Below are 144179 nucleotides of genomic sequence, written 5' to 3'. Positions count from 1 at the left end.
GAATTATGAAACTTGAAGAGTAAGGTAGCTATCATGTAAGCTGCAATACTAGAGTAGAACATGTTAGTTGCAATGGCCCTAAAAAGTGAAATGCTACTATAACTAGGATTTACCCATAAAACTATTGATAAACAATGGTCTCTAATAAAGCTAATGTTTAGGTTGACATATGTTCAACAAATAACAAGGAACATTTTGTAAAACTAGAGAAAAATTTCATCTTTTCAATGATTTCATATGCAAACCTTGTTGGTGCTTGCTTACAAATTTCAGTCATTTAGTAACACAAAGAAAAGGCACATGTTCTTTGTGTTTGAATGTATAGATACCTTCAATTCCAAAACTTGATGTTCACAATATATGTCCTTGTTATGGTTGGGCACATAGTTAGAAGCAACTCGATCAGTTTTCAAGAATTCAATCATAAATATACTTGAAGAACATAAAAAGTTCTAATTGAATAGAAGTCTAGACTTTGGGACATTTCAACAAACATTTGGCATGCGACACTAAGCATACAAGAAAAAAAAAAGAAAAGAATAAAAGTGATCATGAGAAATTTTACTTAGAAAAGGAGAAATATCATGACACATATAAGAACAAACACATACTAGAAATCATCTCCAAGCAAAAAATCGTTGCTCCTCCTCCTCAAAGGGACATATGATGCGTTTGGGAAAATGGAAGAAGGCAGCAACTAAAAACCCCATGCACTATTTCCCCTTCCACAATGCAATTAATTTTGTGATTTGTTGTCTAGGTTCATGATTAGCACTCTTCTTCCCTCTTCATTGATGATATGAAATTATTATTGCATTCCAAATATTCAATGATCCACCTCATTGTACTGCCTTTCTCCGTCCATCATCGACTATGGCTAGAGCCATTGTTGTTCACAATTGACAGCTCCCAACCTCTCCCCTAATGGCATGACTTCTGTTGGCAACATGAGTTTTTAGCATAGTGAATGGCGAATGATGGAGAGGAAGGGGTGAAGCATCAACCATATGAATCCTACTATCACAACATGAAAGGGCTGATGGGAATCCTATCCTATTTCACCCACGGAGCCATCCATATTTCTAGAACTTATGATAGTAGCAAATAAAGTGATAGAAAAGCACAAGAATGATAGAATACAAGAGAGAAAATATAGGGAATGATTCACATTGATGACAATCTTGCTTTCACTGAAGAATCCACGATAATGTGAATCCAACTATTGTAATGCTTGGATAAGGAAGAAAAAGGAACTCAGAGGTTGCTGCTGAGGGCAGCCTCAATTGGAGCTTCTTCTTAATCTGTTATTTCATTAAAGTCTAGAGAAAATATCTGGCCATCCTCTCAAGGGTGTTTTCAGAAGTTTTCTTCTCTTTTAGAACCACGTTTTGAGCATTTGATCTTTATTTTGGGTCTAATATTTGACCTATTTAGGCTAGATGGATGCAAATTTTATGTACTTCACCCCACAATATCACTCAAAGCACCAAAATTGTTGTAATCCTCCTATTTGAACTCGTTTTGGCCAGATACTTTAGTCAGTCCATATCATCGTATGTATTTATGAGTCTTAATACATGCAAAATAAGTTAACAAGAAGATGCAATTTATGCATCATCAAACTTCCCCATGCTTAAACATCACTTAAGCAAGAAAAAAAAGTAAAAACTAATACAATGCAAAAAAGCAGACTAAATGCAAAAGTTCCTACATAGCAAACCTAACTAGCTTAACTCATTTTGTAAGAAGTTTGGCTGCATTTATTGTATGCATGAACCCAATTGAAATCTTTGGTTTTATCCTGGTGGATGAGTAAAGCTTCATGAGGTTTTCCATCAATGCCCTCTACAGGCATCTTGACTATGCATTAAAATACATCTTTTCAAATAGTATTAAGCACATGAAAGAATCATTTCAAGTATCATACTTCATGAAGGATGGCATTAGATTGGAGGAGAGATGGTTCTTTTGAGAGAGGGCTTACGGTTTGGGCCTCAGTTTTTTGGGAAGGGTTTTGGGAAGGCATACAGGGCATTAATTGATCACAGTGATCTCGCTAGAGGCTCCAAGGCCCTTGGATTGGTACCTATCAAGAAGTAGAGGGTCATCTTCCTCCGAGAAGTGGGGAGGGGTGTTGCTGCAAGTGCGGTCGTGGTCACTAGTGGTTGAAAGCATTCAGATTTTGGTTATTGAGCAGATGACGTGGCAATACAGGAACTAGATGGCAAGTAGGATTGATAAACCCTGAGGAGGCACATGAGGGAATGGTGTGGTTGTGTTACATGTAAAATTAATAAATGGGATATCATTACTTGTATTCACCTTGGTTCCTTGTGCGAGATTTTAAGAGACTAGACTTGTACTGTTTGCATGAGGTTTGACCATTCATGGCACTTTTACCAAGGATAATCATATCAATGGCCAGACTAAATGTTTCTATTCCTAAGTCTAAATGTTTTCCAAAACATATGTAAAGCAAATATGCCCTAGTTTTAAAATCATGCATGCTTTGAAATCTAAATATAACCCACAAATAGACTTATGAACAGGAAGAATTAAATCTTGATGTTTGTTCATGTCTGAATCATCGTACATCAATGAAAATTGATGTCTTAAATCGAATATGATGCATGCAAAAACCAAGCCACGTAGACCTGGAGTCTGGTCTTTACTAGGACTAAAATCATGGATGTTTTGAAATCTAAATAGACCTCAAAAATGGACTTATGAACATGAATTAAATCTTGATGTCTATTCACGTACGGGTCATCATAGATCAATGCAAATCAAAGTTCTAAATGGAATATGATGCATGCAAAAACTAAGTCATGTAAAACCTGGCGCCTAGCCTCTACTAAGACATGATGTAGGACATGGGCAAATTAGGAGAAAGCCAGATCTGAATCCAAGACTTATAATCATGATTTGAGAAGTTTTATATAATTCTTGTCCTAAATTTGAAATAGGAGATGTTGTAGAAGTCAAAATATCATTTCATTTGATTGAGACTCAAGATCCAAAATCTAAGGATAAAGATCCATTTAATTTGATTTTGTATTCATGATCTGATCTTTTAAGATCCAAATTTTAAGAGGATAGATTCAAATACTTATTTGCTTTGAAATCCAATCTAAGATTGAGGATCTAAAATCTAAGTTCCAAAATCTAGGGTCCAAAATACAAAATCCATAATTCAAGATTTATCATTTGAGACTTGTATGTGAAATCTAATTCAAAATCCAAAGTAAAAAATCCAAGATCCAAAGTCTAAAACTTGAGATCCAAGATTCAAAATTTAATGCTTGTGATCCAAAAACTATATGTTAAAACAAGTTTTCAATGAGAGCTTTACTCCATGCGATCTTGTCCAAACTCTGAAATCAATTCCATGAAAAGCCACACGAGCAGAGAGAAATGTTGATCAATTCCTGATAAAGTATTCAGATTAACATTGAGTGTGGAGGATGAAAGACATGATAATATGAAGAGGAGAAACACACTTTTAAACCTTATTTTAAAACTTGATATAAATTATAAAAATGTTCATTTCAGCCACATATGGATACCAATTTTGATTGCATCTATGTCAGAGCGCTCAACAAAGAATTCCGTAGGTTTTAAATGCTTATATTGTGAATTGTCATTAAGCATGAAGAAAGAAAATCACAATACATTTTTGAGATATAATAGGCATTAGCTCACATGTGGATCCTGAATCTAGTTTGATGTTGAGTCCCAGATCTGGGTCCATATCCAAGGAAAATTCTAGAAGATGGGTCTGGTATATGGTTTTGGAGTTTGAGTTATGATTTGATATCCAATATCTAAAACAGGGATAATGGATCTTGATTTATATAAAGATAGATCTCATATTAGAAACTTGGATATGAGTCTAGATATGGAATGGTTATATGATCTAGATCAAAAATCTACGATTGAAATGTGAACCTGGACCTTGCTGAACTAGGCTACATGGGTTCAAGCTACATGACATGGACTAGACCTGAGTTAGGTTCAGTTTTTGAAAAAAATGGGTCAGACCTAGGCTGGGTCATGCTCAGCCTAGGTGCTGTCTTTGGAAAATTCAGTTTGAATGTGAACTTAGGGTAGACAAAGTGTGGTCTCAGACCTACTAGATCCATGAAATTTATATAAAAAGCTAACTTATGATCATGTAGCTCCTAAGTTACATTTTATGAAAAATACATGCATGGTGGCAAGTGACCAAAATACCATTGCATGTGATTTTGAGCTGAAATAGATTCAAATAAAGGGATGGGTTTGCATTGAGGTTCTAGGAATAAATGAAAATCATAAACCAAGGTATATGTGACATATATCCTATGTTGATGTAGAAGAATATGGCTCAAAAAGAAATGATCACTTTGCTCCTATGTGTATTTCTAGAGTTCTGGATGAATTTCCTCGATTTGACTAAACCAGCCTGTGGCCAAGCTCCTAAATAGGCTCTAGTGAAAATTCCTCTAAAAAATCAGATTGATTCAAAAATCAAAAACAAACTTCTACCAAGCCGTATGCGATACATTCATAAAGGGAAAATCAAAGAAGGTAACAAAAATCAGACTTTTCTTAGAATTTTTACTGGTAGAGCTGTGGGTGCTTGGAAAAGCCACTTACTTGCAAGGACATGCTGAAAGATTGAAAAATTCAGCTATGTAGTAGTTTTTTTAGTGCAGAAAGTACTATGAATAAGCTCCATGGCCTTCAAAACCTAATGGAACTCAAACTGCTCAAATTGAACTATGAGAGTATTGAATTAATCATGATAAACATTGTCCCAATTTGATTTCAACACACTCTATCAGTTTGAACACAAATTCAGATCAAAACTTTGAAAGCATGAGAGAGAACGCACTCGAAACTAATTGAACTCAAACTGAATTAAGTGAAACTTGATTTATACATGATAAATATGGTTGTACCTCAGGTTTAACTCATTCTATTGGGTGGAGCTCAAATTCAGCAAAAACCCTTGAAAGGAAGAAAGCGAAAGCAGTCAGAATTAATTTGAACTCAAACTAGGATGAATGAACTCAACTAAACCAAAGAAAGTTTGATTTATCCATGATAAGCATGGTTATAGCTTGGTTTTAGCTCCTTTTTCTGAGTTGAGCTCAAATTTAGTTCAAATCCCCATAAACAAGAGAGAAAAAAGTCACATGTGGCAACCTGTAAGTTAGTATATGACTAAAACTTGGGCTTGTTGACTCAGAATAAGTAAAATAAAGATTTTTCTCCATTAAGGTAAACTCGTTTTGACTTGGTTGATTTAAAGATCACAGTTTTGAATTCGAAGAGCTGAGTTGAGATATAGGGAAGTTGGTTTGAGACTGAGTAATGCTAGTGACATTATTCTGGTGACTGTAGGGGTCATGCAAAGTTGAGAAACAGTCTAACTGCTCAATGTTAGAAATTCTTAGAAATTTAATAAAAAATTCTTACTTTCTAGGTCGAGATTCTACGCTGCATGGTAAAATGGTAATTTTCAACTTGGACGACTTAAGTGGTCAAGGACTAGGTGTTCAATGCTGGTGTAAAAAGTGGTTGTGTAGCTCAGCAATGACTCTTTGTTCTTGAAATTTGGTCTTTGAAAATCAATTTGGAAATCTCATGGTGAAAGGTAAAATGGTCATTTAGACTTGTGAAAATTTTGGGTGCCTCTCTCTGTTATTGAGTTGAGAACCATGCTTAGTGGCAAAGACCAAACACCTATCCTGAAAATGATGATAATTTTGAGATTGACTTTCAAAAATGAAATCCATTTTGATATATATATATATATATATATATATATATATATATATATATATATATATATATATATATATATATATATATATATATATATGTGTGTGTGTGTGTGTGTGTGTGTGTGTGTGTGTGTACTGATGCTTGTAAAAATGCTTGAAAATTCATATGAAATCTATGCATTGGAATACTTGTATGTTGATGTACGAAATTGTTACATAAAATGTGAGTGCTTGTGAAAATGCTTGTAATATTCATGCAATGAAATGCATTGCATGTATGCTTGTTTGCACTAAAGTGCAAAATGCTCACATAAATGTGAGTGTTTGTGAAATACTTATGGACTTGTAAAATGCATGTAAAATTTGATAAAATTCCTTTGATTGTATCTCATGTATCTTGTTAATACTTGTGTGATTTTATTTACTATGAGAATAGATTCTTTATGAGATTCGTTTGAGGCGATTATTCTTTTATTTTGACATAATAAGTCAGGAAGAGTTGCTCTCTATGTCATGGTGTTTTTTAGTACAGGTTTTGTCACTGTCTTGACCCTTTTGTAATCACAAGAAGCTTGCATTTTTATTTATTAAAGAATTATTGACTCAATTCACCTTGCTTTCCAAGCAGACATTTTGCTTCTTTTGCTCTTGAATTTGGCCATTTTTAGTCTTTCTGTTATTGTTATTGTTCTTGTTTTCCTGTTAAGCTAACCTTCACCCATAGGAGAAATATCTCATAACCCCATAGGCTACTATGAAGCTGCATTACTTCGACAGTCGTGTAGCTTTGTCATGTGCAATGTCATGTCTATTAGGTTTTCTACTGAACCCTTGTGATGAGTTTTGGGCCTGCAGCTCTCAAACAAGTTAACCTTAAGATACCAGGTGTAGAACAACCTTTGGATTTACTTGCTCGAGTTCAGAAAACATTAGAAAACATAACAAGACAAATGTTCATAGATCATACAATTTCATAGAATAGACTTAAATCAACTTTATGCCTACCTAACATTTTCGAGTACTGATCTAATAGAATGACTACATTTGCCCCGAGCCCATCTCTCAATGCTCATTTTCTATGTTTTGCCTATTCCACTCAAGTCAATTTAATCTCCTGTTCCCTAATTGATTCTTGGTAAGCTCTTGTTTAACTAGGTGATTAAAGCCAATGACATTTCCTGGACTTTTGATTCCCTCAATTTACTTGAGCTTGCTCCTTGGCTTATAATGTGGTCCTGTCAATACTTTTTTTTTCACAATTATCAAATCATTAGCTGAAATTTCTTGCCTTCTTCAAAGAAATGAAAATCGTTTGGTACTTGTAAGATACAATACGATAACTTGTTTAGCATATTTATCATACTTGAAATACTTTATGCATCGAAGTGCAAAAATGTGCACTAAAGTGTGAAAATGCACACCAAAGCACGAAAGTGTGTGTTGAGGTGCATGTACTTGTGTATGCCATTGCACAAAAATCTTACATAATGGTACATTCACTTGTGTGTGCCAAAGTGCAAAAATCTTATATTAGAATGTAGAAGCTTGAAAACTTATGCAGACTAGTACGTTCACTTGTTTGCATCGACGCTTCAAAATCTTATGTAAAGACACGTTCACTTTAGGGTGCCAAAACACAAAATCATATTCGAAAGCATGTTTACTTGTGCGCTCGAAGCATGAAAATCTTATACAAAAACATGGGACTTGTGTGCACCCAAGCACAAAATTTTATGTACTAGTATGTTTACCTGTGTGCACCCAAGCACAAAATCTTATGCACATCTTCTTGGAGGTGTTGAAGTGCAAAATCTTATACTAGAATACGAGAGTTTTCGAAAACTTGTGTAAGCTGATAGGTTTATTTGTATGTGCTGAAGCACAAAAATCATATGCCAGGGCAGGTTTACTTGGGGGAGCCAAAGCACAAAATTTTATATTAATACATGTTCATGTTAAATTTATGTACACTAAAGTGCGAAAATGGTGTATTGACACACAAAAACTTGTGAAATTTTACAAGTTTTCGTCTATGCGAAGTTTTAGAAACTTGTGAAAATTTGAGTGCACCAAAGTGCTCATGTTGAAAACTTGTATGCATGGAAATGCAAAACTTGTATATGATCAAAAAAAAGTTTTGCACAATTTGAAAAATTGTACACACGTAGGTGTGAAATGTGCAAAATTTGAAAAACTTGTGTGGATAGAAAGGTTGTGGGTGCTGAAATGTGAATTTGAAAAACTTGTGTACACTAAAGTGCAAAAGATTACCAGCTTACATGCACTAAATTTGAACAATTTGTGTCACCAAAGGGTGAAATTTTAAAACATGCATCGAAGTGCGAAATTGAAAAAAACTTGGAGCTCTTTAAAGATTGCCAAACTTGGAAAATTGCCATATAGTTAGATGTGAGGACTTGTGGACTAATTGTTCTTAGATTTTAGAAAACTTTGAAATTTTCCTTGTTGAAAATTTTCTTTTGGTCATTTCCTTGCACCATGTGATGTTTTATTAGAAAGATACCCTAGTATGAAGGGCCATAGAAGAGAATGCATGCATCAGATAGAGATTAGAGACTAGTTTGGCCATCAACCAAAATTATATTGATAGAGAGATTTTGATACAAGTAGATTAAGCATTGAATTTCTTTAAATGAAGAGCATTTACAGGATCAGATAATTCAACCTTATCAGTGTCAATCACTCGGTACAAATTGATCAACAAAACTTCCTTGATGACATAAATCGCACTTTCCATGAGGATGATTCTTCTAAGGGATGGTTGATCTTAACACTAGATCATTGATTTCGTAACTTCATTTGATCACTGATATGACATTGTGTTGGGCTACCCTTTGCAAGTATGCTTCTACATGTTCTACTGTTTGCAACGTTTTCTCATCGAGCAGGTCTAACTATAGCTTTCGCTGCTTTTGATACTGGTGTATGGGTAATTCAATAACAGATGCAAAATTGTAAGCTGGCTTTTGCACATATAAAAGGAGGACCACGTCTTTGCCACATACCATTTCTGATGGAGTGGCATTGGTGGAAGTCTGATTGCCAATTTCCACTACCCTTTCCATGATCCAGATCATGTTTTTATTTGTTGCTTTCGCTTGGCATTTTTTTTTTGTGGATTGTAGGGTGTCGAAAAATGATGATTCATCCTGAACTTTGAAAAGATATCACACATCCTCTTATTCTCGAAATGTGTCCCATTATCAGATATGATGTCATGTGGCACCCCAGCCTACACAAGATATTCTTGTGAATGAAATAGACATTATATTTGCCATCCATAGTTCTTATGGTGATAGCTTCCACTCCCTTGGTAAAATATTCTATTTTAGCAATGATATATTTGTGTCCATTTGATACAAGAGGATTAATGGGGTTTATTACATCAAGCACCTACACTGAAAAAAACCATGACAATACAACAAAATATGATATGCTATAGGAGCATGAATCACATCCACATGGATCTGGCATTTCAGGCATATTCTAACGAATTTGTGGCAACCTTGTTGCATGGTTAGCAATACTAGCCTGCCCAAATTACTTGTTTGACTAGGTTTTTATACCTGGGGTGTCCTTTATAAATTCTTTCATGAGATTTTCAGATCATTTCTTGAGCTTCCTGCTTGTCAAGACATTGTGAATATTTTGAGCTAAATCCACACTTATATAATATCCCTGCTAAAATGAAATACTGGCTAGACATACATTGTATTGCTCTCTGTTTTTTCTTAAGCATACTTAGAGGGAATTCACCTATTTTTAAGTAATCCTTTGATACCAAGGAGCTTTCTTTGAAAAGACTTGGTTTATTGTTCCGGAGGGAGGCATGCTGGTTGAGTCAGTCATCCTACCTTGAAAGGTTCGCATGGTTCGTTCTTCTCAAAAGTGATGATGGGTCCAAGGCTGACCAAACCACCTGCAAATTGCTTAAACTCCCTCTAGACATAGAATAGTTGGAATTCCTTAAACTGTTGTACCAAAGCTTGAGTGAATTCTTGGTAGGGTGCCAATTTGTGACTGCATGTGACTTCCAACATAAGAGAATAAGGGATAATCTCCTTTTCAAGAGTGATTAGAAGAATCCCAATATCTGTTTTGGCCACGTTCTTGAAGCCTTCAATAACATTGCCCATGGCTGAGTAGTTTCAATATGTATGACTTGTTTATCTGAGAAATCATCACTGGCCTTCATCACTCCAGCCAATGGAAAGTCTGTTAGCTGATCAACTAATGCTTGCCCCATGATAGACTTCCAAGAAATATACTCTACATCATACTTCATGAGGAGCACTTGCCACTTGGCAATTCTTCCTGTAAGAAATGACCGTTCTAAGATGTATTTAAGAGGATTGGATTGGAAAACCATCTTGACTTTACATGAAAGCAAACATATAATCAAACAAGATGTACACAGAATACTTCAAGCAACTATGACGCAAGTGTTTGAAATTAGCTTGGTCACCTAGAACTGGATATCTAAGGATTTCAAATCTTCAGTTGTTCCATGTACTCGATATGCCAATATACTTAGACAGGAAGTCCAAAGTATGTAGCATAAACTCATACAAATGAGGTTCTAAAAGTTAAAGGTCTTCATTCTACTTGATCACTCACTAATATACCAGGCTAATACCTGAATATGGGTGAGGGGAGGGCCAGTACCCACCTCCAATAGATTGTTCCAGTCATTGAACCACCTTGAGCTAATGCATACATGGAGTATTTTGTGATGTGTAATTGAGATATATAGGTTTAAGAAAATTTTGAAATATGCAATCACATGCATAAATAGTTGGCTCTATGCAATGTAGCATAACAGGAGGTTTAAAATCAAAGAGGGAAACAAAATTTGTATCAAACAACTCCTAAATTGAGAGAGATAATATGTAATCCTACATCTATGAGAGCATAGAAAATCTCTCTCACTTCTAAGTCTTAATACACATCCAAAATATGCACATACATCAAACGAGCATACTTAGATGGCCCTAAGGGTGAGACGGCATTTAAAACTTTAAAAAGAACATTTTTGTCTAATCAAACAATGATAGGTCTCATCATGATTGCCACTTCTGCTTACATATAAATTTTTTCAATCTTACATGCAGACCATAATAAATGAGATATCATTACTTGTACTTGCCTCCATTCCTAAGTCTACATGTCGTTCAAAACGTAAGAAAAGCAAATATAACTTAGTTCTAAATCATTCATATTTTGAAATCTAAGTCATTCTTAGCAATAGACTTATGAATAGAAAGAATTAAATCTTGATGTTTGTTCATGTCCAGATAATTATAAATCAATGAAAGTCGATGTCCTAAACTTAACATAATGCATGCAAACACAAAATCTCATAGACCTAAAGTTCGGTCTCTACTAGGACTAGGATGTATGACGTGGACTTATTAGAAGAAAACTAGATCTGAATCCAATACTTATGATCATGATATGAAAAAATTTATATACTTCTTGTATATTTCATGTGATTAAGACTCATGATCCAAAATCTAAGGTCAAAGATCCAATAAATTTGATCTTGTATTTGTGATTGGATTCTTTAAAATCCAAATTCTAAGAGGATAGATCCACTAATAATTATAGGGTTTAAAAACTTGAATTTGGGTTTGGTCTTGTAGGGATTGATCCTAGGTTTATGATCAAATACTCATTTGCTTTAAATTCAATGCAAGATCCAAGATATGAAATCTACGGTCTAAAATCTAAAATCTAAGATCCAAAAACTAGGATTTAAAATCCGAACTACACAATGTGAGATTTATGATTCAAGACTCGTATGTGAAATTAGATCCAAAATCCAAAGTCTAAAATCTAAGATTCAAAACCCAATACATGAGATCCAAATCCAAGTAGGTTACACTTGGGTTGATGTCATGGTTTAGGTTGACAGAATGTTTATGATTTGAATCCAATACTTGAAATTGAGATACAAGATCCAAATGAGTTAGGGATAAGTTGGACAAAATGATTGGGTTCAGTCTTGCCTACACTGGGTTTGAACCTACTTGATAGGTTTGACTGTAATAAGTGTGTTTCGTCTTCATCAAACCATATGATATATAATATATACTTCATTCATTTCATATGATTGAGTGCTGAAAGTAGTTTGACTAGATTTAGGCTATGGGACTAATGCACACATGGTATGCTACTTGGTGACCCAGTCTGGTTTTAGGCAACGGGTGTGTGTGGGTGCAAGGTAGTTTAGTGCATGTTAAAATAGAGCTGTAATGCATGATTAAAGAAAATAAGAAAGAAAACTATATTATATATGCATGCTTTTAAGTAAAATTAAGTAAAAAAATGCAAAGAATTAAAAAAAAAAAGAGACAAGGTAGAGATGGACATACTTGACCTCTATGCATACCCTAAAGACATTAAAATAAATATAGTCAAGAAAAATATGCATGTTAAATTACAACATCATTAAAGAAACTAAGAAAATAGACTAAACTAAACATGCTAAAAACAAAAAGAAAACTAAACTAAACTAAACATGCATAAAGAAAAATGACTAAATTGGAATAGAAAGAAGGGGGAGAAAAATTACTTGAAGCTAGCACCATGACTGAGCCCACTCCCATGGCCTCTACCGTGAGTCTGGCTGGGTCAAGGTTTCGTGCTAATGCAACCCGAACCAAGGCTTAGACTTAGACTCTTAAAAAATTAACTTGTTTCGAGCTATACCATCTTTTTGAGTAGGACATCGAAATTTTACCAACTTTTTAGGCTTCTCTAAGAATAGCTAAAGTGTGTAACTAAAAAAGATGGAGGAGCCCTACTTATAGAAGAGAAAAGGGGCAAACCCCTTTGAAATTTTAGATACATGACTAAACGTTTTGCTTTCTCTCCTTTTGAAACTCAAAAACCAAAGGTTTAAACATGTTTTCAATTAGAGTTTTGTTCGTTGCAACCTTGTCTGGATTTCAAATTCAATTCTGTGAAAAGCCACATATGCATGGAGAAGTGTTGATTTATTCTTGGTAAAGTATTTGGATTAACATTTTGGAGGGCGAACACCATGATAACATGAAGGGGAGAAAACACACTTTTAAACATTATTCTAAAACTTGATATAAATCAGAAAAATGTTTATTCTGGTTACATCTGTGCCGAAGTGCTCAACAAAGAATTCCACACATGTTAAGTGCTTATGTGTGAATTGACATCAATCATGGAGTGAGAAACTCAAGATATATTTTTTGAGATATAATCTGCATTAAGCTCACATGTGAATCCTAGATCTAGTTTGATGTTGAGAGACATATCCGGGCCCATATCCAAGGAAAATTCTAGAAGATGGATCTGGATATAGTTTTAGAACTTGAATTGTGATTTGATATGTGGTATCTAAAAAAGGAACAATTGATCTGGATCTATATAAGAATAGATCTCATGTCAAAGACTTGGATATGAGATCTAGATAAGGAAATAAGACTTGGGTATATGATCTAGATCAGAAATCTGAAATTGAAATGTGAACCTAGACCTAGTTGGACCAAGGCTAAGTGGATTCAAGCTGCATGACATGGACTGGACTTGGGTTAGGTTTAGTTTTCCAAAAAAACTAGGTTCAGACCTAACCTACACACAGGCTCAGCCTAGGAGCTGTCTTTGGATAATTTAGTTTGAATGTGAAACCTGGGTAGGCTAAGCCTAGGCTCAGGACTAACAGATCCATAATATTTATATGAAAAGCTATCTTAGGTTCACGTGGCTCCTAAGTTAGACTTCATGAAAAATACATGCATGGTGGGAAATAACCAAATACCATCGTATGTGATTTTGGGTTGAAATGGGTTCAAAAAAAGGGATGGGCTTCCACTGGGGTTTCAGTAATCAATGAAAATTATAAACCAAGGTGCATATAACACATACCCCATGTTTATGCAGAAGAAAGTGGCTAAAAAAGAAATGGTCATTTTTTCCCCTATGTGTATTTTCAGAGTTCCAGATGGATTTTCTTGATCTGATTGAACCAAACTATGGCATGGCTACTAAATAGGCTTTGGTTAAAGTTGCCTAAAAATTCCTATTGGATTGCTCTAAAAATCAAAAACCAAATTTTACCAAGCTGTATGTGGCACATTTATAAAGGGAAATCATGGAAAACCATGAAAATCAAATTTTGTTTGAAATTTTTGTTGGTGGAGCTAGGGGTGCTAGGAAAGCCACTTACATATAAGGACACTTTGAAAGATTGAAAATTTTCACTTTAGTTTTGTAAAATTGAGCTCTATAGTTGTTGTTAGAGTGTTACAAGTACTAGGAATGAGCTCCACGGCTTTTGGAACTGAATTGTACTTAAACCGGCAGGAATGAACTCAAACCAAACTAAAGGAGTATTGATTTATTCACGATAAACATTGAACTCAAAATGGGATACATGAATTGAACTCAAAACGGGATACATGAATTCAAACTGAACTAAATGAAGCTTGATTTATACATAATAAACATAGTCTTAGCTAGAGTTTAGCTCACCCTATTGGGTTGAGCTCAAATTCTACTCGAACCCCTGAAAACCTGAGAGAGAAAACATTCAGAAATGAATTGAATTCAAACTGGGAAGGATGAACTCAAAATAAACTAGAGTAAGCTTGATATATACATGATAAACATGGTCCTAACTTGGTTTCTCTTTCTCTTAGGTTGAGCTTAAATTCAACTTAAACCCCCAAAAACAAAGAGAAAAAGACATAGTGACAACTGACAACATGCAAGTTAGTATAGAATGTAAACTTGGACTGGGTGACTAAAATAAGTGAGATAAAACTTTCTCTCCATTAAGGTAAACTTGTTTTGACTTGGTTGAACTAAAGATCACAGTTTTGAGTTCCAGGAGCTGATTTGAGCTATAGGGAAGTTGGCTTCAGATTGGGGTAACCCTAGTGAGCTAACTTTGGTGACTCTAGGAGTCATGTAAAGTTGAGAAATGGCCTAATTGCTTAAATGTTAGGAAATTCTAAAAAAATTGATGAAAATTTTCTACTTTCTAGGCCGAGATGTCAAGATGTAGGGCTAAAATGATAATTTTTATCTTAGACAACATAAGTGGTCTGTGTCTCAGTGTGCAATGCTGGTGTAAAAAATGCTTGTTTAGCTTAGCAATGGCTCTTTGTTTTTGAAATTTGGTCTTTAAAAATCAATTTAGAAAACTCATGGTGAAGGCTAAAATGAACATTTGGACTTGTAAAAATTTTAGCTCGTCACAAGTTGTTTTGGTGGACAACCATTGTGATGCCATCTTAGGGCAACCCTAGGTTGTGGCTGGATTTCATTGAAATCTTTGGTGAATTGAGGAAGCAATGGATTGGAATGGTGCCGATTCACTTCACAATTTTACCGAAAGGTCTTTTCTAGTGAGAACCTCAGTAGTGGACCTTGGGGAAATTTTGCAACCAAGGAAGTAGAGAGTGAGGGGAAAACTCTTGGTCACTTGCCAATGGGAACCTATAATGCCTCTCAAGTTGTTGGCTACAACGAGGACTTTGGTATTTGGTATATGTTCATCTCGTAGATTTGCCAATGCACATGCAGAACCTTAAGGTCTTTGTTGATGTAAAACTTGCCATTTTTCTTTATGCCATTTTCCATAAAAAATTGTCATATTAATATGTTATTTTCCCCAAGAGTTGACAATGTTTCCCACTAGTTGCCACTCCAAGTGTTTCCACCACCCTTCACTCACCTTCATTAAAAGGTTGTATCATGAGGAGGTGGGCACGTTTTATTATTCACCCATCTTTCAATTTCATTCTCTTGAGTGCCTATAGAGGGTTTAAGTTCGGTCATCCTGCAGGCACATTGTCTTCACTTTGTTTATTTCGTGTGCATGGTTACATCAAACATAGCAGTGTGCCCACAAACTTTTAATGCATGAGGAGCACAGTCACATGTCTCTTTATTATGTGGAATGCTTCTACATATTATATGATGATCAACCAATCTCTTATTTAGCTACCATGGCTGAGTTTTTGTATTTCGTACAGGTCAAGCTGGTCACTGTCTTCCATAACAGCCTGACACAATGAGCTGGCCAAGAATTACAATCTTCCATAAGTTTTTAAGTCCAGAGGTGATGATGTATTGTCATATTTTGTCTTATGGTTGACATGCTATTACTATAGAGGAGCACATCTTATTTGAAACTTTTGATCTGCAATTTTGAAGTGGTGCCTTTCTTTGCTTAAGAATAGGAAAAGGGAGCATGGGAAATTTAGTTTTCTTTCGTTATCTATTGCCCTTCTTGTTTTCTGTGAACTTAGCACTTGATTTCCTTTCTTTCTGGTTAATCATTTTCAACATTTGGATCTCAAACATGGAAGAAAATGAAGCTGTAGTTCTCTGTCTCTCTCTCTCTCTCTCTCTCTCACGCACACATACACACAAAGAAGAGGTCAATTAATGGTTTATACTAAGGTCTGTCCTAATAGTAGATTCCCAGTAAGTTGTTTAGTTATAAATTAGCTAGAACCTATCTTGTTCATGACAAATCATTTATTTCAGAGATTTGAACAACAAAAAATTTATCATTATTATTATAAGCAGCCACTTACTGTTGTCAGTATTCAAACTTACCTGTTGCAATGTCGCTTTCAACTCCTTTCTGTGATTTCTTTAGCTTCTTTGTTGCTTAGTTAGTCATAGGTGACCAAAGGTGAGGCAGCAATTTTATATTTTCTCCTCTTTATGAGCATTTTAGATCTCCCCATCTTCAATTCACCTAAATTTCTTCTTTTTCTTCACATATGGACTTCTATTTTTCTACAAAATTTTTCTGAATTTGAAAATTTATTTTAAAATGCTTATATTTGTAAGATTTTGATATATCACCATCAGATGGAATTCAAGAAGAGACGAGAGGAAGAGAGGAGAATGAGGCTGCTTGAGAAAAGAGAGAGAAGAAAAATTAGGGCCTTAGGGTGAGCACCTGCCCCTTGTCATTACTTAAATTAATTACACTTAAGTGTTACAAATAAAATACACAAAAGAACAATAAATATTACTACTTTGCCACCACTGGTTATGCGTTGCATGTGGTGAAAATGGGTTGGGTCTGACTAGACCCAAACCATATATTTACAGCCCCCCTCAAGTTGTGCACGTGGTGTGATAATGTACAACTTGTTTTTCAATTCCCAGAAATGATGCCCTGCATGACCCTTGGTAAATAGATCAGCCACTTGTTGAGACATGGGTATATAAGTAGGAACAATTTCACTCTCCTCAACCTTCTGACAAATAAAGTGTTGATCAATCTCTATATGCTTAGTGCGATTATGTAGGATATGATTGAAAGCAATTTTGATGGTACTTTGGTTATTGCAAAATACAGATGATTGAGCAATGGGGAGGGAGAGTTCCCCAAGAAGATGACGCAACCATGAAGTTTCAGCTACATTGCCAGCCATAGCCCTATATTCTGCTTCAGTGCTTGATCTGGCAACTGCATGTTGTTTTCTACTACTCTAGAAAACAAGATTGGAGTTAAGAAAGATATAATAACTTGAAACCGACCTTCTATCATTTGGGCTACCTGCCCAATCTACATCAATATAAGTGAAAATTGAATGTCCATTCAAAATAGTTGACTTCCTTGTGTAGATGAGTTCGTCCCCAAGTGTAGCCTTAAGATAGCGCAACATAAGTTTAATAGCATCCATATATCTTTTTGTGGGTACGTGCATAAACTAAGAGACTTGATTCACTGCATATACTATGTCTAGGTGTGTAAAGATGAGATATTGCTACATGCCAACTATGCTTTGATAAAAACTATGGTTTGAGTATGAATCACTTCCATCAGATGCATTCAATCTTGTGTTGAGAACACTATGAGTATTTAAGGGCTTGCAATTTGTCATACCTGCTATGTCCAATATATCAAGAGTATATTTGTGTTGCGTAAGAGTCAACATATCACCCTTTCTATCAAACTCGACATCCAAAACATACCATAGTTCTTAGAGATCTTTCATCTTGAATTGTTGCTTCAACACTTCCTTAACATGAGATATATGACATGAAGAATTTCCAGTAAGAACTATGTCATCTACATATATGAGTAGTCAAGTTGTAATTTCACTTGTATGATATATGAATAAGAAATGGTCAAGTGAACTTCTAAAAAAACCAGCCTGTTGTACATGAAGAGAAAATCTATCAAACCATGAGCTAGATGCTTACTTAAGCCCATATAACGATTTATGTAACCTAGAAACCCATTGAGTTGGATCATTCGTAGCATAACCACGTTGTTGTTTCATGTATACTTCTTTTAGAAAACCATAGAGAAAAACATTTTTAACATCCAATTGATATAAAGTCCATCCATATGAGATTGCAAGAGAAATGACAACCTGGATTGTTCCCATCTTGATAACTGGACCGAATGTCTCATCATAATCTTTTCTGTATTATTGAGTGAAGCCTCTAGCCACAAAAGGAGCCTTATATCTATCAATACTTCCATTAGGTTTATATTTGAGTTTGTAAACTCATTTTGGATGAAAAACAATCTCCCAAGTTGGACATTCATTCAGGCAGTCATTTATTCATTCATGACCTCGATCCAATATTTGCTCTTGCATGCGTGCTTATAACATTTTGGTTCCACCTTTTTGCTCAATTTTGTTAAAAAAGCTGAAAATCTAAAGAGAAGTTATCATAACTTATCCATCTATCAATAGAGTGTCGCACACGTTCTGATCTACATGGACAAGTAATGACAGTTTCTGGAGCAGTTGTCGTAACTGATCGATGAGTATATGCCATTCTTGAAAATCGATTAGGTGAAGACGTGATGTTCGCCTGAGTAGATGGAGGTGTGCTGTCCATCTTAGTATTTGAGGCTGCCCTAAATTCATCAATAATTCTATCACTGTGTATGTGGTATGCATAAGCCCCTTGGCCTAATATTTCTGCATTCAACCATGAATCATATGTATTATCTCTTTTATTGAATGTTGCATGTGGCTCCTTTAAGTCCTTTAACCTGAGCTCATAAAAAACATGTGAAATATGCACGAGCCCAGTCTTTGGATTGTAACATCTATAGCCCTTATAATTTTCTGCATAACCCACAAATTTGCACTTAACAACTCGATATTTAAACTTATTTCTTAGGAAAACATCAACTTGGACATAACATACACATCCAAAAACATGTAATTAATCACAATTTGATTGTTCTTGATCTAAAATAAAGAAAGGAGATTTTCTTTTAAGTAGAGATAATGGCAGTCGATTAATGACATGAACAGCAGTATGGAAGGCTTCAGTCTCTAAATTCATGGGCACATCTGTGTGCATCATACTTAATGCACTTTCAACTATGTGTCTATACTTTCTTTTAGCAATACCATTCTATTGTGGTGTGTGAGGTAGGAAAACTGTCTAGCGATCCCATGATTTAGTAAATACTCAGTAAATTTATTGGAAATGAACTCGCCTCCACCACATTGGAAATGCACAATATTATAAGAGTATTTGTCTTGGACCAAGGCATGAAATTGGGTGAACAAGTGGAAAACCTATGATTTGATTTTCATAAAGTAGATCCATGTGTAACGTGAATAAGAATCAATGAAAACAATATAATATTTGCTTTCGGAATAAGAAGAAATTGGAGTAGGCCCCCAAACATCAGAGTATATGGTATCAAATAACTTCAAAGCTCGCTTATTCATTGAATGAAAAGGTAATGCATGACTCTTACAAATATGACACATTGAGCACATGCTAATCATTGACGAGACTCAGACTAGACTTATGTAATAGTTCGTCTGCAACAAGACTTTGAATGACTACAATGTGCTAAACGACTATGCCAAATGGATGGCTTATTATACTCTATTAAATCGACTTCACTCTGACTGAAAAAAGATGAATCTGAAACACATGACTTGGACACCTTTGGAGCTTCTTCAAAAGACATACATGTCTCTTTTGCGAACACCCTCAGCGAATATCTTCTTGGTTTGAGCATCCTTGACATAACCAGAAGATGGAGTAAACTCAACACGAAAATGAGCATCATCAATAAGCTTTGACGCAAAAATAATATTTTTCTTGACATCCGGAAAAGCAAGAACATTTTTTAAAGGTAGGGAAGAATGAAGCATGGAGATATGTGCATTTCCAATATGAGATATTTTGTGATAGGAACCATCTCCTATAACAACTAAGCCTTTAGCTAAATAAGGAAGAACACTAGAAACCATACCTGCATCGTCAGTCACATGAGCTGCGGCACCAGAATCCACATACCAGAATCCTTCCTCATTTTGCTTAATATAGACTTTGGACAAGGTTGTCATTAAGATCTGCTGCACATCAAGAGGAATGTTTTGTGCTGCTATGGTGTTCAACATAGGTGGCCCTACTACCTTATTTTCATGCCTAACCTATTTTCCTTTATTTTGAGGGTTATGCCAACATTTTGACTTCACATGACCTCTCTTATTGCAATAAATGCAAGTGAGTATTCTTTGTGGTACAGTCACCTATGCATTTGTGCTTGGTGAAGGAAGAATACCTCTCCCTATCCATGCCTGTGAGTTCCAAACTCTAGGACGACTTCCTTATAAGGCGTGAGTGCTAGTGACCAATACATTATGACTGCTAAAAGGAGGCAAGTCTTGTCATTGTATATGACTTGCTTCATGCTATTCAATTTTGCTTTCAAGTCTTCATAAGAAGGAAGAACAGGTAACACCTCTAAAGCAGTGTAGAAAACATCAAAATCTGACCCCAATCCACTCAGAGCCTATTGTACCTTATCCTTGTCATTGACTGGATGACCTATGATGGCAAGTTGATCGCTGAAATTTTTTATTTCATGTATGTACTCCAAAACTGAGCATGTTCATCACTTGATATCTTGGAACTGCTTCTTAAGTTGTAGGAATCTCACTTCTAATACTTGAAAATATATAGTAGTGAGTACATTCCATAACTCAAGTGCTGAAAGGTCATCATCAACGCCCACCAGAATTTCCTCTGACAGCATGGAGGCAATGTATGCAACAAGAGACTGATCATGAGCCATCCATGCTCATATTTAGGATTGGTTTTCGCAATGGTTTTTGAACTTGCCTTGCAGCATTCTTCACTTCCACAATGATCCATTCTAGTGGTGCAGGTGTGGTGCCATTGAGATGTCCATAAAGACGATGACTCTTGATAAAAAGAACTATTTGACATTTCCATGTCAAATAGTTGGTATGGTTCAGTTTTGTGCGATGAGTTGACAGAGAAAGCTAGACGACAAGAAAGTAGAGTTGCAAATCCATATCTAGACTTTGAGGCTATACGTGTAAGCATAGGAATTTAGGGCAGACGACTTTGGAAATTAGGGCACGATAGGTCTAAGAATTAAAGTAGACGGGAAATTTTAGGAACTATAATAGATTGCCTTGGAAATTAGGGTAGAAAGACAACAATTTTGGGATTAGGGTACAAATAAGAGAGATTAGGGCAGAAAAATAGTAGTCTTGAGATTAGAGTAGAGACTAGAGATTAGGGCAAAAATCAGAAACTCTTACCGGACATTCTCTTTCGCAAGACCAGATCTGATACCATGTAAGATTTTGAACCAGATGGAGTCTCAAGAAGATACAAGAGGAAGAGAAAAGAATAAGGCCTTAGGGTGAGCACCCGCCCCTTGTCCTTACTTAAACTAATTACACTTAAGTGTTACAAATAAAATACACAAAAGAACAATCAATATTACAAGTTTGCCACTGCCCATTATGTACTGTGTGGTGAAAATGGGTTGGGTCTGACTTGACCCGAACCATATCTTAACAATTTTGGTTGAGAAATTATAATTCTTGGCGTCACTTTTACATATTTAGAACAAAGGCCAAAAGAGATTTCATAAAAAATTGTTCAAACAATATCCATTTTGATCTATAATTTTTAAACTTTTCCAAACAGACAGTTCTAGCACTATAGCATAGTAGAAAATTTTCGCATCTATTTGAGAGGGTAAATGGTGGAATTTTCTGCTAATTCTTGGTCTGCATTCTCATATCTCTGAAACGTTCCCCTAAAATTTCAAAATTTTTGTGTAGAGTTAGTTGTCCATTTACATGTGGCAGTTGGCTGTTATGCCCCTTAGGCACCACCTTTCTGTGGTCTCCTCTCAACCTACTTGCCTCTCAGTCCCTTTCACCACTCCTTAGGTGATGACCCTTTTCTCATAAAGCTTTTCTTTGAGAAAGAGAGAAAAAAACACTATTCAAACCACATTAATCTGCCCTAGTCTCATGTTAAATGAGAATTAGGGTGAAACCAACAAATTACAAAATAAGTCCAAGACTAGAACAATTATTAATAAAGAGCTATTCCTAAAACTATTAAATATTCAAAACAGCACCTAACAAAAATATTATTCAACAGTACCCCTCAAGCTGAAGCATAGATGTTAATCATGCTAAGCTTGTCACAATATCTAGAAAACTCTACAATAGGCAAGGCTTTAGTAAAGAAATCAGTTATTTGATCTTTTGAGGCTACATGTACGGTGGAGATGATTTCCCCTTGAACCATACTACGAAAGTAATGGCAATCTACTTCAATGTGCTTTGTCATCTCATAAAATATGGGATTATTGGCAATGTAGGTAGCAGCCTTGCTATCACAAAACATCTTCATAGGTATAAAAGTTGAAATACCAAGACTCTTAAGTACGGATCTAGACCAAGTCATTTTTATAATAGTTTGAGCCATAACATGATATTCTCACTCCCCACTGGACCTGGAAACAACATTTTGTTTCTTACTCCTCCAAGATATGAGATTTCCTTCCACAAACACACAAAACCCTGTGATAGACTTCTTTCATCAATTGAGCCTGTACCCAGTGGTAGACTTCCTGTCATCAAGTGAGCCCGTATAATCTGCATCGCGATACGCTTCAACATAAAGAGATGTACCTTTTCTAAAAAAAAAACCTTTGCCAAGGGAGGACTTTAAATACTTGACAATTAACATAGCTACATCCTAATCTGACTTTTTTTTGTCTTTCCATGAATTGGCTTAATTTTCTCATAGCAAAGCTAATATATGGCCGAGTCACTATCACATAAAGAAGCTTACCAATAAATGATCTGATAGGCTTGTGAAGCTATCTCTTCCAAGTCATCATCATATAGATGTAGCCATGGATTCAAGGAAGAGTTGCAAGTTTAGCTCCTAGCATCCTTGTGTCCTGTAAAAGATCGAGAACATACTTCCTTTATGATAACACTACTCTCTCATTACTACAAACAACTTCAATGCCAAGGAAATACCGTAGCTGACCAAGATCTATGGTAACAAAGTGTTTTTATAGAAATTTCTCTGTTAGTGTTACCTCCTCTCATATTCACCTATCAAAACAATATCAACATACACCAGTAGCACAACCGTACCTTCAGATCCTTTCTTGATGAACAATGAATGGTTTAGTTGAAACCTCTTCAAGCCATATTCTACCACAACTTCAGAGAATTTGTGAAACCAAGCACGAGGACTTTGTTTGAAGCCATATATAGCTTTCTTCAACCTACACACCATACCACACTCCCCCCTGACGTTCAAAGCCAGGAGGCTACTACATAAAAATAGTCTCATCAAGATCCTTATACAAGAAAGCATTTTTGACATCCAACTGATCAAGATCTTTATACAAGAAAGCATTTTTGACATCCAACTGATATAAGGGTCAATCATAATATACAGCGACTGACACAATAAGACGTATGGTCCCCATCCTGGCCACAGAAGAGAAGGTTTCAAAGAAATCGACACCATATGTTTGTGCATACCCTTTTGCTATAAGGTGAGTTTTGTAGCGCTCCACTGAGCCATTGGATAGATACTTTATGGTAAAAACCCATTTGGAGCAAACGACATCAAAACCAAAAGGGGGATCAACCAAGTCCCATGTCCCCCATTGTAGTAGAGTCTTCATCTCATCCTGCATAGCTTGTTGCCACTTCGGGTCAAGTAATGCATGTTGGTGACTAGAGAGAATAAATGCACTGACAAGGCTGACACAAACTGTTGCAGGCTACCACCAATACTATTGGTAGAAACAAAATAAGAGATAGGATGAAGAGTACACTATTGTTTGCCTTTGCATAAGGCAATAGCTAAGTCCAAAGACATTTCAGAAGCATCCTGAGGAGGAAGATCAGTGAGATCAGGTATACTTACATCTTGAGAAGCAACTGGTAGGCAGTCATGAGCAAAAGCATGTTGGCGGTTATATACCAATGGGGAATCATGGAATTTGCTGACACTGGAAAGTGAATCACAAGGAATAGACTGCAGGAGAACCAGTGGTATAGGTAAAGGAATAGACAACAACATGTTTTATAGTGATGGAGTAGACTGGAAATAAGAACGTGACTCAAAAAATGTAACATCTACACTGATGTACTGCTTATTAGTATGAGAGTTAAAATAGGTATAAACCTTTTGGTGTTTTGTGTAACCAATAAAAATATATTTAATTGATTGAGCACCAAGTTTGTCTCTATGGGGGCCAAGGATGTGAACAGAGCAAGTTATACCCAAAGACTTTGGATGAAAGAGAAAACAAGGGTCCATCTAGATAGGAAAATTGAATAGGAATTTCATTGCCAATAGACAATGATAAAAGACAGTTAATAGGGTAACATGCAGTGAGAATGGCATCACCCCAAAATTGGGCCGGAACACAGCTATGTATTATGAGAGTATGAGCCATGTCAAGTAACTGACGATGTTTACGTTCGACAATACCATTTTGTTGACAAGTATGAGGATGAGTAAATTGAGGGCGAATTCCATATTAAAAGTGCAGCAATGTATTGGATTTGAACTCACAAGCATTATCAGTGCAAATGTTTTTGACAATGGAACCAAATTGAGTCCTTATTTCAATAATGAAATTTTGAATAATATAAATAATTTTAGACCTATATTTTAATAAGAACACCCAACTTAGACGAGAAAAATCATCAACAATAATAAGTTAATACCTAAACTTGGCCCGGCTTACAACCCGGCTAGGCCCCCAAACATCAACATGAATAAGATCAAAAACTGCATGACTAGACGGGCTAATACCAAAAAGAAAACTACTTCTAGTGTGTTTGCCCAATTGACAGGTCTCACACTGAAATGACTCAAACACAGAAATATTAAGGAGGGCACCACAAAGCTTGCACAATGCTAGATGACCTAGTCAAAGATGCCACTGATACGGGGTAGGCTTAGATAAAGCAGTAGATGCCACAATGTCCACTGGTGCCGATAGTATGTAAACTCCCTTGTGCTCATGGCCGCCACCAATCGTCTTCCCAGTTTGCAAGTCCTGGAAAAGGCATGAACCAAGATCAAATATGGCTCTCTACTGCAAATCATTTGTCAACTGATTAATAGACAGAAGGTTAGTAGGAAACTCTAGAGTATATAAAACATGGGAAAGAAAGATAGAACTAGTGAGTTTCACATCCCCAACTCCCATAATAGGAGAAAGCCTCCCGTTGGCAAGTCTAACATGTTGAGGTTGTGAAAAATAATGTAATGAGGTGAATAAGTGAGGCTAACTGCAAAAATGTTTCCAGCCCCAGAATGAACAATCCACATGTTACCTAGTTCACGGGAAGTACTACCAACAGATAAAGAAGAATCCACCATAACAGAGGAGGCGGCGGCAGACGTCGTGTCAGGGTTGAGCCATGAACTGATCATACTCTACCTTGCTCATGGTCACAATAGAGCTGCCAGGAGTCATCATGGAAGGAGACTCTCCAAGTGGTGTAGCAGCTCAGGCTGAATCTACAAGAGTCTGAGAAATGACAGTCCCTCTGCCACCTGAAGTACTAAATCCCCTACCATGGGAAATGGAAGCTTGATGACCATGTTTGTCCCAACACCTATTTTCTAAATGTTTCAATTTTCCACAGTATGTACACTGAAATTTCCCTCTGCCCCCTACACCATGACCTGAGCCTCTTCCCCTTGTGGCTTGACCACACCCTTCAGACATGGCTAATGCAGCAGCAGAAGCCTCACTCTAGGGCTGAGAGAGAGATACAGTCAATCTACTTAGTCTATTATATGCCCCAGAAAGATCTAGATTTCTACTCTAGTAAGCATCTGTACTTAAGCTACCTCATAGTTAGGAGAAAGACCAGACAAGAACTTTGCCACCACCGTTTGCTCAAAATGAGTCTTGTAACATACTTGACAAGGAGGTCGAAGAGCCTTCAATCATACGTATGATGCTTTAACTGAAGCAAAGTATTGAGACAATTCCAAAACACCTTACTACAATTTGAGTAACTCCTCCTCAACTTGTAAAATTTTTGAAACATTTTTGTCATTAGAATAAGTCTGTCTCAAGAATGTCCACATGTGTTTGGCAGTCCTGTAGTAAGTAAGAGTGGGAGCAAGATCAGACTGCTCACTATTCATAACCCATGACATAACAATACTGTTATATTCTTTCCTTGTGGTATACTTCCCTATTTTAACACTCGGTTCATCTTCTTCAATGATGTGGTCTCTTCTATGTCCTACCACAGACATCATGAACATACACGACTAAATTTCATAATTGTGACCATCTAATTTCACAGTAAAACCATAGAAGAATGGATTCCCAACAACTTTGTATTTATTATGAGACTCAATCTTAAGGTTGTCTGCCATATTAGACTGTTGTCTAAGGTCCATTGTGAAAACACAAAAACAGAACTACACAAACTGACTAGAATATGCAGCAGTAAATAGAAATGCAGCTGCAGATGATAAAGAGCTTTCTGCTGATAAAAAGAATTGCCACTTTGTAACGTAGAAAGCTGGTCCATAGTAGACAAAAAACTAGTCATGGTAGGTTTCTTTTTCATGCTTCGTTTAACTCCAAATGTAATTCACGATAGTTTGATATCATATATCAGACCTAACATTCACGCCATGCCACTACTTGAAGGCTGATCACATATTCCACTGACATGATTAGATGTTTCTAACACTTACTGGTGCTCCCATGCTTAGCAGGAGGCCACTATATATTAGACCAAATGTTGAAGGGAAGAGAGACACTAGAACTTAGCAAGGAGTGACCAGCGACGAGGAAGAAGATGCCTACGATGTTTGACTTGAACTCTAAACCACGCTGTTCGACTAATATATTTTGATGTCTATCCAACTTGAAGAACAATTAACTACTTTGCATCTACGTCCACTTCAACAAGGCATCGATCTAGGGTTTTAATCTTTTGTTGAGAAAACCCTAGATTGAGCCCAATATGCATGATCCAACTGTTTTACCCACAACGAGAACAAAAGAACAGGAAGAAGATGGGTACGATGAGGATGGCAATGGAGAGAAATTGGTGTCAGTCCCAAGAAGGGTTGAACTCTGATACCATGTTGCGTGAAGCTAGAAGGGAGAAGAGAAGAGGTTGAGAAAGAGAGAGAATCACTATTTGGATCACATTAATATACCCTAATCTCATGTTAAATGAGAATTAGGGTGAGACCAACAAATTACAAAATAAGTCCAAGACAAGAACAATTAATAATAAAGAGTTGTTCCTAAAACTATTAAATATTCAAAACACCACCTAACATAAATATTATTCAATAGACAGTATTGAGGCTCTTTCTGGAAGTTCCTCAAGTTTACTAAGCATGTTTTTTTAGGCAATTTCAAAAAATGTTTAGAAGGATGAGTCAACTGGTGCATTACCTATAGATCTGTGGCATGATGGGACTGTTATAGCCTATGAAAATGAGGCTCTTCTTAGGCCTATATCAAGGAGGAGGGGACTGTTACAGCCCATGAAAATGAGGCTCTTCTTAAACCCATATCGGAGGAGGAGATCCACTTGGCTGTCATAAGTGCAAAAAAGATTGTGTGTTGGAGCCCAATGGCTTTCAAGATTATTTAGATAGATTTCAAAATTTTTGCCAAGCTGAAGACACTAGTTCAAAAAATAGAAGATATACCTCATAGGAGACAATGTCTCTCTTGTCTTTCCATGCTTCCCCCGAGCCACGTCACCCCTTCTTGATTTTTCTCCGTCTCTGTTTTGAGTCTCCTCGCATGCTCGGATAGCTCTCTGCTCACACTCTCTCTCCCACACTCTCTCCCTCCTTTGCTACTCTCTTGTCCCTCTATTTGCAGTCTTTCTCTACAGAAGCCACTCTCAGTCACAACATTCTCTCATCCTCACCATCTCTCACTCACAACTCTCATGTCCTCTCTCTCTCTCTCATCTTCAGCCTCCCTCAACCGAACCACCTCCCTCATAGCTATATTGTAGGCTTTCTTGTAAAATCAGATCCTTCTCTTTAACTCTCTTTCACTCATTCTCACTCTTTTTGTGGCTGTTGAATTGGAATTACAGCTTGGGGACACGTCTTTCCCCTCATACCAGTGAATTGAAAGCGTTGGAGGTGATGGAAGCAAACAATCTTTGGCATTGGTGCTTAGTCGAGTGGTTGGTGTGGCTGTCAGGAACACTATAGCAGTTAGGACTCGAAGAGTGGGGTGAGCGAGGCCTAATCGTGTCTAAATTGTCTAATGTTTTCTGTTAGGTAGTGTTTGATGGCCAAGAATTTTCCTATAGCTCAAGAAATAAAATTCAAATTTTCCAAGGATTTCCGGTTTATCGAACACGGAATTTTTTTTTTTTTACCGTTAACCTGAAAATTGGAAACATATTTCCAGAATTTTTTTTGGAGCCGTTGGGCACAATCGTGGAAGGAGAGAGGAGGAAGAAGGGAAGGAGGAAGGAGGGAGGAGGAAGAAAGGAGAGGAGGAAGGAGGGAGGAGGAAAGGGGAAGGAGGGAGGAGGGAAGGAGGCGGAGATGGAAGAAGGGAAGGAGGGAGGAGGGAGGAGGAAAGGGGAAGGAGGGAGGAAGAAGAAAGGGAAGAAGGGAAGGAGGCGGAGGCAGAAGAAGGGGAGGAGGAAAGGGGAAGGAGGGATCGTGGAAGCAGGAAGGAGAGATGGAGGCGGAGGTGGAAGAAGGGAAGGGGAAGAAGGAAGGAGGGAGGAGGAAAGGGGAAGGAGGAAGGAGGAAGAAAGGGAAGAAGGGAAGGAGGCGGAGGCAGAAGAAGGGGAGGAGGAAAGGGGAAGGAGGGATCGTAGAAGGACGGAGGAGGGAAGGAGGCAGAGGTGGAAGGAGGGAAGGAGGGAGGAGGAAGAAAGGGAAGAAGGGAAGGAGGGAGGAGGAAGAAAGGGAAGGAGGGAGGAGGAAGAAAGGGAAGGAGGGAAGGAGGCGGAGGCGGAAGAAGGGAAGAAGGGAGGAGGAAGAAAGGGAAGGAGGGAGGAGGGAAGACAGAAGAAGGGAAGGAGGCGGAGGCGGAAGAAGGGAACAAGGCTTTCCCATTTCCACCGATTCTTCCTCCCTCGCCATCAAACACAAAAATTTGTTTCTAGAAAAATAATTCCAAGTTAACAAACACAACATACTTTTGAAAATATAGAATTTTATTTCTCAAAAACCAATTCCAGAAATAAATTTCTGGAAACTTCTTTCTAGAAACATATTTCTGGCCATCAAACTCTACCTTAGCGCATGTGTAAATTATTATTTGAGTATGCTAGATTGAAGATTGGATGATTTGGAATGCACGTTCGAGACTTTACTATTTTGGAGAAGGTTTAGGACTATTTTGAAGGGATGATGATCAATGTATATATTTATCTTTCTAGCATGATGGTTTAATTTTTGAAGCGGTTAGGAAACACGGTAGAGATTTTGATGTTATGGAGAAGGTGTAGAACTATTTTTGTGAATTTGTGGTATATGCTATTGTCGATGTGCATATTGTGTTGTTGGTTGAGAAAAAGTTTGTAGTTGAGAAGCGTAATTACTAGGAAGATGCCTCAACCAAGAAAACAAGTGCGAAATGTACTGGTGATAGGTTGAATCAAAGTATTAAGGTTAATTGTTTGGTCACAACCTGCAAGAGTTGGGAAGAAACCTATTGGAGGCGTTATGGGCCGATACTACCTGTCGGCACCCTCTTGAGGCGATGACCTATGCCTCCATGATCCTATTTCATCTTTGTATAGATTGTAAAGCGAAACAAGTAAAAAACTTGTCACTTGAATATTTTTTCCTTGTACACCGGGTATGTCAAGTTGACCTTGAGCGACAAGATTGAAGCGAGCCGATTTTCGGAATTTTTGGCAACGCGTGGCAGGTATGGTGACATTCCAGGCAAATTTCTGCCTAATGGCCATAGTTAGAATGCATACTTTTTTAGAATTGTGGGATCCTACGATTGTGTTGTGTTGAATGAATGTATGTGTGTGATTGAATGATTATGAGATTGATTTTGTTTTAAAAATTACTACGCAATTGCATGTGCATACAAGCAATTATAACTGCTTAGGGCGGATTAGATGGGGTATCGAGTCGAGTACCTCCTCAACCTCGATTGTGTATTAGAAAGCATCCTAGAATGACAATTGTGTAGGACAACTACAAGCCAATCACCGATCAAGGCTACTCTCAATGGTTCAGCTCAGTTTTGTAAGATGTGATTGATATGTTTGATTGATGTAGATATTGCAATATTTTTCATGTGCATTGTTGTGGGCACGATGCAATTAAATGAATTTGAAAGGTATGTGTACCGGTAAAGTTATGACGACTAGCTAAGAGTATTGACTGTGTGTGTAGCCCTCGTAGGGAGGTGACTTGAGGTGTGGGTGCACTTGTGAAGTGAACCAACATCATGTGCTATCCGGTCATTTTGTGAATGTGTTTTCATAATGATAAGTTAATAAAGAATAATAGATGAGAGGCCAGTGGATTGTGGCAATATGCTTGGGAGATGTCCCACCCTCGTCACTGGTCTCGCCTGCTCGGAGTGCAGGTGGTGCAAGACCGAGTGGTGCAAGACCGCAGGATATCGTTGTGTGATGTGCTTGGAGCGTTGGGCTCCCACCTTCCTAACTTGGGTGTCCTAGGGAAGGCTGAGCAACTCTCTTTGAAATTCATTCGTCCATGAACGAGTTCTCTATCGTTGCAGCATAAATAGATCTGCATTGTTTTGGGCCACTACGGTTGTAGGTTGCCCGTGGTGTGCACGTGCTTGTGTTTGTACCCACAGGAATTGTCAATTCACTAAAGCTAATGTAAATGAAGAGAATATAAATGAAGTGAATGTGAACAATGAGAATATGCATGAAGTGAATGTGACAATCGAGTGTGTTAATTGTAGTTATTAAGTAGTCCCTATATTTTATGGAATATGTGAGGGGCTGCCATGACAAGTTATGTGACTTCATGCCACTATCATGATAGTGTTTATTTTTTTCGTATATGTTACATCTCATATTTGAGTCCTTACCTTAGAGGGTTAGGGATTTATCTGATTTGTTGCCATGCTGCAAAGACTAAGCCTTCTGTTGTTTTCCTTTTTCAGGTTTTTACTGACCTGAAGTAGCAGGCACATCCTACTATGGAGATTTTGGGTCTATTGTAGTGTCGGCACATCTTGTTTTGGGTCTCATTGATGTCATGTTTTGTTTGACATCAATGTTATTGTTTTAGGGCATTATTGTCATGTGTATCATTGAAAAAATATGAAGTGATTTTGTATGAACTGAAATTTACTACATAATGAAAAGTTTGCCCCATTGTCTTTTGATATGCATAGCTCCTTACGAATCATTGTTCATCGCACCTTGATGTTTTACGGTTTAACGAAAAAAAGGGTTATTTAAGGTGTGACGCTCGGAGCTGGAACTAATTAATTTGTAAAACAATTGCATATTTCATGCCAAGGAATCCAAAATTGATCAGATATTCAAGGCATCTGCCATTTCTTTAACCAATCGACTTGTCAAATCTCCGGTTGTAAGACTACAGGCTGTTCTCATGTGACCACTCTGCATTGAAGATCTTTCTCTGATTATGTATCTAGAGTTCTAGATGCTCTTAAAAGTCTTCTATGTTTGGAGAAATGAGCAAAGCACCAAATATTCAGCACATTGTTGAAGTTTGATGACAGATACTATTTAAAACCAAAATGATCACATAAAACTTTTAGAGGAATTCTTTGCATGAGAATTTAAGCAAGAAGCCATTCACTTCCACCCTTTTGCAGTTTATTTTTTACCATATATGTTGTTCAACGTTCATCTCCTTTCCTATTAATGCATAGTCTATTGTTATCGAAGATCGTTGATATTTTCTTTCTTGTGCTACTTTAGAATTGCATGTCGCAACTAGTCCACTGCTTATTTGAGGACCTGACAACCCCACGTTAAAACACCTTCTAATGCAATACAGAACTTAAAATACATTTTGTTTTGCAAAAAGGGCTTCTTCACATGAATTGCTGCACATATTCATTGTTTGCTTCAGTTCAAGCTTCAATACCCTCATTTCAGCTTGAACATCATCCTATAACAAGAAAACAATGCAAAGCAAGGAGCATATGAGAAAGAACTAGGGTCCATGCTTCTTCTAAGTTTGTTTCTATTGTGGTTCACTTACCCCTACCTATGATGACCATGATCCACCACTAAGGGAAGTAGAGGACTGCTCCAACTTGTTGGAATGGAGGTCCAAAGACTTGTGGGGATATTGAAGTGGTGACTGAAAGCTTCTGTTGTTACCAAAGGGTAAAATATCCTCATCCATATTTTGCCCAAATGAGGAGCTTGGAGGCCATCCTGATTCAATATAATCATGCGAGGGAATGGTCGTTCTATGTTCTGTCGACTACTGGTGTTAACAAAGGATATGTCAACTTCATGCATATTCAACTTGATGCTATGTCAAACACCTGATCCTTTTCTTGTATGTTAAACGGAGACTAGATTACACTAAAACATAAATCATGTATTGACCAAGGACTTTTTTATTCATTTATCTTCTAAGTTTAGAAAAACTACTATTCTCATTTTCCACACTCCATAGCCATAAACAAACCAACAACATGAAGGATCAAGCCATTGTCCTCCTTCGTTGTGTGGTATTTGCTTGGAAATATGCATGTTTCCTCATGGGTCCTTGAATATTTCCTTCATTCATAGATCTTAATATAGACAAATGAATAAGTGAATTCGACACAAAAATTTATATTGTTTGTATGTTAAGAGACAGAACCAATGTTTTTTATTATGTTCTTTGATGTATGCTAGACAAACTCTAATGACAATTACTCTGAAGAAGGCTGCAAAAATGGCGATGTTGAAAAAGACTAAACTAATGGCTCCAACTAAAGAATTGTTGTAGAGGGTATTTTCTTGAAAACATACATGCTTCCTCATCGGTCCTTGAATGTCTCCTGCATTCATAGATCATAATATAGATAGGGGAATGAATGAATTTGACAAAAAAAAAAGTTACATTGTTTTCAAGTCAAGCGATAAAAACAATGTTCTTTATAATATTAGAGACAATGTTATTTATAAAGCTGACAATGAAACATATTGTATGTCTCCTGGTGGTGGCCTTATTCCCTATGAATTAGCTGATCTATTCTTGGGCTTATTCACTGTTCTTTTATCTTTTGGGTTAAACCAACAATCAACTTTCATTTCCACCTTATTGCACTAAAAATAGGTAGGTATTTTCCTTTGATTTCCTGTGATAGAGCCCCTTGGAATATTGGGTGGCAAGCAATATGTCGCATCCTCTTTACCCAAAGTGACCTCAGCCCTTTCCTCCTTGATTTCCTCCATTCTATTTTTCATAACCTATGGAAGTATCTATAGCTTGCACTGAATGAGAATTAGTCGATTCAATCTCCTCCACTCTATGCTTCATAGTATTTTTCGTATTGGAAAGATTTGCATGTAGTTTCTCAAATGCATTGGTTGTGGTAGACACTGTAGTAAACATATTAAAATCAGGCCCTAGGCCTTAATCCATTAATAGGCTGTTCACTCATGCTTCATTATGTGCATGTAGTTCTCTTTGAATGTCGCCCTAAATCATGCATAATGAAGCAACAAACGACTAGAAGAGAAGATGTTCTCTTTGATGTCAAAGAGATAAGGATTTATACCTACAAAATAAATGAGATATCTTGATAGGGGCCAAGAGGATAGAAGACAGAGAACAAGATAGATTCAGATAGCGATAGATGGCAGGAAACAAAATATATTCAGACCAATTTGATTCACCAACTTAGAAATAGACGAGAGAGGACAGAATTAATTGCTTGATTGGAAAAACAGATTTAAATCTCTTTAAGCATATTGATGGTAAAGTCTCACAACCTATCTTTGATACAATATAAAATTTTGTTGATGTCAGCCCTATTGAATTGCTATTGTTCCCTATGAACAGAAATCAAAGAATAAGGAAGGAGAGAGAGAGATAGAGATGTACACCATACTGTGTATGAATTTTTCATGCATCATTTTAATAGTGACAAAAAATACACATGATTAATACAAAAGAAACTTTTTGTAGAGACAAAAGTTGAAACCACAAAAGGAAGATTTTGAGATTCGATAGAGGTAAAACTTGTTAGTTTGTATAAAATTTTGTTGATGTCAGCCCTATTGAATTGCTATTGTTCACTATGAACAAAAATCAAAGAATAAGGAAGGAGAGAGAGAGAGAGAGAGATGTACACCATACTGTGTATGAATTTTTCATGCATCATTTTAATAGTGACAAAAAATACACCTGATTAATACAAAAGAAACTTTTTGTAGAGACAAAAGTTGAAACCACAAAAGGAAGATTTTGAGATTCGATAGAGGTAAAACTTGTTAGTTTGTATATACAAATCGTTATGACCAATATACCCTTCTGAACAACAAAAAGCGTCATCATTTTTTTTTATGTCTCACTCATAGCGTTATCTCATACTTCTATCATCATCTCATACCTCTTTTGTTATCTTATATATCTCATACCTTTGTTTAGCCTTATTTCATACATCTATCATTATCTCGTACCTATTTTGTTATCTCATACACATTATCTCATACCTCTGTTTAACATTGTCTTATACATCTACATTATCACATACCTCTATCATTATCTTATGCCTTTTTTGTTATCTTATATACATTATCTCATACCTCCGTTGAGTGTTATATCATATATCTCATTATCTCATACTTCTTTTGCTATTTCAAACATATTATCGCATACTTCAATTATTATCTTATGCACTCCTTGTCATTATCTCAGAAGCTATGGGTATGAGATAATGACAAATGCTACGGGTAAACATTAAGTAAATATACATATTGGTAGTAGTGTCCATATCCAGCGTACACTCGTTATACATATGAGCGGCATATAGAACTCTTTTTCATCTATCCCTACCTTTTATTAATCTAAACAACTTTACACCTATGACATAATTACAAGGAAAAAATTGAGATATTACTAGATGCCATTAATTGTGCACTTATGAGAAAGGGAACATAAAATAAAGTGCATGCAAGTATCTAGATCTAGATCTACATCCAGATGATTGTGTTAACAATCAGGTTCTGTTGTGTGCTTTTGTGTACATCCTCCTGCAAATAGGTGATTTGAAACTGACTTCTGAATATGGTTTATCAGTAGTTCTAGTTTGGTAAGAACATTTTCAAAGAGGGCTCTGTCAATAATTGTAACAAATCTTCATTATGCATGATCATGCAAGCCATTAAATGTTAAATACAAGAAGAGAAGACATCTGCAATTTCCATCATGAACAAAATGGAAGAGGCATTGAAAGGGCAAGTTGCTCAGGTACTGTGTTTTCGAGAAACTCTTTCAGAAAGCATGTTGCTGTAATCATAGTCAGGATATTAGAAATCGTTTTTGAATTTGCTTTTCTCATCCAGATCTTCCTTGCATAGTCCTCTAGTTATAATCTTGCAGACCAGAAATTTTTGAAGGAAAAGAACCCATTGAGTTCTCTTGATTCTTCAATGCTTTATTGTTTTCAAAGTGAGTTGCTTAATTGGCACCTGAATGTCTAGTTTTGTTTATCATTGCTCATCACTAGATTTTGTAAATTGACTATGGTGTCACTAAACATCGATGGGGTGGAAATTAGCAAAGGGTACAAGAATTATAGCTATGGAATTGCTGATGAGACATACTCAGAAGATGGTAGTGCATTCTCTATAATTCAAGGTTCTGACCAAACAATATGCAAGCAATTCAAGTTCAACCGATGTCGTTCATCAACTTTGATTGTTAGATATTAGATGGTACTGCATTTTGTTTAACATGGTTTGAACATGCCTTGACTGCAGCAATTTTAAAAGTGTGTCAATCAAACCTGCTTTTCTAAGAACTTGGTATCGCAAGTGAAGCATAAAGATCCTCGTTAAATTTTTTTTGCAAGATTACAAGTTGCTGCACCAAATGGAGTCTCATATCTACCGACCGCCTAGGATTCAATTTAAGAAAAGAGGATAACTGCCGCTGTCAACAAAAACGTTCAATTTTTTGTGTAATTTAATTTTTTCTGTAATTAATAACGAAATTCGAATTTAAGAAAAACTTTTTGTTTATATCTTCATTTGAAATTGATGTATATATGTTGGGACAAAGATATATATGCTTACAGGAGTGTGAGCAGTAGAAACTGACTGTAGCCAGCATTTACGAAAATTAAGACGACAAAGTTTTTGTTTCTCCCGGCATTCAATTCCCAAGCGTCAGGCACTGTCCCAACATTGGCATGCCTTGATGAGGCTGGAATGATGGAATTCTAGAATTAAAATTCTCATTTTTTTTATAAGATTTTTGGTAATGCAAAAGGCATTGTTTTTATAAGAGGGTTTGTGCTTTAAAAAGGGGTCATGCCAAGCAATTCCTAACGCCTTTATTGGGGATAACCACCTCCAAAGACTAAGAATCTCCTAAAATATCCAAGTCACATCTAGTGAGGTCCTATACGCTTGTGCGTAGTTTTGGACTTTTGAAAGGTAGAGTTGACTTGAAAACTTGGTATGGATCTTGGATCTTAGAAATATTTTCCTTTAACTTGATTTGGAACCAAATTTGGATTTTGGAAAACTGAACTGGATTTGATTGGAAAACTTAATTTGGATCTCGGAATTGGACTTGGAAAACTTGACTTGATTTAAAAATTTGATTGGGATCAATTTGGAATACTTGATCCGGATGTTAGAACCTGATTTGGATCTTGGGAAATTGGATCTGGATCTTAGAAAATGGGACTTGGAAAACTTGACTTTATTTGAATTTCGATTTGGATCGAAAGGAATACTTGATTTGGATCTTGGAAAGTGGGACTTGGAAAATTTGACTTTATATATATATATATATTCTTTGATATTACTTGAAACTAGTGTATCCTTTTGAGATTGTTTGACATTAATAACAAATTGTTATTGTCCAATGAGACCACTACAAAACGTGGGATAAATTTATGAGACCTGGTAGCATAATGTTCCATGAATCTACCCTAAATTTTGAAGTAGAATCACTAAACAGTAGTAATAAGTTATGGGTGCCAAACGGCCACTTAGAGACCAAGGGGAGCTCAAGACTATGCTATATCGCTACTGTGGTCATGGACATAGCTCAGAGCTGTAGCTGTTCAACTTAGAGGTCGTTTGATGGTTACAGGACACGCGGAACAGGACACGCGTGTCCTGTCTAATTGATTTTTTTATCAAACGCTGGACACAGGACAAGCCGGACAGAACGGACAATTGGACAGGGGTATAAATTCTATTTGTGTTCCAATCTGTTCCGAGCTAACTCTCAGAACAGACGGAACTCCCTCTGCCCCCGACGCCCCCGACCCCGAGCCCTCGACCCCCATCACCCGATCCTTTCCGTTTCTCTCCTTCTCCTCTGTCTCCGCGGGAGGGCGACTGCAGAACATAGTCTTCTTGCAGCAGGGCGTCTTCCAGCGGCTCCTCAGCAGCATCGCATTGGTTGCAGCTCCTCAATGGGCATCCTCGAGCAGCTGAGGAAGCTCCTCAGCAGGGCGTGTGTCTTCCAGCGGCTCTTGGGCGGCGGCTTATAGGTAAACTCTCTCTCTCTCTCTCTCTCTCTCTCTCTGCTCGTTTTTTCCACCCCCTGTCGATATCTGATCCATTGTCTATTTATTCATCTCAATGATTCTTGCTTCATAAATAAGGGGCGCTTTGTTAGATTCCATCGGTGATCTTCGTAAATAAGGGGCGTTCTTTGTTTATTTATCTCATTGATTCTTGCTTTGAGACGTCATATAAATACTTGCTTCTAAGAATTGAAAGGAATGAAGTGACCTAATTACTCAGTTCTAAGGCTGATGTAACTTTGTTCTCCCCTGTTTCTCCCTTTGCTGAATCGAATTGAACACAGAACGCATCGCGCAACACAATTTTTCCATAAAAATCGTCATTCCAAATTTCCAAGCCTTCGGCCCTACACAAAAAATGCATTTTTCCTTTCTATTTCACCCGTCCATCACTTTTGCTTTCTAACTCAGATATATGCATTGATAAAATTAAATAGATGAATTTGATATTTTTCATATTTGTACATGCCAAATAGGTGGCACTTGGATCAGCTAATTTTTCATATTCAACTTACAAAAAGAGCTTTTGAATGAGCGACAAGTTTAGGCTGAAACACAGATCTGTTCGGTTGGTCCAACCTGCCTTCATGCCTATCCTGATTTCTCATCCATTCTTTACTGTTCGGCAATCAGAATGCTGCCATATCTCCAATAAATCAGCAACTTTGCCACTCAAAAATAAAATAGCTGCTGCTATGAGTAAAAATTTTAAGTTCCCACTTTCTATATTAAAATTAACCATTGTGAAAGCATGTGCTAATAAATGTACTTTTCATCCCTCAAGATGTAAAGCCGATATAAACATCGGTATCACAACAAAAATGTCGTCTTTCCATGATAAGATTGTGTGCTATTCTGAAATTTGGCGCCAGACAATCAATGAAATGCTTTATTCTGAAAGTCATGATCCTCTTTAAGTGGTACCTCCTGATACCAGTAGAAATTAGGTTGGAACAATAATGATTTCGATTTAGATGAAGTTGGTTCTCATCAATATATTGGACTTCTTGTCATAAGCACAAACAAAACCAACATTTTCCTTTTATGAAAACAATCGTGGAAATGAAACAAATAGTGAACAGCATGATTCAATCAATTTAGAATTCACGTGCCCAATACCCATATGATGTGCCCAAAGATCTATTTGCTGTGCAAAAATAATTGTATATATAGCTAGTCAATTATTGAGCACCATGAAAAATGAGATAGAAAGACAAGCTTCTTATTCTGTTTCTGCAGGATTAATCAGAAACGGGCATAGACAATTGGCAAGCTCTCCGTGAATTTTATCAGTAGGTACTCTTGAGCTTGTTCAATTCCTCGAAATATGAAGCCGAACAGGCGATCAGCTGGACAGAACTCTGGCTGATAGGAGTGAGCAACTAACAATTTGAAAGCCCATGAGACTCGAAGTTAGCTTGGTGGCCCTTGAAAGTCCATTACTGAAGGCAGATTTTTCTTTTTAGTTTGTAACAGAAGGCAGCTAGCCATCTGAGTTATCGAACTTCATACCTTCTCACATTTTTTTTTATTAACAGAAGGTCACTACTGCATGTGGTGGTGGGCTGTTAGTATGGTTAACAAACAACCATTTTGAAAGGGCGCCATCCGCTGCATCTCCCATTCCTTCAATCCTCATCTTTAGCATCTGCAAACTGCATATACCATTCCTAACTACTCTCAAAATATAAACTTTGTTAAACTCGTTTGGTCTCCAAATTCCTGTTTTGGGAATGTTTGGATGAAACCAGGTTTTGTAAAAGCTGCCCCTCCCAGGTTTTTCATCTGAAAACCTGGTTTTGAGTAGGGACAATGTGAATTGGTTCTATCCGTAACATGCATTAGTGCAGGTCCATGAACCACTGCATGTTGTTTATAGGTTTCAGCCTTTGCATCGTGAAACTGCTTTGAGGTAGATGAGAACAAGCAAGCGTAGGCATCCTTTGCAGCTGCTGCAGGTATAATCTCCCTTTTAACAAGCAAGCATAGGCATCCTATTGGAGCTACAAAACATTAGAAATATTATAGTGATATATATCAGTGTGTAAAGTATGAACATGGTTCTGGCCATGTGAGAAGGACATCTCATGTTCATAAATTTGTGCAAGTGATTGATCACCATCTAACTTTTGAATCTTAATGTATATGAAAGTTTTAAACCTGCTAAACTGTCATAGTTGCACAATTGGGGAATGTTAGTTGTTAAAATCCTCTATGTTGCTGCAATGCTTCATGTCTTTCGTGTGTGCTTGTGCCTTTCCTAGCTATTTAAGAGTTAGTGCAACCGTTGTTGTCCAGATTGCTGCACTACATGGTTCTAGACCATCTTCGTAACCTTGCAGCTAAGATGGTTGTTGGTTTCAACAGCCCTGTCGCAGAGCAAACACATTTGGACTAGCTGAATTCCCATTCTTTGGATATGCAAGAAAGAAAAACCACGTTCTCTTGCTTTCTAGATTGCTTCTTTCCATGGTTGCTCCTCACTTCGCTTCCTTGTGATGTTCCAGATATGCTTCGAGCTGAACTCACTATGTACCTCAGAGCTCCAAACCAGGACATCATGATTGGTTGATATCTTGAATGGATGGAACGATGTAGCTTTTTCTTTTAATCGTTAGTCTTAAGGTTAGTTTAATTCTTGTATGTCTAACATTCTCATTATATTATATGTCATTGTTTTAATTATATTTGATTATTTTAATATTTTATGGTGATAATCTAATTTTTTGTTTGTCTTTTTAATTTTTGAAATGCAGGAACCAGACGGTGATGCCTCTTCTAAAGTATTACATGGTTTTGATGAGAAGAGTAGCATGCACGACAAAAGACTACTTATCTAGCGAGTTGTTATAGTTGTTTTTGTTTTATGACTTGCAACAGTTGAATATTTTAGACAATTTGTATTTTGTAGTTTTACTTGATACCGGTGGCTTATAGATGTTTAAACATTCTACAGTACTGATGTTTTTGTTATATATATGAATGTATTGAAAGAGTTGATTTTGTTATAATATTATGGAGCGTGTTATCAAATGTATTGATTTGCATATGACATGTTATGAATTGTACACTTGTTTTGATATAACATGTTCAAAAAATAAGATGTCATATAGCGGACAGAACAAATATAATATAATAAACAAACACCAAACATGACAGACAGAATTAACCATGAAAGACGCAAACATCGAACAGGACCGATAGATCAGACATGACAAAAACAAACGTTAGACAGAATGGACAGAACAGACACATACGAAACAAACGCCAGACAAGAAGAACGTAGTGTTCTGTTCCTAAAATCATCAAACGATGGACAAGGAACATCATTGTCCATGAGGACAGGACAGTAGTGCAATGAACAGGACGTTCTGTCTGTCCTGTCCCAATGGACAGCAATCAAACGTGCCATTTGGAAGTAATGTATGCATGCCACCATTCATGCTTCATCCAAATATATACCATCATCATGATAAAGATAGAGAAGAATTTGTGGGTCGTCCCCTAAGTGACCACTTAATATTGGCATTCAAGGGTCAAAAATTTTCTTAGCAACCGATCCCTTGGCTCGATAAATGATTTGAAAACTTGAGATTCAAAGAGTGTTTTGAAGTCTCTTTGTGATAGCTTTGAATTTCTGTCAAAAAATTGCTTGGCTCTCAATTTCATGGAAGCTGGAAATTTTCAGTTTTAGAGACTCTTGATCTTTATTATCAAAAACATGGGCTGGAGTTCAAATCTTATGTTCTGGATGACACATTTTTTCTGGATGACATTATTAAGAAAATTTTATAAAGTCCTGGTTTCGTCGGACTTTTGTTGGAGGTCGTGAGCGGGATCTGCCTTCACTGAGTTTGTTGAGTCTCTTATTGTCTTTGTTTTGACTTGAATTCTCAAGTGATTCGACCTCATTTGGATTTTCTTTTTCTTTTTTGAAAAATCAGTGCAGAAACTCTTGATTCGTATCTTGAAAAGACTAGACTAGATTTTCATGGTCCTTATTTTCCACAAGCTTTTGGTTTCTTTTGTGAGTCAAAATTTGATTCAAGGGAATCTCTTTAGGCATTCTCCAAAATCTTGAGAAAGAAAAGCCGCTGGCTTGAAAAACTCCAGTTTGAGTAAAATTTCAGGATTTTCCATAAAACCTGCTTGATTAAGATATATTTTAATGAAAATCACATATGTAATGCTCGCTTTTCTAGGATGAGTTTATAAAAATCCCTGGTTACTCATATTTATTTATTTATTTTGATAAATTCTCATTTTAGCATTCTCCAAAATCTTGAGAAAGAAGAGCCTCTGGCTTGAAAAATTCAAGTTTGGGTAAAATTTCATGATCTTCCATTAAACCTGCTTGATTAAGATAGATTTTAGTTAAAATCATATATGTAAAGCTCGGACTTTCTAGGATGCGTTTATAAAAATCTCTGGTTGCTCATGTCCTTGTTTCAGCAGGTTTTCTTTTACAGAAAAACTTCAAGCCTTAAGTTTATTACATATATATGTTATTTTGGTAAATTCTCATTTTAACGGAGTTTACATTTATATTTATTTATTTATTTTGGTAAATTCTAATTTTAATGGACCGAACATAAATTCTTATGCTTTGCATCTAGTAAGTATTTTAACTACGTTAATTTTTCATAAGGCTCCAAATTTTTGGCTTTTGGGGGTTCTTGCTTGGGGGCGGACTTCATGAAACCTTCAAACTCTTGTTCTAGAAAATATTTTATGAATTTTGGGAAGAGTTTACTGATTCCATGGAAAGCAAAATCCTTGGACTTAGATAGCTTTTCAAAGCCATGAAACCATAGCCTTTTGAGTGTTTCGTGAAGCTGAAATTATGGAACTCTAGAACTAAAACTCTCATTTTTTCAATGAAATGACAATTGCATTATCAAACGAAAAAGTTTGATTCCAGAATTGTAGGCTCATTTTTTAATCAAAATTCTGGAATAATGATTCCACCTTAAGGGATGAAATCATGATTCCAAAATTTTAAAAATTTCATTTCTTTTTGAGACACATGTCATGATAACTTTAATTAATCAATTTTAGAATTTTGATTCTTCTTTCATTAAACACTTCATTTTTTATTTTGGAATCAAAATTCCATACTATCAAACACAAAGGAAAATTAGAACTGGAAATTTCATTCCAATTCTAGTTTAGGGTAGAATTTTGTTTCTAGAATGTTAATTATATAGTCAAAATTCAAGAGCATCAAACACCCCTTAAGGGATTGATGATTTGAACCAAATCGTTAGAGAGGCCTACCGTGAAGAGTCACAGCAAGCCCCAACTTCCAAGGTTTTGTCTAGCCACTTTTCTTGGGATTAGTTAAAACGGATGCTAAGCAACTTAAAAAAAAATGATGAAATTACTTTTAAAAGATACTTGCATTGGTTCTAAGCCATGTTCAGATTGCTTCTGATCACCTACTAGTGAGGTGGAGCTATTATATTTGAGATTTCTTGTTTCAAATATATATACATAGAAATTTAGCATTCAAAGCACCATTATATAACCCATTTCACAGTAAGGAATATCACCATTATATGACATATAATATAAAACACAAATCAATTAAGGAATATCACAGGCCACGCTCAGCAAACAACACCACCATTACTGAAATCAAAGCTTCCTAAGGGCGACACCCTAATTGAGGGAGAATTCACTACGAAAAACGGAGGAGTCGTTGACAGCTGAATAACGTTCATCGACGTTTGAAGCGATCGACAGTAAAGAAAACGTCTGTCAAAACTATCATCGACACTCTAGTGCACACGACGGGGTAGAGTTTGCACCGACACATCATGTGCGTAGGTAATAATACTTTTACGGACACGTGTTGGCATCAGTAATACTTTTTATCGACATATACGTGGACGTCGATAATATATTTATCGACGTATCGGTGAATATTTGTTTATTTTTTTTCCTATCGACGCATACCGATGTCCATTTCATTTAGAGGTACAACTCTAAGGATTCTACAAGTATTAAAACAATGCCGAGAGAACGAACAAAAGAAAAAAAGAGCTTCCACGACTTGGAAAGATAGCATTTGAGTAAAGAGCTTTTACAAGTTGAATTCAAAAGATATAAAACAAATACATCAAACATAAAAAACAGAGGCCAGCTGCAGCGAAAATGAAAAAAGTATGAAACAAAAAACCCAAAATCATGTGGTTCAGGTTAGGTGTATTTGATGATTTGAAGCAGCGAGTGAAGGAGGCCTACAAGATCCATGTGATAAATTACATAAGCTTAAAATAAAACAAGCATTGTTTACAAAAACAAACCAACCTACAAACTGGAACACAAAAATACAAAAAACTTGAAGTAGAAAAAGCAAAAATATTATCCTATAATAATATCATAACTTAAAATCATTTGCAAATAGAAAAATCAAACTTAACATTAAGTTCTAGCAACCTATCTTTTTATCATTTAAACGTCTAAAATTGATGAAAAACACTTGGAATCGCCCAAAAACTTTGGTAAACGTCGGTGGAAGAAGAGGGAGGCCAAAGGAAAAGAGGAAACAAAAAAGAAAGGAGAAGAAGGCTCAAGCAGAGTTATTGAGTCGGGAAAAACTCTACCAACACGTGGGATGTGTCGGTAAATGCCTTTTAAAAACATTGGTAAAAGTTTTGTGGTAATTTTTACCGAAGCATGGGATGCGTCGATAAAGGATTTACTTAAAAGCAAAAGTAAAATTTTTACAGTAACTTTTACAGACGTTTGAAGGATGTCGGTAAAAGCGACTTTAACGATGCAAGCATGACCACATATCGATAAAGCTAACTTCTTTTTATATCGACGTTTGCAAAATGAATATCGGTACAAGGTTTTTTACGGACATTCTATTCCGAACGTCATTAAAAATATTATGTTTGGCGATGTTTTCAAGCTGGACGTTGGTAAAAGTAACTTCAACCGCATTTTAGCGGCACACGTAGGGAAAGACTACGTTTTACTAATGTCTTGTTCCAGACGTTGGTAAAAGTGACATGTTTATCGACTTTTTCAAGCTGAATGTCGGTAAAAGCTCAACTTCAAACACATCCTAACGGCATGCATCAGTGAAAGCTACTTTCACCAACATCTTGTTCTGAACATGATAAAAAAATAATTATCACCAACATTTTAGAGCCAAACGTTGGTAAAAGTAGCCTTCCACCGACGTGCCTTTTTACCACGCGTCGTGAATCCATTTTTTTTGTTTAGTGATGCAACATCTCACCGTATGATTCTCACAAACGGGAATCTTTTGAAAACTTAGGTCGATTTGAGGTGCTTGGGTAGATTGAAAAATGAATTGTCTTTTTCAAAGAATTTTCTTCTAGATTGAAAATCTAGAAGATGCATGCATCAATGGATTTTAACATGTACATCCTTGGTGGTCTCCCTTAGGGTTAGATAAATCTCAACCTCATCAAATAAAAAGAAATAAAATCTCGTCCCACCTATTAAGATACATATTTGGCACAAGGGTCCCAAGTGGTGTACCCTCTACCTTATGTAAGTAGAAAAAATTATCTTTTTTGTTTCTTTTATAAAAATAATGATGGGTGTTCCAGTTTACGGGATTGGCCACATGGATTATAATCTGGATGCTCAATAATGTTTCGAAAAATGTTTCTCTTGCAAGTGAGCAATTGACAAATTTATTTTGCTAATTGGCTAGACTTCTTGTGTTTGATTTTATCTTTGTTTAGCCAATTGATTAAAGATTTTTCTTGTGATTGTAAATTTTAAGTGATTACGGATGATGCCATCTTGCATGCGTCCATTGATCTTATAACAACTTTTTTATGAATCTTGCAAATTATTTATTTATTTACCTTATTTTCTTTAATTTTTAAAATTATATATATATATATATATATATATATACATATATATATATATTATAAATTTCCCAAAATGCATCTGTGTACTGTCTTCCAGCAGCCCCTTATAGCTGGTGTGCATCAGCCTCCTTGGCCAATGCATTCCCAATGTTTTTTTGTTTTTTTGAAATAGATTTGAGAATGTGTTCGGTGAAAGCTAAATTTCAATGTCTCTGACCATACTGGAAGTAGTTAATATCTTTCTTTTTGCTTTTTTCTGTTATTATCTGCTCTTGTAAGTTAAATGATGATTTGTCATTTTTAATACGAGAATTCAGGTGATTCTTATGCTTGATAGTTTTTTGATACTTGGCTATGGAAAATTTTCCATATTAAATCAACAGTGTATGCTGTTAGCCGTGTGATATCTTAATCACTCTTGATTACGATCAAATGAAGCATTTGTACTAATAGGCATTCAGAAGCATAGTCAAACTTGATAGGATGTGAAAAATGTAAGACCGATAAGGAGAATTTTGGTTGATAATTTTATTTAACCTACTTTGGTGTAAATTTGGTTCAACTTGGTTTTGTGAAACCAAGTTCTAGTTCTACTTGCGTGCTTTAAGAAGATTGTTTTTTTCGATGTCCTTTTGGTTCAAGAGGAACGTTTGGTTCTCTACCATCATGTGGATGCAAATGTAAACATGCCTTTGTTAGATTTCAAGGCTTGTACATCCATCAGTAAGTTCTTCTTTCACAGTGGAGTCAGATTTTGTTGCCGATTTAAAGAGTAAGAATTACCTTATCATGTGTCATTTTTCCTAGACTTCTGACATCAAATTGATTCCATCAATGCTTTAGTAAAATCAATGATCATGCATTTTTCATAAAATCAAAGACTTTGAAACTTTATACCAAAACAAAGAAAAAATTTATTGGTTCACTGAAACCAGAAGAAACAAGTGAAGAAGAATGCTTTTGTAACAAACACGATGACCATAAAAGGAATCAGGTCAAGTCTACTTCCTCTATAAAGTGAATAGGCTTGTTGATTTTTCAAATTAGCAAAGATAAAAGCAAGCAATAACAATGTAGTTAGTAACTTAGCACCAAGACTCAAGTTAAAATACTGCACCCCTTTAGAACCACCAAAAACCATTTCAAAGACAATTCAGTAGCTTCATGAGCTAAATACAACAAATATCAAGCCTCCTTTGTTCTGTTCTTTAGCACTAAGAAAGGAGGAAATTGACCATTTTTGCAGAATCAATCCCGGAATCTACCTATTCGAGTCATATTCCAACGTCTTCTTCATTTACCTGCTAATTGCTACGCCCTAAGATCTTTATAGGCTAACACTCAATTTGATGGCCTCTAACTACTTGTTGCACCCATTTTTTTAGGTAAGGCAGCTTATGATCAATTTACTGCACAACCTATCTTAACTGCAGTACGAATCACTGTTATACATATCATCGACTTTAAATCCTCAAGGTAGTTCTACAACCCCAATTAGATACAAATTATTCTTGGCACAAGTACAACTCACAAATAAAAAAACCAAAAACAGGAAAAAAAAACATTGGGAATACATAATGCATATTCAGCATGCAGACACATTTTGGGAATGCATCGTCTGGCTGCACAGACCGATTTTGGAGAGCAGTTCCTGTGAGTCGAGAGAGCTCCTCATCGATGCCATAGGGAAGCCTTAAAGAACGAGGGGGAAAGATGGGATGGACTAAAGACAATAGTGATGGGAGATTTCTCTCATGCATACACAAAACGAATATGCCCTAAACAGGATCATGTTCATGCTAAATCATTGAATCAAAACTTTAACTGTAGCGGAAGTATACCTGAATCCATCTGAACAGCACGGATGGTAGATCGCAGTAGGATTTTTCAGGGTCTGTGCGGCGCACGTGCGGTTTCTCTCAGATAGAGAAGAGACAACGCTAGAAACAATGTTTCAAGCAACCGTTGTACGACCCATGGACCACTATCCTTTTATATCAAGAGCAATTATGGATTCAACCCATCAAAGAGTCCGTAATTGTGTACAGGTATCTATACATTATAAAATAGCTCATACCATATAAAATAACGTAATATCTCAAAATGCAATCACGTAACTGGATATTTACATTAAGACAGCCATAATGTGTGAAATTCCTCATTGACATACGTCAACCCACCAAATGATCCTTACAAATAGAGGCGCTATCAAAGGACTCCAGAAGGAAACTCCAGCCAACCATGACGATGGAAACAGAAACGATTGTAATCGTTACAATATCAAGAAAATCAGAGGACTCACAAAGGAAACTCCAGCCAGCCATAAGGATGGAAACAGTAACAATTGTAATCGTTACAATACCAAGAAGGAAACATCATCTGGCCGACCGTACAAAGACAGTAATACAAAGACAACGGCTGGCCAGGCAGACACTACAGGAGACTAAGATGCAGTTGTCAAACGGAGAGGCGCAGCAACTAAACAAGGAAATAACAACTGTAAATTAGATATTGTTTCCTTTTATAAAGATCGATATAAATCTTGTAAATCAGGAAACGATGATGCCTGTAATTCTATTATAAATAGAAGAAAGATCCACGCCTATCGACACTAAGAACAATAGCACACTAAGAATGATAGCTGCCTTTGTGGACGTAGGTGTGAGTTTACACCTAACCACGTTAACATTAGGCATTCTTTCCTTGAATCAATGCTTGTCTTTAGGAACTTGGGGAGTGTTCATCACAGGTCGTTTTTGGGCAGAGGTGATCGCTCCTGGCTTAAGATCGCTGTTGGAGAAAGCGCAGTCTGGGGAGGGTTGGGTATTGGGTAATGGGGGAAAAAATCGGGAACGGAAAGGGGGAAATGAAGAAGAATCAATGACCCCCTTCGTCTCTTTACATTTACAACCATGGGATAGGAGATCCATTAGAAATCTCCATACGTTATGGCCCTCACTCTCTCTCTCTCTCTCTCTCTTTATATATATATATATATATATATACATATATATATATATATATATATATACATATATATATATATATATATCGTGGCCAATTTGAGTATGGCTTGAAGAATTTTCAGCTTAGTGGAATTCTGAATTGTCTTTCAATAATACTGGTCAATATATATATATATATATATATATAATGTCGTGGCCAATTTGAGGATGGATTAAATAATTTTCAGCTTATTGGAATTCTGATTTGTCTTTCACTAATACTTGTCAACACACACACACACACACACACTATAAACCTCGTGGCCAATTTGAGGATGGATTAAAGAATTTTCAGCCTAGTGGAATTCTGAATTGTCTTTCAATAATACTTGGCCAATTTGAGGATGGATTAAAGAATTTTGAGCTCAGTGGAATTCTGAATTGTCTTTCAATAATATTTTTAAAATAGGCTGACTGGGAAAATCGAGATGTTAGACTGATCTTTGTTCTGCCCAGAGACACTGACCAGGCCTGGTTAGCTGGGTTAATTGAGGAGGAAACCAGGCATGGCCAACCTTCTTATATTTGTCCCTCTTGAATGCTTACGTATTTTTCTTTTGTTCTTATACGTTTATTGGATTTTTGGATTCTAAATTGTTGTTTATTTTAGTTTTGAACTTCAATTTCGGATTTCTGATGCAAAGGAACTTTGAGAATTCTATTTTTAGATCTTAAATTCATATTAAGAAAGGTATTTCAAAATTGATTTGATATTTTGGATCATACATCCATTTTGATTTTGGATCTTGGAAAAAAATCCTAATATTGCTATTCTGGATCTCGGCTCAAATCATGCATCCTGTCTAGAGGTACACTCTAGTTCTTGGATTTTGAATTTTTCGACTTAAATTCAGGTTTGGGTCCAAGTTCCGGTTTTGGATCCTAGGTTTCTGATCTAGGAGTTAAACCTAGATTCGGATCTTTAAATGTGCCTTGAGTCCAATTTCCTTAATTTGCTGTTTTTCTGGAAAACTGGTGCAATTACCTTTTGTTTTCTACGACGGAGATCACCTCAGAGCTGGCGAATCTCAAGATTTTCACATTAGAGAAGCAAATTATGCGTTTTCGAAATGAACGGCGCAATAGCCGTGGCATTGATAGTTCGTGTGACAGGCAAATTCAAGAAAACTTCTTGGTTCAAAGAGGAAGAAGACATTCTCCATTCACGTTGGGCGTCTAACATTCTGAAACAAAGATAACTGAAAATCATCATGATGGAGAAGTGTCATCTGCATTTGTAAATCATATTGGTAAGGTTAAATTTATAAAAAAATAATTGTTTAAATATCATACTTTAAAAAGTCTGGTTTTTGTCCTTGATTTATTTCTCTGGTTTCTACAAATCACTATATACATTTAAGGGGCATAGTACAATCAGTCCGATGGCATGAATAATTGTAAGGATATATTTAAGCTGCCCTCATTAGAATGACCTTTTCAGTATCCGTAGTATCCATTATCATGTGGATACTTGTTTACATTAACAGTAGATTTTCTTTGGAAAGAGGATTTACAAGTATTATATTTTTCTCCATCTTTATCTCCTCCCCTTATGGCAGCTCTATCTTCTCCTTGGTTGGATTCTGTGTCTTCATATCATTTGTTCCCATATCTTGATGAGCTTTAATTTGGACAGCCACAGTTTTCAACTACTACTCTTCTTTTTTTTTTTTTTTTCCCTTTTTGGTGTGTATTACTTATCGTTGTAAATTTGAAAAATCATTACTTGTTCAAGCATGCTTGGTAGAAGCAGAAAGGATGGAGTTTCTACTCATAATATAAATCCAAGCAACCTACCCAACTGATTTTAGGGACGAGTCGCTTGTCCGAGTTTCTGGATTAGCAACCATGGAATTTCTTGGTAAATAAAAATCCAAAGAGCTGATTAGCCATTGTAGCTAGTGAGAGCAATTTAAGATTAAAAAAAAAAAAAAGTCTTTATAGGTTTAGAACTAGAAAAATGGCATAAGTTCATAACTTTCAGATAACCTCAAAACTTTAGCGTCAAAGAAAATCTTCTTTGGGATTTGATTAGGTGGGATGCATTAATATCACAAAGATTTTCTTGTCAAATTGAAAAATGTTGTGTAGCACGGCAAACTGCTCCCCACATTAAGAGGTTAGAAGCATTCCCACTATCATGCTTTCGCTTTATAACAAGCCAGGAGTTACGACATAATCTTTGTTGAATATTTGCTTTTCGAAACTCTTCCGATATAGAATTTTCGTGCCCAACATCAGCACTTGTTTGTAGGATGTTCTCTTTCCCATCTCCTTTCTGGTTGGGCGAAACTTGGGGACAGCTCTAGATGAATCTCAATCTTCCACAAAGACAAGAAATATCTACTAATTATCTGTTGGGTAGAGGCAACGTCTACTGCCAGGTTGAGTGCTGTTGTTTGCCTTCCGCCTTAATCTTACTTGAAGAAAGGACCATCTTTTATGGAGGAAACTCTAACAGATGAAATAAAGGTACTACGGTCGTCTTCTTTTCCTGCAGAAGAAGATACATTAAAATGTCATTCCCACAATCCCACTACCAAAGAAGAATTCCTCACTCGGTGCTCGCCAAATACAGGAAATTAATGAAGCCAAGTTGCCTTGACGACCTTCCATTTTCGTCTACAAATCTAAATTGCAAAAGAGATTAAGATGAACTCTGGAATCTGAATCTGTTTCATGGCGTCTTACCAATTCGAAGTTGCAGAGTTTAGAATGCTTGTTATAAGGTTCCAATGATGGTAGAGGTTCCAATGATGATGCTTCCACCTTCTTTTCTTTGAGGTTTATGAGTTTCATGGCAGTTGCAGGAAGAAGGGAGTTGTTGAAGATGAGGAGGAGGAGGAGAGAGCAGAAGAGATGTTGAATAGAGAAGCAGAAGCCATGGTAGTAGCCAGTAGGTGGTGCGTGGTGGAGAAGGTGCTGGTTACCAACAGTGTGGCTAAAAAATTGGTAAAAGATTAAGGCGGAGGAATGCTGCTGTTTGCCTTCCGCCTTAATCTTACTTGAAGAAAGGACCATCTTTTATATGGAGGAAACTGTAACATGGTCCTTTCTTATATATGTGTGTATTGAAAAAACATACAATTAAGCAAAAAAAAAGGAGGAAAATGAGATAATGTATTTTAATATATAACATTAATTTTCTTTTTTGGTTTTTTCTCCACCATTTACTTTGAAAACATAAATTATCATTATAATTTTTTCTTTCTCTTTCTTCACTTTTAGAAATTATATATATATATATATATATATATATATATATATAACTGGTTTTTTAGAAAAGCAACAGTTTAATAGAACCGAATGATTTAATATGATGGATAATTAAAAATAAAAAATAAAAAGAAAAATATGATAGACATTTTCTTTATATTGTTTACATATTTTCTCCCAACTATCATCTACTTATGACTAGATGATTGAGTGGCTTTCAATTGTCAAATCATTATTTACTTAGTATATATATATATAAATAAAATGAGAAATAAGGTTTGGTCATATAGAAAAACCGGACACTTTAATTTTGATGTTTAAAGTGTGTTCTTTTTTTTTGGAAATCTAACCTTACCTATTCACTGCAAAATATATGTTAAATTGATCATTTTTGGACTTTCATATTATTTTATAATAAGTAAAAATGAATAAAAATTCCCAATTTTTCATAAAAAACAACTTATGTTTTGTATCAAACTAGTTTTTATAACTATATCAATTTATTTATATTTTATTTAAAATACTTTTTTGGCAAAAAATTAAAGCATCGTGTTTTTATCGTTTCTATCAATTTCTCTCTCTCTCTCTCTTTCTCTCTCTCTCTCTCTCTCTCTCTCTCTCTCTCTATATATATATATATATATATATATATATATATATATATATATATATATATATATATATATATATATATATATATATAAAGGAATACATAGCACGGGACTGTGAAGGCTTTGTTGACTTTCAACTGCCCCACTTTTGTCCGTTTTTGACTGAGATTCCTTATTACTCGTTTGAAGGCGACTTTGAATTCTACTTCGAGAAGCCGCTTCGCTTTCTGCGTTGCTTCGCTCTGTTTTTCTTGTCCACCAAGCTCATTACCTTTTTCCCCTCGCACTTCTCCCCATTCTCTTTTCTTCTAAGTTCACACTGACCCTTCTCTCGCATGCAAGTTTGGGAGGCGGTAGTAGTGTTATATAAAGTGCGGTAACCAGCACCTCCTCCACCACGCACCACCTACTACCATGGCTTCTGCTTCTTTATTCAACATCTCTTCTGCTCTCTCCTCCTCCTCCTCATCTTCAACAACTCCCTTGTTCCGGCTAGATGATCGCAGGGGGCTGCTGAGTTTCTCAACTTGTCGGCGAAAGGCCGGGCCTGCAGCTGCCATGAAACTCATAAGCCTCAAAGAAAAGAAGGTGGAAGCAGCATCATTGGAACCTCTACCATCACTGGAACCATATAACAAGCATTCTAAACTCTGCAACTTCGGATTGGTAAGACGCCATGAAACAGATTCTGATTCCAGAGTTCATCTTAGTCTCTTTTGGAATTTAGATTTGTAGACGAGAATGGAAGGTCGTCAAGGCAACTTGCCTTCATTAATTTCCTGTATTTGGCGAGCTATGAGTGGGGAATTCTTCTTTGGTAGTGGGACTGTGGGAATGACATTTTAATGTATCTTCTTCTGCAGGAAAAGAAGACGACCTTAGTACCTTTCTTCTTTGAAGGACATGTCATTGGATACATAAACCCAAAGTAAGTAAAGTTCAATCCACACGCATGTATGTGTGTTTTAATTGGCAACAATTGCATTATGATGAATACGCACCCAATAAATCTCTTGGATAAACATCCAGATCTCCATGATTCATGAATTCAGCAGTGGGGGATGATACCATTTCTCTGACACAGTAATACGTTTTCCAATCATCTGTTTGGTTGAGAAGCAAGATATTCAGGACCTTGACCTTCAATCAAACTCATGAAAACTAAACGTAACATGTATTTCTTTAGTCCTATCGGATCTTTCATGGTCTTTCCATACAGCTCCAGCATCTGGGCTTATCAGAAAATGAAACAGAAGAGCAGATTTGGGCTAAAACACACACATTTAAGTTCCAGTAAAATGCCAGTTTGTTGAGACAGCTTACTATTGGAAATTTCATGCATTCTCACAGAAAACCTGTTTTCTCTTTTTAGAAACTTCATATTATATATCAAAATAAAAGAAAAACTTCATATTATATATCAAAAAAGCGTCTGTTTTGAAAAAACACCAAATGAAAAAATATGCCACAAAACAGAAAAAAAATGCATTTTTTCATACTTCTTTGGCATTTTCTCCACATTTTTTATTTCTACCTTCTTTCTTCTGTTTTTGCGTTTTATTTTTAGAATTCCTTTTTTTTTTAACTTTGATCACATTTTCCAAAGATTTTTTTAATTTTATCGTATTATCGTAATTTAACCGGTCAAGTATTTTATCGTATTTTTCAAAGATATTTTTTACAATGATGTCAAGTATCCTCGGCACTTACCGAGATTGTGAAAACAGGGCACCTTCAGTTCTAATGCAACAAACTGGTATAACATCTTGCTGCAACATATTATGCAGGTTTCTGCAGAATCTCGGAAAATTTTCAGATGTTTTCAGCTTGGTGTGGGACATCGAGGGCGACGTGCGAAAGAAAATCCACAGAAAAGATTTTGGTATTGCCTTCCAACCTACCCTGAGGACCAAGGAAGAGAGAACAGCAGCCATTAGCCACGTGGTCAAGACTCTTCACTTCAATGGCCATCTCCCAAAGCCCCATGGCGAGGTCAGCTTCCATGTCACAGTCTTAATTAACACAGTTTTCCTCCGTCTCTGTCACCTAATTAAGTTTGACTTTCCTTTATTCCATCGGGCAGTTGTATGCAGTGTCAACTCACTTTCATGGGGAGACAATCTTCTCTCTCGACAGAAGCTATGCACCATACTTTGGTATTCAGGTAAAACACTTTAACTTCTGAATCTGTAATTCTTCTTTCAGAATTAAGTAAATAGTTTGCATTGCTCTAGTGTTTATGCTTCACTGGTTTAAAACTGTGGTTTTGCTTTTTCACAAGGGATACGCAGTGCATGTGAACGGTTACGTGGAGAGGAAGGGAGAGAAGAAGGTGTGGGTTGGAAAGAGGAGCATGAGTAAAAGCACATATCCTGGTTTCTTTGATCAACTTGTTGCTGGAGGCTTGGTGAGTACTGATACATGTTCTTAGTTCGAAGTTTTTGGGTAATTTATCCGACCCTTTTGAATATTGATGAACATGAACCATGCAGCCTGAGGGACTCACTTGCAAAGAGAATGTCATCAAGGAGTGCCGGGAAGAAGCTGGAATAGGTCGTGCCATTGCAGAGAGGTTAGTCTTATATTGCAATGAAAATTTTCATCTTTTTAAGTCGAGTGGTTCGTTCCACACCTCCTTCCCTTCCTCTTCCTCTTGTCAGTTTAAGAAAGAAGAGTGCTGTGACAGTGACCAGCACCACCACAAGAATTAAATACATGTCCCTTTATGAGGTGGACCGCATTGCTGCTGATGAACTAAAACCCCTTAGAATAGTCTTCAACATATATTCGGTGTCATGTTTCAAATGGTTTTTTTTTGCTTACATTGAGTGAATTGGCGTGGTGCTGCTGCAGGGCAATGCCGGTGAGCATTCTGAGCTATGAGCAGATCGAAGGCTGCAAGTTTGAGAGATACGTGCTCTTCTGCTATGACTTGCACCTCCCTCGGAATTTCACGCCTCAATGCACAGGTAGATTGTAGTTTCATTTCCTTTCTTTTGCATTTGTATTTGGAAGTCTAATTCTAAGTTGTTCTAATAAACTTGATTTGTTGAATAGATGGGGAGGTGGAAAGCTTCCATCTTCTATCGATCCCCTGCATCAAGAACATCCTTGAAACTTCAACCAAGTTCAAGCCAAGTTGTGCTATAGTAACCATCGATTTCCTCATACGCCATGGGTAAGATCACCTTCTTTGTTTATGGCAAGTTCTGCATAAATATAAATATACTGGTTTTATCAACTACCTTCCTTGTGATATTTTACAGGATGATAAAGCCAGATCAGAAAGGCTACCTAACCCTGTTGAAAAGCCTAAGAGGGGGCAACTGCCTCTGAAGTAGCCAAGCAGGAATGAAGATCAAATATTCTTTTTTATTGTTTGATATCTTTATGTAAATATCATTGAAAGCGATTGTTTATCATTGTTTTTTCTCTTCCCTGGTTTCCCTTCTACATGCCTTGTTGTAAATAAAGCGGCAGCTAAAGAGCTCCCTTTCTGTATATCATGGTCCTTACCGACCACCTTGAATTCAAAGATTCCTTTATTCTTAGTGCTTGAGTTGCGTGGACTTTTACCAAGTAGTAACGTGTATGACCAACTAAAAAAGTGGACGCGGGCATTTAAAGCTATTCCATTTTGAGTTTTGTTCTTCAATGCGAGCAATTGAATATTGTGGGAATATATGCCACTATTCAATGTAGGAGGGGAAAGCACTGGTAAGGCGAGATCGATTCCTTTGACGCGAAAAACTGGCTAATCCCCAATACGAGATTTTTTCCATAATCGTCCTCGTCTTAGTACCTACATGCAGCATTCATCGTTTCATTTTCACACTCATGGGGGACCCCAGGGTGGGCCAGCAGGGGCCATGGCGCCACTAAATTTTGAAGAAAATATATACATAAAAATATTTTGGATGAACTATCCCCTAACAATGGAGCATGTGCTATGAATTAGAAATGACCATAATCTAGTGGCTAGTGGCTAAATGGAAGACTCCTTATCAAGATGCCTGGGCACCTGGCCAAGCTGCCGGCGGGTACATGGTACTTAGCCCGACTTTAATTTGGGCTCGGCCTCAAAAAAAAAAAAGGGTACCAGCCAGCCAGTTCGGTAGGCTCGATAACAGATTTTAATATATATTTTATTTTTTTTATATATAATTATAATATTTTATTACGATTAATATCTATATATTATTTTATATTAAAAAGATATATTTTATAATTTAATCAGGCTGGGCTCAGACTTAAGTTTTGAATGTCGGGCTGGCCTCGCACCCAAGTTTTCGGTGTCGGTCCGGCCTGATGCCTAGGCTTATATGAAGACAGAAAATCGTATGAGGTAGGAATTTCTCTTATAAAAAATCGTATGAGGTAGAAATTTCTCCTATAAAACGATAAAAATGCCCCTCTACGACTACGGTCTTCCATGTGACATGGAAATCCTTCTCCAATAATATTTTACCTCCACATAAATTTGGAGAAAATAAATGGGACACAAGAAAATTTTTTCAAACGTTTTGTGCCTTTCTACTTCTTAACAACGCTAAAAACGTGGTTTTCTTGCTTTACACATTGGGCAATGATTACCATAGTAAACGAATTACAGTTTTAGCCCTAGAGATTTCTTGGACCTTTCTACGTTTTTTGTGTGAATATTGCAGAGACATGATATCTACATTGAGAATTAATAATACCTGTAAATAGTATTCGATATAGTCTTTCTTGAGTTTCAACACAGGCGGAAAATGCTTGTTCCATGGTTACGAAACTCACAGTGAAGCAGAGAGTCTAAAAACTGTCTAAAACAGGGTTAGACTTAGGTATTCTGGTCATTGGTCAGTGGCAAACTTATAATTACTACCCATGACCAGGGTTAGATTGATAATTGAATACTTAAAATTACATTATGCTAAACATAATTAAATTTAGTTAATGTTATTTTAAGAGCTTACACACCTTAATTAATGATTAATTAAAGCTCGTAAGGTTGGATTAAGCATTAAACTAATCCAGAATTGAAATTGATTATTCCAATCTAATTAAATATGTTAACCTCCTCATATCAGGAAATTAATTTTTCACTTCCACATATTATTAATTAGTTTTCACAACCTCTTTAAAAATAGAATATGTGAAAATACAATATAATAGTAATTAATAAAAATAGAACATTATTTTCTTTATAAATAGGGGTTGCCGCCCCATTTTGGAGAGCAAGTTGAGAAGAGGAGAGAGAAGAAAAGATAGTAGAGAGAGAGAAACAATGAGCGGGAAAGTGACTTTTGGTGATGAAACTCTGCTGAACCTCCCACGTGCGCATTGCTATCTTCTAGAGCAGCAATATAGCAAAAATCTAAGGTACAATAAAATTTATTGCAGTTTCTTCGATTAAATGTAAAATTTTAGATTTTTGATTATAAGAACTTTCATTTCTTCTTCTAGGCTCCGCTCTGCAGCTATTCTTCTAGTATTCTTACGGATCGGAATTGAGAAAATTGGATCGGTCGATGAGATTCTACCAAATTTGCATTTAGAACTTCGGACCCCATCGTTGTACGTTCGAGCAATGAACGGACTGCGTCAATGATATTTACTTAGCTTAAGTGTCTTGGTTGCATCCAAACCCCCGCCGAACCATGCACCGAATCACTATATCCCGAACTTTGGCGGTAGGCCAGACCAAGCCGTGGAGCCCAATTTGCCTTGGTTAACCATGACCGTTTTCAAATCCTGATTAGCCATGATCCAACCTTGCTTGGGTAATCTTGGCCACGCTCGTGATTGACCTCTAGCCATGCGAGCGATTGACCACACAGAATTTCAGTTATGATTTGTTGTTCATAATATATAATTATATTATTCATATGGTTGCTTAGACTAGCAAAATTGGGATTAAGTGGCTTGAAGTAAGTCGCAAATTTAAGTGAATGACTTAAGCTAATTAACTTTAGTTTGATTTTTTAAGTACACGTTTATGCTACATGCATGTTATTCAATTGTATTTGATTATGGAAACGTACGCAACACTTGGACAGGGAGTTTATAATTGAGTTCGAAGAAGAGTGTTGTTTCATGATAAACCCGCACTTAAGCTCTGAGATTAGCGCAATTGATAATGAAAGTTGGGTAGTGATGTGAAAGTAGGCCCATGCATTGGATTAATTGAGCATGATGATTGTTTACTTATTTCACGCGATGATTGTTCATGACCCAAGTTATCATTTTGATGTGGGCAACGGCCTAGGGTCGCTTTTTTGTTTCTGGGTTAATGATATATGGGCAAAGTTAGAGAACGGCTCAGTATATCGAAAATGAAAAGTCTGAGATTGACACATGTAGCAACTATAAATAGTCAAATGCAACTGTAAAACATAAAAGGGGTCAGGTTGGGTGGCGCATGGGGGGGCACCCGCGTGATCAAAACCTTTCCTAAATGAAGGGATTGATGTATAAAGTGTTTCTTTTCCAGGCTACTTAAAGGAAAATCCGCCGGCATGAGGCAGCGAGTGTGGAATGCAGTTACTACAGTAACATAGTTGAGCTCAACGAAATATGGAGCCACGACAATGGTTACATCAAATTATGTCAATATTTTCGATGTTTCTATCGTAAGTTGTAACAGTCTACCTAAATACATCAACAAAATGAGTGACGTCATATGATTTTACTCAAGTGAGTGTGTGTGCATCGTTGTAATTCATGCGCATAAGAATTGATTGTCCATTCATTTATTTATGTATTTAATTGCTTCCATTATGACTATTGATGTGAATGATTATTTTATGACTCTGAATGAGTCTGATTTGTTGGAATGCTGAAGAAATTGGCATAACAAACTTAGTAAATCTTTCGATTCCAGAATTATCACTGGTGTTGAAGTGAACCTACCTCCAGTGATGATACTTGCTCATTTTCATTTTTCACAATCAATACAATGTAGAAACTTTACATATGTAATAGAACAACAGAGATCTTGTTATGATTTTGATTGTACTCAGCGGTTGTGCTTATGCTATGTCTATTATGTCTCCTTAGGTACTAAATATGCTTAAGATGATGTTTGTTGATTGGATGGTTGAAAGCATGGGGGATTACTGGGAAGAAACACGTCCAATGTCATATAAATACCTTTGTCCACTTTTGTCTGTACATATATGGATGTCCTTTTGATGCTTGAAACTAAGACTTTGAGAGTTGTAGCTCTTTGACACATATACGAAGTAACTGTTTATAAAAAGGTGGGTGTTCTTCATTAGAACCATCGTGTTGCACGCCAATTACGCAGCAAGTTATTTGCACGTAGTAGACAGATCAAACCTACGCTCACTACATAGGTGTGTGATTGTTATCCTTTCGCATGGTCATTATGACCCTTAAACAAAAAATCTCTACTCCTATTTCATGTTTGCAACTAACTGTCTATGACATTAGAGCATTACACTTAATGGTATCAGAGTGACCCCATTCTTTCATCATATTAGCCCTTGATCACAATGTCATCTGGCATGTGGGTACCAGATAAAAGTTATTGCTAAGATATTAAAAAAATCATTGTGGCTTACCTTAAGCCAAATAAATTGAAAAATTATCTAACAAGCAATAAAATTTGTGTGTTGTAGAAAGTAAAGTCTTAATTCACTAACAAATATCTCAGTATAATAGGCAGTTATCTTGGCAAGATGCCTCAGGAACTAGTGGTGGTCAGGAAAGAGATGGGGGCTATAAACAAAGAGATCAGGTTGATATCGTGAAGATTTTATGAACTATTTCTAGGTCTATGCAGACCTTGGCCCAAGCAAGTACTCAACCCACTGTCATGGCAATCAACATAAGCAGTTCATGAGCATAACCAAAATTTATAGGAGCCGCAGACACACTGGATGCTGGAGGATGTCACAATTCCTTGAATTGGCTCATCATTGTAGAACTCATGAAGAGTATATCTGTGAGTTACAACATATGGTAAAGTACTACCTGAATACGTACGCTACTGACAAGGCCAAAGAAAATAAATTTATCAAAGGACTAAATAATAACTTGAGGTTGAGAATGATGGAAAAGAGTCCTATAGACTTGAAATAGGGAACCAGATAAATGAGACTCTGGGTCAATTCAAAATCACGGGAAAAGAAAATTTTATGAGTCTAGAACATCATCACAAATTCCAATTAAGACACCTTTTATGCCTAAACAGAGGCCTTTTCCACCAACTCCATCTCGTAGAACTTTTTTCCTAAACAAGCCTAATATGAAATACTGTCATTTTTGCCACCAACTACACCCTAAAAGACCATGTCCTATGCTTTCATGGGTATGTTAAATTGTGGTGATAAGGACATTTTGCTAGAGAATGTTCTAAGAGACAAAGATTTACGAGACCGAGTGTGTCACTCTACCTATGCTATTAGTTAAGAAGAAGGATGGATCATTTTGGTTACGCATTGATTATTGAATGCTTAATCGATTGGCAATTAGGGAACGCCTGTGTGTTCTTTAAGATCTGCATACTCAATTTGTTGGCAGCATTTTTCCCCAAGTCCCAAGCCTAAGTGAACGTCCATCCAATAAAAGAAGAGAGAGAGAGGACAAGCCGACCTCCGCCTGCGACTGCACTGACCAGTGGCAGAGCCACTTTGTAGCTTGTGTGGGCAATTGCCCACACCAGCTCACTATATTAATATTATTCACATATACCAACTTTGTTAATTTTTAGTTTTTATATATATATATATATATATGAGTGTGCCTTAAGATTTGACATTTAAACCTGCCATTGGTGCCGAGCCGACCATGGTCAGAAAATTTGGGCCAACTTCAGTGACTAAGCCAGAAATTTCTTGTTAATATAAATTTCAAAGCACACATATGTAAAAAAAATAATAAAATTTATATATATAAATAATATAAATTTAGTGGTCCCGTGTGGACAATTGCCCACTTCAGTCACAACACACAACACAGCAGCAGGTGGCAAACATCTCCATGCAGCACCAAGGCCTGCATGGCAACCGGGCCTTGGTGAAAATAAAAAAAAAAAATTGTAAAAATGTTAAAAAGTATAAAATACCTAATTTTTTATTAAAAATTTTCAAAAATACCTTCCACCCCTTTGGCACATTCCACATATAAGTGTGCACGCAACTCAGATGCGAAAAAAACCATCCCTGCATGTTGCATCTTCGCTCGGTTAAGCTGAAGAAAACCGGGTTGTTATTTGTTTACTTGTATCTTGCCCGGGTCGGACCGGTTCGGCTGGCTAGGATGGTCCTCCATTGTTGACTCGGTTCTCTCTTCTTTTAATGCAGGATCCCTCTTTTCCAAACGTCTGAAACAAAGAGGCTGTAGTTTTGCACTTGCTCTCCTTAATCAGCGTCCAAAATTAGGTTGGGGCTGATTCATTTAATGCTGCCTCCTGCTCATTATGGGTTCCAGACGGGTGGTTCCCTTCTCAGTGGGAGTCTGTTCAATGCTCTTTAATGCGGGGACCGAGCTCAGTTCTTGACTTACCATGTAGACCTAGACCCCTGACCAGTCTCAGTCAAACTCGATGAGTCCCGGGTCAATCGCTTGCAAACGGACCGATCTTGCTTTATAATTAATTTTTCTAAGTTGACCTTGGTTTTGACTGTCCCCAGAATATTGACTGAGCTCGGTTGCCCTATGGTAGCCTTCTCCTTCTCCTTTAACGTTTGACGTGCCTCATGGCGACCTACTTTTGTCCGACTCCTTAGTTTGGGTCTTGATATGCTCGATTGACTCACTTAGACTTGTGTTAGGTTCACCATCCTTGAAAGATGTCTGTCTCAAAGACCTACCGCAATTAATGTGGGGATCTCATAGCCATTTCATTTCATCCACAATGTCCCTTTCTCTCCACCCCCAGACCACCGACACCTGCTTCACTAAGGCTCTACCATTTTACATCTTAAGATTTAATGAGGTAAGAGCTGCCCTTCGGCCTCATCCAAGGGCGGAGCCAAGGGGGGCCAGCAGGGGGGCCTGGCCTCCCCTTAAATAATAAAAATAAAAATAAAATAAATTTACATGTAAATTTTAAAAAATTCACTTATCTTATATAAAAATTTTGAAAAATGATATTTCGGCCCCTGTCAAAATTTTAAAACTTTAATTCGGCCCCATTCTTGAAAAATCTCTCGCTCTACCCCTGGTGTCATCACATCACCCGGTGCATTTGGGGGATCTTTATTTGGTATGTCATGATCAAATCTGGTATAAGGCTGGAGTCTTTGGGTACGAATATTTTGTCTCTGTAAAGAATATGATTTTTTTAGGGTTTAGTTTGGCAGAGAGGCATTTTGGGATTCAAGGCTCTCCTTGATTGATTTGATCTTGGGTTGTTGGGTTGAGGTAGAGATTTTCCCCCAGATGTCACAAGGCATCAACCACCAGCTTGTTCCCAAGTCCTTTCTTGTAGTGAACTTCAAAATCATACCCTAATACTCTTACTAACCACTTTTGTTGATTGGGAGTTGAAACGCTTTGAGCACTTTTTACCCAATAGATAGGGTCTCCATTTCTCAATAGTTATTTCTTTGCCATATCCTGATAATGGTTTGGCCCTGGACGACAATGCCTTGCTCATAAAGGCTATATGATGCCCTCCTGAGACAGTACTTTTCCTGTTCTAGCATCACAAGCATCAGTTTCTATCTCAAAAGTTTTTGTAAACCCCTAAAATCACTGCACTAGTCATTGCCTATTTGAGTTTTTCAAAAGCTTGTTTAGCTTTGTCAGTCCATAGTCAAGGGATACCCTTGAACAAAACTCCTAGAATATATAGGTCTGGGTAAGGCTGGGCGTGGGGTACCCGACGAGTACCGGGCCCGTAAAAAAGGGCACAGCGGTGGCCTGGGCTTAATCAGGCAGGCCCAGATGGGCTTGATTAAGCCCGGTTCCACCCGATATGATTTTTTTAGTATATATTTTATTGATTTTTATATATAATTATAACATTTTATTAGGATTAATTATATTTATATGTTATGTTATATTAAAATATATATTTTTTCATTTAATCAGGCCGCGCTCAAACTTGGGTTTTAAGTGTCGGGCCGAGCCCAAGCCCGAGTTTCGAGTGTTAGGCTGGCCTGAGCCCAATTCCTTATCGGGCCCACCTGATGCTTACGCTTAGGCCTGGGAAGCCTCTTAACCCTATTTGGTCTTTAGGGAGTGGTCAATAATTTATAGTTGTGAACAAACTAAAATTTTGTCATTGTTTTTGAATGATTTTCTAACTTGCATTTGCCCATGACCCTAGAATAGTGTCAGACTTCCCTATCTTTTCCCCAGTAGTACCACCAATACCATAAACATAGGAAAACCCCAGCCTTTTTAGTTAACCCTAGGTCATTTTTACTTGCCATTTTACCCCTAAACCCCAGGAAAACCATAGAAATTGGTTCTCTAAGGCAAATCTAATTTCAATCAGTTTGCCCTAGATTCCACTTAGGTCATAAGGTTGTCATTTATGATTTACAAGTGGCTAGACCTGCTCAAAATGACACATTTAAACCAAACTCAAGACCCTAAAGACATGAGAGATCAAAAAATGTTCACGCTCTTTTTTCCTACATCGTAAGCCTCCGATCGATCGATTGGCAAGAACTATAATAATCTTATGGCATTGCTTCCTTCACATGATTGGGAAGCCTTTGTGTCAGCAGCACCGGTACCCTATCTCTCAAGATATTGCTATTTAATTTTTAGATCTTTTGAACCATTGCTCTTGCCTCGAAATTAACCTACTTGAGCCTCAACCGAACTTATGGCATGTTCGTCTCACTAAGACTAGCCTAACCCAAGCTCAACTTAGGTTAACTCATCCAAGATCCAGTCCAATTTAGTTTTCAAGTTGCTAGGAGGTCACTCTATTTTTATGGATTGTTATTTGTTTGCATATCTTAATGTTTTCACTATAATTTAGTGGCGTAAAAATTGAGCTGCTAAAACTTTTTAATGACAAAAACACTGTGCCACTAAGGTTGTCACTGTAGGTACCATCACTGAAACAAAAAGTGACAAAAAAGTCTGTGCGCCATTTACTATATTTGCGAAAAAGCTGCGCTATTGATAATTTATTGCCGCAAAAAATGTTGCTTCATTGTAAACGTTCAATTGCGTCTTCTTGCGCTATTGAAGATTACATTTGCGCCACTGAATCTGTGCCGACCACAAGGGTTACCAGTAAAAATGGTGACAAATTTCTGTGTTACTAATTTCCCTTCCTATTAGTAGGGAAGAAGTTGCACCACTGATTCTTTTTTTTTTTAAGCTGAATATTACGAAATCAAGATGCTTAGGCTAGCTTCTTTTGCTTATTTATCTGCTAATTGAAGGGAATTATTTTACTAGTCATGGAATTGACAACTAGCATAAGAATATACATTATTTCAGTTACATGTTCTTCGTTTCTTATTCATAAGCTTATAATACTTCCTCTGATTTCACGTTTGCATTTGAATTTATAAAAGAACTTAAGTTTTCTCATCACATGCCTCGAGATTATTGACATTACATGTGAACTTTGATCCTAGTCCAATCCCTACATTGATTCTGTTTCCAAAATCATGCATACTATAACTAGATGTGCTATGAAATGTTTTGTTTGTTATGTTTGATATGCATTCATATATTTTGCTTTCACTTTGCATCATGCATTCCATTTTAAACTATGCACTTAAAATTAGGTCTATGTGAGAATCATGATGAATTAATCGACTATGTGCATGTTATAAAGTCATTGTATGCACTTGATTTGAACTAAGTTTCATAAGGATACATGTTTTTAAAAGCATAGTTTTGAATTAAAAAATAAACCTATTTTCAAACATGTTTTCCAAAATTCTAGGTTCAAACATGATTGGAATCTAAACCTTAGACTTGACCTACCTAAAACTTGTTGAGGTTATTCAATGCTTTAACTCAGACCTGACATCGAGCCTACTACAACAAACATGATCCTAACCCATGTCTGAAGCCCTTATCTTAGCTAGGTTTATTTAAGTCAACTCCTTTCGCCTCAAATGGGTAGACCATACAAACATAGAATAGATCCAAACTTCTTCAATTGTACAACAGGCCTCTAAATTTGGATTTATATCTAATCATACCTCATTTTGGACATCCAATTTGGAGCTGTAGATCTGTTTGGACCACTTTCAACCCTTGCATCGGATCTTATGGAAAATCAGATCTTTACTCAGACTTCTGATATTATATCTAGAACTTTGACATCGGATCTTGGAATTTGGATCATGATTTCAAACCCCAAGCTCTACAAAGCCCTCACTTACTTTTATGCATTTTCAGCTACCCTCTAATGTTGGTAGACAACAACAAGCCAATTGTTGCCATAGCCTCCATTCGCAAGTTTACTTTCATCCAATTACTCCTAATGCTATCATTAGAGGTCTCCTGCATGCACCCATCAAGTTTGGGCATAGCAAAATCTGGTGTGACATATGAAGAACATGGTTATGTTGCTTCTAGTGGACAATATAGGAATACATGTAACATCTATTTCTCCTAGTAGACTTCCAAGGACTTGGTGTTTTCATACAAATTTGGTAGCTTCATGTGTTCGATCATCTAGCATTTATTGAATGGGACCCGACTTCTCAATACAAAGTTTGATTGTTCTTGGCATTTTTATCAGGGGTAATCAAGTCAAGAACTAAATTTTACTCTTCTATTATTCAAGTGTCTAAATATCATCTTAATGCTCATGCAAGAATAAAACAATGTGCCCTAGTTTTTGAAAGTACTAAAGAATACAATTTGACCTTCAAAACTTAGGATTTTAGAATATGATGTTATTCATGCATTAACCCCTGTTGTCATCATATCCCTAGCGATGATTTACCCTAAACCACATTATGCATGCTTTATCAAAAAATTTGATGATTAGGATGGGTTTGGATGCTGAGGCTTGGACTTTATTACATAAATTTTCAAGAAAGTTAAGATCTAAATTTGGATGTTGGGACATTTTGATATTTTAAGGAAAACCTTTAATTTTGGAACCAAGGTTTAGGTTGAAGTGAATTGATTTGTGATTTATGAAGCTATAAATTTGGTAGACTTTGGACTTAGGTTTTCACAACTATTTTTATAATTATTGTTTTTCTTATTAGGTGAAGATTTATATCTTTGTTGTTTCAGTGACAATGGTTTACGTTTGATTAAAATGGGTTTAACTTAATTTATTTGCTTCTTATTATCTTTAGGTTGAGTTTTAGTCCTAACTTTTAAATGTTTGACTTTAGTTCAATGTGTTTAATAATTGGTTAAGAGGTCAGTTGGTTAATGCCTTAAGCTTATTGTTTTAGGGTTTAAAGATTTTAGCTCTTATAGTTTCCATAAATTGGATATTTTGATGATAATTTTGCTAAGTTTTGTGGCCTATATTTAAAATATGCTTAATATATGAATTGGTTTCTAAGGTCTTGATTTTTCTAAGTGTTGGGTTTTTCTTAATCATTTAATTCTTTGAGGTGAACCAGAAAACTGGGTTTGGATAGAAATTCCTTTGAAATCATAGACGTAAGTTAGAAAATATTATGCCTGATTAGAATTTAATCAACTTTGGATTACTTCCTATAACCCAATAAATACTTAACTTATAACATTAAACCCATCTTGTTTAAATTATAAACAGAGGTAAATGGTGTGTTTTAATGGCCCAAACATGCTTAGTTTGAAGCTCAATGCTTGCCTAATCTAGGTGAACTCATTTGAATGTTTCAAGGATAATTATTTGTTCCCAATCCATGATTATTGCTGCATTTAAGGGATAACCATCTTTAAGTCTCTACTACACGTAGTGCATGTAGATATGTTTAATTAAACAAACTAAAGAGGGATAAACTAAATCAAATGCATAGAAAATTACCAACTTAAGTAGAGAGAAAAAAAAATAGAGAAAGGGGGATACTTAACCCCTCCAAATTGCCAAATTGATGAGGAAATTAAATCTAAATGAGCATATTTGAGGTTTTAACATGTGATTATTTTCTAAAGCAAGATTAGTATCATGGTTAAGGGATTAATCGTCCTTACACTTTAACTTGTTGTGTGCAAATATACTTTACTTAACAAAATTAAATACTAAATAAAATTAAAAACTAGTTTCAAGATAGACAGGCGTACCCCATCCTTTTAGTGCCTAATCAACAAGGAAATTAGATCTTAGTGTGCTTATTTGAGATTCTAAGAGATGATTTTGGTTCCCCTAAGCCAAGATTTATATTGCAGCTAAGGGACTTGAAAGCCAACTAGGCAAATGAAAATATGTTTAACTTGAGCAAATTAAATATAAAATTAAGGAGTAGTTTGAAAGGAGTGAGGGGCATACCTAACCCCATTGGTGCCTAATTAATAAATAAATTAAATCCTAAACTAATCTTCCATAGAAGCCAATATGGGAAAGAGGGAAACTCAAAGAGAGTTGAGGAAGAGCGAGAAGGAGGGAGAGAATGAATGAAAGCGAAGGAGAGAAGAGTGTGGGCTTGATGCTCAAATCAAATGGGAGAAGTGGGGGCTATTTATAGTGGTGGATTCCTTTTGCCCCTTTGCCTAAAGCTGAAAAAAATAATAAGTAGGTCACAACAACCTACAAAAGTGCATGATTGCCAACTCAGGGGCATTTTCATGGTATAAAAAACATTTGTTCGATCGGGTAAAGTGTGATTTCACCCATTTGGTATAGTTTGTCACCCGGAAGAAATAGTTTGGATCTGAAAGTAATAATTTGTAGCTTGAAATGGATCCAAAAGTGACAGTTTGGATCATGCAGATCTCACAAAGTGAGGTTTGGATTCAGATTAGATGGAAAAATGATATTCTAGATCCCAATGGATCCAAAAGTGATGTTTGGATTGGGATAGATCTAAAAGTTGTTGTTTGAAAATGAATGGATCACAAAGGAATAATTTGGTTACGAATGTATCCAAAAGTGGCTTTAGATCCATATTGGATCTAAAACTGGTATTTTTGGATCTGGGGAGATCCGAAACTGATAGTTTGGATCTGAAATGAATCCAGAAGTAAAATCTAGATATGACATTGATAGTTTCAGTCTGACATGAATCCAAAAAATGAGACTTGAATTTGGTTTTGGATCTAAATTCTATTTGAGGCTTGGATTTGGTTCCAAATTTGGTACTGCGACCAAGCTTAGGTCTGAAACTGGGTCTAAGGTATGGATTTGGGTCTACGGCTTCGGTCCGGTCCATACCTTGGGTGAATGGTAGAATGATGATATACGGTTTATGATGTGGGTAAAGTGGGAATCTTTGTGAAGTGCCATTTGGGGTGTTCAGACATGGGGGCACACTCTTTTCTTCCCTTCTATATCTCTTCAACATTGGTTTGCATATTTGAACTCTTTCTCTCTATCTCTGGTAGAAGCTAGACACTTATACGTATAAGGAACGATCCCAAGAAGCTTTGGGTCGCGTTTGGATGAACCCCCTCCAAAAATGGTTTTTGCTAAAACCTGATTTTGTAAAACTAATTTTTTTAATGAGTTTTGAAAACCTGGTTTTAGTGTTTGGGTACCATGACAAAACCAGGTTTTCAAGAGTGAAAACTTGGTTTTTGTTTAGATGACAAAAAATAGGTTCTGGAGGTGCTTTTTAAAAAATAATTTAATTGAATGGTAGTTAATTCCCAGTTAGTGAATCTAAACTGCAAGGTTAATGAAAACTGACACTTATCGGAGGTGGAAAGAAAGAGAGATAAACCACTAATTCGAAAATTAAAAAGTAATTTATTATTGGCGTTATAAGTATTTCTTATAATTGTTTGTGCTTGAACCTGTTGAATGATTTGTGCAGACGCCTCAAAACTGTTGCTCAGATGGCGTTGGCAGCTGTAAGACAAATGGTTTCATTGGCATTTTCTATATTGAATATTCATTTCCTGCGTGAAATAACTAAATAAGTGATGGTTCAAAACTTTTGGTTCGAGATTTATTGAGCCTATACACAAAAAATGCCCTCAATAGTAAAATGAAAAACATACTGTCATGCAATATTCTCAAGACCATGCTATTAAATATTATTGGACTTGCAACTGAATCAACATTCAACAACACGAAAAAATAGGCAGCTTGAGCACACATTGTATGGGCATGAGGCAAGACACAATAACAAAGATGACCGCAAAGATCTATATAAACTGGGAAAAGCTGGTTACATGTAATCATGGAAAAGCCTAATTGAGTCACCATACAAAATGTTGCAGAAATGAAGATATAGAAACAAATTGGAAACCTAATACAGTTTGAAAGTATCAGTTGACCAACTATACTTATCAGCTAACCTTTAAAAGCAGGCACTTTATATGACCAACATAAATTGCACAAGAATTGTAGAAAAATGGACAAGTGATTTAAGATTGACACTCATATACATAAGTTGAAGGCTCATTTTCGAAAGATAGATGAAAACTACAGGAAAATAAGTGAGAAACATAATATTTCCCATACCACCACAATGATAATGAAGTAGTAACTAACATAGCAAACTGAATAATGGTTATAGTTGGCCTAAATTCAGACGAAACAAATCAACTTGTAATGTATAAGATGGAGACAGATCCTCCCAAAAATAATTTGATTCCTGTTAAGTGCAGCACAAAGATCAACTACGTGCTTCATGCATGCACAAAAATATGTAGTTATCTGAGAAAAAAAAAATACAACTTAAAAGCAAGTCCTAAAAATAGATCACAAAATGGATAATGTGTCCCTCAAAGGAATATGGTGGCCAACATAAGTAACATAGAAGCATGTACCTAAAGGAACATTTGTTAATGAAGAACACAATATTGAACAGATTGGATCGAAAGTAAAAATGCTTATATTCCCACAAGGAAATAAGTGACACTAAAGAGACAAAGTGCCACCTTCTAAATTAGCTAAATGGCTCACACGAATGTTTCACAGATGATAAACTTCCATGTGTTGAACACAAAAATCATGGCGACCAGTAGTTGTTCATTTCACAAATTTAAACACTGTTTACCTCATTAGAGCACTGGATTTAGTAATGACAACAACTACTTAGTGTTTATTTTTTTACTGAGCATCGGTCAGCATATAAATGCTTTGATGATGGAGATTATTAGCATTTACAAGTTTTAATAAGCACAAAACGCATATGTGGGTTGTTCGCCTTCAGCCCATGAGATTGCTTTGTACTGGTTGATGCTTAATTCTTTGAGAAAGTACCGTCCAATCAATATCTAAGTGTTTTATTGATGATGATGATGATGAAGAAATTATAGACTGATATGATAACATAAACCAAGGTATAATGAGAAAGTAAGCCCAAATGAGTAAGCAAACACACAATAGCATCTCCTTTTTAATGCTGATATGCAAACTATAGGTGATAGAATGTCCAGTCTACGAACAAAAGCTTTCGACACTATGAAGTGGTTTCCTTATTTTATGTCATCTACGGAATTATTAACGGAATTATGGGAGGAGACGACAAATTCCCAAATATCGGAGAGGACCAACGAAAGCAGAGATCAAAGTGAAGCAAGAAGGAAAGGGGGCAAAGCGAGAAGAAGAAGATGACAATGCGATTGTGGGGACAAAGAGAAATTGCTTTCACAATGAGGGATGAGTGGGTTAATGCTTTTAAAGAAAATTGAGATTTTTTATTGAATGAATAGAACATAGTGCCTCTTTCTTGGGGAGACTTGTTCTTCCAATCATGGGAAGATAGACCTTTCTCTTATGCAATAATGTTTACTTCACAAGAAAAAAAGTGAAATATACAGCCCCTGCCTCCTGGGTGCATTTCAAGAAAGACGAGGGAAGAGCGATATTAGTACTAGAGGAACCTTTATTTGTTGATTAGTATGAAATTATTACACCCATAAGCATATCGTTCTTTTTCCTTATAAGTTTAAGTACATCCTAAATCTTATGCTTCCCCTCTTTCTTCGTTGACATTATATCCACAAAGATTTTTAAATCTGCTCCTTCACGCCAACATGCTTTTCTGGCAAACTAGCTCGATAAGTTCTTGTTGAAATTACAGAAATGAACCAGGTTTCTTTGGGGCCCATTTTTTGCCACAAACTGAGTTCTCAGGCTCCTTCTAGGCATGGTAATGACTATGGTTCACGTTCAGAAACCAATATATGGACCAACCTGTACTCATTTCGTCAGATTTGGCATTAGACTTAGTATGAATATATATATATATAATCAAAATAAAAGCACCATTTAAATAAATAAAAAATTGATATAAATAAAAAACGTTGCATGTTAATCAACAATAACTCTAAAATCAGGTTGAAAGCTGTATTGCAAAAAATTAAATCAAGCAAAATTAAGTATTTTGAAACTATTTAGATGTAAAAAGTACTCAAGCATGTCCAAGTACCCACTTTAGGTACAGGTATGGTGACACAATTATGTAGACCTTATTAAAGTACCCATGTAACTTAGTTCAAATGAGTATGTCTAAAAATAGTTCAGACAAATTTAAATACGTCTGAACTTTCAGCTGCATACTGATGCATCCACTACACAGGTAACTACCTCACGTAAATAAATTAGATTTCTACGACATGAGCATGCATGGTTTTACTGCATTTATTCTCCATTTGAAAACAAGATGTGTTGGAGCTGTTCTTCATTGCCGCATGCTTGAATGCCTGCACCAACTCCCTTCTCAACGTCAAGAGACGCTAACCTCATCACGTACAATTGACAACCACCCCACAACGAGGTTAAATGAACCAAAACGATTCATTCGTCAAACGTATTCTACAATAAAATAAACCTTTTCAACCAGCAATTGACGCACCTGTATTTTACCTCACTAGTTGTGTCATTGGCCCTTACCGCAGAATTCCAAAAACCTTTTCACATTTACCTTTTTACTATAGAAATCTACTCTTGGTTGGGACCCAAACCAAAACTTGCCCGATTTTTAAAACCACCAAACTTATCAAACGTTCAATCAATTATACAACAAATATAAAATGTTATAGACTCTCTTCTTCGTACCAAATGCTGTTTAATATGAGATAGATGACTGCTAGGCCTATCTTCTACTTAAGGGGAGTTTGATGAGGTCAGAATTATGAAATTGTAGAATTAAAATTCTCATTTTATGTGAAATGAGAATTGTGTTATCAAACAAAGAATTTTGATTACAGAATTATATATTCATTCTGTAATCAAAATTTCATACTTGTGAACATAACTTAAGGGGTAGAATTGTGATTTAAGAATCTTAGAATTTTTTCTCTCTAGTTATAATTCATCGATTTTAGATTTTTAATTTTTGTTTTATCAAACACACCATTTTCAATTTTGAAATCAAAATTTCATACTATCAAACACAAAGGAAAACTAGAACTAAAATTTTCATTCCAATTCCATTTTAAGGTGGAATTTTAATTCGAAAATCAAATTCAAAGCCATCCAACGCCCCCCTTGATCTTTTTGTTAATTTAACAATAAATTGTACTTCCACTCCCTGCTAACGTAGGGACTGAGGCCCATAAAAATCAAACCAGTGACTAACATTATACACAGCCACTTGCTCAGCCAGCTATTCCAAACTCTTAATGCTTTTCAAGTACTCAAACCCTACTCATAAAAGTTAGCGTCATAATCAGGGACTTAAGGCACCATCCATAACAGTTTTGAGCCCCTTTTAGTTCCTCAGTGAACTGAACAATCAAGCTAAACAAACTTTAAGAGGATTAAAAGGCATAAGCGTCCCAAGCCTAAAAATTACCACTAAAACTGCCTCCTAAACCTCATAAACGACCATTGATGTTCTTATCAAACATCTATCATTACATTGTACTGTCTGGCCTGCAATCACTGTCGTACATTCCACAAAATTCAAATAGTAAGCTCAAACCATGTTTCCACAACTTTCAAAGCTACGGAGGAAAGCGGTCGAACACACTCCACAAGGAATTACATAAAGCCTAAGGGCCAATTGTAGTCAGTCAGACTTAGCTTAACTATAGAAGTTGAATTTGTTGCAAATCTAGGTGCATCTGAATCTAAACCCAATTTCGAATCCAATTAAAGGCCGTAAAAGTCCAAATTCATATTCCCAGACCAAAGCAGCAACTGACCCGTTTTAGTCTGCATTTATTGTTCATCATCAGTAACAGACCATTATGCCAACGTATCCAGGATTCTTGATTTTCATTTTCCACGTTTTCCTCTCTAACTACAACTTCAGTCACTCTGCAGCACCTCATATGAGCTTCGCTTATCCTTCCAAGTCATCAATGGCATTCCACATTTTTTGTAATTCGCTGTGATAACCTCTCTTACTGTTGCATGTTTCACACAGAGTTGTAGTTCTTGATGTTAGACTCATGAAAAGCTTACCGTAACATATGGTGCAATAAAAGCACAAACAACAGAAAGACATGAGATCAAGACCATTATTACAAATACATTTTTATAATGGCGTGAAGCAAAACTTGTCAACAACTTTCCTGGTTCATAATGGTCCAGCAATTAATCCATTTTTCGCAGTGAACATGCAACTATTCGAAATTTTGGCTAGACTCAATGAGAACCGCAGATGCTGGGAAGAAGACCTCATAAACAGCACCAATATCAGAAAAAGGATTAGAATGGACTTAATATTGAACATTAAGGTTTTAAAGTTTTTCGTAACTTATAAATCAACAGAAGCATTATATCTTAGCAATCTTCCTTCAAACTCCTTTCAGTGCTTTCTTAGTGCATATCTGCAATGAAGGCATGCAAGTCAAGCTAATTGGCCTCAGTTTAAGAAGTTTGAAACATAAAATAGTTAGAGTTTTGAAACATAAATTAGTTAGATTCCTATAACTTATCCAACAAAAAATATTTACTGCAATTTAAGCCGTTACATCTTTCACCTCTTTAAAAACATACATTGGCATCGATAATAGCATATGCAATGCATGTTCAAATCCATGGAAGCATATCAAGCAAAAAACTTCTTCAATTATGTTCTGCAGACCTTATTAAGAGATGTTATGAAAACCGAATTTGAGCAACATACTTTCCAGTAGTAAATAAATGACGAAAAATTAATGTTTTACATTAGAAACTTACACTCTTTACATCATATTACTCACATGAATGCATGTACCATATCAGCGCAATCTAAGCCGTTACATTTTTCACCTCTTTAAAAACATACAGGCATCGATAATAGCATATGCAATGCATGTTCAAATCCATGGAAGCATATCAAGCAAAAAACTTCTTCAATTATGTTCTGCAGACCTTATTAAGAGATGTTATGAAAAACCGAATTTGAGCAACATACTTTCCAGTAGTAAATAAATGACTACAAATTAATGCTTTACATTAGAAACTTACACTCTTTACATCATATTACTCACATGAATGCATGTACCATATCAGCGGAATGAACAGAAAAGCTATTGGTCTAGGATTTTTCTTATCACTTAAAGCACAGATATGAGCTCATGAAGACCATTATGACACCAAATGATGGCTCTTTCCAGAATATCAGACAGAAAGAAAAAGGATCATTGAAATTGCCTAGTCAATATTGCAGTTGAACATTAAAAAGAACAAAAAAGCTTCTAGGAGACAAAACGGAAAAAACAAATGCAAATTTAAGTACCCTGGAAAAAAGAGCAAATTATTGCCACAGTATAACGTGGCATGTTTGGCAAACAATGATGCTGGCTGGCATGTGTTGCAAATATGGATTAACTTATGCAACATACCATATTGAATGTTACAAGTACAAGATGAACTCAAAGAACTGGCATAAGTTCAAAACAACAACATTCTGCAGCTTGTACTCAATACCAGCAGAGACATCATAGGTCAGAACTGTTGACATCAAAATGGGAAAAATTTTGCCGATGGAAGAGAGAGGGGACACACCATGATCAGGTTCTTCAATGTTCCCATTTACACTTCTGTGAACTACATATGCAATCCCCTGAAGAAATCTGAAAGCCTGGTAACAAAAGAAGCATGAATGGTTTAACCACAAGAAATAAATGATTATATCGTATATGCTAGACATAACTCATAGCTCAGAAGACCAAATAATATGATGAGTGAAAACCTGATATCTTTTGCAATTACTGTAATTCCGTCATCAGCGCCAAGATGCCGAAGGCTTATTTCTTCAATCCTTCCATCACGGTAAGCATGCTGCACAACATGACAGAACGCTAACCAGATAACTATATCTTATTCAAAGAACATTATCAATTTTATAATAGTCAATAAGTGTTTCTCCACATGACATGCACAGCAGCACAAGCATATGCGCACACAACCCACAAAGTACTAGAAATAACTAAATAATTCCTTGTCTGTTGCTCAGCTAGAAGTGGAAGCAATTGATACTGCCAGTCAAAAAGGGTTTTTGGCTTTTTACCAACTGTTGGATTTGAACCAATAACTCTCACTATATGAAAGTGATACTCTAACCACTAAGTCCAGTAAGCACAGTCAGGTATTCACAAAACATGTATACATGCAACACATTGATTGAATTGCACTCATATCCAGATCCAAATAATAAACCGATTATAATACAGCATTCTTAACATTCTCCCTCAAGTTGTGTGTGGTTTTGAACCATGGAAACTTACCTTTGAAAAAGTAATCCAGCGTTCTTCATGAGTCCCCTAGCAAACAAATCTGCAACTTGATCACTTGATCAAATGAAGCAGGACTCTATCTCCCTGTCTTCAATTTTCTGTTTGACGACATGCTGGTCAATCTCAATATATGTGACCTTATTATACTCAATGGGGCTAAGTGAAATTTCAATGGCACTTTGGTTATTGCATAGAAGGAACCATCTGGCAATTGGTTACTATGACTCAAATAACGAATGTCTAACTTAAGTCATTTCCATAGTAGCAGTGGCCATTGCTTTAATTCTGCTTCTATGCTAGACCTGGAAACTGCCTTCTGCTTCTTACTACTTCAAAAGACAATATTAGGAGCAACAAAAACACAATAACCTAATACTGACTTCCCATCATCTAGATTTCCAGCCCAATCAGCATATGTGTAACTAGTAAGGTCAGGAAGAGAGTGCACATTATTTCCCTGACTATACAAAAGACCATTTCCAAGAATGCTCTTCAGATATCATAGTATCCTCTTCAAAAGTCCATGTATCCTTATTTTGGAGCATGCATCAACACAAAAACCTGATTAACTGCAGGTGTAATGTCAAGATGAGTGAAAGTGAGATATTGTAGCATCCCAACAATGGTACGATATTTCATGGAGCCGTAAAATATGTCTGCATCTTGTTGGCTAAACTGCTAAGAGTAGCAAGAGTTTTACAATCCTGCATTCCAACATTCTCCAATAAATCTCATGTTGAATAAGATATAAAATACCCTGTGGATCATCAACATTTACTCCAAGAAAATATTAGAGATTCCTATGATATTTCATCTCGAATCTTTGATTCAGAAGATCTTTGGCTTTTTCAATATGACCCTGATCACTTCCCATAATAATGATATTATCAATATATATCAGCAAGAATGTGATAGCTTCTTTACCTGGTCAAACGAACAAAGAATGGTCTAGTTATTATTGATAAAAACCATGGTTCTATTTCCAGTGAAAAGCTCTTGAAGCAAAGATCGAGAAGCCTACTTTAGTACATATATAGCATGTTGCAATCGACATACATATTCTCTATGTAATCTATAAACATATTCTCTTGGACCTTGTTACTGAATATCCTGGGGGCTGGGGCAGCTCCATATATATTTCTTCTATGAGATCCCCATAGAGAAAAGCATTTTTAACATCTAATTGACTCATCTTTCATCCATGATGAACTCGAATAGTTCCTATTTTCACACTAGGGTAAAAGTTTCAACATAATCTTGTCCACTCCTGCATGAAATCATTGGTAACAAGGTGAGCTTTATAATGATAAAAACTCCCATTTGGTTTATATATTTGATCTTATAAAGTTATAAACTCATCTTGACCCAAGTAAATTCTTATCATAGGGGCGAGGGACAACAGTCCATGTCTCACATTGCTGCATCGCCTCCATCTATTCATTCACCACTCAAACCCACTTATTAGAATAACAGCTTGGGAAAATTATTTGGGTTCAGTGCCTCCTTCATTTGGGGCCAAAATAACTGAAATTCCATAGTTCTCGTAAGTCGTAACTGTCAAATCCTATTCCTGCTGATCCTCTTACAAGAAATGCAACATTATAAAGTTATAAACTCATCTTGACCCAAGTAAATTCTTATCATAGGGGCGAGGGACAACAGTCCATGTCTCACATTGCTGCATCGCCTCCATCTATTCATTCACCACTCAAACCCACTTATTAGAATAACAGCTTGGGAAAATTATTTGGGTTCAGTGCCTCCTTCATTTGGGGCCAAAATAACTGAAATTCCATAGTTCTCGTAAGTCGTAACTGTCAAATCCTATTCCTGCTGATCCTCTTACAAGAAATGCAACAACAAAATACGATTGGAGGAGGGATCTGTTGTGGAAGAAAAAGCCTTTAGCATTCTATCAATAGCAGAAAATATGTCCCTCATGCCTCTTGTGTAAACCTGTCCAGTGACCTGGTAACTATAGAAGTATGTCCCTCTCTTTCAACTACCAGCCCCTTATCATAAATATTTGACTCTAAAAGTGCATGAACAAATATTATCACCAGCTGCTCCAGAAAGGAGTTCTTCGTTAAACCAAGGGTCATAATGTTTTAAGTGCAGGTCTAGCAGATTAGCAGCATCATTTTCATTTTCATATGTCAAAAAGTTCCAAGGTCTTTCATCTTGAAACTCTGGCTTTGAATGTCTTCTTTCCATTCAGTATGCTTTTTATCATTTCTTGTAATTAGGGCTGGGCACCGGGCCGGGCCGCCAGCGGGGGCCCGGTGTAAATCAGGCCAAACCAATGATAATGCTTCAATAATTTCACACTTGAAGCTTCCTCCAACCCAACAAAATAATACTCAAGAGATCACACTCAAGAGGAACAAAGAACAAATATAGATTCCAATAATCACAACAAGAAGTGGCTAAAAAGCCATACCATTTACACTAGAGAGTATACACTATTTATAAGGAAGAAACCACAAAAGAGGAGAGAGCTAGCCGTTGGAGACTAGTTCCAATGGCTAGAATTCTAGCCGTTGGGACTAGTCTCCCCTTGGGTCCCCTTTGGATAAAATCAGAAAGGGGCAGGGGTAAAACAGGAAAAATACAGAAAAGAAAAAGACAAAAAGAAGGTAAAAAGTTACATAAATATCCTAAGTACTCAAACCTATAAAATACATATATATATATATATATATATATATATATATATATATATATATATATAAGACACATATTAGATGATTAATATATGTAATGTATATACATATATGTAGGTATAGAAGGGATACATACATTCTAACACCCCCCCTCAAACTTACGGTGTGATAACCGAAAGTTTGCCAAGGAGAAATTGAAATCTGGCTGCCGCAAGAGCCTTTGTGAAGAAGTCGCCTAGTTGATATTCAGAAGAAACATAGGAGAGATCAATATTCTTCTGAAGGAATTCTTCATGAACATAATGACAGTCCATCTCTATATGCTTCGTTCGTTCATGAAAAATGTGATTGCTAGCAATATAAATTGCACTTTTATTGTCACAGCAAAGCTTGACAGGATCCTTGATATGAATTCTCATATCTTTCAGCAAGCTCTTGAGCCACACTATCTCCATTGTTGTAGTTGCCATTGCACGATACTCAGCTTCTGTTGATGATAGTGACACCTTGTTTTGTTTCTTGCATCGCCAGGAAATTAAGGAATCACCTAAAAACACACAAAAACCAGTGGTGGAAGTGCCTATTATTGAGATCTTCACCCCAATCAGCATCTGTATAAGCAACTAATTCTAATACAGAAGAGGAAGATACAAATAGTCCTTTGTTGATAGTGTTTTTCACATAACAGACGATCTGCATTGTCGCTCTCATGTTTACTAAGGTGGGTCTTTGTTGAAATTGGCTTATCACATGCACGGCATGAGCAATGTCAGGTCTGGTGATGGAGAGATAAGAGAGAGCACCAACTATTTGCCGAAAAGAAGTGGGATTCTTTAATATCTCTCCATCATCAATTTTCATTTTGACTCCAAGTGCTTCTGGAGTATCCACAACTTTGTCATCTGAGATACCTGTTCTATCAACTAACTCACTAGCAAACTTCATTTGAGAAAGAAGATAACCCTGTTTGCTACAAGCAACTTCAATTCCAAGAAAATATGTTAGTCTTCCCAAATCAGTCATTTGAAAACATTTCTTAAGAAAATGTTTTACCTCAATAATTCCTTCATCATCACTCCCAGTAATAATCATATCATCAACATACAATAATAAAATAATTACACCTACGGAGGTGGTTTTTACAAACATAGCAGTATCAGAGTAGCAAGATTGAAAACCTTGATTAAACATGACACTACTAAACTTGTCGAACCAGGCCTTGGGAGCTTGTTTTAAATCATAAAGGGCTTTCTTAAGAAGAAAAATTTGTTTTGAGGTAGGTCAAAACCAGGAGGAGCACTCATGAAAACTTCTTCCTGTAGGTGACCATTTAAGAAGGCATTTTTAACATCCATTTGAAAAATAGTCCAATGTTTAATAGAAGCAATGGCAATAAGGGTTCTAACATAAGTCATACGAGCAACAGGAGCAAAGGTTTCTTCATAATCAATCCCATATTCCTGAGCATATCCCTTGGCAACAAGTCTGGCCTTATATCTTTCTAAAGTTCCATCACTTCTAGTTTTGACTTTATAGATCCATCTACAACCAATAGTCTTCTTTCCTGTTGGTAGAGGCACAATATCCCAAGTCTCATTGCTTTCAAGAGCTTTAAGCTCAAGATTCATGGCCTCAATCCAATTGGAATCTTCCTTAGCTTCAAAGTAAGAAGAAGACATGAAAAGAATGGTGTGCCATAAGACAAGCTCAAAATTTTGGAGAAAAATACTCATAAGAGATAAATCTTTGAGGAGGCCTAATGTGCCTTTGGGATCTTCTAAGAAGAGGAAGAGATTGATTAGTTTCTTGACTTTGGGGATCTCTTCTTCTATAAACTAAAATCTCTTTTGAAGGGTTGATATGAGTAGGATTATCATTGTTGACTTCTTCAATTTGTACTTCTTCAACTTTATCGGATTCATCATCATCAATATTATCATCATCATCAAAATCATTAGTCCAAAGAAAAGTATAATCTTTTAGTTTCTTGGGTTCATCTTTAAAACCATCTTCATTTTCTAAAAAAATCACATTTCTAGAAACATACACTTTATCTCTTACAAAATCATAACATCTATAATCCCTTTGAGTTTCGGAATACCCAATAAAAACACAAAAAATAGCTTTGGAAGAAAGCTTATCGTCTTTGTCACTTAACACAAAACATTTGCAACCAAAGACTTTAAGTCTATTGTAATTAGGTTTAACGTGGTAAAATTTTTCAAATAGAGAAATATGTTTCAAAAGTTTGGAAGGCATTCTATTAATTAAATAGGTTGAAGTTAAAACAGCCTCAGCCCAAAAGTTTTTGGAAACATTTTTGGATAAAAGAAGAGCTCTAATTGTTTCAATAATGTGCCTATGCTTACGCTCAGCCACTCCATTTTGTTGTGGAGTGTTAGGACAAGATCTTTGATGAACAATACCTTTTTCTTTTAGAAATTGTTGAAACTCATTTGACATAAATTCTCCTCCCGAATCACTTATAAAGACTTTGATATTTGAGCCAAATTGGGTATATATCATGTTGTAAAATTTTTTGAAGTTTGTAAAAACCTCCGATTTATGTTTGAGAAAGTAAACCCAAGTATGCCTAGAATAATCATCAATAAAAATCACATAGTACAATAATCCTCCTTTTGACATAATAGGAGCGGGTCCCCACACATCCGAATGCACCAAATCAAAAGATTTTTGGGCAATGAAATTTCTATTATCAAAAGGTAAGGCTTTCATTTTTGCCTTAATACAATCATTACAATGAAGGTTCTTTTGACAAAAATTCTCCATAAAGGGAAGATTGAGACATTTTTTCTAGATTAGAGTGTCCAAGTCTTTGATGCCAAGTTTGAATGTCACATCCTTTGGAGATATTGCAAGATGGTCTTGAAAGATCCAAAAACTCTATATAGTAGAGACCATTTGTTCTAAAACCTTCCCCAATCGTCTTCTTGGATACACGGTCCTGTATCAAACATTTGTATTGTGAGAAAATTATATCAAAACCAAGGTCGGCTATTTGAGAAACGGATAATAAATTTAAGTTTAATTTAGGAATATATCTAACATGAGGTACTTTTAGAGTTTTGGATCCAAAAGTTTGGTCAAGATTTCCAATAAAGTCGATTTCAAGAGAAGTACCATCCGCCGTTTTCACAAAAGAATAAGAATCATTTTTGGTGCATTCGGTGAGAAGGGATCCACAAGGAGTCATATGAAAAGATGACCCGAATCAATAATCCAAGAGTACTTACTTGAAGAAGTAGATGCCACGGTGGCGCCCAATGTTGAAGGTGTGTCTCCTCCCTTTAGTAAAGGCTGAATAACTTCAATGATCTTGGGTTGAAGAGCACTCATGAGTTGATCTAGTTGGAATGAGCTTGCATCTTTCCTTTCTTCTTGAATTGGAGCCGCAACATTGCTTCTTTTGTCAAAAATTCTAAGTTTTGGACATCTAGGCTTGGTATGTCCTTCTTCTTGACAATGATAGCAAATAATCTTTCTTCTTGTTCCTTCATTTGTACGATTAAAGTGAGGAGGTCTATAAGGTCTCAAATGTGCCCCCGACCTAGATGTGGCAAGAACATTGTTGACTTTTTCTTTATCAAGACAAAGTCGATTTTCTTTTATTTGAAGTTCCGCAATAGCCTCATTCATAGATGGTGTTTTAGAACGATGAAGTAAAGCAGTTTTAACACCATCAAATTCGGATCTAAGACCTATCATGAACTTATAGAACTTTTCACGTTGTATTTGCTTTTCTCTAAGAAGAAGATCTTGCGTCCAATGTGGTTCAAAAATGCTTAACTCATCATACATTTGATCCATTTCAGCCACATACTCTTTAATGGATCTATCTCCTTGTTGAAGATTGTGAATTTTGAGTTGAACATTATGCATATAGGCAACATCTCTCATGGTATGAGTTTTCTTTAGATACTCCCAAGCCTCAAGGGCAGAATTTAATTTAGAGATTTGCCCACTAGTAGCATTGTCAACACAAGTCAAGATCCAAGTAATAATCTTATGATGACCAACACTCCATTCTTCCCATTTCTTATTATATTCAGCCACTACTTTCTCTTTTTCCGTTCCGTCCAATTCCATAGCTCTTCCATCAACAACTTTAGTAAGGACTAGTTGTGGTTCAAGTTTTGTCCCATCAACTAGTCCCCAAAGGCTTTTACTACGTATAAAGTGTTCCATAGTTCTAGCCCATTGTATATAATTTGTTGATGAGAGTTTAGGAAATGATAGAAAAGAGACTTTGCCATCCATGAGCACAATCAACAAGGTAGATCCACTTACAAGTAATGAAGAAGCTAGCAGCCACGTGAGAAGAAGTCCACGGCAAAGGAGAAGAAACTAGTCACCCTTCTTCTTATGTAAAACTTGCATTTTTGAGATGACGAACAAATGAAGAAAACAGCCACAATCTTCACCACCAAAAGAGGCCAGCAAAACAGCACCTGAACCACAATCTTTACCACCAATAGAGGCCAGCAAAACAGCACCTTCTTGTGTCAAGAATCAGCCAGTAATAACGTCGAGCACTTGGAGTGCTTCATGGCTCCAAAGGAGTACGAGCTGAAACTTCAAACTGAAGGACAGCACGATAAATAGCCAAAACGTGGCTCTAGTACCATGTAAATCAGGCCAAACCAATGATAATGCTTCAATAATTTCACACTTGAAGCTTCCTCCAACCCAACAAAATAATACTCAAGAGATCACACTCAAGAGGAACAAAGAACAAATATAGATTCCAATAATCACAACAAGAAGTGGCTAAAAAGCCATACCATTTACACTAGAGAGTATACACTATTTATAAGGAAGAAACCACAAAAGAGGAGAGAGCTAGGCGTTGGAGACTAGTTCCAACGGCTAGAATTCTAGCCGTTGGGACTAGTCTTCCCTTGGGTCCCCTTTGGATAAAATCAAAAGGGGGCAGGGGTAAAACAGGAAAAATACAGAAAAGAAAAAGACAAAAAGAAGGTAAAAAGTTACATAAATATCCTAAGTACCCAAACCTATAAAATACATATATATATATATATAAGACACATATTAGATGACTAATATATGTAATGTATATACATATATGTATGTATAGAACGGATACATACATTCTAACACCCGAGACCCGGCCCGGTACGGACCAGGTTCGGGCCAAGGAAAAATAGGCTCGGGCCGGGCCCGGGTCAGCTCGAGCCCGGCCCAATGCGGCCCGTTAAGAGGCAACCCTCGAGTCACCACCACGCCGGTCGCCCCCAACCTTCTACATCTCTGCCTCTCCACCACAGGTAACCATCTCTCTCTCTCTCTCTCGTTGCTGTTCGTCTACCATGAACTAGCAGCCATTTTGTGCAGTGAAGGCGAAGGAGTGAATTTGGAAGAGTGAAGGCTTTCTGTGTGGGCCTGGGAGAGAAGGAGAGGCGGTCCTCTTCGTTGGTGATTTTAGAATCTCTGCAATCATCTCGTTCCCCTTTCCCATTTATTGATTCCTTCATTTTCCTTTATTTTATGTGGTTCTTCTTTCGACGGCTTCTTCTTGCCCCTCATAGATCCCTGGAAATTTGCTAAAAGCCCTCTTTCTCATTTCCATTTCCCACTTCTCGTTTTCCGACCCAGCACCCAGCAATCGAAGAGATGGTGGTGGAGAAGCTGACGAAGAAGAAGACGGTGGAGAAGACGACGGAGGAGGAGAAGCCGACGGAAAAGATGAAGGCGCCAAGGCGGTGGTGGAGAAGGACAAGGCATAGAAGCGCCTTACCATCAGGCCGGGCCGGGTTGGGCTCGGGCCCGGGTTTCGGGCATCGGGCCGGGCTTGGGCCCGGGTTTCGAGCATCGGGCCGGGCCCGGGCCACATTTTCAGTCCCGTCGGGGCGATCTGGACCCGGTTTTACTGGGCCGGCCCAACCTGGCCTGATGCCCACCCCTACTTGTAATGATCATCAACATATAACAACAAGAATGTGACAATCTTTTTATCATTGAAAGATAAAGAGATCAAGTTGTGACCAATGAAAGCCATGTCTCTGAATTTCCACAAGAAAATTTTGACCAAGATCAAGAGGCTTGGTTTAAAACACAGATGGTCCTCTACAATTGACATACATATCTTTCATGTTCAACTTCTAAATCTCCTAGAGGTAGCTCGATGTAAACTTCTTCTTTAAGACCCTCATGAAGAAATGCATTTTAAACATCTAACCAACTTGATTTCCCTCCATAGAGGGCAACTAATGACAATATAATGTGAAGGGTTTCCATCTTCACCACCAGGCGAAAGGTTTTATCATAATCTTGTCAAACTCTTGTGTAAAGCCTTTGGCAACAAGGCACGTTTTATGTAGGACCCATCGTGAGCCAACAACATTTTTCTTTGGAGGTCGAGGAATGATAGACCAAGTTTAACACTGATGCATGACCTCTATCTCTTCATTCATTGCCTAAATCCACTTATTTGAAGCAACTGCATGAGAAAATGATTTTGGTTCAGCCTCTTTCTCAATTTGAAAGTAAAAATAGCTGAAAATACATACCAAAACTCTCACAACTAACCATCTATTCAATGGGATGTTGAACCCCTGTTGATCTCCTAACAAAAGGTATGTAGGAAGAATCATTTTCATGAAGAAAATCATCAATTATAGATGAAGTCTCCTGGCTCATGGGAGGGATTTCATGTTCAGCTTCGGCAATAAGAAATGTATTTCTTTCAGCTTTGAGGTGACCATTAACTATTGCAGTCTATCCCACCATTTCAATTTTTGTCCCGGCATAGAATATGAGCAAGGCTATCATTATTGTTTGTAGAAAGAAGCCCCAAAATGAGCATTCGATCATAGTGTTCCATGCACAATTAGGTTAGAATCGTTAGACATCTCCACCTTCAGAATTGGTTTCTGGAGATTTAACTTTTGTCAGCTGCATCATAGCACCTATAACCTTTATAGTCATCTGCATACCCAACAAATCTGCATGGATGGCCCTAGCTTGAAACTTGTTTCATTGAGAAAATTGCATAACAAACATAGTCAAAGGCTCCTAAATGATTATAGTTAGGATACGTGCCAAATAAAGTAAAGTAGGGCAACTGTAGGCGATTTACAACACAAATTGTAGACTGGAGAGAGACAAGCTCATGAGAAGATGACTAGCATGCATAAATGTGTGTATTTTTTATTTTGTGACACCACTTTGTTGAGGGATATGCTGTCAAGATACTTTAAGATTTATCCCATTATCTTGGAGATAAGTAATAAAGTCATGAAAAGAAAAATCACCACCACCATCACATTGAAAATAAAAATATTCAGAGAAAATAACTTGTTGATAATTTAGGCCCTGTAGATACCCCACACCCGCTTTTTCACAATTAGATACCAAATTATCAATCTTGAAACAGGCATTAAAGTGGTGGATCTTTAGCATGTTATCGGCATGGGTGAAAAATCAAACTATTCGAGGGAGCTGGAGTGGGTAAAACAGTACCCATCATGGAATTAATCAACAACATTGCCAAAGCTCATGGGGGTGTATCCGTATGCGGCGAAGTAGGAGAACGTACTAGTGAAGGAAGATTTTGGACATAAGCATGGAAACGATGATAAATGTGGAATACTTCAGTTTGTTTTTCTTAAGTACATCCATGTGAAACTAGAGAAAATTGTTGACAAAAATGACATAATATTTAGTGCTAGATTTTGAAGGTTCAAAAGAGGGTTCCCATACATCAGAATAAATGACCTTAGAAATTCTTGAAACACTTTTAGTTGTTGAATGAAAAGGAATATCATGACCCTTGAATGAAAAGGAATAACATGACCTTGACACAATAGACAACTCAAACACAGCTGATCACTTGACTATGAAGAAGACAAACTGGATGCTGAAATAAGACCATCAGAGGCAAGTCCCTCAATGAAGACTTTACTAGAATGTCCAAGACTAGAATGCTAAATAAGTTTACCTATTCTTCCAAAAGCTCACATTCTTCAACGATAAGGACTGAGAGGAAGCCTTCAAGGTACATCAAATGGAAGTGACATCCTCTTGAAGAACATATATCTTTCCCCATTGTTCTCCTCTAGTGAATGTCTCTTCCATTTGAAGATTATTGATATATAAGGAATGAATTTAACAGAAGAATTAGAATGATCAACAAGTTTTCAAACCAAAAATGATATTTTTCTTAACGTCAAGAGCATGGAGAATATAAGACAGGCATAAGGAGGAGATAGACATAGGAATTGAGACATTTCCAATGTAAGTGATAAGGGTGGTGTGATCCATGTCCAATGAAAATACTCTGTTCCAAAATAAGGAGTCAAGATAAAAAAAACTTATCTACATTACCAGTGGCGGAGCCAGGACAGTCCAACCTCTGGATCCGGGTAGGGCCAAACTGAATTTAAATCTAAAAAATACATAGAGTGATTAAAAAATAATATTTTTTTCAATGTAAAAAGTTTTTTTTCATTGGCCAGGGTGGGGCCATGGCCTAGGCGGCCCCCCCCCCTCCCTCCGCCCCTGTACATTACCTATAACATGTGTAGCTGCCCTGAAATCAATGTACCTTATGTCTTGATCATCACACTTTAAATCAAGCCCATACAGGGTAGCCAAAGGAATATGTTTATCTTACCGATCCTTTGAGGAGGTATCTTTATCTTTCTTTCTTGACAAACTATCCCCTCTTTTGTTTTTTCCTTTGTTTTGTGCATTGTCCAAGCAATTAGCCTTGATATGTCCTTGTCTGTTGCACAAGAAGCACGTAACTGCATTTTTAGAAGGAAAAGTAGGAGAAACATTAGGAGGAGGTAGTAGTCCTCGTCCCCCTGAAACCCCTTTGCCATGTCCTCGTCCTCCACCAAAAGTGTTAACTCTCTCCTGGCCATCAAAATAATGATGGCAAAAACCTGTCCCCTTGTCTCATTAGACAAACCTTTCAGAGTTATCTCATATTACAGAAGTTTAGTTTGGAGATCTTCAAAGGTAGGTAGCTCTAGCAAACATAGAAGAGAGGTGGACACTGTTAGGAAATAAGACATCTTGCTGATATCATAGCTAGGTTAGGTTCTACATTTTTTACATTTTATTTTTCTTTTTATGTATTTTATTCTTTCTTTTATTTTTCCTTTTCTTTTTCTTTTCTTTTATTTTTCCTTTTCTTTTTCTTTTCTTTTTCTTTTTCTTTTTCTTTGTTTTTTGTTTCCACTCCCAACGGCTTTATGAGCCGTTGGGAGTTCCAATGGCTTTATGAGCCGTTGGGAGTTCCAACGGCTAGAACAGCCCTCTCTTCCTTCTCTCCTTCACTCTTATTGCTTGTATATATTATTGGGCTGCCTCTTGTACAAGTATGCTGTTTACACAGCCATTTGACATTCATTCAACAAGATTGATATATTTTCAAGTGGCCTTAGTGCATTTTTCTATCATATTCTTCTTTAGTGACTATTATAGTCACATTTATATGGTATCAGAGCCATTGGGCTGCATGTTGGAGAGCTTTTAGAAGCTGTTTTTTGTTGTTTATGCTACTGGACTGTTGAAGAAAAATTTCAGACGAGGCCATTATTGCTGATCGTCATTTCTTGAAGACCTTCTTATTGCTGCTCACCAACTGTTTGGTGAAATTTCTAGAAGGACTTCCTTTTTGTTTCTCTTGGAGATTGTTACTTAAAATCTTGCTCTTATGGAGGACTCCAAAGCCTCGATCGAAGGAGGAAGTTATCATGCTCCGTACAAGTTTGATGGAACCAACTACACTCTATGGGCAAAATGCTTGGAGATGCATATCAAAGGGAAATATTTATGAGGTTTCAAAGAGGTACGTCTACCCCTCCTTCTCTCAAGTTGACCAAAATTGAAAATGGAGTTGAGAAAGACTTGAATGAAGATGAGAGATAAAATGCCAAGGATGAATACTATAAAAAATTAGATGATTGGGAGGCCAAAAACTCTAGAATTAAAGAATGGATTTACAGAAGTATAGAACCTAGAATTGCCCAAAATCTCATATATTATGAAAGAGCAAGTGAAGTTTGAGAATATCTCAAGGGAATGTTTACCCAAAAAGATATGGCCCGTAAATATCTCTTGATTCAAAAAGCCCAAAGTATCAAGCAAGGTGAGAATAATGTTAGAGATTATTTTATGGAAATCTCTAGTGTATGGAATGAGTTGGATCAACTTACTCCCAAACTAGGATTGGATTGTAAATGTCATGAGATTAGAAGAGAAGAAGTCGATGAATTTAGGTTTTTTCAATTTCTTCAAGGTCTATGACCCGAATTTGAACAAATTAGGTCAGCCCTACTTTCTTTAGCCTCTCCTCCACCCATTCATGAACTTCTTACGAAGTTAAGCGGTGAAGAAACTAGAATGAAATTATCCAAAGAATTAGATAGTGTTCTTATTTCCAAACAAGAAGAAAAAAAAGTTTTAGCCACCTCTAGACCCGAGAACAACATCAAATCTTTTAAACCTCCTCACTTTAAAAACCAAAATAGAGGGGAATTTAAGGTTGTTTGCCACTTTTGTCATGAACCGGGTCACATTAGACCTAGTTGTCCAAAGTTGAATAACAACGAAGGACAACCACGAAACTATGGAGGAAATCTTCTCAAAGGAGGAGCTTCATATCCTCAAGGAGGGCAACACAACCGTGGAAGTGGAACTTCATATTCACATGATGGCAATACAACAATAGACAATTTGACCAAAGGAAGGTTGCAAATGTTGCAAATGAAGGATGTGATCTTTCTTCAATCTCCACAACGTTGAATCAAATCATGTCGGTGCTTCAACCTATGATCAAGGAGCCAAATCCCGGAGCACTAGCAACAACGGCATCTACCTCCAACACTCCCGGTAAGTTTCCTTGGCTTTTAGATTCCGGTGCATCTTTTCATATGACACCAAATATATCATCTTTGACCAATTTTGAACAAGCAAGAAAAGAATCTAATGTAGTTACTGCCAATGGAATATCTTTGAATGTTAAGGCAATCGGGGATTTTGAAAAAGAATTTGGAAAACAAAAGTTCTTTATTCCAAAAGTTAGTTATGTCCCTAGACTTAATCTTAACTTACTTTTTGTATCTCAAATTTCAGATATTGGTTTTGACATCGTTTTCTCATCAAATAAATGTTTGGTGCAGGATCACCAAACCGGAAGATTGATTGATGAAGGTTTTAGAAAAGGAGACCTTTACTACATGGACAATTTATGCATCCCCAAAGAAAAGTTTTGTCACTATGTGAAAAATGTGGATATCAATGTTTGGCATCAAAGATTAGGTCATCCAAACATTAGAAAAATGTCTATGATGAGTCCTACCAATGACGTTTGTATACAGAATTTCACATGTAATGATTGTATACATGGAAAAATGAAATCCTTATCTTTTGGACAAAGAAGCTTTTTTTCCTCTTTTCCCTTCGAACTTGTTCATTCCGATGTGTGGGGACCCTCTCCTATCATGTCAAAGGGAGGGCTATCGTATTATGTGACATTTGTTGATTATTTCACTAGATATTGTTGGATATATTTCTTAAGATACAAATCTGAGGTTTTTGACATGTTCAAAAATTTTCATAACTTAGTACAAACACAGTTTAATGCTAAATTAAAAATTCTAAGGACTAATTCTGAAGGCGAATACATTTCAAATGAGTTCAAAAGATATTTAGAAAACTATGGAATAGTCCATCAAAAATCTTGTTCAAGAACACCTCAACAAAATGGACTTTCTAAAAGAAAACATAGGCACATAATTGAAACAACTAGAACTCTTCTTATTGCAAAAAATGTGCCTAAAAACTTTTGGGCCGAAACAGCTCTAGCCTCTGTATATCTCATAAATAGAATGCCTTCAAAAGCTTTAAATAATACAACCCCTTTTGAAAAATTATTCAAATATGAACCTGATTTCAAAATGCTTCGTGTTTTTTGTTGCAAATGTTTTGTTCTTAATGACAAGGCTGATAAACTAAGTTCAAAGGTTATTGAGTGTGGTTTCATTGGTTATTCTGAAACACAAAAATGCTACAAATGTTATGATCCAGTCAAAGACAAGATCATAGTTTCAAGAAATGAAAAGTTTTGTGAAGATGAAAATGGATTCAAAACTTGTGGAGAATCACAACACAACAATGATTATTCCTTTTTATTTAAGTATCTCTCTCAATGTGATGATGAAATGCATGATGTTGTTGATAGTAACACTGATGATAATGATAATAGAGTAGCGAAAGATATAATCACCGGCAACAAGATGTTGACGAAGGAAAACATCATGAGACTTGATCTCCAACCAACTCCACAAAGTGAAGAAAACCTTAGAAGAACTACTAGAAATGTAAGACAACCCAATAGGTTTGTGTCATATTAAACTTTCACCCCAACTCATAGAGCTAAAATAATGTCATTCACTATCACTTTGAACCTTCTATTTTTAATGAAGCCTCCAAATATATTGAGTGGAAGAATGCCATGTTAGAAGAATTAGATGTCATGAGAAAAACCCAAACTTGAGAAATACAAGACTTACCTATAGAAAAAAAGACTATTGGATGCAAGTGAGTTTACAAGGTGAAGACTAGAAGTGATAGATCTCTAGAAAGATATAAAGCAAGGCTTGTTGCCAAAGGTTACACTCAAGAATATGGTATCGACTATGAGGAAACCTTTGCTCCTGTAGCTAGAATGACTATTGTTAGGACCCTAAAAACTGGAATATCTACTAAATAGACGTGAAAAATGTCATTTTAAATGGAGACCTTATGAAAGAAGTTTATATGAAAGTACCACCAGGGTTGTCAGTCCTCAAGGAAAGGTTCTTAGACTAAAGAAAGTTTTATGGCCTCAAACAAACTCCTAAAGCTTGGTTTGACCGTTTTTGCTCTGTTATTTTTTATTATGGATTTCATTCATGTTTAACTAACATTGTCCTGTTTGTTAAGAATACTAATGCAGGTATCATAATCCTCCTACTGTATGTTAACGACATAGGTATCATAATCCTCCTACTGTATGTTAACGACATGATCATTCCAGGTAGTGATAAGGAAGGTATTAGAGATTGTAAGAAATTGTTACAAAAAACTTTTGAAATAAAAGATTTAGGTTTTCTAACGTATTTCTTGAGTATTAAAGTTGCATATTCCACTAGAGGATATTTTTTGTAAGTTTGTTATAGAGATCATTGCTAAATCAGGCATAACAGATGATAAGGTCACAGAAACTCCTGAAGCAGTAGGAAACAAAATGAAGATTGTTGATGAAGTTCTACTTACCAATCTCACTCCTTACCGACAGCTTGTAGGTTCCTTAATGTATCTTAGCATCACTCGGCCTGACATTGCTCATGCAGTTCATACTGTGAGTCAATTTCAACATGCTCCATCAACCGTTCATATGGGAGTTGTTCTTCGTATCATTAAATACATTAAGGGAACAATAAATAAGGAAGTATTTATGTCTTCCTCTTCCCCCTTAAACTTGATTGCTTATACTGATGCTGATTGGAGAGGAGATCCAAATGATGAACACTCAACTACTGGTTTTTGTGTTTTTTTAGAGGAATCACTATCTCATGGAAGTGCAAGAAACAACAGAAAGTCTCTCTATCCTCTACTGAAGTTGAATATCGAGCCATGGTTTCTACAACTACTACTGATTTGTGCTGCGACAACAAGAGTTCTATCTACATTGCCAAGAATCAAACATTTCATGAACGAACAAAGCATATAGAGATAGATTGTCACTATGTTCGTGAAGAATTTTTTAAAAAGACCATCAAACTTCCATATGTCTCCTCCGAGTTCCAGCTAGCTGATTTCTTCACGAAGCCTCTATGTTCTTCCAGATTCAACTTTTTTTTAGATAAACTTTCGGTGTTAGCACCATAAGTTTAAGGGGAGGGTGTTAGGAAATAAGATATCTTGTTGATATCATAGCTAGGTTAGGTTCTACATTTTTTACATTTTATTTTTCTTTTTATGTATTTTATTCTTTCTTTTATTTTTTCTTTTCTTTTTCTTTTCTTTTATTTTTCCTTTTCTTTTTCTTTTCTTTTTCTTTTTCTTTATTTTTTGTTTCCCCTTTGTTCTAGCCGTTGGGAGTTCCAACTTCCAACGGCTCCTTTATGAGCCGTTGGAACCTCCAACGGCTAGAACAGCCCTCTCTTCCTTCTCTCCTTCACTCTTATTGCTTGTATATATTCTTAGGCTGCCTCTTGTACAAGTATGCTGTTTTACACAGCCATATGGCATTCATTCAATAAGATTGATATATTTTCCAGTGGCCTTACTGCCTTTTTCTATCATATTCTTCTTTAGTGACTATTATAGTCACATTTATAGATGCTACATGATATTATGGACCTAATGCATTCAATGTCTTGGGAACTTCACCTTTATCTGTCACTGCATAGTCAACAATAACCAGCTGCTTAGAAATGTTGGTCACCTGATTCAGGTACTCCATAGTAGACAAACATCCCTCAGTAAGAAGTTGAAATTTGCACCATAGATATGATATTATGGCCTCCAAATTTGAGAATATATGTTTTCACCAGCTTATCACACAATTCCTTTGCAAGCATTTATCTGGAATTCATCCACCGTTCCTCATGGAACCAATTAGATTCAAATACCAACAATGGACCAGAGGCTAGGTGCATTAGACAACAAAAGGGTCCTGCACCATTACTCACAAAACAACAACAAAAAGAATGCATTGTTGCATTTCTACAAAGAGGCAACTTTAGTAGCCAAAATAAAAGAAACTGCTGCATGAGCATGTTTCATCCAAATCTCGTATTGAGGATCTGAAACTTGATAGTAAGCACATGCCCCACTTCCATCCTTAATTTCCTACGTGATAAATTATGGAGAAACGGCAATTAATCCATCCAAGTGTCCAAGAAGACCCTCACTCTTAATGAATAGAAGAATTTGGTGTGAGGAAGTTAGAAGTGGTAAGTTTTTCAGAAAGAAGCTGACTCAAGAAGTTTGAAGAGATGACTGGCGAACAGTGTAAACCCACGAAGCATAAAGAGAAATGGGAAGAAAATAAAGAAACAGAAGAACACGTGCACAATACTCGGAAATCAAAAGTAAAATAGAAGTCTGCCTTCCAAGATCCTTTGGTCTTTCTTTTAAGCACCCCCCCCCCACCCCAACCAAAACGTGTGCCCCCGCCCCGCAACTCTTTGGGAAGACTGTATCAGCAGATTTTACTCAATAGTTAATAGCCAGACAACATTAAGCAAAATAGAGGCTGCCTGACGGACTAAACAGATTAGATAAAAAAAGGACTACTACTAATAAAGATGAGGGAAAACAAAGGAACGTCTGATATTAGGGCAAGAAAGAAGGACGACTAATTATATTGAGACAGAAACAGAAAAAGCAGAGTGAAAAGGTGAGAGGTGAAGAGAACCTAGACATGTTCGGATGTAAGGGTTGGGACAAATATATACAGAAATCAGAAATATATGTACACATAAATCAGAAAATCAGATGTGAACAGAAATAGAGGAAAGGTAAAAAGAAAGGGACTCAGGAGACAAAAGGAGTAGAAGTTTGTAGGAAACAATAAACATTAGAGAGAAGAGAAAAAAAGAGAGAATATTAAAAAAAAGATTGAATCTCTGATTTTCTCTAATACCATGTTAGGTTTTTTACACTTTTCACACCTCACATTAGGCAACATCATAGCAAGATCATCTGCTACTTGTTTAAACTTTACAAAGAAAGCTTAAATAGACTCATCCCCTTGTCGTAAACTTCTCCAATCTTGCTCCAACTGATTTGCCCAGCTTGACTACACATACATCAATCTAAGATACTCTTGAATATTTGTAGCACTCTCAAATTTTACTACACTTAAAGCAATATTAGGTTCCATTGCTCCAAGTCACCATGACTTTACTTTAGAATTATTTTTATCCCATTCACCAAAAGCTGTCTCAAAGTCCTCATCATCATCTTCAGGCTTTCTTCTAGACCCATCAACATACTTTCAATGACAGAGCCATTTCAAAATTGCCTTCATATATTATGCCCAGTAAGAATAGTTTGACTCATCAAACTTCACTACTATCACTTGTAAAATATCCTTTTTATTCATACTAATAATTCAGCAGTCAAAGCAATCCCAAAAATAATAAATGTTGACTGCTCACAAGAAAACAATGGACTGCTGTATCCAAAAAGAAGGCTGTAACTTAATAGCTTCCCAACAACAATCAAGAGCTGACACAAGGCAGCTAGTTTCTGTATTAAAATAGGCAGCAATCAACTAGTCCTCTAACAACAATTAACGATATCCATCCGCAGCAAACACAGCAGCTTACAGCAAGATGATCAAATGCTAAGCCGTAAATGCACAACTTCCAAGCAACAAGACAACTATCTCACAAAGACTAGAATCACGACACCCAAGTAGTACCCACTAATGCACAAAACCAGGTTGGATGCATCATGCAAGAAATACAGTTCTTGCAAGCCAAAAACCTCACCCAAAATCGACCCAAAAAAAACTCTTCCACCAATAGCACTGCTATGCTTCAAAACAGGCAGTTTCCAAACAAGGAATATAAACAATCACCTCAGAAAAAGACAAAGCAAATTACTCATTTGAATCAATTTTCGCTTACCAAGCTCTGATACCATATTTGAACTTCAAACCCAAAACAGAAATCCAACTAAAAGTTCAAGTTCGCAAGAAAATATGTGTAGCAACAAATCTGCTAGTATGCAGCAGCAGCCACAAAGAACACAAACCTTGGACTCCAAAGAACAATAAATAGAATAAAAGAAAAGGATGTAAAAGAAAAGGATGTAAACCTAAATAAAACTACAGCGAACAAGATAAAGTATATAACTCCCTCACTTATAACTCACCTATGAGGGTTAAACAGTAAAATAAGTTATAACACATTAGAATAAAGAGGACGAAAAGAGACTTTGACTAGAATAAGGAGATACAAAACTCGTGTATTTCAACAATATCAAAAGTAAGAAGGTAAAAAGTGAAAAAGAAACTTGGTGAAATGAGTCGCTTTTTGAAATGATAATACAAGAGAGGTTTAAAACAACAAAAAGCCTTAACATAGCCATGTATATTTTCTTTCCTCCTCCACCTTCTTCCTCCTCACTCTTTCTTCTTTTTCTGTGAGGACTGCTGCACCCAACCAGCACCCACACCCCATAGGCCACGCTCAATAGTGGCAACAAGGATGTGGCACCCAGAATGGTGCATCCATGTATGATAGCATGTTAGAAACTAGAGCTTGAAGAAAGAGTTCATTTGCTTCTATTAAAGTAAAGCAATTGTCACATAGCTGGTCAACCTCTTTTCATTGTGACTACCAGTTAAATTTAGGACACCTTTGAGTTATGTAATAAGTTTTTTTTACGATGAGAGAGAGAGAGCCCAAAAGAATACTCATTAACGTAAACCTAATCTCAAGTTAAAGAGATTAGGGCTGGTGGTACAGAAATTACAAAAACAGTCCAACAAGTATAAGAAAATATTTAAAGACCTACTCTCTAACTTTCTAATATTGCAAAAACCCTCTTTAACACTCCCCCTCAAGCTGGAGCATATATGTCAATCATGCTCAGCTTGTAACAACCTCTCAGGAAATCGCCTATGGAAAGAGCTTTGGTGAAGATATCACCTGCCTGATCTTCCGAAGAAACATGAATAGTGCTAATAATTCCTTCTTGAACTAGGTCCCGAACATAATGACAATCCACTTCAATGTGTTTCGTCCTCTCATGAAAGACAGGATTGTTTGCAATATAGGTCGCTGCCTTGTTGTCACAATACATATTCATTGGGAGATTCACCGAAACACCTAACTCTACAAGCCCTGATCTGACCCATGACGTTTCAGCCGCAATTTGAGTCATAGCTCTATATTCTGACTCAGCACTAGATCAAGCTACCACATTCTGCTTCTTGCTCCTCCAAGAAATAAGATTACTTCCCAAAAGACACCAAAACCTGTGGTAGACTTCCTGTCATCTACAGATCCTGCATAATCAGCATCACTATACGCTTCGATGTCAACACCTTCTCCCTTTTTAAACCAACCCTTTCCTCGGGGCTGATTTCAAGTATCTGACAATCATTAGAGCAGCATCCCAATGAACCTTTCGAGGTTTTTCCATGAATTGACTTAGCTTATTCACAGCAAAGCTAATGTCAGGGCGAGTGACCGTCAAAAGGCTCTGATTCATCATCATGTATATGAACACGGGGATTCATGGGAAGTGTCGCAGGTTTAGCCCCCAATAAACCTGTTTCCTGCAGAAGATCAAGCACATATTTTCTTTGAGACACTACAATTTCTTTACTACTACGGGCCACCTCAATACCAAGAAAATAATGGAGTTGTCCAAGGTCTTTTGTGACAAAGTGTTTCTGTAGAAACTCCTTTGTCTGAGCTATCTCTTGATTACTTTTCCCAGTGAGAACAATATCATCAACGTATACAATCAATATCACTATACCAGATGTGCCTCGCTTGACAAACAATGAGTGATCAAGTTGGGATCAATCCACACTTAGATAAAACCTCAGTCAGCTTATGGAACCAAGCACGGGGACTTTGTTTAAGTCCATAAATGGCCTTCTTTAGTTTGCTACCTTAGCACACTCCCCCTGTCGTTCAAAACCCGATGGTTGCTGCATATAAACTGTTTCAGAAAGATCTCCATATAGAAAGACATTTTTCACATCTAACTGAAATAGAGGTCATTCATGCTGGACAGCAAGAGATATAATCAGTCGAATAGTGCCCAACCGAGCCACTAGCGAAAAGGTCTCAAATAAATCAACTCCATAAGTTTGTGTATATCCTTTTGCGACAAGACGTGCTTTGAACATTTCAACTGAGTCATCAGAATGATACTTGATGGTAAACACCCATTTGGAGCCAACCACATCACACTGCAACGGTGGATCCACCAAGTCCCAAGTCTCCCGAGAGATAAGAGCATCCATTTCCTCTTGCATGGCTTGCCTCCACCATGAATCTAATAGGGCTTGATGGTGAGAAGACAGAATAATGTGACTAGACATAGCTCGATCAAACTGCACCAAACTTATACTCAGATAGTCAATAGAGACAAAATTAGAAATCGGATGTAGTGTGCACTGTCGCTTGCCCTTGCGAATAGCAATAGGGAGATCATCTGTGGAGCAGTCATCATTTATACCTGAGTCAGGCTTATTTGTGGAACTTACCTCTTGAGAAAACTATGGTGGGCAGTTGGGAAGGGGATCGAGACGACGAGTGTAAACTATGGGAGGATCATGGAAACGTTCACAGGACATAGGTTGAGAGGGAGGAATCGACTCAAATGACACAGGTGGAATAGGAAGAGGAACAGACACAGGCATCTCAGACGTAGAAGGACTCGAAGAGGAAAAGTAAGGACGAGACTGAAAGAATGTAACATCCGCACTGATAATCTCTTTCTTGGTCTGGGGATCAAAGCACTTATATCTTTTTTTATTAGCAGAATAGCCAATAAATACACATTTGACAGCTTGGGCAGTAAGTTTGTTTTTGTCTGGGCCTAGAATATGAGCAAAGCAGATGCATCCAAATACTTTGGGAGGTATATGAAATAATGATTGATCTGGATATAAAATTTGAATGGGGATACGTTCTTGGATGGCTGATGAGGGTAATCTGTTAATGAGATAGCATGCAGTAAGAATAGCATCACCCCAAAAGTAGGCAGGTATGTGAGAATGCAGCACGAGGGTGCGAGCCACATTTAGGAGTTGTTGATGTTTGTGTTTGGCAACACCATTTTGTTGGGAAGTGTGAGGACAAGTAAATTGAGGTCGAATTCCATGATTGGCATAAAATTGAAGTAGAACGAAAGACTTGAATTCAAGAGCATTATCAGTGCGAATATTTTTGACAAGGAAGGCAAACTGAGTTTTTATTTCCTTGACAAATTTTTGAATAATACATATGACTTCAGATCTTTCCCGTAACAAGAATACCCAACTGACTCTGGTAAAATCATCAACTAAAACAAGATAATATCGAAAACGCGAGCGAGAAGGAACACGACTAGGACCCCACACATCCACACGAAGGAGATCAAACGGACTTTGACTAGAAGGATTCTGACTCGAAGGAAAGCTACTCCGTGTGTGCTTACCTAACTAGCAAGTATCACATAAGAAGGACTTTGATGTAGAGATATCTGGAAACATGCGATGAAGTTTGGACACTGATGGATGACCCAGTCTAAGATGCCACTGGAAAGGAGAACCCCTCGAAGGGAGTGAAGATGCAGCAACATCTACTGGGATAGACAGGAAGTAGAGACCCCATGCTCATAACCGCCACCAATCATCTTCCCAGTTGGTAAGTCCTGAAAAGAACATGAACCAGAATAAAAAATGACTCTACACTGTAAGTCAATAGCCAGTTGCTTAACAGATAACAAATTAACAGGAAACTGATGAGCATATAGCACATGTGTAATAGTGCCTAAGTGTGGGAGGTAGATATCACCGCTGCCCAAAATAGGAGACAACTTGCCATCAGCCAGTCCGACATGTTGTGGTGTAAAGAATCTGACTAATGATGACAACTTCTATGGTTGATTACAACAGTGCCTGGAGGCGCCAGAATCTATCATCTACATCATATTATCAATGGGAGCACCAACAGAGAGGGCTGAGTCTATTACAGCAGTATTGGCAAATGTAGAGGCAGATCTCTGAGCAAGAACAAGATCATATTCATCCTTATTTAAGTTAAGGGAATATGACATGGATATAAGAGGAGCAGTAGAAGACTCAACTATAGATCTTGTCGCCCTTGAGGGATTTCCATATGAGATGGGATTTCCAGCCTATAGTAAACTCCCAAACAGAATTTGACGCCCAATATATGTAGGTATAAGATGCAGTAGCAGCAACAATGGAGAAAAGTATCTTCACGCACCACCGCAGGAGGAAAAAAAAAATTGATAGGATGGGCAACAAACAGGGATCTATAATCACTAGATCTAAATCACGGTAAGTTACCAGTTTACTCCACTTTTAGTGGATGATTGTAGCAGCTCCAGTTCTATTTGTCTCACATACGACAGCACACACACCTAGCACAGCACAATTTTGCTCCACATAAACAGCCGATGACTTCACATATGGCATATCAATTCTGCAACAAAGTTCTAATCATCACACACGACCAACATACTCTGATCACGCCAGAAACTGCATCCACGACCAGAGAGACTGCTGCTGATTTCTGCATATTACAGCAGACTGTTGATTCCAGAAGACTGTTGCTAGCCCACGTACAAACTTCCAGAAGACTACTGCTGATTTCTGCATATTACAGCAGACTGCTGCTGCTCTGCTTTCAGTCGCACCATCCACGACAAGAACAAGGCTAAAACAGCCTCCAAGATCAGCAGATCAACTCTACTCCACACGATCTGAGGTTTCACATCCACAATCTGTAGATCATCCTGCTCCTCACGTCAAACTTCATCCATAACAAGCAAATTGACTCCACAAACAGCAGCTCCTCACGTCAACGTTTAACTCAGCCCTTCACGGTCAACGTAAAAATCTGAGCAGCAGTAACATCCACAAGATCCACTTAGGGATCTGATCACGCCTTCCACATCGGCATGATCAGGCCCTTCTCCACGCAACCCACCCAACCTCTATTCTCTTACCGTCTCCTTATTGGGTGATAAGAGGGAATAGAGATGGGCAATGAGAAGAGGGAGGAAGAGGTCGCCGGAGGAAGGTGGTCGCCGGAGAACTCACTTGGCTGTAGACTCCGGAGAAGGCTCTGATACCATGTTACGATGAGAGAAAGAGAGCCCAAAAGAATACTCATTAACGTAACCCTAATCTCAAGTTAAAGAGATTAGGGCTGGTGGTACAGAAATTACAAAAACAGTCCAACAAGTATAAGAAAATATTTGAAAACCTACTCTCTAACTTTCTAATATTGCAAAAACCCTCTTTAACAAGTTTCATGAGATAACCCATCTCAAACATCCAGTCAAGAGATAGTGTGTCTCGTGACTCTCTCCCTAGTTGTTCCCTAGACGTGTGATAGTTTTGAGTGGAAGTTCGAGATAGTTGAGACAAAACACCCGATCCTCTATTTGATTCATGAGATGCATGAGATAGATTATCTCAAAATATGCTTTCGAAACTAAAGAAATGTCCTAGATGTACTTTTAAGACATTCATTTGACCTATCGACACATGCTCCTAGAACCAATGGGACCACCTCTTTTTGGCCCCTCACAGTAGAGTTCAGTATGTATACAAATGCCCTACGAGAAGAAAAGTTACAAGTAGAATCACAAACACCAATGATGCATAATTTCTAATTCCTTGATCTTGGTACAAATTTCTTAAGTGCCATACGGAAGTTTAGTAGGTACACTGAAATCGGAACCATAATCTACATTCCTATTCCTTATTTGAATGATCTTGATCTTACTAATTCTTTACTTTAATAAGTAGTGCATTTTATTTGGAGTACGCAATATCAAAGAGTCTAAGCTATACAAGGAGTGCACCAGGTATGAGACTTGAGAAGTATACCCAAACTATATTACCAATGCCAGATGAATGCCAACCAGCCTTTCAACCAGGAACATGAGGATTAGAACCCAAAGTAACCTTGAAAAGTCTCAAACTGCCTACAATAGCTACTCATTTTTGCAATAAGACAATGAGCTCCACATAATGCATCATACAGTACAACTGACCACAAACCATCAACTCTGACAACATTATAAAAGATGTAAAGCTGGTCAATCTAGAAGAATCACTTGATCTCTACAACCTAAGCCAAGAAAGACAAGGAAAATAGAGGAAAGCAGTATACCTTGTAGAAACAACTAGTTCCAAAGGGACAGGATCCATTACCAAAGTCAAAGTACTTGCAGTCAATAGACCTGTCACAGTAGAAACTGATCAATTAAAGCCAGACGACAATTGATTTATAGTCATAGTTACATATATATTGTTGTATAAAAACTTTATCATCTCTTAGTGGAGTGAACTATTTGAGGATGAATTCGTCAATAAGCAGATTTTAGAAGAACATAACATGTCCAGGTCCTGTAAAATAGTGTGCAGATTTTAGAAGAACATAACATGTCCAGGTCCTGTAAAATGGTGCACTACCTCTACACCCTGTAACTAACTAGAACTTTTGTTGAGTTATATAATGAGAATGAAGGTAAAATTTAAGGCCCACACGAAGATGTTCCTTCCTCAGTTAAAGTAAACAATAACACTCCAGTAAATTTAATTGAACAATGAAAAGTTCTAATCATATAAATTTCTTGAAAAATATATGCAGAATACAGAGAAAGCATACCAGTAATGAGAGTTACAGCATTCTTGTGATGATAAGGAAACAGAAAAGCTTAAAATTTTATTTGACTTAAAGTAATTCGATGACTTTTGAATTGAGAGAAAAAGTTATCACTTGATTTTAGAATTCAGATAAGAAAAACACTCCCATGAAAACTTAATCAAACAAGAAAAACAAAAAAGAATTATCTTGATATATTAAAATAACACCAGAGCTGGAACTGTTGTCGACTAATCCCATCCATACATGTCCCCTCTATCAGTTTAAAAGGAAAAACAGAAATACTGTCTAACAATAAAATTCTTAGTTGTCCAAAACTCTTTTTGGCTGAAAGAATAGGGAGTAGTGTTGTGTGCATGGATAATTAGAGAGTCACTCTTTGTACTTGGGGAAAAAAAGGCCACCTTCCAAAGTTTAAAAGCTCACCAAGTCAACCTGGTGACTCAGCGTACTCATATCAACTCGATCTGTACCGGCCAACCTAATAGGTGAATACAAAACATCCAAAACTCAGTGAGACTTGTCCAAAGCTTGTCTGACTTAGCCAAGTCACAAGTCATCCAAGCTCAGGCAAGTTCAATTGAACTTTGGTGATTTTTATCATCTCAGTTGATTGCAGCAACAACAACTTCATTTCCAATCATAGTCACAAAAAACGTGTTTTTCCAAAAAAAACGTAATAAATTAAATTGTCATTTAAAACTTTAACTGTTTTCTCATTTTTTTCAATTTTTCTCACTTTATTTTTTTCATTTTTTTAATGCCAAACAGTTTTTTTCATTTTCTATTTTTTATTTGTTGCAAATTTACTTATCTTTTGATGTTTGTGTTATTAGTTGCTCACTTATTTTATTTTTCTCCCGTTTTTAGTTTTTTGAAATTTTTAAAAATTTACCATATTTTTTCCATTTTTTTCAAGCTTGCAGTATTATACCTGAGAAAAACCTCGCCGTTTAAAACTCCAAAACGTTCTTTATGACTACGATTGTTACTAGTCGCGAGTGAATGGAAAAATGGACAAGTAGGTAATTTGGTAAAAGTTAAAGGATTCAAGCCTTCTTTTAGTTTAAAATGGTTGTCTAAGATGAAAACCAACACGATTAGGTTTTTCTAATATATAAATATATATATATATATATATATATATATATATATATATATATTTTTGTGTGTTGTATGTGAAAAATAAAAAGTTCACTGAATTTATGGAAGGATGCACTAGGAATATGTAAAGTAAAAAGGGGCTTAGCTCCACATTTAGAACTGGACCAGCCATTGATGTGAGTTATCGACTTCTTGGCTAGCTGTTTAATATCTCTAACAGTTAATGGATGTTACTGCAAAGATTGACAAACGACCTCCAAAAATAAGATGGGACAAAGAAGAAAATACAGAAATAAAATTAAGCTACACAGAAAAAATATAAAAAAGGAAAACTCAATCGAAGAATGCAGATGCTAAAACACAACTAGTAACATGCACAGTATACGGTGAATGAGGTAAATCTATAACCAGAACTCAGAAACATTTGAATGCATGGACTACTTTAATCATGAATATGAAAAGCATAATTAAAGCTAAACCGCTTTGAATCAAATAATTATGGTTAAAACAACTTCACAAAGAGCAATGACATCCTTCAAAGTATAAGAAGCAAAGTATAACAACCTAATGGAAAGTACAGATGCAAGAAAAGAAAAGGACAAAAATGACATACCTGAGTTTTGCCTTGTAACTATTGATTATTTCTTGCTTTTCTTCTGCTGATGAGAACCAAATGACACTTGGAATGACAAAATATGAGAGTTTGCGACATATTGGACAAGCCCTCAATGTAGAATTGACATCCATTCCAGAAGTAGCAAAATTGCTTCGCCAATTGCGGATGCATGATATGCAAAAGGGATGATCACATTCAGAGAGAAGGCCAAACTTGCGCTCAGCAGGTGTAGGTTTGGAAAGTACACGGTCAAGGCAAACACAACATTCTATTTCCTGACTTCTCCGCAGGGCTTCAAGATGCTTTTTATTTCTCTGGCATTGTTGAATATGTTCTTCTCTCTCCTCTGGCCTATACGGATGCAAGCAATGTTTTCCACAGATTTCACACAAATCCCCATGAACATGAGGACAACTGTCTCCACGAGGGCAGCTTCCAGCAGCAGCAAAAGCACAGATAGGCTGATCAGATGCAGATGCAACACTGGAACTACAATCCAGCTCCACGTTAAAAGCAAAAGGGTCTTCATAAGTGTGGCTCCAAATATGCCCATCAGAAGGAGAAAAATGGTTCTCTAGATATGAAAGCTCTGTTATGTGCCCTAGCGCTGGAGGTTTTACATCTTGAATGGGACCAACGGAAATGGCAATTGGGCTTGATCTTGAGTTCAAAGATGAGGGAGAAACTGAAGATGATGTTTCTGAAGACGGTAGGTGGGTTTGTGCCTGGAGGCGAGATGCTTTTACATGATCATACCGACATCGACTTCCATAGAAGCATACACCTTTCTGATAGAAGGTACAAATCTGCAAACAAGAACCAATCCTGTTACAGTAAGGTGCAACGCAAGATATGTATAAGCAAACAAAGTAAAAAAAAAAAAAAGGAAACAAGCAACTAATTGCTTTTCACGGCACCGAACAAAGTAATTTCAAAAACTTTGAACACACATTGTTTGCTTGATCCTTCCAATCATGAGAAAATTCACAGTGCTCTCCCTTCAAGCAAGCCCCATGTGCAAAATACTTGCAGAGGATTCTGAAATAAAAAGCAATCTGGTCATGGAAGATAACGAAGAAAGAAGAAAGTACAGTAACTTCCAGGTGGAAAACTGGAATCAACATGATTGGCATCATCCGGTGAGTGTTAATGAGTCCTTGATATGGCAGTACCTATAACCTTATTATGCCTCCATACATGGTTTATTACAGGTCCTAAACATCAAGCAGTGTAAATTATTTTACTAGTTCAGCAGATAGAATCCCAAGAAATAATCGTCGTAAAGTCAATTATTCAAACACATGCCAAGCAATAACCTTTATGAAAAAAATGACCAGTAAAAAACAGGAAATTCCATCCAACTACAACTTTTGAGGTTACAAAGCCAGTAAAATCAGAAGGAATCACACTCCAATCAACCTTATTTAGATGTGCAAGTCACTTATTTAACCAGCAATAGCACGTAACTTCTTTTAGGCATTTTGGAATTATGTCTGATTTTTGTGATTACCTCTTGTCACAATTTGAATGGCATGTTTAAGAGCTAAGACATATAATCGGTAATATGAGCGCAAAAAATAAGAAATATTTTATATAAAGCTAAATAAAAATGAGCTCTTTCAAGTCACTTATTTAACCAGCAATAGCACGTAACTTCTTTTAGGCATTTTGGAATTATGTCTGATTTTTGTGATTACCTCTTGTCACAATTTGAATGGCATGTTTAAGAGCTAAGACATATAATCGGTAATATGAGCGCAAAAAATAAGAAATTTTTTATATAAAGCTAAATAAAAATGAGCTCTTTCAAGTCACCCAATTGCAAGATGATAAGCCTCAGGAATCTATGGCTTCACCTAACAATAATACGGAGGATATCTTGAAACTGCAGCAAATAGTCTTCACAACACAAACCAGGTCGTATGTTCCCTTACAGGATAACTAAAGAGCCACCACAAAAAGGTACGACCTTTAATACCATCATGTTGTGATTATTGGTCTCCCACTACATGCATTTAGCATTCAACAAGGAAGAATTTGACATTTTTGTTAGGCAGCTCTCACGTATTCGAGCCTCAACATGAACACTGGAACTAAAATGACAAAAGCAAGGATATTGAATAGCAATTTCCATGATTTCCCAGTCTAGTATCCTTTCCCTTTTCTTTTATGGGCTAAGTGCCTAAGCGATCACTTTGACATTTCTATTACCATTGAAATTGTTATACAACAAGAAATTTAACCATCGTACAAGAAACTGAACCACCAAAGCACCCCCCCTGCCTAAAAGTAAAACACATGAAAAGAAAGAAAGAGGCAACCCCAAAACACAGTTCTTTCAATTATCACCAGAATCAAGGAGCCAGGGAGGGTGGAAAACTCTGTCAAAAGACTCAACCACTACAGCAAAAAAAGAAACCACAAGAATCCGCAACAGAAGAAATCAAGAGAAATCAAAATCAAGCCGCCTGAAATGAAGGCAAAATTTTAACTATACACCCAACCTTGAAAATTTCAAAGAAGGAAAGAATACTCTTATCATAAACCAATCACATGCAAGAGAGATGCCAAAACAAAATGACATATTGACCTTTCGGAAGGTGAACAATATCAAGGCGGCAGAATGACTGAAACAAGAATCACGAAGCGATAACAGTTGCGAAGTCATAAAGAACAATCGGAACTTCGGACGTTGGGGAATGTGTCGGGTTACCTCTTCGACATGGCGAAGCGAACAGAAGGACGGACAATCCGGCTGATCGGTCCAGCCGCCTAAGATTTAGAGATATGCGGGCAACCTCACCACCCTCTGTCTCCCCGACCCGTCACACCATTCGCTCTAGGAAGGGGAAATGACCGTTGAGTCATCCCATTCATGTCCTTGGCCGAAAGAGGTCCCTTCCTCTACCGGCCAGCGCTCACCGCAGGGGCGTCCACACATCGGATTGGTAACTTGTCCAATGTCGGGACCCGGCTTGGACTAAAAAATACCTTTTGACCCTGGGATTAATTGGATCCGCCACAGGACTTTCAGTCAAACATGGTAAGGAAAAACATCATCCTTACCTTGAAAGGGATTGAACAAGGTGTCTTGGTGTAAAACCAATTCAATGGACCATCAATAAATGCCACATCCCCATCTGATAGGTTGCCCAGATGGAACATGGAACCCACGAGCCAGGCCCCCTACCACATGATTTGAAGGATGAACCCGCCCTTCCCGAGTAGAACCCCTCAATGATGATTCTATTCCCAGTTGAACCTGCCTGTGCTATCCCTTTGTTTTCTCTTCTGTATAAAACTTGAAGGATGGCTATGCCCCCAGCTACTCAAATGATCAAATCCTTAGGTTTTCTTGTAGCCTCGTTCAAGTGAACCAACAGAGCATACCATCAACAATGAGTTAAGAATACCATCAGCAATGAAGATTGATAACAAGCACTATGTTGAATACAATAGCTGGTGTTCTATATGCACTAGTTGTTGTTACTAATTGTAATCTTTCACGCCAAAATGTGTGGGCAAAACCTAGCTTGTGCAAGTGTTAGTTCAAAAGGAAGACACTAGGTTCAAGTCCATAAATAAAGATAACGAGAAAAAAGGCAGTATTCCAAAAAATGGCTATTTCATTATCATAATCTAATTATATTCAACATAATAAAACTTTTGAATATTGCACGATTTCGGTTAGGATATCAAAATTTTATGCCTTGTTTTTTTATCATCCATTTCGACAATTTACTGGAGTAGTGCATCACATAATTGCCTCCAAAATTCAGGTATAAGTTCATAGGTTTGTCTCGCAAAAGTTGACTACAAGTACCTGTAGACAACCCTAACACATTCCTTTCTATAAGCCTATCCAAATCAATATCCTTATTATATAAGGTTACTCCAGCACTTCACAGCTCAAATTGGTCATTTTTTATGTTGACAACAAGCATTGTCTAATCTTCATGAGTAGTCACCTGCTTTGCCCTAAAGTAGTCATTGCCCCCAAATCACCATTAGCAATAGGGTTCAAGGTCTTAAGCTTGTGATCTATGTTGGGTTGGGCCCACCATACTCTTTGAACATATATATGAAACATTCTATAGTCAAATTAATTTGTCTTCATGGGCATCTCAAATGCACGAGTATATGTTACATCACCTAAATTCATTTACAATTATTTGAAAATAATGTGCAAATCTAGGATGCATTTGGTCACCAATTTTAGTAGCTTGTAAAATATGATCGTTTTGTTGTCAAATTCTAGAATGAAGATGGCCAAAATTTGTGTTGTCCTCCATAATGTTAGAAACGCCATCTACACCACACAAGATATTATGCAACATTATAGAAAATGTTAGTGTAGCATAAGGAAACAAGATGTTAATATTTATAATAGTCAAATGAAAGATTATATTGAGAATATGAGTCTTCACCAAACCGAACAGTGGAACAAATGGCCATTGGCACATAGCTTTAAGTTGATGAGGGCTGTAAATGTAGTGGCTTTACGATTTATCGGGATAAGTTCACATCAAGTTCTCAGATATAAGATTAATGGTGAAGTTCACTACCTAGTGACAATTGGTCCATCTAGCTGTACGTCATTGATGATCGATAGCTCAACTGATTCAATCCCCTATATTCATATATCACGAAGTGCTGTAAATTTCTTCCTTATTAGTGAATTTCTTATGCAGAGCACAAAAACCAGAAACAATAGACCACATATATGCAGCTTTATGTTGAGTGACTCAACAAATGCATACCTCTTTTTTTGCACTAAATGATGAAACACTGCATGATATAGGCCAGAAAAGAAAAAACAGTTATGAGAAGGATGACCAACTAAAAAGGTGGATGACAGATCTGGGGATGGCAAGGCGGTATGCATATATGATGTTGCCAATGACAAAAAAATGAAGAGACATAATTCAAACATGGCAAATTGAAGATGAATAGACAAACAACACAACGAAGTGCATCTAGTGGTGGCAATATGAGACACCTATGTATGACTAAAAAGAATTCCAAATAGTAGGAAATAAGATATTGTGAACACAAATATATCTTGTATGAGAATGGATTAATTACAAAATGATGGAAACAAATAATTGGCTAAGTTCAAATTGTTTGAATAAACTATATGTCTACCCTCTTCCTGTGATTACTACTTTGTTCACTTGTTTGTTTTGAAAATTAGTTTGACTATGTGCATATAAGATTAAATGGCTTAAATAAATTAGCATAATTGAATATACTCATGCAGTTACAATTAAATTGAACATTGTTGTTTACACGTAAAATTTTTGCATTTCACATGTAGACTATAAAATAGAAAAAATTGTACTTGCCTTTGTTAGTGTCACTGGCTGACAACTTCAGTCCATGCGGCATGGCAAGAACCTATTTGCCATAAGCCTTCAAACCATCGAAAGGGGCGCAAAAATCATTTTGAAAAGCAAAGTGCATAATGAAAGCAGACTGTGAAATAAAAAAAACTCTTAATGTATTCATCTTGGAAAGCTTATTTACATCACGGGAGATGTAAGAAAGGAGAATAATCTCAACTTGCTTACATAAGGTTGGTCGAAGCTGCATACAAGGATTCAAATGCCGACCACCCAAAACACATAATCCCAAACATGACACTTAAACTGGTGGGAGGGTACTCCCTTACAAGTGCACAAGCATAAGCAAAGACTTAACATAGGCAAAGGAAGTACATAGCAAAGCAAAGGACTGTACAGACTCTAGATGCAGAGAAACATGTTCTTCCCTTCAAATCATGCATCGTCCTCGGTGCCAACTGCATCGTGGTAGTGTAATCATCCCAATTTTTTTTTAAAAAAAGACTATGTTATTTTACCCAAGCACGAAACCCAAATTTAGATGCAAGATTCAAATCTAAGATCCAATTTTCAGATCCAAAACTCAATTTTAGATCTGAATCGATCATGTGAAACTCAAAATCCAAAACAACAGTCTGGTGCTATAAGCACCGCGTGCACATGCAAAGACCTCTCATCGTGTGTTTTTGAAAGCCTAAAATGAATCGAAAAAATCGATTTTCAACATATTTTAAATAAAAAAGGGGGTTTCAAGGCATTTTATCTTATTAACGTTAATTTAATTTTATTTCAAAAAACAATAAAAAATAAAAAATAGAAGGTTTTCTGTGCCAGCGCGACCGCGCGCCGTGCAACGCGCGCATGTGCGATTGCATTGGCGATCGCCTACATCGTTGAAGCGTGCAGCACGTGTTGTGCGCTGCCGCGTGCTGGCGCCAGACGCTGCTGCGTTTGGCAGCATCGAAAACCCCCCTTCATCCTTTTTTGTGAAAAAAGAAGCCCTTTGGATGGTGTTTTTGGCATTTTGAGTGGGCATAGCCCTGCCCATGCCCCAAAGAGGTATTTGCAGGGCTAGTGGTCAATCTCACTTAGTCAAAACCTATTTTCCTTAAAAATTTTAAAAATAATTCAAAATTCTTTGAAATTCGGATGAAAATATTGGGAAAATAAAAAAAAATCAAATTTTGAGTTCTTGATCTAAAACTCTCTATAAATACCCCCACAATCCCCTCTTGGATAAGAGTTGGCCCTTGAAAGAAACTCTAGTACATTTTTACTTGAAGACTTAGAGTTTCTCTTGAGCGCTCTCTCTTTCCCTCTTCCTCTTTTCATTTCTCTCCAACTTGGAGCAAACTACAACTCTTCAAGGTAGCACCAAAGATCTCTTGGAGGACTCATCTTGGAGTTTCATTCAATGTGAGTTCAAGATTATTTCAAACATGGTTGCTCATTTTCCCTAAGTCATTTCTCATTTAGAGGTATGTAATCATCATCTCTCTCATTTCTCTCCTATTTTCTTTCCTCTCTTATTCATCTCCCAATTACCATATGAGATAGCTTTCACTCTCTATTTCAGAGTCAAGAGGCTATGCTAGAGTGCACTAGGAGCATGAGAGAAGAGGTTATTTTATTTTATGATTAAATTATGTTCTTTCTTTTCTTGAATATATTCTTGTTAATTGTTGTTCTTTCTATTCATGAATATATTCTTGTTGTTATTGTTATTTCTTTTCTTGAATATAGTGTTGTTCTTGTTACTTTATTTTCTCCCTTTTTCATCTCCCCCATGGCCATAAAAGATAGTCCTAAAATCTCTATTTTATAGTCAAGAGGTTATTTTTAAGTGCACCGAGAGCATAAGGTGAAGTAATCTTTCATCTTATGATTAAATAGTGTTTTTTTTTTTCTTGAATATAGTGTTGTTCTTGTTACTTTATTTTCTCTGAAAATATTTTCAAAAGAATCCTTTTTAATATGGCTTTGGAGACTTAGCTTAGACTCTTACATGAGTCCAAGCTCCTCTCCGGCCTACATCAAACTTGAAGTCGGATGTTTTAACTTATCTTTAATCTCATGAAGACATACATGTATATACATATTATATATATATATATATATATATATATGAATCTCCTACTTTCTCTCTCTCTAATCTTTTTCTCTTTTCAAGTCCAATGTCTTCATCTACAAATTATATATCTATATTTCTCCATTTCTTTTCCTTTAAAATCTCTTTTTCTATTCAAGTCAATATTATTTTTACAAGCTTCTATATATGTGTGTATGTTATTGTATATACATATGTATGTGCATCTTCTCTATCTCCCTTTCTTTTGAAAGTTTCATTTTCTTTCTCTATTTAGATTCAAACCTCATTTTCATAAACTTACATATATGTACCTATACATATTAAATATACATATATACATATGTAAATGTATATGAATGCATATCTCTCTTTCTTTTAAAACTTCTATTTTATGATTTTCAAGATCTCTTTCTCTCTCTTCTTATGATCAAGTATCTCATCTCTTGCATTCTTTGAACATTTTTCTTAGAATTTACTCTCCTATGCCCACTTGACAGTATTTTTTTTGGTTTTCTAAGATAGTTGATCTTGTGTCGAAGAATTTACTCCAGCAGTCTGTCAGCTGCCCGCTTACCTATAGGGGCCCTTTGTAGGATTGGCTCTCGTTGTGGCTGGCTCCGCTCCAAATCTCGGCATCGGTATACAATGGCTTTAGGTTGCATATGTGAAACATTGGATGCACCTTGAAGTCTGGCAGCAAATCTAGTTGTACACCAGCTTCCCAATTCTCTTGGCCACAGTGAATGACTCTTCATACTTCTGAATCAGTGCACAATATCATCCACAAAAGATACTCATGCAGTCAGGGTATAGCTTCACGAGGACTTGTCTCCAACTTGAAATTTGGCCGGTCTTCAATCTTTATCAACAAACTTTTTCATCTTTTTGGCAGCCTTATGCAAGAATGCCTTGGTGAGTTCCGTCTGTTCCTGCCAATCTCTGACAAACTGGTAGACAAATGTAGATCTTCCTTTTTCTTGAGCAGCAAGAGTGTGTGGCATCAGAGGTTGTTGTCCACTATGCTCAGAAGACTCGTTCTTTTGCAAGTTGTAGCAGAATTAGGCGACGTCGAGCAACTTCACCAATTTTTCTGGTTTGCGATGACTAAGTGCCGCAAGTACTGTTCCAACAAAGCATTGATACACTCCATTTGACGTCTGTTTGTGGGTGGAAACTTGTGGAAAACAACAAGTCTGAGTCGAGCAAACAAAATACTTTACACCAAAACTTGTTTGTGAAGCAAGCATCGCGGTCACTCACAATGCTCTTCGGCATACCCCAATACTTGACTATGTTATTTATGAACAACTCTACCATATTTTCTACTAGACATTCCTTTGAAGTTGGGATGAAGGTAGCATACTTTGAAAACATATCCACAATAACAAGAATAGAGCTATAGCCATCTACTTTTGATAGACTCACGATGAAGTCCATGGAAAGGCTTTCTCATGGGCGTTCTAGAATAGGCAACGGTTCTAGTAGGCCGGCAAGCTTCTGATTCATCCCCTTATCTTGCTGGTAGATGAGGCATGTCTTCACGTAGGCCTTGACATCATCCCACATTTGTGGCCAATAATATCCACGTTCAAGGAATGCTAAGGTTCGCTCTGGCCAGGATGGCCTACCCATAGGGTATCATGACACTCCTTTAAAAGCTCCAATGAAGGTTGCCCCATTGTGACAAGAATACATGTCTGCCTTTGGTGAGGAGGAGTCTGTCTCACAACCAGAACCTTCGAGTCTTCCTTGCTTCAGCTAAGGCCACCAAGTGTTGTGTCATCGGGTCCTGCAACATCTCTTTGTGAATGCGCTCAAGAAGAGCACCCTCCAGTCGTAGTTCAGAGGACTCTACTCGAGTTGCCGCAAGTTTCACCTTTCGACTCACGCATCAGCAACGACATTGGTCTTCCTTGCCTCGTACTCTAAAGCAAAGTCAAACTCGACCAAGAATTCCTACCAATGAGCTTGCTTCGGAGATAGCTTCTTCTGAGTTTGGAAGTAGCTTGTGGCTACATTATCAATTTTTACAATGAACTGAATTCCCAGCAAATAATGACTCCATATGCAAAGGCAGTGCATGATTGTAGTCATTTCACGTTTGTGCACAGTATAGCGTCTATAGCGCCTTTCCGCTTCCTTCAACTTCTGGCTCTCATAAGCGATCGGATGACCCTCTCGCATCAATACTCCACCGATAGCAAAGTTAGAAGCATCAGTATGGACCTTAAAAGGCTTCAACTAATCAAACAACTAAAGTACAGGCTCTTTCATAGGAGCTCTCTTTAATCCTTCAAAAGCATCCTAAGTAGACTGCATCCAAGCCCAGGTGGTGTTCTTCTTGAGAAAGTCAGTGAGCGAGCAACAACCAAAGAATACCCCTCGATGAATCGTCTGTAATAATTTGCCAAGCCAAGGAACGACTACAATTCAGGCACTGTCGCAGCAACTTTCATTCCTAGATGACTTTCACATTCTCAATATCTATTCGTAGCTGGTCATCCTCTACAACATAGCTGAGAAAGCTGATCTCTTGTTGGCCAAAGAGACACTTCTCCTTTTTCACATAAAGATCACTTTCCTTTAATATTTGGAACACCATCTACAGATGACTGACATGTTCCTCCATGTTCTATTAAAGACTACAATGTCATCAAGATAGACCACCACGAACTTGTCAAGGTATAGGTAAAAGATCTTGTTCATCAATGTTGACAAGGTCACTAGGGCATTGACCAACCCGAATGAGATAACTAGGAATTCAAAAGCACCACAACAGGTGACACAAGTTGTCTTCAGTTCGTTTCTTTCGACTATCCTGACTTGCCAATAACCAGATTGAAGGTCCAATTTTGAAAATATTTGTGCACTGCCCAACTAATTGAATAAGTCAGCAATAAGTGGTAAAGGGTATTTGCTCTTGACCATCACCTTCTTCAATGCATGGTAGTCTATGCATAGACACTTTGAGTCATCTTGCTTCATTTGAAATAACACTGGCACTCTGAACGGTGCCTTAGATGGTCGGATGAGGTCTGTCTCCAACATCTTATTGAGTTGTCTTCGCAATTCCTTCAATTCAGCCGGTCTCATACGATAAGGAACCATGGCCGGGGGTTTATCTCCAAGGACTAGTTCAATCTGATGATCTACTTCCCGTCTCGGCGGTAACCACCTTGGTAGTTCAGGTGGCATTAATTTCTGAAATTCTTTCAACAAAGGAACTAGGGCCGATGGGATGATAATCAACTTGGTTTCTACCTTTGCATGGATGGACACGAGAAATGTCTGTTCTCTGTGTCTCACGCCCTTCTTTAGTTGCATAGCAAACAACATAAAATGTGACTTTCCACTAACAGAATAGCAATGAATTGTATGTGTATAGTCAGGTTCCATCAATATCAATGAGTTGAACTTTGACAACATCATAACATTCTGACCTCGAAGGAACTCCATACGAAGAATTACTTTGAATTCATCTAGGGGTACAACTGAGAAGTTTGTAGTGCCAGCCCAACTCCTAATCTCGATGGCTACACCCTTTGCTTCTTAAGGATAGATCTGGCCACAGAGTTCAAGGTTCTCTACCTACGCTCAAGCTTCAATCTCTATTTCTCCACCTCTTCTCTTGAAACGAAGTTGTGCGTTGCCCCAAAGTTTACCATGGCCACAATAGACTTACCCCTCAGAGTAATATCCAAGTACATCAGTTTTGAATTCACCATTGTGTTTGATGCTACTTGAGTCCTCATAGCATTGAGCATCTAAACGGCTCCCATGTGCGACTGTGCTCTTTCAGCATTGGCATCTACAACTGCAGCATTAACTTGTCTATTGTCTTTTACGAGACACTTTGGACATTGTTTGGCTATGTGTCTCTCTCTGTAGAACCAACAAGTTACCCCTTTATTTTGGAAATTATTGTTCTTGCGAAAGAGATATTTCTTATCAACTTAGTGCTGGGTCGATGATTCACCTTTATGGTCATGTCGATCTTCTTTCTTTCTTCCATGGTTAGGCTTCTTCGAAGACTTGAAGGTGTTAGTGTACCTCTTGCACTGGGTATCGACCAAGCACTCAACTATCACATAAGCATCCTCCAAGTTTCTGGATTACCCATTTCCACTTTCGATTAGGCCCACGGCTGAAGCCTCATAATAAACTAGTTAAGTTTAACTTGTTCTGGCATATCTGGTGCATCCAACATGAGCCTTTGATAGGTCCTCACATAGTCTCGCAAGGATCCTGTGTGTTTCAATTCACTGACCATCCGATAAGCATGTTATCTTACATTCAGGGGCATGAAATAATTCCTCAACTCTCACTGAAAGTCTTCGAAAGTGTCGATTTTACATATCTCCTTTTGAATGTCAAGCTGCTTTCACCTCCACCAAGCAAGAACATCACCCTCAAGTAACATGACTGCAGCTTTGACCTGGAGGTCATCTCCCACAACACCTTGAAGGTCCAGGTAGTATTCAGTTGGAATAAAAAGTTGTCAATCACTCAACTATTCTGATTCCCATTGTATTTTACTGGTCATTGAACGTCGACCCTTGATGGTCGATCAACACCTCCACCTACAAAAACTTATCGTTGTAGCATGTGGTTCTTTGCCTGAAGTTCCTTAACTTCAACTTGAGGTGTGGTCACTTTATCAACAAGTGACTTCATGGCCATAAGGTCGACCATCTGTTCCCACATGCTCTTCACTTTGTCCCTCAATTCCTCGAAGGACTCGGCTGCATTGCCCAACGCTTCATCTTGAGTGGCTATGCCAGCAATGAGCTCGTTCACAACTCCGATCAGGTCTTCCTGACCATGGGATGTGATCATCTCATCAGACTGGATCATTCTCTTGCCCTTGGCATTTTGCAGATTGTATTGAGTCACCAATATGTCCTCCTCAATCAACGCTCATCGGCGTGTCGATCTACTCGACCACTTCCCTAGACTGAGCCAAACGTGGCTGTGATACCAGTTGTCACGGGCTGACAATTTCAATCCATGCAGCACGACAATAACCTATTTGTCGTCAACCTTCAAACCATCGAAAGGGGTGCAAAGATCTTTTTAGAAACCAAAGTGCATAAAGAAAGCAGAGTGTGAATAAAGAAAACTCGTGATGTATTCATTTTGGAAAGCTTGTACATCATGAGAGAGATAAGAAAGGAGAATAATCTAAACTTGCTTACATAGGGTTGACCGAAGCTGCATACAAGGATTCAAATACCAACCACTCAAAACACAGAATCCTAAACATGACACTTAGGCCAGTGGGAGGGTATTGTCTTACAAGTGAACAAGCATAAGCAAAAACTCAACGTAGGCAAAGGAAGTACATAGCGAAAAGTAAAAGACTGTACAGACTCTAGATGAACAGTTAGATTATGTGAGAAAATTAATAGATGGGACCCTGCATGTCAATACGTGGTTTCATCTTTATTAGTACATTTATCGAGATCAGTGACTAAACTGAACTCTAATTTCTATGTGATTGAATTTCATCCTCAACTTAAGCACATTTGAAAGTAAATGTGCCTTAACTTTTAGAAAACATCAGTTTAGACAAAGTTCCAAGGAGATCATCAAATATTAGGGTTTTAAAAACAAGAATCACCTTGAGATAGATTTTGTTCGATTCCTTAATCATCATTAATTTATGTATACATCATTGCCTATATGATGCATGCACCTAATAGCTTACGTTATCAAGATTGATTTTCGTAAGCTTAGGATAGAAATTGGGTCTTGGGATATGAGATCTACGAACTGGTCAACATAGGTAAGATTTCCTAGAACTCCAATTCTATATGAACTTCAATGGTCAAGTATTGATTACATCTTGTAGTAATAGGTGATTGGCTATTGTAGAAACATCTATTGCATAATTTTATAAATCAAATGAGTGCATGTAACATACTATATATATTACAAGTTGCTATCTATAACAAGTCCAACCATGAAATGACAAAAACTTAATTCAATCTTCACAAGTATGTTAATTTTAATAAATAAGTTTTCAATGTGAAACAATCTAAATTTGGGCAGCAATTTAATCATTTGTTCATGCTTCTCTTTGAGAAATCAAGGATTGTGGTTTGTCATTTCAAATTTGATTGTCATTGGTAGTAAAGATTGGCTTACATAAGTTGTTTATGCAGTTATTAATTATAGCTTTTTTGGGAGAAGATGTCTTCTATAATCCATAATTCACACTAACACGTTGTTCGCATCCCCAAAAAAAATTTTGGTTTGGTTTTTAGAGTGCTCTAGAAAAATGAGGTTTTATTTTGAAAATAAGAGAAAGGGACTCGCCTGTTGACACAAGGATCGACCATTCCCAGTGCCTTTACTGAGAGTAATCAATCCAAGGGCTATGTTTATTCATGATGCATTTTGTTTTAGCTTAAACATCTTTTTTATTATAAATGTGGTGTTATGTTTAAGAAAATGTTGAAGATTTGATTTTTCAAACTTTTGAAAAAGCTCTTGAAGAATCATTTGAAAATGTAAAACATTTTGATTTGAGAAAAACTTGAATTGAGAAATCTTTACAAATATCATTTTGAAAGCTTGGGAAATCATTTTGAAGAGGATCTAGTGTTCCCTAAAGACTTTAAGTAGATTTGAGGTTTTGCTCTAATTCGGTTACTACTTAATTGGAGCTCTATCTCATCTTACTTAAGTTCTTTTAGAGATGTGCTTGTGACCATAAGTGATGTTAAGTGAGCTTGAATGCATTAATCATACATGCTTAAAATGAAATCATTTATTCCTACCATAAAATTAATCTAAAAGCATTCCTACCACCACATACATCTAAGGATGTCAATATATCCGATTTGAATCGGATATCCGACCAATCCGATCCGAAAAAATCGAATATGGATAAAAATTTAATATCCGATTAAGAAATCGAATCGGATTCGGATTTAATAAATGACATCCGATCGGATTCAGATATACATGAATATAGGATCGGATTCAGATCAGATTCATTTTTAGACAAATATCCTCTATCTAATACTTGGAAAATGGCAAAATCTGGTTCAAAATTCGGATTCGGATTCATATATAAATATAAAAATCGGATTCAGATCGGATTCGGATTGTAAAATCGGATTTCGGATTCAGATATGACTTTGCTTTATTCTAATTTGAATCTGAATCCGAATCAGAAATATGAATATCCGAAAAAGCGGATATGATTAAAGATGTATCCGATCCGAATCCGATCCATTGACATCCCTACATACATCTAAGATTTTTGTTTTTATAATTGTCATAAATATTTTTATGAAGAAAAAAAAAGTTTTTAACAATACAATAAGGTTGTAGACCATCAAACATGAATACAATATTGGGTTATTGCTTAAGCTTTGATCTTAGTAAAGTTGGTAAATAAAAAGAGCTTGGGAGAAAAATATTCAATGAGGAAAGACTTGAATGTAAGAGGAATGTAGAGAAAAAGAGAGAGAATGAGATTTTGAAAACCACAAAACAAATGATTTAAACGAGAGAAAGATACGTACACATAAACATACTTATATATATATATATATATGTAATGTATACATATATAAAAGCTTGTGAAAAAGAAGTTTAAATCGAATAGAGAAATAGAATGAGATTTTAGAAGGAGATAGAGAGAGGTTTTAAAGAGAAAGAGAAAAAGAAAAAATGAAACACACATACATGTATTCACTTATATATGTATGTGCATAAGAATTTAGAAAGGAACATGTTAATTCATAAAGAGAGAAAAAAAAAACAAAGGTACTCATGTACATGTATACATATATAAAATGTATATACGTATATGTCTTTATGAAAATGAAATCAAGAGATGATTTAATAATATCCAACTTCGACTTTTATGTAGGTCAGAGAGGAACTTAGACTCATGCAAGAACCTAGGCTAAGTCTCCAAAGCCGCATTAAAAAGGGTATTTGCTTTTGAAAATCTTTGAAAAATATGATTTCAAATATTTGATGTGTGAACATAAAATAATGTTTATCACAAGAAAATTTAGTTCTCCCACCATTGGGTATGGAAGAAAATCAAACATTCATGAAATGAAAAGCAATGTAAGAAAACACTCATTGGGATCCCTAATCGGGTGATTAAGAAATAAGTTCAATATAAGAATGAAATGAAAATGTATATTAGCATGTACAAATTCGTGAGGGGCTTTCCCGGGTTGGACAAGTCTCAACCTCAAAAATCAACATAAAAACAAGGAAATCCCAAACCAAACACTCATTCTCGCCGGGCATTTACTCATTAATTAAAAGAAAAGTAATCCATCATACATGGACATCATCTCAGGCATAAACAATAAATAAAGCATCATAGCAAGCATATTTTTGAGGAATAAATGAAAACATGACATTTGTTTCACCTTGCTTATACTTCTGGTACACTCATGACATAGCTCTCGATTCCAGATAAGAAATCATTTGAGTTTTTTTGCACGGTCATGAGGAGGTGGCAAGAGGAAATGAGAATAAAAATAGAGGATTACATACCTTGAATATAGATGAGCCTCCTCCTTTGAATGATCTTATGATCACTTTTGATGAAGTTCAAAGATGATGAAAATGTCCCTCCAAGAGATCCCCTTGTGCTCTCTTGAAGAGTTTGGACTTGGTGAAGATTTGCTACCGAGGTTGGAGAAGAAGAAAAAAATTGAAAGAAATAACTAAGGAAAAATAAAAAAATTCAAGTGAAGAAGCATAAGGGGTTCCTCTATGGTTGGTTCAGGCCCAAGAAAGAAGATTGTGATGGTATTTATAGAGAGTTTTGAAGCCAAAATTCAAAATTTGAAATTCAAGATTTGCATTCAGGAGGAAAAATTGTGGGGGTATTCTGTTAGGGGTATTCTGTTAGGGGAATGCCACACAGGGACATGCGGCTGGAAAACTCACCACTCCAGCCGACTCTAGTCATGGCTCCAGTCGTGCTGTGGTCCGTTGGATCCGAAACACATCCAGGGTCACGGCTTTGTAATATCTCAGTGAATGGTTGTCGGTGGAGATAGCGTCGTGCAGAAGAATAGTCGATGCAGATTGTGCTTCCTCCTTCGTGCGAACAGGGGAGGGTTATTGCAGGGAACGGACCAGTGGTAGGAGATCTATCGATTTCGGCCGGTGGGAGTCACAGCACCAGTCGAGCTTGGGCTCGTCGGAACCATAGGAGACCGGGGAACCGATCTAAGAACTTGGGGAGCAAATGACTGCATGAGTAGACAACGGCGAATGCTTGATCCGGCATGTCAGGAAATCACTTCACCAGGAAACTGGGAGATCTTTTGAGCTTAAGTGCAGGGTCAATTCGTGCTCAAATCGACCAAGGATTGCTTAGAGATTTGTAAGTTTTTAGCTTGCCTAGTTCTTCGTCGATGAGAGTTTAAATAGAAGAGGGGAGATCTGCTTGCATGTTGCTGCCCGTTGGAGAGGAAATGATGATCCCTGACCGGTGGAGTGTTGCAGTCCACCGGTTGTTCACGCCGTTCAAGTCTGGAAGCCACACCGCTGCACGCTGGTCACCCGTTGAGCCTGCCGCCCAGTCGCTTGCCTTCCACGTGACGTCGCCTGCCACCATGCTTCCTTTGCTCATCGTTGGAAATCTACTCGTTGGAGGATGAGTGCTGCCGGTCAATCCATGCCTTTTGTTGGAAATCCCCACCGCCGCCTGGTGGTCGCCCACGCTGTCAAAGGTTCAACCACCACCTGACGAAATCCAGCTCTATAACCTACCAGTCGTCTGATGCCGCTCATCAGATTCTCATGCAGTCTACCTGAATCTTCTGCGGTCGTGGTCGGAAGCTGTTGTACGCCATCCTCATCGTAAGTGAAAGTCGAACGGTCGAAGCAGTTCGGTCGACCTCTGAAGCAACGACTCGGTTGTCTCACCTGGGTTACACAAAAAAAAAATTGGGTGATACGAGTTAGCAAGTTGGGTCTAGGTTTAGACCAGACTGGCTAACATATATCTTAAAGAAATGCAGGTTCGAGTTTTGGGTTTAAATCTCACGTCTAAGGTGGAGTTTTGAATTTATGTTTGGGTAAAAGGACATGGGTTTAAAGATTAGATCAAATAGTTACTAACTTGTTATGGGTTTAGGATTTAAATCCGAATGATAAAATATAATCTTTTTTTTTTAAAAAAAAGGGTGACAACTAGACAATTGATTACTTCAATTATCTACTTTTCAATCTCCATCAACCTTAAAAAAAATGGGTGACAACTAGACAATTGATTACTTCAATTATCTACTTTTCAATCTCCATCAACCTTCACCCCTCAAATGCTTCTCTTACAATGAGTAATAGTTGACATAGCTACAAGTCAAAGGCAATTCGACATAATCTCCAACAACCTTCACCCCTCATATGCATCTCTTACAATGAGTAATAAATTACATAACCACAAGTTGTACAAAGGAAATAGATGTTCTTGAGAAAAACATGATAGAGTACTACAATGTGTTGTCTCTTTCATTTCACGATTATTACAAAGTTAAAATATGCTTTGACAAAATCTCCTTCAGCTTTCACCTCTTAAATGCATCTCCTACAATGTGTAACAAATGAAATAAATGCATCTGTTGTGTTTTGATTAATTATTTGTGATTTATTTGAATTATTTTGTGTTCTAATTTTGTTTCTTCATGTGTTGGGTTCATGGCCAAAGTTTGATGTTCTTAGTTTGTGACATTGTCATGCATGCTCATGTTTGATTTTAGTTGGGTCTCATTATGTTTAGACTGGTATTAATGTCATCAATAATGTTCAATACAAGAGTTTAGAGGGTCAAACTTCAAAGCTTTCAATCACTTGTCCACTTGTAGTCCTTTATTGCTCGATGAGACAATGTGTTCTACATCCACAAAATGATACATCTAAAAAGCATAGTCTTAAGCATACATAAAAAAATCAAACATGTACAACTTGGGGACTAAAATAAAAGGAAAGGAAGCTCACTTGAATGCCCTGATTCTGTAGCAATTAACTTCCTTTTTTGCATCAAGTAGCTCATCAAATCATATCATTTAGTTGAATATTCAAGAGCACTCATGCACTCCATTCAATTTAGCCCTTTGTTTGGATGTACTGAGCAAATGGCTCTCTCATTGACTTCTTCCACATCAATACCTCCACTAGACATGAGATGCCACAATAGGTTATTTATTTTAGTCTTTGCTCTCTTCTAGATTGAAATGTCTTTCTATAATGCATTCTCCAACCGTTTTGAAACTTCTTGAGGATATTCAATCTTGCCATTTGACTAATACAGGTCCTACGAACCTTATATGAATAATGCTTCTCCTGACAAATGATAATATTAGCCTTGAGCACTACACTTGGTTGGTATCAGCTCTATGAACGAGTCATCTAGTTATCTTATAAACTATTTAATTGTAGACTCTGTCTTATTATCTAGCATGAAAAAGGTCATTAGAATTTTCTTTTTAGTCAATACCCATGTAGAGATCTCCTCACAAAATGAGTTTAAAAATTAATCCACAAGATACTCCGTTATGATTCTCTTCATGAGATATCTATGTCTATCTTAGTGTTATCATCATAGTTTACCCATATAAAGTCATTATCATTACATGACACACAGAGGACTTTAGTGGAAGCTTCTCTTTACTATTAGAAGTCATATAAGAAACCCATGAAGGAATTTGTAGAGGACATGTAGGGTACCAAACCCTCATCAAATAGATAGTCAGGGTAAGTTATTATTGGCTCGTTATATAGAATGAATGTCATCAATTTGTCAAAAAGTGAATCGAATGTCAATTGAATACACCATCAATTCATGCTCCCACAACATACATATATTTGGTTAATTTGTCTTGGCCGTTATCAATGTGGCCCTTTGACATAATCAACCAATCAATCCACCTGACTCAAATGGACACGTACTTTCTAGTAGCCATTGACTATTTCACCAAATGGGTGGAAGCAATCACCTTAAAAATAGTTGAAGGACAACACGTACGTGATGTCCTTCAACCACAAAAACCTCCTATGCAGATTTGACATCTCTCATGGCATTGTCTCAAACAATGACACCACGTTTAAAAAATAAGAAGATGAGCAATCTTTACCACAAATATCAAATACAACATCTTTTTTATACACTTTATTATCCCTAAAGTGATGGTCCAGAAGAAGCAACAAATAAAATTCTGATTCAAATTTTGTAAAGTACTATGCACACAGGCGGAGGCTTTCATGAAAAATTTCACGATGCACTTTGGACATACCGAACCACCATTCAAACACCCACGAATGCCACCTTGGCAGAGTTGGTGCATGGAATAAACATTACACATTCAAAAGCCTGTAATGGAGTTTGCTACTCTCATCGAGCTTTCCACAAACAAAATACACACAAGGGAATTTCGCATAGCTCAATATCCTTGATGGAAAGAAGCTACAAGCAATAAATCAAGAATCCTATCACAAAAGAGTGGCTCGACATTTTGTCAAGTCTATCATTGAAAGAAAATTTCAAGTAGATGACATTACGGTCTGTAGACTTAGTTATTTGGTCTTTTAAGTAAACCTTATTTCATAACTCTTATTAGCTAATTCATGCCAATGGGCTTGAAACCTTTTATCCAATCATGCCCTATCCCTCAAGAAGTGCTATAATTCAGTGTAATCACAAACCAAAATTTTCAATATTTTATTAACTGTTTCTTCAAACAATCTTTTCAAACACTTTCTACAAAAAAATTTCAAATTCCAAGATTAATTCTATGACTCAATTGTGAATCAACTACTACAATGTGCATTGGTTTGCAACATATAAGAAATCCTAATGAAATCAAGGGATCAGTGTTCGGAAGCTAATCTTGGTCTTGGCAATCAAACACTTGTGAAGGTCTAGCATGCAACGCCACAAGGAAAAAGCCTTTGTGACCAAAATGAACTTGAAAAGATGCAAGAAAAAGCTATCAAACAAAATGAGATTGAGGCCACGAGCTCAAGGTGAGTGTAACTATTCCTCCAATTCAAAGCTCAGTAATAGCGGGTGGGCATATCATCTATGCTTACATCGTGAAGCTAAAAGCAATCCATGGTTTGATTCCATGATGGATTTGGGCAATTGAAGTTAGAAACTTGATTTGGAAATTTGATTTGAAAATAGGACTTGATTGGAATCAGAAATTGGATTTGGAAATGGTTGAAATTGGGAATTTCTAGTTTGAAAGATTAAATTCTAAACAAATTGAATTGAGGATTTGAAATTGAATTTATTTTAAATGGATTTAGGGTGGAAGAGAGATGGTTGCCAACAAGTGAGGGCCAATATGCTCATTATCGATTGAGGAGATTATGAAAGTGCCAATTTGGAGTTGGGTTCATAATTTGTTAATTATTTATGAAACAGATGGCCTTTCCAAGCTATCATTATAGTGCTATAGGGAGAACTGATGGAAGTTGACATCCATACTCAGTCGATGTCAAGAATGGGGTTTGTCATAATTTGTGTAGAGGTACCAATGCATTTCAATCTAAAATCAGATGTTGAATTAGAATTGGGAGAGACATAAATTGTTCTACCAAGAAATCAACTATGTGAGTAATATTAAATTTTACTCCCATTGCAAAATGAATATTCATATGACGTGTTTGTGTAGAGCTAATCAATTGGTGGTTTCTTCTCAAAATGGGTGTGGCAAAGAAAGATGGGTGGAAGGAAGTGAAGTTCTGCCATCGTGTCAGGAGAGTTAAGGAGTGACAGAGATGGAATAAGGAAAAAATATTGGGAAAACATGAGTTAATAAAGGACACACCTAGATCAAAAAGAGATTAGAATTGGGGGATAATAAGTTTCCATTTCTTCACATAGAGATAGAAGTTGAAAATGACCATCAAACCCAGAAAGATTGGAATGCAAAGATACATTTATAGGAGACCCTAGAGTTGTTGGAGTAACTTGAAGGCCGACCAGCTGGTGGCTGAAGAGATGATAGAGCAAGAGATTGGGAATCATTTGTTAACAAAAAGAACTGAAGAGCATAACAGTGAGTCGTCATCCGGCAAAATTCTTTCTCCTCCATTAAACATTGATTTTTGGGATTCTTGTTGTTTGGATTGACTGAATAGTAAAGAAAAGATTGGTTTGGAAAGTGAGGTTATGGAGAATTGACTCACCACCAGGTTTCTTAAGAAGAGAAAATGGGAGAACAACCAATAAGAGATGTAAGGTTATTGATGGTGTCATGATGCTTCCACAAGGGAACATTAGAGAGTAATAAGGATAGGGACGAGGCAGGGAAAGAGGAAGCAATGTCGGATCTCTAGCTCCTATGCAAGACCAAGTAAACTGGTCTTGTGTCCACTTTTGAGACATATTAAGGGGGGGAGAGCTAAAAACATGATTCAAAATGCTATGGAGACGACATCTACAAAGCTAAAGAGAGAGGGATTTGAGAGTACCATTGTGACGAAGCCATGTAATGCTTCGGGGGGTATTCAATTGGGTGAAGCATAAAATCCTCTCATGGAACGTGAGAGGCTAGGCCAGGTATCAAGCAGAGAAGAGGTTTTGTTTCAAATTCAATATATTAGGCATGATTTTTTTCTTCTTTTTCTTTTAATTCTATGCCAACCCTGAGCAACTAGAGCAATAGAGAAAGAAAGCGAAGAACTATGCAGTTGTAGCAAATTTTCAGGGGTTTGAGGTGTACGTTTGAGTGATTGTTGGGTGGACTCCACAGACAATTCATTGTAAGGTGGACACAAGTCCCAATTGCTGGATAAAGACAGATTATGTTAAAAAAAGGGCAGGTTTCACATTCACATTGTTTGGAGTGTATCTACACCCAAACAGGATGTCGAGGTCTTTTGAATTTGCTGAGCTTGAGGAGGAAGTTACAGGAATAAATTCTTCGTGTGCTATTGTAGGAGACTTTGACACTGTGTGGGGTCCTAGAGACAAGACTGGTAGATGTCTAAATGCGAGTTCTTGCTATGAACTTTTGAGATTTATGAACGAAACTGATATGGTTGTTGTTGATGACCTGAAGAGCTCTTTCACATGGTCAAACAATAGTTAGGGTGCAGAAAAATATTCAATGCAAAATTGATTGATGCACGATGGATCGAAGATGATGGCAGAGTGAGAATGTTAATATTTCACTAAAATGCTATTATCGCTCAATATATGACCAAAACATGCAGATTTTCAAAATAGAGGAGAGACAGGGATTCTTTTGGCGAGGTGGTTTCAAATTTTTTAATTGCTGGTTAATGAGACCCAAAATGTCTCAAATTGTAAATGAATGCTGGAGTGGACAGGAGAGAGATATGATCCGCATACTAAGAAAATTAGAGGAAGTGATAAAGGCACTGGCCTAGTGGAATTATAATTGATATGGGAATGTGTCAGCAAGGGTGGTGGCAATAAAAGATGAACTAGAATGACTGCAGACTATGGGAGGGCAGACTTCTATATAAAGATATTGATTATGAAATTTTATTGAGAAAATAGTTAGATTGTGCTCTTAAAGAGAGAGTATTTCTGGCTCTAAAAATCGCATGTCAGGTGGCTTTTGGATGGAGACAAAAGCTCATCCTTTTTTCCACAGGAAAGCGAGAAATAGACAAGGAAAAAACATATGTAAGTGACAGAAACAAATGGTGCACAAGTGGCAGGGCGAGAAACAGGTCCATTTAGCTGGTAAAGAATTTTTTGAGAAATTTTTGTTAATAAAATTGAGCATGGCAACCATGATGTGCGCACTGCAATGGATGGCTTGAGAGTGACAGATGCTGAAAACTGAGAATTGGTGCAGCATGCAGGTAATGAGGAAGCAAAAAGAGCCACATTTAGTATGGGATGGAAAAGCACCTGGCCCTAATGGGTTCGGTGTAGAATTTTATAAATCCATGTGGAGTGTGGTAGTCGATGATGTCTGTGCAGCGGTGAGAAACTTTTATACTCGTATATAGGTGAAGAATATAAATAAAACTCATTTTTTTAACTGAGAAACTTTCAAGGGGTTGAGGATGTAAAAGACTACAGATCTATTTCACTTTGTAACTACTTATACAAAGCTATTACAAAGGTAGTGGAGGGTATTATGGGAGGAATGCTGGTGTGAATTATATGTCGAGACCAAAGAGCTTTTCTCCCCAATAAAATAATTCTGGATCAGTTGATTTTGCAGCATGAGTTAGTGAATACAATGGACAAATGTTGTGGCCAATCAGTTTTGGTGAAATTTGATCTATCTAAAGCTTATGATGAGTTGATTGGACCTTTTTCAGAAATGCTCTACTACATTTGGGATCTTTGGAGTGCTGGGTCGAGAGAATAATGGTTTGTGTTACAGCCACCTTTTTTGTTATGTAGTTCGATTGAGGAGAAGGACTGGCATTCACTAGCAGCAGGGCGTTACGTCAAGGTGATCCCCTCTCGCCGCTGCTCTTTATTGTCGTTGTAGAGATGCATTCACGAAAGTTGAGGAGGGAAGTGAATAATAAGAAAATTCGGATTTTGGACGTGTGGCTGCCAATAATCTCCCTCTCCAGGCATATTTTTTGCGGATGACATGGTTATATGTTGCAAAGCTGAACGATGATCGATTATTTTGCCAAAAAAAATTCTTGATGATTTTGAGAAAAAGGCAAGTATGTGTATGAACAATCAAGAATCAATGTTTGTACCTCTAAATATACCTGAACCATAATGTGTAGCATTGTCACCGGTGCTAGTCTGGAGAGGAGAGTTTCTTCCTATCAGCTAAGAGAGAGAGAGAGAGAGAGAGAGAGAGAGAGAGAGAGAGAGAATATTCAAAATTTGTTGATAGAAATTTTAGAAATCGTCAATTCACCTTTAGATCTACTAAATGCGTTGTTTCAGCACTAAATCGCCTATTTTTAACTCCGATTTTAATAAACTTCAAACATAGCTCCATAACACCTAAATCGACATAAACACGATTGCGTAAAAATAATAAAAGATAGGCAAATGCATGCAATAGATGTTAAAAATGTAATCCATTGTGTGCATTATCACCAAACAATCACCTATTTTTGGAAAACTATCAAGAGCTCGCCTACGTCCTTGCATATTGGCAAAAAGAATACCTTATGGACAGTAAACTCATCTATGTTAAGCGTGAAATGCCTTTCAGAATCTATTTCTTAACATAAGTGTTGGAAGTAAATTTTGAATGTTTACCCTAAAGGAGTGTAGCACACTGGACGGCAAGACAGTCAACTTCAAATGGATCTGAGGTTCAAATCCCATGGTCATTATCACGTGTAGTGTGCTCATCTTTTGAACCATAAAAGGTCCATAAACGAGCTCCATGAACCTTGAAGGGATGGGCACAAGGAGAGGCTGCGGCCTCTCTTCAGGGCAATGGAATGAACCACTTATCCTGGAGAAATTTTGAATGCTTAAATTTATTTTTATAGATAAATTAAAACTTATACAATGTTTTAAATTCTACTTTTACAAAGCACCTTACAAGGGTACTTTGAAATTAAACTTCTCAGTAAAAAATCCTCTAGCGCCACATGCTAAGAAACGTGTGGAATAATTGAGTCGGATGGAAATGTAGGCATGTTTAATAAGATAAGCTGGTCTGGTTGACAATGAAAAACTAACAAAAGAACGGATGTATGGAGACTGCCGCCCTAGTCGCAATCTTACGGTAACCACAATTGGGTACGAATCTGTTAAATTGATAAGAGGATTTCAACATGATTTGATCTTGACGTAAGCTTGAAATGAATTGTGAGATACACTAAGATAATCCACAAACGAGTTTCAGGTTTATCAAAAAAAATGGACAACTGGTTTTAAAAGGTATCCAAATTCATCTGCGTAAAATTTCGATTAGGATCTATATATTAAATACATTTGAAGCAGAATGCAACTGAAGCCTTTTAGGCAGCCAACCTCCAGGAGTCAATTATGTGACCCATTTACAGTTGCAGATGTACTTGCCAGCTATCAAATAAACATGTAGGATAAAGGAAGCTAGTACTTATTAGCTACAGTAAGCAAAGACTGTCCCCCCTCAAGTAGGGGGGCACACTTGAGGGGCACATGAACCAAGTCGAACTCAAGCTGAGCAGCTCAAACTCGAGTTGAGCTCCATACAACAGGCTTGAGCTTGACTTGACGATATATAGAGTCAGCTTGAGCTCAACTCACTTAACTCATCTATGTCAAACATATCTCATTTTCTTTAATTTAGTTGTTACTTGTTTAATGATTCACTCATTATATTTCGGCATTCATTATATAGTCAAGTCGAATTTAAGCGAGTTGGGTTCTGACAACTCACTCGAACTCAATTCATTTAACATTTCCAGCACACATTCAAACTCGGGCTTGACTCACTTATAAATAATCGAGTTTTGATGAAGGAATTCAAATCAAGCTCGAGCTGGCACCCTCATCGTGCAGCCCTATCCTCAAGGATTGGTGATTCATTAGAGCTAAGGTTCGCAAGGGAAATGGTAAGTGTGTGATCTCAAGAGAGGGCAAAAATTTGGAGTATTGGTCAACTATGTTACCATCTGAATGAAGCAAAGCATCTGTCCTTTCTCGTGTATTGGTGGAAAGTGGACCAGGATTTCTACTCTTGAATCTACGAATCAAGATGTGCCTCGGTTAACCTCCCAAGAAAGAAAAGGGAACTGTATTCGGACAAAGCTGACTACCAGACCACATGCGGAATATCTTATTCTTATTAGCAGCTGATGCCACGCTTAGAAAGGCAGAAAGAAGGAAGCTTTTTCAAGCCACCTCGGCGTATTTGAGAGTTTTCTTGAAAGTTGTTCCTAGAATGGGTCACATATCTCGCTAGGAAAAGGAAAAGCAAACTTGGCACCCAAATTCCCCGTCGCTGTGGTTTTATAGCATTGTGTAAGGCCACTGCCTTCTGCCAATGCCAGCTTCAAGGCCAGCTTTAGGCGTCGGCTTGTAGCCTTCTTCATTCTTCTATTCAAGACCCCACGCCCCTTGGCTCCACAAACACTCATTGAGAATTAAAGACAAAAGAATTAAAGATACAAGGGATGGCACACAGGCAAACAGTAACATGAGGAAGATTGCAAACAGGACTGCAAGAACAAGACCATAATTTTTCGAGTGAGAATATCACACCTCTACCCCTTCTTTTTCCTTTTTCTTGACGCTACCTAGATTTGGGCCTGCATTACACTTCAGCACATACATCGTTTCCTTCCTGTTAATGGCACAAGGGGAAAGCGCCCATGTCACTCAAACCAGTGACCGCTGCCTACCAGCCACTGGCCTGAACTGGTCGCACTTCACCCCTCGGTGAAAGACCGTAGCACAAAGTGCTCCGCCTTGTTTTGATGTGACATCTGAGACGGCAGGGTTGGATTTATTTCCCCCGTCTCAGCTTCTAGCTTTGACAGGAAAAATAATGTTACCTTATAATTTTGCGCTTCCCTTAGTTTCGCTTTAAGCTGGTCAAGCTTTCCTATATCACCCTCCCAGGCCAAGTGGATTCTGCTATCTTCGCTTGTATGTAGTATGAGAAGAGGAAATGGTTGAACTGAAAGATTCACGGTAGCATGTGAACGATGATGCATGCAGCAGGATGCATTGAATAGAGAAACCAAGTCTTATATGGATTACAAAGAAAGAGACTGCACAAGAAACAACAAATATAAGGGACAGTACCCCATATTTGCGTCACTTGTGATGGGAAATGGTTGAACAGAAAGATTCACGGTAGCAAGTGAATGATGATGCATGCAGCAGGATGCATTGAATAGAGAAAGCAAGTCTTATATGAATTACAAAGAAAGAGGCTGCACAAGAAACAACAAATATAAGGGACAGTACCCCATATTTGCGTCACTTGTGATGGCAAGTTATTGTGAAGCACATATATATCTCACAAGATACTCAAAGGACAAGGGTGAGTACAGAAAAAACTGAATATGCACTTTGATCACTTTCAATGAAAAAGTCAGGGCTTAGCACCCCATTGACATTGCTCGTCGCTTCAAATAACAGTGGTGACCTCCAAATCTACAGCGAGCTTTTCGTTTAAGGGCATGGAAACAACAGCATGACAAAGCCGCATCACTAAACTATTGACTAGATGCTGGGCTCGAGAAATTTTGCAACTTAAAAATTTAACACCAACTGCAAGAGAGGCCCATGCAAGGAGAATATGACTTCTTGTCCTTCGGCTTCAACTTCAAGCATTAACGATTCAGTAGAGACAAATCATTAGGAACCAAGTATCAGAAAAGCAAAATCCCCACCCAGAAACCAGCTAATTCAACTGCTCCTCCCAACTCTTACATAAAGAATGATATCTTGTGAACTGGCAGAGGCAAACCATTTTGTACCAAGTAACAGAGAAGCAAAACTCTCTCTCACTCCCCCCCACACCCCTCCCCCCCTCCACAACAACCCTCCCCTATCCCCAACCAAATTTAGGGGAAGAAACTCATTATGAACTAACCACATACACACCTTGTGATTAAGGCACCTCTTCAAGATGGAGATGAACGTTCACATGTACGCAAAAGAGAGCAAGGGAAATTATTTCCAAAATTAGCAACCCAACACCGAAGAGGGTCCATTTCTTTTTGAAGCAAAAATTTCAGTCCTGAAATTGCAAGACTCGAATTCCCAAATTATTCAATACGTGTGATCCAGAAGACTCCATCTCCTTCCAGAGAGTGATCATCCCCAGAACACACAAATTTGGCCAAAATAACCAAAACCATGACCCATTTTTTCATAATAAATAAGAACGATGAACCCCAGGAAACACTAAAAACCTCTCTCTGAAACCTCAATTTGCAGAACCCCAACACCAGAATGAGGCCAGAAACCAATAATCAACTCCCTTATTTCCATTTCCTAAGGGAACATAAACCTACCGGGGCGAGAGAGAGAGAGAGGGGGAGAGAAGCCCTAACTTCGAAAGGGAGACCCTAAAGAGATATTCCTTTGGACGATTCAGCCTCGAGAAACTTACAGATCCGTTCCATGACATCCCTGCCTTTGGCGCTGTTTTGCTGGAAACGCTCGGCGCACCGCTGCTCGATCTTCTCGGCCATAGCGGCGACAGCCGAGACAGGGGAACAGCGGATGCTTGTGGTCTGACGGACCACGGTCCAATCGGGGTTGGCCGGATGGGGGTGATAAGAGCTCTTCTCCTCCACCTCGAGGAACTTGCGGAGGGAGAGGTTGCGGGTGGTGGAGACCATGGAGCGGGCGGAGGGGTCGACGTGAGAGGTCTCGACGCAGTGGCAGAAGTCCTGGCCAATGAGGCGGGAGAGGAAGCGGGGGCCGGGGGCGTGGACGGTAATGGCGCGGGTAGTGAAGAGGACGCCAGAGGAAGGATCGAGGGTGCGGCAGAGGGTGTCGACCTCGATGATGTGGGAAAGCACGGCCTTGTTCTCCGGCTCGGTGAATTTGCGCCAGAATGCAGACGTAACCCGCTCCCATGGGTGCTTGTATACATGCTCGTGTGTGTACGCCTTCACCATCTTCCTCCTCCTCCTTTCTTCCGAGGGATCGTTCTCCTTCTTGTTCTTCTTTCTTTCGATCCTTCTTGTTCTTCGTCTTTCTTTCGAGGGATCGTTCTGAACGATCTCTCTCTCTCTCTCTCTCTCTCTCTCTCTTACAGCAGACATTCAGATTCTCGGAAGGCAACCCTTTTATAGGCAAACTGTGACGGCGTGGATGGTGGAACTTTCACTGCAAGTCTGCAAGCTATGTAAGTCTTCGAAGTTGCCAACGGTGGGACCCGATCCTCCGCCTCTCCCTTTCGCTTACTTGGGAATTAGGACTCCTATCCGTCATTTTTTGTCAGGGTCTCTTAAAAACTCCTTATTTTTTATTTTAATATTCCTAGGAGTTAGGAGAGAGGCTTTTCCCATTTAGAGAGATTAGCAAAAAATTCATCCATTTAAGAAATAAATCTGCGTTTGAAGGAAGTCTGGTTCATGAGAAACTCACTCATCATTGAAAATAGAGCTTATGTGTTTCTTCTCTGGTAAACAATCCTTATTTTCGAGGTTTATTACATATTTCTATTATTTTCTAAAGTTTGCCACAGATTTTTATTTATTTTATGAAGATATGTGTTCCCTCACATGGCAATGGGGGAAGAAGGTGAGCTTGAATGACTGGCTATTGATTAAATATAATTATTGTAAACAAGTAATATCAAGAGGAATCTCTCATTTTAGGCATCATTTAGCTGAAACAAGTCCAAGTGTGGCACAAATTAAGGGTTCCTTAAAAGGATCTGTTGCCATCATATGTTAAACAACAATGAAGACAAGTCAAAAAACAGAGATATGAGGAACCTTAGGAAGTTGGTGAGAGTGAAACAATAAATAAAAACTTTGATTTGGAAGAAGATGATGTTGATGCCAGTTTGAGTAAGGTAAAGAGAAAGACATCATATGTGAAGGTACTTCTTCAAATAAAAAGAAAAGAGGTGCAGTTGTAGAATCTAGTTGTGGATTTATTGTGCCTATAATAGTGGTAAAGTATCTGGTGGGCGGTCAAATTCTAGATTAAGCTCGATCAAGAGTTTTTTTTCCCTACTGATACTGCTTCAAGTGCTTTGACATTCATACGACAATGACTTCAGAAGAAATTTTCGAGTAAACAGACAATGCAGTAAAATGATGGCTTTATGACACCAACATTCACTTGAATGCAACCAATTTTTTTCATTTCAGCATATGGCAAATATCATCACTTCTATAGGTCGAGGGCATAAGGTGCTCTCTTATCAAAAGTTATGAGGTAAAATTATTGAATCTACAGTGAAAGATGTGAAGACATATTGCTATCAATTAAAGTTGAGCTGCAAAAACATAGGGTGCAAAGTGATGGAAGATGGATGATGGTGACGAATAGACATGTATAAAAACATAACATTAATCAACTTTTTCATATATTATCTCACGGATACTATGTTTTTGAAATGTATTAATTTATCTGATACTCCTAAGGCCACTAATGCTTTGTATGATATTTTTGATGAAGTTATATGTGAAGTTGAACCTGAGCATATTGCGCAATTTATTACAAACAATGCAGCAAATTATAAAGCTGCAAGTGAGAGATTAGCAACAAAATATAAGTCATTTTATTGGAGTTCATGTGTTGTTCATTCTTCAAATATGATGCTTCAAAATCTTAGTGAATAGATGTTGATGTCAAGAAATCACAAATTCCATTTAAATCATACTTATTTTTTTAATTTGATGAGGAAACTCACAAATGGAGCTAAATTGATCCAACTTCTACACAAAAGCTTTGCCATAGTTTTGACCGTGCCTAATATAGTCAAGCAAAAAAGTGCACTTAACGAGGTGTTCTCCAACGATGAATAGGCTGTGTATCCACAAACCTATAAAAGAAAGATCATGTAGTTGTGAGTACTTTATTTAGTACTGAATTTTACAAATCATGTGTCAACTTAGATCTGTATACCTTCGGTAAAAGTTCTTAGATTGGTCGACAATGAAGATAGAACTTCTATACAATATTTATACAAAGATATAAGCAAAATAATGGAAGCCATTTAAGATAACCTCAATGAAAAAAGTAGTTGTACATGCATATACAAAAGATTATAGATAATAGGTGATTAGGACCACTTCATGAGCTCCTTCATGCATCAACCTACTACTTAAATCCATTATAGTGGTAGATGAGCCATCCTCTACTGCCAACACTGCAATCACCATCAAAATAAATGTCATTCTTCTTCCTTTTGTCATCATCTCTTATTTTCTAAATGTTTTAACCATGTGCTTCTCTTTGTCCGCTTTCCAATGTACACCTTTAACCCTTTAGATGTCTTATTCTCTCACAAGCCACATCATCCTCCTCTTTCCCCTCTCTTCATTTAGTTCAATGTCAGTGCTTTTTTATTTTTCTCCATTAGCCTACCTTCTCTCCTTCTATCAATAACTTCTTCTCGTTAGCTAGACTACATGCCACCTGCTTGTTAGTTTATATGCAAGTACACTTATATAGTTGTATCTATATATATTTCTACATACATCACTATATTTAAGTGATTGTATGAATACATATACGTATATGCATATATTACTATACATAAGACTCCAATATGTTTTGTTTTTGTAATATGTTTGTTTTTAATTTTTTTGTTTTTCATCTTTTTTTGTGTTTCCAACTATTGGGAGTTCCAACAGCTAGTTTTCTAGCTATTGGAACTCAGCCCAACAACTAGCTTCTCTCTTCATTATCTATGTCTCTCTATAAATATTTTGTCATTCTAAGATAATGCTATGGTTTTTGAAGTCAGTCTTGTATTACTATTTCGTATGAATAATATTCAATTTTTCATTTAGATCTGTAGTCCTCAATATACATGAGTGTGAGAAGATTATCTTTGTGATTGTGGTAGAGTTTACATGATATCAGAACTTAGGGCTCTGTTCAATTTGATTTTCTCTTGTTTCTCTAAGTTGTAGACATCTTAGGAAGGTATCTTCCAGCTGACTTAAATTTATTGCTCACCAATTGTTTGGTGAATTTACTGTTTGGAGGCCAATTGTTTTTTTTTTTTTTTGTTGAAAGTTTTCTTTTGATTGCTGGTAGCTATTGTTATGATAAGCAACAATGATCAAGTTTTCTTAAAGAAATCTTCCTATGCTTCTACCCAGCTCAATACTATAGTTCTTGATTCATCTTTGTAGTTGAATTTACTCCAAAAACTATGAGTTCCCTTTTTTTTATCATCTGATTTCTTGTGGCCATTGTGGATGAAAAAGTCACCACAATTCTCTTCCTAAAACTTACTTCTAGTAATTATGTTCAATAGGCTAGAACCATTGAGCATTTTATTAGAAGTCACTTTGGGAATTAGTTGATGGGACCAAAACGGAACTCCAACTAATATTGACTAAAGTGATTGACGGTCACACTCAAGAATTAGAAGGTAGTGAAAAATAGAAAGTTGTAGTTGATTATGAAAAAAAAATGGGATGAATGGAAGGTTGATCATCACAAAATTATTACTTGGATCCTTGAGTGGATAATGCAACAAGAGGACAAATTTCTAAACTCAACCATGCTCATGAAGCATGAGATTTTCTAAAGAAGATTCACACAATGAAGGATGTGCATATGTGTGCAATATCCAAGTTAAAATTACTAATTCCCAATTGGGAGATAAAACTATTAAGGAGTATCTTCCCTAAATAGATTAATTGTGGGACGAAATGGCTATATTTGAACCAAATTGGGTGGACCCACATAATCTGGTCCTAAGGGAGAAGAAAAGCTTTATAAATTTATTATTAGATTAAGACTAGAATTTGATGGTGTAAAGGTTTCCTTACTTCATTGACCTAAAGTTTCTTTCATGAATGAAGTCATTGCCAAATTGCAAATGGAGGAAAACCGTTTGAACTTTTTTTTTATAAAAAAAAAAGATAGTGCTCTTGCAACTTCAACAAAACAAATGATGAAGGAACTAAGGAAGTCATTTGCTTCTATAGCAGAGAGGAAGGAGACATCAAATCTAAGTGTCCAAAATTAAAAAAGAGATGACGAATTGCCGGAGCCATCAACAATGAAAGCAATAATAGATCATCATTGGACATTGAAAAATTGGTTAATGCTCTCCAACCCAAACTCTTGGATGCACTTCAACCTTTCCTGAACACCTTGTTTGGTAGAGGGAAAGGGAGGGATGGAAAGGAAAGGAAAGGAAATGAAAGGGATGGAAAGAGAATGGGAAAGGAATGGAATGGAAAGGAATGGAAATAAGTGATTATAAAAGTTATTTGGATAGAAATGAAAGGAAAGACTAATATCATGTTTGTTTGGACTACATAAAGAAAAGGAAAAGATAGAATTTATAATACTTTACAATAATACCCCTAACATTCAAAATGTTTAAAAAAAAAACAGAGGTTTCCCTTCTAGTAGAGCCCCGATCTTGTGTACAATGGTGAGTCCATGCTCCATGCCCTTGAGAGAGTGTCATAGGGTTTGGGTTTGACCCAAACCTATCCTCGAGTCGAATTGGACACCACAGATAGAGAGACAGAGAGAAAGAGAGAGAGAGAGATTGAAAACATCAATCAAACAAAATGTTTAGATCTATAGTAATAAATCTAATAAAAATTTAAATCAATCAAACAAAATATTGGTAAACATAACAATTGTCTAAAGACAAAAAAAAATCACATAATAACTTCATCTCTACTAAGCATCCTAAGTAAAACATTCTTTCGCTTAGAAACAAGACATTCTTTCATCATCATTAAGATGAAGATATGCTTCGGTTTGTAATTCTTCTTCTAGACCAGTGGCTTCAAATGCTGAAAATATGTCTTCTTTAAAATATTTATTTGGATGTCTCAGCTCTGGTACGACATTACTTTTTTCAATTGCATTAACAACTCTATCAAAGGCATTTACGAGTGAAAAACGCCTTGAGGCTTGTAATAACACTAGATCGCTTTTTACCCTCTAGAAAAGAACAGACCATGGTACTAAATCTATCCATCTATGCCCGACCCATGGGACAGACTTGATTGTGATTGCAGTAGGCGCACCACCATTACCAACAAAAAGACACACAGTTCATGTGAACCTCATGTCGAAAGCTCCACACATACAGAGCACCCACAAAAGCAACAAGGGGGAAGACGAGAAGGGGCTCCCGCAAGAGAGAGAGAGAGAGAAAGAGTACATGCAAGCCGATAGGAAGAACTCTCATGCAGCACAGGAGCAAGGGGGGAGACGAGGAGGACGTGAAGACATTGATGAAAGGGGTATTGTGGGTAGAAAAGAGAAGCCCTTTCCTTTCCTTCCCAATCCCTTCAATTTGGAGGAATTGGATTTACACTACATTTTCATTTTCTTTCTCTCTCTGTCATTTTCCTCCCTTTGCAACCAAACAAACTTTTCATCCTTCCTTTCCTTTCCTTTCCTTCCTTTCTAATTAATCAACCAAACAAAGGATTGATGCATCAATCCCTCTCTTTCCCTCCAACCAAATAGGGCGGAAAGGAGGAAAATAATTAATATGAGGAGCCATGATTGCATCGACATCCTCAAGTAAGTGTTCTTGGATTCTTGACTTGAGAACATTTTTCATATGACCCCTCATGGTCCCTTTCTTACTGAATGCACCAATGATTATTTTTGCTCTTTTGTAAAAACTATCGATGAAACACCTCTTTCTATTGATTTTATTGAAAACATTGATAAAAATTTTGATTCAAAAATTTTTGAAGTACCAAAAGTAAGATGTATTTCCAAATTAAATCTTAATCTCTTGTATATTTCTCAAATAGTTGATCATGGTTGTCACATTACTTTCTCACAAACTAAATGTTTTATACAAGACCAAGTTACCAAGAAGATGATTGGGGAAGATACTAAAAGAGACGATTTATATTACATGGATTATTTGGACTTATCCTATCCCTTTTGTAATTTAATTAAGAAAACCAATATAAGTCTTTGGTATCAAAGATTGGGCATTCAAAGTTTGGAAAAATATCATGTATTCCTTTTTTGAAAGACATGTATCAAAAACATCACATGTGATCATTGTATCAAAGCAAAAATCAGCTTTTTACCCTTCAATGAATGTTTCACAAAATGCTTTTGAATTGATGCATGGATGTATGGGGACTTGTTCCTATTATGTCAAATATGGGGTTGCCTTATTAAGTGATATTCATAGATGATTTCTCTAAATTCATTTGGATCTACTTTCTCAAACATAAATCTGAATTTTTCATTCACTAAGAATTTTTATAATATGATTAAGACTCATTTTGATGCTAATATAAAAATCTTGAGGAGTGACTATGGAAGAGAGTATCATTCAAACTATTTCACATGTTTTTTGAGGGAAAATGGCATTGTTTACCAAAAATATGTTGTAAAACCCCTCAACAAAATGAGAATGTTGAAAGAAAACATCGACATAGAATTGAAACTACAAAAGCAATTCTATTTTCAAAAAGTATTCACAAAAATTTTTGGGCTGAAGCAGCTCTCACTTATGTATATTTGATAATACAATGCCCTCTATAACTTTGAATGATCTTTCTCCTTTTCAAAAGCTTCATAATTTATTACCTAACTATAATTGATTAAAAGCTTTTAGATGTAAATGTTTTTTCTTGAACGATAAAAGTGATAATCTCTCATTGTTTTTATTTGGCATTCTGAAACTCAAAAAAGGGTATAGGTACTATAATCTTGAAAGACGAAGTATATGTAACATGAAATGTTGTTTTTATTGAAGATGAAAAGGGCTTTGAGGAAAATGAATCCAAGTGTGATGATTATACTTTTTTTTAGCTAATCGATGATGATGAATGTTCTGAAGGTAGTCGTGATGATGATAAATACTCGAACAATGAAAATAGTATTGCATGTCAATAAGAATATGTTCCATCTAACAACAAGCCAGCTAGGAAAATTCTTACTTATAGGAGAAGAAATCAATCTATTGAGGCAAATGATGTAGAAATGTAACATACTCTTAGGTTTACCAATAGGTAAAAAGATCATAGCTTGCAGATTCGTCTACAAAGTCAAAACTAAAAGTGATAGATCACTTGAAAGATATAAAGCTAAATTAGTGGTTAAATGGTTAATTACAATTGCATCTATTAAAAATTGGCTCATTTTTCAGATGGATATCAAGAATGCATTTCTTAATGGTAGTTTCAGTGAGAAAGTTTGCATGGATTCACCATCTAGTTATGAAATATCTAAGGTAAGGTTTTACATCTTAAAAAAGCCTTGTACGGCCTAAAACATGCTCTTAAGGTGTAGTATGACAGATTTAGAAAGATAATGCTTGATCAAGAGTTTAGATCTTGCTATCCTAATGTAGATATTTTTGTCAAAAATGCTATTGCTAGTGTGTGTAATTATATTACTATTGTATGTAGATGATATAATTATTACTCGAAATGATGATCATGACATTAAGATGACTTAGAGATTTTTACTTACTTTTTTGTTATTGAAGTTGCATATAGCAAAATAGGTTATCTACTTTAATAGATCAAATTTGCAAATGATTTGATAGACATGTCTTGACTATCAAATGATGAAGTTGTTGAGACACCTGAAGCTTTGGAATGTAAGATGAAATCATAAGATCCCTACCCCATATCAAGAGTAGAGCCTTGACCTATCTAACTATTACTAAGCCTGACATAGCTCATGTTGTTCATGTTGTGACTCAATTTCAACATACACCAACATCTGCATATGGGAACAATTATGAGGACCATTAGATATATCAAAATATCACAAATAAAGGGTTGTTCTTATCATCTTCTTCTTCACTTAATATGATTGCATATACAGATACTGATTGGGGTGGAGACCCAAATAATAGACACTCCACCACTAGTTTTTGTGTGTTTTTAGGTGAATCAATGATTCCATGGTAATACAAGAAACAAAATAAAGTCACACTATCAACTACTGAAACAAAATATCGAGCTATGGCTATTACAACTATGGAGATTGTGTAGTTAAAGAGCTTGCTAAAAGATATAGGGATTCACATTGAAGAAACTACTAGATTATGTTGTGACAACAAGAGTGCAATCCACATTGCTAGTAATCATACATTGTCAATTTGTTCAAGAAGAATATCTATAAAAATACAAAGTTGTTCTTCATGATTTGTTCAAGAAGAATATCTATAAAAATACAAAGTTGTTCTTCATGTACTCAGAATATCAAATGATTTTTTCACACCAAAGCATTGACATCAAAGAGATTTCAATTTCTTCTTTGCAAACTTTTTGTTATATCATCATAAGTTTGAGGAGTGGTGTTAGTTTGTACGTAAGTACACTTATATATTCATATGCATATATGCTTCCACATACATCACTATATTTAGTTGTATGAATACATATACATGGTTGTTGGAACTCAGCCCAAGAGCTAGTTTTTGAACTAGTTTTCTAGTTGTCGTAACTCTACCCAACAGTATTCTCTCTATTGCCACTTTCTCTTTATAAATATTGTATCTTTCTAAGATAATGATATGGCTTTTGAAGTCAGTTGTATGACTGTTTCGCATGAATAATATTTAGTTTTCATCTAGATATGTTGTCCTCAATATACTTGAGAGTGAGAAGATTATATTTGTGATTGTGGTAGAGTTTACACTCATATCCCTTTCCTAGTGCACTTTAAGCCCATCTTCATTTTTTCTCTCAAGTGTTAGTTTTTTTTTTTTTTGCTTTACTTGACTTTCTACTGTATTGCAGGAGGGCAAACTCACCTCCACACTTTCTACCTCTATTCTAGAGGTTGTCTCCATTATTCAAGTTCACTTAGCTGAAGCACAAATTTTGGTCTCTCACTACGACAATCATTGGTCAGGTTCATCTTATCCTTCACTGTAGATGTAGTCATGAATGTTCATGTTGTCTTCCATAACTAATTCATGCATGAAAAATATAATAAGCATAAATGCCTCTTCTTGATCTATCTAGCATGAATAATCTCACTAGATCATTAGGGGATTGAATTGGCTCATCAACATCTATTATTATCTATCATTCATCACGATAAAGCAGATTTTGTAGCATCTATTAAACAATGTGGTACAAGAAAATGAGTCTATACCAGTGAAAAAAAAATCAACAATATAGTCACTAGTTAGGATCGTTGTACCTTCATCATTACTTGGAAATAGTTTATACCAATGATTCAAATCACTGAAGTAATTTTCTTTTGTTAGGGGAATGAACCCTTGATTTTGCATCCAACTTTAATGAAAACAAAATCTAGAGGAAGTTGAACATTGTGACCTTGAGAACAATGACAACCACAATTCGTACAATGTAACGATTTCTTAAAGTTGTGGTGAACTCAAGCAGTGTCGCACCAATCTGTTGCATTATAAGTTTGAACTAGCAGGCCACTAAAGATGGATTATAATGAAGAAATGGGTTGAAGCCAATCTTCAAATCCATTCATTCCTCCACTAGTTTGATGAATCCTAAAGAAGGGAAAGGGGGAACGGTTGTACTATATTGATGCTATGTACTTCCTAATGGACCCATCTAACAAAGTTAGGTACATATGTAGATGAAGTGCTCTTCTTTTAATGCATCCATTAATTTAGCCTAATATAGGAATGAAGAGGTTAAGATAGCTTGATCACAATCAGGTAGGTATCTGTTCATGTCTTAGGGGGTGTTTGGAAACCATGACATATTGTTATTGTTCCATGCATCATTTTTTAAACTGTCAAATGAATCTAACCAATTTTCAGGTTAGATGCATGAAACAGTAACATAATGTTATTGTTTCCAAACAGCCCCTTAAAGTCCATGCTAGTACTCATGCATTAAGGTTGCCAGCAATGCTCCACAAAGAATGAATGTTCTTGCCAGTATGATTTGCCCATTTGGTCATAAATTAGGGTTTCCCTAGTCATTTGGGATTATCAGCTAATTACATGTTTTTTTTGTCATGTTTTGTTGAATATTAAACTATGTTATTTTTTGAACTATGAAATATCATAAACTTTGCTAACTATGCACAAATACTCATATTGCATGTTATTCCATTCTAGTTGATGAGAAAATCAAACATGTCTTTCAGACATATTTACCTTCTTCATCTATTTATAGAAAATGCATTATTAAATTTATGACTTAACCAAGTTGAGTCATCAACTCAATTCTGAGTTCGAGACGCAGGTTTGTCAACTGTGATGTAGGTTGCTACCACCATGGAGAATTTATAGTATCCATGAAAGAGAGAGGCCAGGATTACAATGAACAGCACGTGGGTCAATTTAAAGCTTTTTTTGAGTTAACATGCGAAATTTTTCTAGGTCCAGGACCTGACCACTCTGTTAGACATTTAAGAGTAAGTCTAATCAATGAAGGACTTAAGTCACAAGAGGAGAAAAAATATGAAATATAGAGGGGAAAAATAGGAAAGATAGAGGAAGCACCATTGGAGGGAAAGAAAAGAGGGATACGAGTGTAAAAGGCTTGTTGTAAGGCCCTAGTTGAATAGGGTTTTGCACCATTGAGTTTGGACCCTAAAGCTTGGTTAGATCCGAGTATCTTCTCCCTCTATTTCAAATCTAAACCCCCGTAAAAATTGGACTTTGGATTCGTATGACTCTCTCTTTGGATCTAACATCCAAACTCGGGACATTGATCATGTTAAATCTTATATATTGGGCTCAATAGCGAGAGAATTTCCTGATCATTGTTTCCTCATTTAGTTCGACTTTTTGCATTGCTTGCAAATTGCCACAATTTAGTTCCACATCCCTCTAAAAAAAGAATTGCATTATTCTTTATTAAAATTAGCATGGTTATTTAAAGCACTCAAGCACACAGAAATTATGAAAGTATGGTCATAAATGGCATATTTTATGCTCCTATAGGCATCCTTTTGGTTAATCACTGGCTCTTTGTGTTGCCGCTCTTAGCCTTCTATTCCAAATTTTTAGTTTCTCTTAGGTGCCACAATTTTTAGGTAAGGGGGCGTTTGATGCGCCGGAAAAGAACTGTTCATAGAGAAAAATAATTCAAATTTTTGAAAATTTTCCATCGTATGAAACATGGAAAGATTTTTTCGACCGTTGAAGTCGAATTCCGGAAATTTTTTCCGGAAAAAAATTTGGAAGGAAAGCTATTCTTGTGAGAATGAAAAAAAGCATT

The 144179-nt window shown here is 36.8% G+C and overlaps 3 protein-coding genes and 1 long non-coding RNA gene across 7 annotated transcripts; 2 read left to right on the top strand and 2 right to left on the bottom strand.

The window, feature by feature from the left end:
- Positions 1-37537: 37537 nt before the first annotated feature.
- LOC116255678 (uncharacterized) lies at positions 37538-40869 on the top strand. The gene is made up of 3 exons (XR_004172913.2): positions 37538-37800; positions 40344-40461; positions 40593-40869. It is a non-coding gene; the product is annotated as an uncharacterized LOC116255678 (long non-coding RNA).
- Positions 40870-52944: 12075 nt separating this feature from the next.
- Positions 52945-56081, top strand: LOC116256582 (nudix hydrolase 24, chloroplastic-like). Its single transcript, XM_031632984.2, has 9 exons — positions 52945-53196; positions 53394-53458; positions 54318-54522; positions 54614-54694; positions 54812-54937; positions 55023-55102; positions 55384-55499; positions 55588-55708; positions 55797-56081. Exons 1-9 carry the CDS (start codon positions 52945-52947, stop codon positions 55864-55866), a joined length of 1116 nt encoding a protein of 371 aa, XP_031488844.1. The 3' UTR covers positions 55867-56081.
- A 17257-nt stretch (positions 56082-73338) lies between these two features.
- On the bottom strand, positions 73339-106924 carry LOC116255805 (E3 ubiquitin-protein ligase makorin). Of its 4 annotated transcripts, none has more exons than XM_031631836.2 (7): positions 106720-106924; positions 104957-105044; positions 104004-104812; positions 101792-101861; positions 75660-75748; positions 75473-75548; positions 73339-73884 (listed from the first exon to the last, which is right to left on the bottom strand). In XM_031631836.2, the coding sequence occupies exons 1-6, from the start codon at positions 106728-106730 to the stop codon at positions 75515-75517; spliced, it is 1101 nt and encodes a 366-aa protein (XP_031487696.1). In that variant the 5' UTR covers positions 106731-106924; the 3' UTR covers positions 73339-73884; positions 75473-75514. The 4 variants fall into 4 exon arrangements, with proteins under 4 accessions (XP_031487696.1, XP_031487695.1, XP_031487694.1 ...); XM_031631835.2 differs by lacking the exon at positions 73339-73884 and adding an exon at positions 73998-74310; XM_031631834.2 differs by lacking the exon at positions 73339-73884 and having other exon boundaries at positions 75084-75548; positions 106720-106923.
- Positions 106925-131388: 24464 nt separating this feature from the next.
- LOC116255479 (uncharacterized) lies at positions 131389-133143 on the bottom strand. Its single transcript, XM_031631317.2, has one exon. The coding sequence runs from the start codon at positions 133119-133121 to the stop codon at positions 132417-132419; it is 705 nt and encodes a 234-aa protein (XP_031487177.1). The 5' UTR covers positions 133122-133143; the 3' UTR covers positions 131389-132416.
- Positions 133144-144179: the final 11036 nt, after the last annotated feature.

The sequence above is a fragment of the Nymphaea colorata genome, chromosome 6 (assembly GCF_008831285.2).
Source record: "Nymphaea colorata isolate Beijing-Zhang1983 chromosome 6, ASM883128v2, whole genome shotgun sequence".
Lineage (NCBI taxonomy): Eukaryota > Viridiplantae > Streptophyta > Magnoliopsida > Nymphaeales > Nymphaeaceae > Nymphaea > Nymphaea colorata.
Note: the sequence above shows the minus strand (reverse complement) of the source record. Positions and strands in the feature narration are given on the sequence as shown.

Excerpts from the sequence above, each read along its gene's own strand:
- LOC116255805 (XM_031631836.2), bottom strand. Across the intron at positions 104,813-104,956 it reads GGAAGGATCAAGCAAACAAT|ATTTGTACCTTCTATCAGAA; the intron begins GTGTGTTCAAAG and ends TCTTGTTTGCAG. Across the intron at positions 101,862-104,003 it reads AGTTACAAGGCAAAACTCAG|GTCTATTGACTGCAAGTACT; the intron begins GTATGTCATTTT and ends CTACTGTGACAG.
- LOC116255479 (XM_031631317.2), bottom strand. The coding sequence starts at position 133,121 with ATGTCTGCTGTAAGAGAGAGAGAGAGAGAGAGAGAGAGAGAGATCGTT.
- LOC116256582 (XM_031632984.2), top strand. The coding sequence starts at position 52,945 with ATGGCTTCTGCTTCTTTATTCAACATCTCTTCTGCTCTCTCCTCCTCC. Across the intron at positions 54,695-54,811 it reads CACCATACTTTGGTATTCAG|GGATACGCAGTGCATGTGAA; the intron begins GTAAAACACTTT and ends CTTTTTCACAAG. Across the intron at positions 54,938-55,022 it reads AACTTGTTGCTGGAGGCTTG|CCTGAGGGACTCACTTGCAA; the intron begins GTGAGTACTGAT and ends TGAACCATGCAG.